The sequence below is a fragment of the Lissotriton helveticus genome, chromosome 4_1, assembly GCF_964261635.1.
Source record: "Lissotriton helveticus chromosome 4_1, aLisHel1.1, whole genome shotgun sequence".
NCBI lineage: Eukaryota > Metazoa > Chordata > Amphibia > Caudata > Salamandridae > Lissotriton > Lissotriton helveticus.
The window spans coordinates 99103269-99247447 of NC_136063.1; positions in this window are offsets into that span (position 1 = coordinate 99103269).

A 144179-nucleotide genomic window follows, 5' to 3' on the forward strand; every position below is an offset into this window, starting at 1 on the left:
AGAATTACCGATTCGGTAAATACCGAATCGGTAAAAGGGGGTAGACTTACAAGGGTGGCAAGGTGTCACATTGACACCCTGTTGCACCCCTGTATAGTGCACGGGTGCACATGTGGCACACATACATGCCCTAAGGGCATGTATGTCTGCCACATGGCACAGTTGAAAAAAGCACAAAATAGCTTTTTTTTTTTTTTACTTTTTATTAAAGAAAGTAGAAACGATACACAAGGCAATAAAGTAGAACATTCGGACATGTGCTCCAGAGGGTGGAAAAACCACAGTACAATATAATACATAAATCATTGATATGTGGGGGGGGGTCAGTGAGGAAACAAGAGCAATAATCACATAAGTTACACAAGATATAGAATGTCGGATCAGGGGGAAAGGGAAACTTCTGGGGTCTCAACGAATGGAGGCGTACATATGTTTCCACGATAAGAGTTCCACTGGCGCCAAATTTTGTTCCATTTCCTAGGTCTGCCCCTAGCCACATACACCGTTTTCACTCTAAACATGCACCAGTCCATGTTCTCCTTCCACACCGATATCGTGGGCGGCCGCTGGGAACCCCACAACTGTGCGATGTCCCTCTTAGCAATCATATTCCCAAGGGTCGCCCACTGCTTTTGTGCCACATCATAATCATTCGGCTCCCAGACATTCAACAGGCAGCGACTTGCCTCGGGCAACAAGGCCACCCCCGTGACCCTTTCCATCACATTATGGATACGGTTCCAATACACCACCGCCTCCAAACACTCCCAAATTATATGGAGGAAGGTTCCTACCAGTCCACATCCACACTTACATAACCCATCCGAGGAATAACCCATGCGAATCAAGCGCGGACCAGTGACCTATACACGATGTAGGATTTTGAGCTGCACGAGCCGGAGACGGGCCGGAATCGCGACCTTCCTTGGCGAGGATAGCGCAGATTGCCAGTCCTCGTCGTCCAACTCTAAACCGTCACTGGTCCAGACCTCTCTGAGACGCACCAACAACCCCGACCGATCATTAATCAATTTCTTGTATATCAAAGAAATAGTGCTGTCGGGCACGTAGCCGTCGAGCACAGGATCTTCGAGTGGGGAAGATTCAGGGATGCTAGTGCCCCCAGGGAAAACTGAACTCAACGCATGGTGAATCTGTGTATAACGGAAGAATTCCCTGTCGCTCAACTCATACTCTGTCTTTAATGCCCCGAAGGTCTTGATTTTACCCTTGACCCAGAGACCACTCACCCTGCTGATACCAATCATATCCCACTTATCAAATCCTTCCGTCTTCCAAAGGCACCCCAGTCTTGCAGATGCATACAACGGAGTCGCTCGGGTCAGTCGATCCCTCCATCCCATTGCCGAATTTGCGTCGTGCCACACTCGTACCGCAATCTTGGTGGGTCCCGATAGTTCCCTTCCCGCTGCTTTGGAATAAAGCGCCCTATTGTAGTTCCCACCCCATAACAAATATTTATCCATCTCAAATGCAGAGTTAGAGGCCGGCGCGTAAGTTCCATGATTAATCGCTCTCAGCTGAGAGGCCCAATAATATCGCTTGATATCCGGAAGCGCTATACCCCCATCATACCAGGGGAGTGTAAGCTTAGGAAGGGAAATACACGGGCGTCCATCCCAGATCAATTGCCTCTGAAGACTCTCCACCGTTCGAAAGTAACTCGCCGGAATAATATCAAGTGTATTCTGGAGAGCATATAAAAATCGCGGCAGGGACATCATCTTAAAAAGAGCTGCGCGCCCGAGCGGCGAAAGCGGTAGTTTGCACCAACGCACAACATCAAGTTTTAACCTCTGAAGAGGAGGGAGCAAATTACGTTCATAGCGAACCACTGGATCCAAAGATATAAAAATTCCCAAGTACTTGAATTCGGTTTGCGAGACCTGAACGGGGCACCCGTGCGGCAGCGAGGGGGCACCACCCGAAAGCACATACACACAGGACTTGGCCCAGTTGATCACTAGGCCGGAATTTTTACCAAATGAGGTGAGCACATCAATCAAAACATTCAATGATTTTCGAGGAGACGTAAGGTATAACAGAATATCGTCTGCGTAGTGCGATATGCGATCTTCGAACTCCGGGGTCCATTGAATACCCTTCATCGAAGGCTCCCATCGCAACCAGGCGGCAAGAGGTACCAGGGCCAGGGCGAAAAGAAGTGGGGACAACGGACAGCCCTGCCGCGTGCCCCTCCCGAGGACAAAGGGTCCAGACACTCGACCGTTCACTACCACCTGTGCCAATGGCTCCTCATACAAAAGTTTCACCCAGCCAATGAACCCGGGACCAAAGCCGAATTTCACAAGAGCGTCCCAAAGATATGGCCATTCCAGTGTATCAAAGGCCATTGTAGCGTCCAAGGAAGCCAAAATGGCCGGCTCGCACAGAAAGGCGGCCCTCGCGAGAACACCGTGCAGCCGCCTCAGGTTGAGTGCAGTATTGTGGTGTGGGATAAAACCAGACTGATCCGGGTGGATCAAATCACTAACAACTGTTATCAAGCGGTTCGCCAACAACTTGGCAAGAATCTTTGGTTCAGCGTTTAAAAGCGAAATGGGCCTGTAGCACGCACAGCGGTCTCTTGGTTTCCCCTCCTTATGGATCACCACGATGGTGGCGAGACGCTGATCACGAGGGAGGGAGCCGACGTCACGTGATTCTAGAAACACGTCGCGGAGGTACAGCGCCATTTTATCAGGGCGCAACTTATATAGCTCAATGGGCAGGCCGTTAGGATCCATGGCCTTGCCCGACCGCACAGAACGAATGGCGATGGGCACCTCCTCCGCCGAGAGCGCCGCGTCCATTAGGTCCCTGTCCGCTTCGGACAGGCGAGGCAGTGCAATGTCAAGCAGCAACAAATGAGAGTCTTCCTCGGGTCTATCAGACACTGGGGAGTATACAGTTCGGAAATGGTCCGCAAAACACTCAACGATCTCAGTCGGATCAGTCATACACACTCCATCAGCTTTCTCAATCACTGGAACCACACGACTCGCCCTCTCTTTTTTATCTAACCAGGCAATCAATTTCCCTGCCTTGTCTCCCACATCATACAGTCTGCCCTGTTGCTCTCTACTCATGACTTTCGCAGCATCAGTAACCAGGGCTTTGTAGTCCAGTTGTTTGAAGCTAAGGGTATGAAGCTTATCACGAGTCACTCCCAATTCCAATTCACTTTCAAGTTCAGCTATATCAGTCTCCAAACGGACCACCTCCTCATTCGTACTTTTCTTGGCGCCAGCGATTAAAGATAGTGCCTGGCCACGGATGACCATCTTAAAAGCCTCCCACAGTGATACAGAAGAGGACACAGACCCCTCATTCTCAGCAAAATACAGATCCATGGACTTGATCAACTCTGTGCGGGTTTTGGGATTGTGAGGATACCAGGGATTTATCGGAGCAACCCGACCCTTGGTACCCACACTTGTGTTTATCTGGAGCCACAATGGGGAGTGATCAGATATGCCCCGGGCCAGGTGTCTAATCTCCCGGATAGAGGAGGCCTGCGCCGACGGCATCAAAACATAGTCAAGTCTAGAAAGACTGCCGTGGGCCCCGGAGTGAAAAGAGTATTGCATCTGGTCCGGGTGCAACAGCCTCCAGCAATCTACCAGCCCCAGTGTATCCAAGAACCCACTCAACCAGGATTGCGATCTAGTGAGATCCCGGTGGGGGTAGCGATCCAGGGTACCGGAGACAACCGAGTTAAAATCTACACCTATTATCAGGATGCCCTCTGGAAGCCCCAACACCACACGCCCGAGATCTGCAAAGGTCGAGGTCTGTAGACCGGGTGGGACATAAACAGAAATCAGCGACACGGTCCTCCTCTCCCATCTCCCCGTGAGCGCGGCATAGCGCCCCCTATCATTAAGAATCACCTCGTCTATTTCAAGGGGGAGAGAGGTCTTGACCAGGATACCCACGCCCCTAGAGCCAGAGCTAAACCCAGAGTGTACATCGAGACGGTATCCTCGCCGATTCATGGCATGACAAGTATTTCCAATCAAGTGCGTCTCCTGCAACAACACGACATCAGGGGAAAGGCGTCGTAACAACTGTAGCACTACTCCCCGCTTTATCCTATCCCCCAACCCATTGACATTCCAACACAATAGTTTCAACCCACTACCCCCATCCCGGAAATGAATGCAGAATCCACCCCAACACGAACACAGTGACCATATCCAAGAAGTAAACAATACGTTGCCTTGAGAAAGATAAAACACACCCAAACACCTCCCTCCACCCCCCAACTTGGACCCATTACAATACCCCCCTCCCTGCACCCCTGCGTTAGACTCAAAAGCCACCCCAATTTGCAGTGTGCCTGTCACCCTGGAATTAAACTAGTCTACAAAAAGAAACCCAGAGGAGGAAGAGTCCTATTCCCCTCGCCACCCACGGGTATGCAACAATAAATCAGATTAATATGAAAGTCATCGAACCCAGCTGCACAGAATGTTAATTGTCCGGAAGTCGGGAATCATATTGTCATTCTTGCTCCGACACACCACCCTCAGCTCCACCCGAGTGCTCCATTCGGTCGCTCCGCTTTGGTAATGTATCTAGCCAGTCACTCACTTTTTCGGGACGATCAAAGAAAAACGTCCGGTCATCATATTCGACACGAAGCCTAGTTGGAAATAGCATCGCATATTTTAAGTCCATGTCTCTCAACCTTCGCTTCACCCCTTGGAACCCCATCCTTTGCCTTTGAACGAACTGGGTGAAGTCCGGGTAAAAGCTCACCGTTGTGTTTTCAAACTTCACGGGGCCGCCCACCCTCGATGCCTGCAGGATAGCGTCTCTGTCTCGGAAGTAAAAAATTCTGGCGATGATCGGCCTCGGAGGGGCACCCGGCTTCGGCTTCCCACTCGGCACCCGGTGCGCACGCTCCACAGCAAAGAATTTACTCAGTCCCGTAGGGGTGAGGTGATTGAGGATGAGATGCGTCGGGCCCTATTTTCAAACTCCTCCTGTCGACAAGCCATGAGATCATGGGAGGATCGCAAGTTGCCAACCTCCGTCTGCAAGTCGGACATATCGGTAGTGAGGCTGGAGGTCTTCAGATCTAACGATTTGACCTCCTCATTCGTCTTCGATAAATCTGCTCTAATCAAAGTGACGTCAATGGCTACAGTGTCGAGTTTAAGGGCGAGAGCCTCATATTGCTGGCCAATGGAGGTCTTCATATTGGCTATGGCACCCATGACATCCTGTAGAGTCAAGTCGATCGGCGCGGCTGAATCTTCCTTAGCCTCTTCCGGGGTCCTACTCGTACCTCCAGGGGACCCCTTGGGATGGGTATATCGGTCCATGACATTCGTTTGGACCGTTCCCCCCCGAAGAGGCGTCTTGGTTTTCCGCTTCTCGTTGTCGGGCCTGCCCGCCATGTTGGACATTGTGCCCCCAAGGGGCCCGTGAGACCTGGTGAAAATGGCCGTGCGCGGTCACCCGCCAAAGTGTTCAAGAAACGGGTGCCAGTGGCAGTAACGGCAGCGTAGCTCAGCACAGAGATACTTGCAATCAGTGGCACACGATGGACCTGCTGAGTTCGGCTAGAGCTCAGGCAATCGGGTCAGTCTGGCGATCGAATGAGGCCAAGACACACAAAACGAAACCGAAAGTTAACTCCAAGGCAGTGAGCAGAACCCCTCGAGCCGTTGTTGTTCAACTACTCCCCGGGCGTCTCAATGACTCGAGCCATAGGTGTCGCCGTAGGGTGGGCCTCAAAAGTTCAAATCGTCGTTGTGACGGTTCCCGAAGTCCGAATTGATTTTTGAAAGCAACTAAGATATCAGCAGAGTTTCATCTCCAATAACCCGTCTTCATAATCAGGATATCTTACAGGATATATGCGGAGGGCGGCGAGGGTCTCAGGAGCCCTGTGCTCACACGGCCATCTCGGATGCGCGCGAAGCTCCTCCTCTTTTTTAGGGTTTTCGATATTTACCACCAACTTGTAGTTGGGGTTAAATAACGAATCCTTACAAGTGAAAAGCACTCACTTGAGTGCTTCCTACATTAAGGATTCGGTAATTTACCGAATCGGTATTTAAGAATTCTGTGATTTTCCGATTCCTTAAATTACCGATTCGGTAAATTACTGAATCCTTAAATTAGGCCCCTACATCTGAAAAGCCTAATACCGGTCGGTAGCAGTCGAAATTCTAATTTCGGACTTTACCGACCGGTATTAGGCTTCCTACATCTGGCCCTAAGACACTTATGGTTATATATAATACAGTTTCAAAACACTTTCAAAACATCAGAAATTAGTTTTTCTTTTCCTTGTCTATTTCTTTTGACTGTTCTGGCATGTGGTTTCCTTCATATCATGTTATCATGAAAGTTTACCCATGAAGAAGGGTTCTTAGAAACCCAAAACGCATTGGGTCCTATTTCAAGAATAGTTAAACAAGTAGCTCTCTTTTCTGTTTGTACTGAACATGGTGATATTGGACTTTGTAAAGTACAATTGTGATGTTTAAAGTTTTCATCAATGTGACTATAAAACATTGGGTACTGATTTAAATTTGTTCAGCAAAATTCTTATGTTTTGAAAGTGTTTTGAAATAGTATTATATCTCAACCATATGTGACTTGCTCTCTAACACTCTCTTGCACATTTGATCACAGGGCATTTAGGCAAGCCCAAAAGCCCCCAGCTGAAGGCACTGTTTTAATAAACACATAGATTTCGTAACAAATTGGTAGACACACTTTACCAGTAGGTGTGTAGGCGTGAAACCATTCCTTGAGCGCTGGGGTGGTACCTATGGTACCCCCCTGTATTTGCCTGCACTAAGTGGCAGGCACCACCTGGTGTCTGCCATGTAGTAAAGAGAAAGGCATTACATACATTTTTAACATTGAGATGGGTGCTGCAGCCAGCAGCTCCTGCCACAATGGTAAAGATGCAAGATGCGACTGACACAGTGGCAGTCGCATCCTCATGCCTCCATACAAGCGGGCGGTCCCAGGCACCAGTACGGCAGTGGGCAGACTTGATCTGCCAGGCAAGCCCGTCTGCGCCCGTCCGCGCCTGTACCGCGCCCAGCGCCAGGACCCCTGGCCCCCGAAGATGCCAGCCCACACAACGGGCTTACGATGCCGCCACCCTCAACGCACTCAACGCCGGCCGGAACCCCGCCTGCTACCGAGCTACACCGAAACGCACCCACAGACCCTTCACCTGCCAAGCCTGCAAGTTCACCTGCCTCCGGACCTGCACTGCTCCCGCCAAGCCGAGCCCCAGCAACAACCACCTCAAGTGCATCCAGCTCAACACCCGCTCCGTCCACAGACACGCCGTCGAACTCTGGAACCTGCTTGACACAACAGCACCAGACGTCGCCTTCCTCACAGAAACCTGGATGAACGCCTCCTCAGCGCCCGACATCGCCAGATACAAGATCACCCGGAATGACCGCGTCAACCAGACGGGAGGAGGCATTGCCATCGTACACAAGAACACCATCCGCATCTCGACCAACTCCGACGACACCTTCACCGCCGCGAGACACCTCCACTTCCAGATACACACCGACCCCAAGACGACCCTCAGAGGCACCCTCATCTACAAACCCCCGGGACCACGCACACAATTTAGCGAAGACATCGCTGACTTCATCAGCCCGCACGCCCTCCCCTCCGCTGACTACATCCTCCTAGGGGACCTCAACTTCTACCTGGAGAACAACAATAACAGCAACACCACCACCCTGCTGGACAACCTCGCCAACCTCGGACTCAAGCAACTGGTGAATTCCCCCACCCACTACGCCGGCCACACGCTTGACCCCGTCTTCTCATCCAGCGAGCACATCTCCTTCAGCCACTCCACCGGACTTCATTGGACTGACCACAGCTGCGTCCACTTCGGCTTCAGAAGAACCACGAGCCACCACCACCCGCAACAGGTTCCTCGCTGGAGCTGGAGCAAGATCACCGCCGAGCAGCTCACTGCCTCCCTCAGCCAGAACCCTCCCACCAGCACAACGGACCCCAACGAAGCAGCCAGCAACCTCACACAGTGGCTGACCGCCTGCGCCGACAACCTCGCACCACTAAAGAACCCCCCCAGCAGACCCGGTAGCAACAAAATCCCATGGTTCACCGACGAACTCAAGGACTCCAAGAAGAACTGCCGCACCCTCGAGAAAGCCTGGCGCCACGACCAGACCACAGACAGAACTCAGAACATGACCGCCCTCAAGCACGCCACCCGCAAGCACCACCAGCTGATCCGCGCCACCAAGAAGACAGCACTCAAAGAACGACTGGACAACAACACCCACGACAGCAAGGAACTCTTCAGCATCGTCAAAGAGTTCTCCAACCCCAGCGCCGGAAACAACAACATCACCCCCTCGCAAGACCTCTGCGACTCACTCGCCTCGTTTTTCCACCGCAAGATCACCGACATACACAACATCTTCGGCGCACAGACCACGCACCCAACCACCGAACCAACGCCCGCTACCACCACCCTCTGCAACTGGACCCCAGTCAGCACCGAAGACACCACCCGCACGATGAACACCATCCACTCCGGATCCCCAACCAACCCCTGCCCCCACCACGTCTTGAACAAGGCCGACTCCATCATCGCACCCCAACTCCGGGACATCATCAATGCCTCCTTCCACACCGCCACCTTCCCGGAGAGCTGGAAGTACGCCGAGCTCAGCGCCCTCCTGAAGAAACCAAAAGCAGACCCCACCGACCTCAAGAACTTCCGCCCCATCTCGCTCCTCCCTTTTTCTGCCAAAGTCATCGAGAAGACCGTCAACAAACAGCTTGCCGCCTTCCTCGAGACGAACGGATCCCTCGACCCCTCGCAGTCCGGTTTCCGAGCCAACCACAGCACCCAGACCGCCCTGATCGCAGCCACTGATGACATCAGATCCCTGCTCGACAACGGGGAAACGGCGACCCTCATCCTCCTGGACCTCTCTGCAGCGTTCAACACTGTCTGCCACCGCACCCTAGTGCAGCGCCTCAGCAACATCGATTCCAAGAGAAGGCACTGGAGTGGATCATCTCGTTCCTCGCCGGAAGAACCCAGATAGTCCGCCTCCTCCTGTTCAGATCCGAGGCCACCGATGTCATCTGTGGCGTACCACAAGGATCATCTCTCAGCCCAACCCTCTTCAACGTCTACATGAGCCCCCTCGCAGACATCGCACGCCAACACAACCTCAACATCATCTCCTACGCCGACGATACCCAACTGATCCTCTCCCTCACCAACGACCCCGCCACCGCCAGAGCCAGCCTACACGAAGGGATGAAAGACGTCGCTGAGTGGATGAAGAACAGCCACCTGAAACTGAACTCAGACAAGACGGAAGTCCTCATCCTGGGATCATCGCCCTCTGCCTGGGACGATTCCTGGTGGCCCCCAGCCCTGGGCACCACTCCCAAGCCAACGGACGACGCACGCAACCTGGGCTTCATCCTGGACTCCTCCCTCTCGATGACCAGACAAGTCAACGCCGTCTCCTTATCGTGCTTCAACACCCTGCGCATGCTCCGCAAGATCTTCCGATGGATCCCCACCGAAACCAGGAAGACCGTCACCCAGGCACTCGTCACCAGCAAACTGGACTACGGGAACACCCTCTATGCCGGAACCACAGCCAAACTTCAAAAAAGACTCCAACGCATCCAGAACGCCTCCGCACGACACATCCTGGACATCCCCCGACAAAGCCACATCTCCAGCCACCTGAGAGACCTGCACTGGCTCCCCGTCAGCAAGAGAATCACATTCAGGCTCCTCACCCATGCATACAAGGCTCTCCACGACCTGGGCCCCAAGTACCTCAACTACCCCCTGACCTTCTACACGCCCACCCGTCAGCTACGAACGACCAGCCATGCCCTCGCCGCCATACCACGCATCCGCAGAGCCACCGCCGGAGGAAGATCCTTCTCCTACCTGGCAGCCAAGACTTGGAACTCCCTCCCCATCCACCTTCGGCTGACCCAAGACCATCTCTCCTTCAGGAAGCAGCTCAAGACCTGGCTGTTCAAGCAGTGACGTACCCCTTCCCCCCAGCGCCTTGAGACCCTTCCGGGTGAGTAGCGCGCTATACAAATGCCCTGATTGATTGATTGATTGATTAATTGTGATTTGCCCAGAGTCACAGGATGTTGAGTGTCGAACCCTCTAGCCATCAATTAATATCCAAATTCTTAAAAACAATTAACACAATAAATTATGTAATTAATCAATTAAGAAACACAAACATATTACCATATTTTTTATATAACCTCTTAATAACAAAAATAAATATTTTCAAATTATCTTCTTAAAACTATGCATATGTAGTCTGTCACTTCATGTCTCTTATGATGCTGGAAAATTCCATCTCAGTTTAGTAGAAATCTCCTGTTAATACTAAACATACAAAGTCATCAGCACATCCTACCTGTGGATACCTGTAGATACCCATAAGTTCAGCCATCGGTAAGGATGTTGCTGAAGAGAAGTCTCCGATGAACCCACACAGTTTGTCCTTCTTCTGACAGCCATAGTTTGGAACTGCTTCTGTTTTACCTGATAATATATTTATAGCGCTGTGAAGTGCTTTCATCTCACTGGTGCAAGAGTCGTGAATCTGGTAGCCCAGTGTGAGGTTTGGTAAGAGTTCAGGGTTTCTATTGATCTCTTCTACGGCAAAGATAAGAGCCATGGCGTGTCGAAGAAAGCGGAATGCAGGTCTGAAAGTGACACAGTCAGAAACTTAGCATCACTAGATAAATGCACCAGTATGACTAACGCACTCATCTCTCTGTTATTACATGTACTTCTTTAAAGGTTGTGGGTAGGATGGTGACAAAGAACATCATTTCATCCACACCACAGCACACTGAACCATGCAGCAGCAGTCTGAATAATACCACAGCAGACCCTCCACCACCAGAACCAACATTCACAGATCTATGACAAATGTTGCAGACTGGATGAAGAACAACTGCCTGCAGCTGAACATAGACAAGAAGGAAATACTGATCTTTGGCAACAGGAGCTACTCATGGAACAAATCCTGGTGGCCATCAGACCTGGGACCCACACCCCCTCCATCCAACTATGCTGGAATCATCATTTACAACACGCTCACCATGAAATCACAGATCAGCGCCATCTCCTCCACCTGCTTCCTCACTCTGCACATGCTATGCAAGATCTTCAAGTGGCTACCCAATGACACGAGATGCACCGTGACACAGGCCCTCATCACCAGCCGAATGGACTACGGTGACATCCTACAGAGACTTCAGGACATACAAACACGTGCCACAGCAGAATGTTTTGACACTGTGGCGTAATGAGCACAGTATTAAGAAATAAAAAACATTGTATAATCCATTGAATATTACTTGCAATTATACGCTCATTTTAATAAGCTCGAGGTTCCTAAGGCACTTTACGAGTTGGGGAGTATGTTGCTGCTCTTTATTTAGTATGTGTGTAGTGCTTCATGGCCCTGAAGTAGGACACGTACCACTGTGAGGCCCATAGAGAAGGAATTACAGAGCATGTGATGAAGGGAAGCGTATTGACCACTTCCAAGATTCTGAGGCCTTTACAGTAAATGCTCACCATATTGTAAGTGATTACCCAGCTTGGAATGCTAAACCTAATGTTTTCATTTGCAATTCTGAATTTCAGATGCATAAAATAATTATATTGAGAATGAGGGAATACAATTAGACATTAGTCCTGTGTGGCTGTGTGCCTGGAAAAGTGGGTAAAAATGAAACACTCAAGTCAAGGGGGACTCCTAATAAAAAAAGATCACAAATGTAGGTTCTGAACTCTGGCATGCAAAAGTGGTGAGAAATATAATGTATTATCTGTTTGATAAAAGTATGAAACTGGTACAGCTTGAAGATATGTATATTGGAACGAACGTGCACAACTTGAAGCCACATTAAAACCTCAAGCAGAGTCGGTTCAACTGTCACAGGAGCTAAAAGTAGAACACAATGGAATGTGGTTTGACAGAAGGGAAGGGGAACAAGAGAACTTACCAAACACTATACAAAACAAGGGGTGGGTGAAGAATTCCGTGTGCCGGCAGAGTTTGCAGAGTTTTATCCACTTTTCGCTCTGTGAGGAGGCCGCAAATCTCTGTGAAGTGATGCGGAGCTGAGTTTTTTCACTGGACCTCCTCTCAGTGCGGGCAGTTGTGGCAGGTCGCGATTGCTCGCGTTGATAAATCTGCTGCTCACAACAAGGAAGCTGCCTCTCAGGTGGAATGTCTACTCAAACGGCTGAAAGAAGCAGTGCCCTCCGGCGTGACGCAGAGTGCTGTTTGTGCTGATTTTAGAGTGCAGGAAAAACTCCAAGGGCCTCATTTATGAAAAGTGACGCATCGCTGCGTGAAAACAGCGATGCATCACTTTTTACTGCGCCCTCCTTGCAACACCAATGATGCGTCATATTTACATTATGACGCATCATTGTGCAGGGAGTTACAGATACGTCAGTATTTCTGACGTATCTGTATGGAGCAAAAGTGACGCATTGCTGGAGTGTGTCACGAAAGTGACACAACTCCAGCAATGAATCCTTTCACATGGGGCATACCCCTTGTGAAAGGGCCTGCATCAGTCTTACGCCTGTTGTGAGGCAGGCGCAAGAAATTGATGCATTTGTGTCCTAGAAGTGGCGCAGTGAAATCACATAGATTTTTTTGTGTAGCTTCTACGACCCTTTCTTGCGTCAATACGCCCCCCCTTGCATACATTATACCTGGCGCAGGTATAATGTGGCGCACTGGTTTACAAAGTGACGCATCTACCTAGATGCGTCACTTTGTAAATACGGCGCAACAAGGCGCATTTTTTACGCCACTGGTGCGTCATAAAAAGGGATGCACCAGCGGCGTAAAAGAGACGCATAGCCTCATAAATGAGGCCCCAAGTGCTTAAAATCTGTGTGAGCAGTGCAACCTAACACACTCACCACTTGCGGAAAACCTTAAAAGACTTGAGGGAGTTACACCATGAAGCCCAAGCAACTAAGAGGGAAAGGTGGAAGAAGGCTGCAGCAACAAAGATGCCAGCGATGTTTGGGTGTCAAGCCATGGCAAACCTGTGTTACCTGTCTATATGTTGCCCTCTATGGTTAGACACAGGCATGCTCCAACCATGTAGGTCGAGATGTATTGTCCTTACATTCTTCTGGTCCTGGTTCAATCCCCATTTCTCAAAACTCGTCTATGCCAATGGCGCATAGTGTGCCAAAAACAGAATGTTGGCAAAACCGGTGTGGTGAGCATGAGTCACTGTAGTATAAAGGGTATAGTGTGCAGAGCATCTTGTGACACTTGTTTACTTTAATTTTACATTTATCATTAGTACAATAACACAAACACCGATCAATTTATTCTTCCATGTGATATTTCCTATGGAGGAGGATTTTTCATCCCTTCCACATTTGTACATCCCAATTCAAGATCTGCTGAAAGCCCATCTTTTATTGCATTCACCCCGATGTTCTTGACCCCTGCTTATTCTGCAGCTTAATATAGACCCATAGTTACAGTCCTGTGTGTAACCTACACTCCCCTCAATTTCCCCCACTTTCGTTGACTGCCTTGCTCTGGTAGACTATTTTCTCCGCTGTACAGCACCGATCAAGGTCTTTTTCCCCCTCCCTCAATGTTGGTGGCCATGATGTTACCCATACTCTAACAATATTTCGTGTGGCAACTACATTTGCTAGCATCAGCCATAATTTAGCAAGTTTTGGTCAGCATATTTTTCCCAGAACACACAGTAGGTGCCATCGGGCATCCATTGGAACTGCTGTCCTACCACCTTTGACATTGCTGCTATATTTGTGCTCCAGAATCTATGCAGCCCGGGGCAGCTCCATATTTTATGGAAGAAGGTGCCCTCCTCCCCACAGCCCCTTGCGCATTTGTTTGAGCTGCATTTGCCTATTGTATTGAGTCTAACTCTGGTTGTATAGGGTCTATGTATAATTCTGATTTGAATCAGTCTAAAACATACCCTTATTGCTACCTCTCTGGGGCTCTGGGTAACTTCCAACCAGTCATCCTTTTCAAGGATACCCACGTATGATTCCCACTTCCCCCTGAGGACTAGTAAAGGGACTGGGGTGATATTCATTTTTTTTATAGATAAGGGAGGTTGCCTTATCTGGTATTGGGTCTAACAATATTCTATCTTTGAGCATGGCTTCTTCTGGTAATTGTTCTCCCGGGCTCAGGTGTGTCTTTAGAGCATGTTTCAGTTGTATGTACCGGAATGTTTGCGAGTCTGACATTTAATATTATAATTGCATTTCCTCGAAATCTATAATTTTTTGTATTTTCCAAATGTCTCTCAGATATTCAATGCGCAGGAGTGCCCATGTTTTCCTATTTCTACAAGACAAAATTAAATGTGCTGCCCAGGTGAAGTAAATATGCACCAGGTAAACGCATGTGTAGTGACCGTGAACGAGACTGGGAGTAGCCTAGGTTGGAAGATAAATAAGTATCAGTAAGAGCAAGTTGCAAACAGTTATAACAGCGCAGATCCTGCAGGAAGGGAACTGAATGTGGTGTGAGCCAAAAAAATTTATATAAAAAGTGGGGATGCGTTTACAACAGTAAAGTTCACCGACAGAGTCGTGCTGAGCGGCCATCAGCCCAAACCTGCTGCTCCACCCAGTTGTGCCATTCACCGGAGGATGTTGTTGGAGAGGTTGGAGTGGGCTTCCCAGCTCTGTGGAAAGTTACATTCCAGGAGGAGGTGAAGGTCCTGACTCTATCCAGACTTGCTAGTTTCTTATAAGTGTGCCTTTAATTAGCTGCATTGCAATTGATTTAAGAGTGTTTCATCATGAATGTGCCAGCACTGAACTGTACATATGGACATATATATTGGATGTGACCATTCTACTTTTGTTAGCTGGATGGCTGAAAGGTTGTGTATGTTTCACCATCATTGCACTAGCATTGTACTGTCAACTATTCCGAGCTGAAAGGTTGTGAATGCTTCACCATCATTGCACCAGCATTATACTCTCTACCATTTTTAGATGGAAGGCTGAAAGGTTGTGTATGTTTCACCGTCATTGCACCATCATTGTACTCTCTCTATTGTTATCTGAAAGGTTGTATATGTTTCACCAGCATTGCACCAGCATTGTACCGTCAACTATTGTGAGCTGAAAGGTTGTGTATGTTTCACCATCATTGCCCCAGAATTGTACTGTCTACTGTTGTTAGATGGAAGGCAGAAAGGTTTTGTGTGTTTCACCATCATTGCACCAGCATTGTACTATCGACTATTCTGAGCTGAAAGGTTGTGTATGTTTTACCATCATTGCACCAGCATTGTACTATCGACTATTTTTGAGCTGAAAGGTTGTGTATGCTTCACCATCATTGCACTAGCATTGTACTGTCAACTATTCTGAGCTGAAAGGCTGTATATATTTCACCACCATTGCACCAGCATTGTACTGTCTACTATTGTTAGATGGAAGGCTGAAAGGTTGTGTATGTTTCACCATCATTGCACCAGCATTGTACTGTCTCTATTGTTATCTGAAAGGTTGTATATGTGTCACCATCATTGCACCAGCATTGTACTGTCTCTAATGTTATCTGTAAGGTTGTGTATGTTTCACCATCATTGCACCAGCATTGTACTGTCAAATATTGTGAGCTGAAAGGTTGTCTATGTTTCAACATCATTGCACCAGCATTGTACTATCGACTATTCTTAGCTGAAAGGTTGTGTAAGTTTCACCATCATTGCACCAGCATTGTACTGTCTACTGTTGTTAGATGGAAGGCAGAAAGGTTGTGTATGTTTCACCATCATTGCACCTGCATTATACTATCGACTATTCTGAGCTGAAAGGTTGTGTATGTTTCACCATCATTAAACCAGCATTGTACTGTCGACTATTGTGAGCTGAAAGGTTGTGTATGTTTCACCATCATTGAACCAGCATTGTACTGTCGACTATTGTGAGCTGAAAGGTTGTGTATGTTTCACCATCATTGCACCAGCATTGTACTGTCGACTATTGTTAGTTGAAAGGTTGTGTATATTTCTCCATCATTACACCTGCATCATAATGTCTATTCCTGTTAGTTGACTGGTTATCAGAAGCAGGCAGAAGTTATAATAAAAGACGGTGAATAATACAAAGACTTTCATCATCTTGCTGAGACAACTCATATATGAAGGCATATGCAATATTATACACAAGATGATAGCAATTTACTGTACTTCTACATGGCAAATATAAACCTAAGCATCTGAGGTGTAAATGTAAGTTCTGCCAGGAAACCCCTTTGTGGATGATCTAACCCTGTTACCTGGTGAGTAAGAGTGTAGGACCTCGTCTTGGACATGAACTGGGCACCCCTCACGGAGGGTTCACTGACAGAATATCGATGTAAAAAAATAGAATGAAAAAATATTGATGAAAAAATATAGAATGCAAAAATATTGATGAAAAAATATAGAATAAAAAATATCGACTCCCTATACCTAAACAGGTAAATACAAAAATATCAGGAAAAAATATTGATGTAAAAAATATAGTTGTACAAAAAAACGATTTTATATATATGTTCACTGAAAAAAACATAGGTTTCGGGGACGTTCTATTCAGAAATTAGCATTTAAAGAACCTTAGAAATTCACTGAAAAAAACATAGATTTCTGGGACGTTATAGTTAGTTGGACATTTCACTCCTATAAACCAGAACAATTTGCCCGTTATAGTTAGTAGAGCGAGCTATAACTTGCGCCCCCACAATGCATTGATGATGACGTCACATATTACATCACTCATAACATGGTCAGTGGCATCACTGGTGACATCACTGGTGACATCACTGATGACATCTCAAATGACATCACTGATGACATCATCCATCCGATAATTTTATGCACCTCCTCACACCCTAATATAAGCTTTGAAACACCCACTCTAAAATACAGACTACCATTTTTGAAACCATAGACAAACCAAAAGCACTTACTACGTACCCACTGACTGACACAGGAGAACCTGCTCTCTCTTCAACGAAGAAAAGCAGGATTGCTTTTGAGCAAGGGGAGCTGCGTGTCAGCAGCTCCCCTTGCTCATAAGCAATGCGGGCTCCCGCAAGAGGCAGGGAGCCAGCAGGACCGTGGGGACATTGGGGCTCCCCCTGTGGAAAAGTAAATTTTGCCATGTTCTGTGTCCCTACGCGTCCTCCATCATATGTTATGTGTGCATGATTAATATGCATATGTTATTCCCCATGTTCGATTAAAGACGCAATTATAGTTGTGTCCACCTTTAGTATGTCAGTTTCCAGTTCTCGTGAATACTACGAATATCAGGCCTATGTAAAGCTACGTTGCCACGTTTCTCAGTGTGCACGTTATTCCATTGTAAAATCTCCGTTTCTAGGCCTCAAAAGGGCCTGGACACCAGATTCAGCTCCTGTCCCCTGAAGCCTCGCTGAGGAGCGATACAGCCCCCGCCTGTATCCTCGACCCTTCACTTACTTCCTGCCTCGCAGTGCCCGGTTCAGCCTGGCTCTGCCTCTGAGTCTGCCAAGAGTATGTTATGATTCGAGTTATCAGTACAGCCCTCCTTCTCTGCATTCCTAAAGCTACTGAATCGCATCAATAGTTTCCGTCATTGTCTAGCCTCTACGTCTCCATGTAAGAGAAATACTGCATTTAATGATCATTTAATATTCTTCATCACGCACTACATGTAGAATAATGCATGCTCCAGTCTTAGAGTCTGTTCGCCTTTACCCCGATAACATTTGGATTCTATCAACATGTTCTCTAAACATCAGATACTAGATACTGCTTAGGCACATGTCGCCCTGACTCTCCAGACTTCAGTCTCTGCTCCTAGCACAGAGTTCATAGCCCCCAGCTTCTCCTAGTAACACGTCATTGCCAGTTTGCGCGCACCATCAGGTTAGAGGTCCCGGCTCCTTAGGTAGCCCCCTCCATGGTTTCCACCCTATTCATGACATATTCTGTTACGTTTGCATCACATGTCTATGTATACGCCCTGTTACACCTCTTTTTCACCCTTATCTTTCGCGACTGCTACGCGTCACGCCTATTGCTCCACCCACTGCTACGCCTATTGCGATGTAATGCTATGTGTTTGCGTTATGTATATATGCTCATGTACTGTTATTAAAAAGTTATCCTTCCGCCGATTCCGATCCTGACCCCGGCAGCGCTGCCAGGGCTTGCCATCCTATTCCTGTGCAGGTTGTCCTGTCCCTGTCTTTATGCTGTATTAAACCTGCCAAAGTCCTACTACCTCGAATCTTGACTCTTATTTATTGAGCTATCTGTTATTCATTTATGCATTCAAAAAGAGAGGTATTATTTATTTATTTACCACACCCCAAAGGTCCCCAACGGTGAGGACAAGCCCCAGGGAATAGGGTCCCTGGGGCAAATATGAAATAATAGGAGGGGTTCCATTTTTTTGTTTCGAGTTTGGAGTCACGACTCCAACACGGCTCTCAGCGCAGCCCCCCGTGTAATCGCGATGAGTTCGCAACTCCACCTTAAATAAATAATGAAGTAGTATATAATGTAGAAGGTAGTATTTCTGAAGTTCTTTTAAAAAGGTACTGTGATTGAAGTTAAGGACAAGATTACAATTGATAGAGTTATTAAAAATATATAACATTTAAAAATAAGAGTTACATTTGAAAAGTGTATTGTGTTGTAGTGCATTGAGTTTGTGCTTTTGTTTTGTGAATATGCGCTGGGTGCTAATCCCTAAAAAGAGCCCTTGTTTTTATTGTGAGTGTGTTGTACATGCAAGTGCAGATGCGGAGCATTAGGTTGTTGAGAAAGACTCTGTTTCCCTGATCTGTGAAGGGTACTCCATCACTCCTATAGATGCCATCCATATCAAAACATAGATTGTTGTTATGTATGGAGCCCATCATATGGTCTCTGAGGTAAGCAGAAACAGCTTTATTGACATTCTTTGTAGCTTTTTCAATCTGTGCACAGAATTGATTGGGCCAGATTCATTTCTGTCTTTGGCATATGTTAGAGTATACAAAGACAGTTTAGGGGAAAAGCAACATCAATTCTGCAAAGGTTTCCTTCATTAGCATTTCCAGACTTACCCCAGTCAATGTGCCTTGGTCATTGCTACCACAGTGCACATTCATGAGGTCAGGGGGTTGGTGATGCAAAAAGGTTTTAACCAAAGGCATCCATTTCTGCCTCTTTAATCAGACCTGTGCAATCCATTTAATATCCACATTTTGCACAGATAGGTCTTTGTCAATACTTCTGCGTTAAGCATACCTTTTGTACCAGAAAACATAGCTGTGCCGAACAATCCATACTGTAAGCGTCTTGAAGGGATGTTTGGAAACAATGAAAAGGTGTCTGTAGCTGAGGTAGTAAGTTGGTACAATGAGAGGTATGTAAAATGGTGGACAAGATGCTGTTTTTTTAAAAAGTAGTGAATTGTTAATGGTAATGTTAATGTTAATGTTAAAAATGATTTATAAAGCACACGTACACCGGATGGTTTCATGGCGCTTATAAAGCACACGTACACCGGATGGTTTCATGGTGGAGAATTGATTGGCTGTTCAAGAACAGTGGGGCATATTATCAAGGACCAGTGTTAAAATTATCGCTGTTTTATTTGCAGGAAACTGCCGATAAAACGGCGATAATGGGCTTGATAATACGCCCTTGTTAATTCCCATAGAAGCCCATGTTCTTGTGTGAACATAGGCTTCTATGGGAATTAACAAGGGCGTATTATCAAGCCCATTATCGCCGTTTTATCGGCAGTTTCCTTCCGATAAAACGGCAATAATTTTAACACCGGTCCTTGATAATATGCCCCATTGTGTATTAAAAAATGGGGTGCATGTTATTCTCTTTATAAAGCATGTTTCGTATTGGTTATTAAACATTTTTTGAAAGGTACAGTAGAAAGGATAACGTCATAATTTGCAAAGTCAACCACACCTGCTGTTTGCATTTGCAACATTGTGTGAAGAACTTTAAAATATGGTGAACTTGTGACCTGTCAGTTTAGTTGAATGTTTCATGAACTGTTACCATGGAAACTGGAATTAAGCAGAAAGGGGTAGGATTGAAACTTCACTGTGGACTTAAAATGTGAAATTGTAATTTATATATAACTGAAATGTTATTAAAGTAGGATTTCCCAAGTCCATAGTATATTTAGAAGTGGTGTGTTATTGAAAGATAGTGGTATTTTTATTTGTAATATATTTTTGAACTCCTGTATGAATTTACGGCTCCATCGCAGAGGTGCACGGTGAAGTTGTGCCTTTAAAAAAATCTAGAAGCAGTTTGAGCACTTTTAGAAGTCAGTTGGTAAGGGTTAATATGTGTAACCATTAGAAATGTGTTTTACAATTTGAAATAATCTATGAAACAGTGTGATTTGTTACATGTATTTGTGTGGAGAAAGAAGGGGAAAGTTTGCCATTACTGGGTTTACCTTGCTGCGACTAGTGCCTTATATTTATTGTGTGCAAAAGAAAATCTTTTTAAAGTTTGTATTATTTTAAATTCTACAAATCAATTTTGGAAGGCTAGTTTTAAATTTGTGAGGATGTATTATGTATTAGGTATATTTTACACATTTTAAAATTATTCAAAAACTGTGGTTTTTCATTTTATTAAATGTAGAGATGTGTATTGTAGTTTGTTTTTATTGTACTTAAATGTTGTTTGGAAAAGACTCTGTATAGTAATATGTGTATTTTGGAAGATGGATTAGTGATTATGTAAGTTTGTTTTAGTATGTGGATATGTACATTTGTAGTATACCGTGTCATTTTAGCTGTTGGTTTACATTTGGAGGTGGAGTCTGTCAAGTTTTAAGTTGTGCATGGAATTCTGTCCCAAGTATGTTTCTACTTATATATGTATTTTCATATGTCTTATACATTTGAAGGTGCATGATATTTAACAAAGAACTGTTGTTGCTTTTTATGTGGTAGGGTCCAGACTGCGAGGACTATTAGATGGGTTGAAAGATGCTCCCATAAGGTGATATTAATTAGGTTTCTTTTTTCTAGTCTGTAGAAAGGTATAGTTGAATGATGCCACATAATTTTAGATAGAATGGTGAAGATGCAGCACAAAATTGTGTTTTGAAAAAGACGCTCATATAAGGTGTTATTAATTAGGCTTCTTTTTTCTAGTCTGTAGACAGGTTGAGTTGTAGTATGCTGCATAATTTTAGATCGAATGGTGAAGATGCAGCACAAAATTGTGTTTTGAAAAAGATGCTCATATAAGGTGTTATTAATTAGGGTTCTTTTTTCTAGTCTGTAGACAGGTATAGATGAATGATGCCACATAATGTTAGATAGAATGGGGAAGATGCAGCCAGCAAAAAATTGTGTTTTGAAAGATGCTCCCATAAGGTGATATTAATTAGGCTTCTTTTTTCTAGTCTGTAGAAAGGTATAGTTGAATGATGCTGCATAATTTTAGATCGAATGCTGAAGATGCAGCACAAAATTGTGTTTTGAAAGATGCTCATATAATATGTTATTAATTAGGATTCTTTTTTCTAGTCTGCAGCAGGTATAGATGAATGATGCCACATAATTTTAGATAGACTAGGGAAGATGCAGCACAAAATTGTGTTTTGAAAGATGCTCATATAAGGTGTTATTAATGTAGTATATGTCTCAGTTGATAGGTTTCACTATCTTTCAGAAATATGTTATACATATTTCTTTCCGATAGCATGATGATTTGAAAATGTAGAGACATATATATGAATGCTTTTAACAATATGGACATACTTATAGTTGAGGTATGTAATAGTCTGCTGTTTTGTATTTGGCTAGGTACAACTCCCATGCACCTATAAAAACACCCAAGTACTCACCATGCAGTCTTACAATGATGCAGGCACTACATATGCAGCGCTGTAATCACTCAGTTATTACTGCTGCACTATCTCTGCAGTTATGCAATCACTAAGGTATTAGTTATTTACTTACATAGTCACCCAGGCACTACTGCCGCACTCTTTAAATCATGGAGGCACTACCTTTGTACTCATGTAATCAATATGCCAGTAGTCATGCTGTTATGAAATCACCCAGGCGCTACTTTTGCACTCTTTTATTTACTCATGCTCTACCTGAATAGTCCTGCAATCACCCAAGAAGTACCCATGCACTTATAAAATCACCCAGTCACTTGGTATGTAGTTATATAAATCACCAGGCATTATACCTGTAGGCATGCAATCACCGAGGCGTTACCTATATACTCCTTTAATCCCTTTGTACTCTTTTAATCACATAAGCTCTTTTTGTGTACTTATGTAATCTCTCATGTACTTTTAAAATCTCTCAGTCACTACCTTTGCACTTCTGTAATCACTGAGGCAGTATCTTAGTAGTTCAGTAATCACCCAGGCAGTACTTATGAACTTATAAAATCATCCACTCACTTGCTATGTATTTCAGTAATCCCCCAGATATTACCCTTGCAGGCATGGAATCACCCAGAGTCTAGTGATGTACTACCCCTACAGTCATGCAATCATGCAGGCTGTACCTATGCACTCATGTAATTACCTACATACTACTCTTGCAATCGTAGATTGGCCCATGCCCTTCTGTTGCATTCATCCATTCACCTAGGCAGTACTCAATGACTCATCTATGCTTTTAGGTGCTAATTATACATGTCAGAACTTGTAAATATTGTTGGGTTCCTCAGGAGCAGTACCCTCAAGAAGTCCACCTTTCAGTAACAATGACTCAAGTTTAATTGCACTGAGGATCAAAGTGGCTATATGGGGGAAGGGATTTGAGAAGGGTACTGCAGGGAGAGAGACCTGGAACGAGACGTTCTCCTCAGTTAGCTTTCCTGATAAACCGTGTGAACTCTTGAACTAAACTAGCATTGTTAAATAACAACATACCTGTAAAGAAAAGCACTTTACTTATGAAACACTAATACCTTCTTCACAAGGAATGGAATGGCTGTTCCTAAACTTTTCCACACAAAATATAATAATAATAATAATCCACATTTGTAAAGCGCACAATCACCCGTAAGGGTCTCTAGGCGCTGGGGGCCGTCGGGAAGATTAAGCGAGCTATTGCCCAGAGTCACATGGTGCTGGGCTAACCTGCCGCCGGAGCCGGGGATCGAACCCTGATCCCCAGATTCCAGCATCAGTCGCCCTGGCCGCGACGCCACACCTCTCACTCTATCATCAATCTCGTGATTACATAATCACTATGCTCCAGAGAGAATTTCACATTCATATAAAGGAGTCTAGTGGGTTTTTTCACACTGTCTCTTTCTTAAATTATGATTTGCATGTAACACTGTTAAGAAACAAAACGCTAATTCCAACAAGCGATTTTATAATGCACAACAAGTTTCAAATGCAATAAAGCGCTTCAGCAGGATGTGCCAGTTTTCATATGTAAATGTTCAAGAAAGCGCTTCAGCGCGTTGTGCCAAAGTCAATATGCAAATGCCCAAGAAGCACTCCAGCGCGTTGTGCCAAAGTCAATATGCAAATGCCCAAGAAAGCGATTCAGCGCAATGTGCCATGTTCAATATGCAAATGCCAAAGAAGCGCTCCAACACGATGCACCAAAGTCCACTAAACAAATGTCCAATAAATCACTTTGAGGAAGAGAACTTGAGTCAATATGCAAATATCAGCATGTTGCTCCGCTAAACAAATGGAAGGATCCTACCTCATGGTGATCAAGGGAAGGATCTACAACCTGCATTAAGTCGTCAAAGATCTTCTCACTGAAACCGGAGATCTGCTGCTCGTGCTCATAGTTCTCAATAACCAGCAAAGAGAACAGGGTGTGGCTCCTATTTAAAGGTTTTCTCAAGAAGTTTACAGATGACAGCTCTCGGGTAAACTACTGGAGCTGAGAAGGGCCAATAGACCTGCGACTGCAGACTTTGAGTTTAAAGTCTGCAACAAGCATTCACACAAACAAGTGATACAAGTGATAGTGTGCAACCAATACGCACTGGCAAAACCAATAAACAAGCACTGTTGCATTGGCACAAACAAGTGATAGTGTGTAAACTATAAGGACTGCCAAAACCAATAAACAAGCACAGGTAAAAACAAAACAATAGTAATACCAAAAGACATGTGATTGGCATAATCTTGACACTACACTTATCCATGCACTCAATGTGTATGTGTGCACTCATGCAATTAGCTAGTCATTATCCATGTTTTCATGCAATTATCCAGTGACTACCCTTGCACTTATACAATCACCCAAGGAGTATCCATTGAGTTTTGGAATCACTCAGCCAGATCTATTACATGTCTCAGTTTCTAGGATTCACTACATTTCAGAAATATTGTATACATATTTCTTTTAGATATCATGATGATTTGAAAACATAGAGACATACGTATGCATGCTTTTCACAATATGTGAAGAATCACTGAGGAGCACTTGTGAACCTAGTCAGATGTATGAGCAGGGACACTAGAATTATGTGACTGTTTTGCTGCACCGACTTTTGCACAATTATACATTTTCTGCATTAGCCACATAATTCATCATCTGTATCCTAATATGCAGATGTGAACAAAAAAAGCCTTGTTACTAGCCCAAACGGCTCAAACGTTACAAAAATGCAGTGACAAGTGTTACAGCGTGAAGGAAGGACCTTTGCAAACCTAGAATGCTTACCTGTTACTTATTGCTAAATTTGGGTGTTAAATTTGTACCAATTGTGTGCAAGTCACTTGTGCTTCCCTCTGCGCCTCTCTTGTCTCTTTCTGCATTTCTGTTGCTTCTTTTAGCACGTTTTTTCTTTTTGTGCACTCCTCTTTCCTCATTCTGCAAATCTCTTGTACTTTCTGCACCTCTCTTCCCTCACATCTGTTGCATCTTTCTGCACCTCATTTGCTTCTTTCTGTATCCCTCTTACATCTTTCTGTACGTTTTTAGCTTCTTTCTGTGCCTCATGTGCCTCTTTCTGCACCTCTATTGCCTCTTTCTGCACCTCACTTGCTTCTTTCTGCACCCCTTTTGCCTGTTTCTGCACCCCTGTTACCTCTTTGTGCAAACTCTCTTATCTCTTTCTACACCTCTCTTCCTTCTTTGTGTACCACTCTTGCCTCTTTCTGTACCTCTGTACCTTCTTTCTTCACCTGTCTTGTCTGTTTCTGCATCCTTGATGCCTCTTTCAGCACCTCTGTTGCTTCTTCCTGCAGTTCAGTTCCTCTTTCTGTACCCCTCCTGCCTCTTTCTGTACCCCTCTTACCTCATTGTGCACCTCTCCTACCCCTTTCTCCACTCCTCTTGCTTCTTTTTACACCTCTGTTGGTTCTTTCTGCACCTCTTTTGCTTCGTTCTGCACTTCACTTGCCTTTTTCTGTACCCTTCTTGCCTCTTTCTGCACTGCTCTGGCTTCTTCTTGCACCTCTGATCCAAATTTCCCCATCCCTCTTCCCTTTTCTGCACCGCTCTTCCCTCTTTCTGCACCTCTCTTGTCTTAGACTGTCCACCTGTTCCCTCTTTCTGTACCTCTTTTGCCTATTTCTGCAACTCTCTGGCCTCTTATTGTAGTTCTCTTGCCTACTTCTGTACCTCAATTGCCTCTTTTTGCACCTGTGTTGGTTCTTTTGCATTGCTCTTATTATTTCTGCACCTCTCTTGTAAATTTCTGCACCCATCTTGCCAATTTCAATTCCAATTTCAAGAAGTCTTTATTCGATTGTTACATCATAAAAGACATGCATCACAATTTACAATAGCTAAAATACATGTATAGTTTCTAAAATGGAATAAAGTAGTATTAAAACAATCTAAGACCATATTAAATCATTTATGCAAAACTTCATTGACGATTCATTTAAAAGTTACAATATATCCTTAGTCAAATAACCTTAGTAGTCCAGGCACATTTGGTGGGAACACATTTACACATAGTCAATGAAAAGCCTATGGTTTTAGGCTGGAACCTAAGTCGAATTGATGAATCTTGCTCTTAGGATCCAGGCCCAGCCTAAGAATTTCGCTACACCAGTTACAATCATGGGTGACAGGTCTGTCTTTAATATCCTACTAGCATTGGCTGCTGAGCGTGTTCCCAAGTTTCTACAAACTGGTCTTAACCACTTTAGTCTAGGGGCAGTATACAACGGGCAAACAAAAAGAAAATGGTTTACACTTTCACCCTGTCATGAATACCTAGGACAATGCCCAGGGCCTCCCTTACCCCACTTTTTGGTGTACTCCCTTAAAGGCAGAGAACCGCACCTATATTGGTGATATAGTTTGCGGTCCAGGGGTTTAGTTATAACATCCCAGTATTTTTCAAAACAGGGAATGTCCTTCATAGCAACAAATGTCCCAGTAAGGTTACTATCTGTCAATCCCGAATGTCTATTATTTACCACCCAGTCCCAATACTGTAACTTCAAAACCTTCTTGGAGGAAAAGGTTGCACTGTCGGGGTTTAACCATAGTTCTCCATGCCCCAGGGCACACAGGGTGGTTCTTAAGTCTTTAAACCAACCAATGTTGGGGGAGCCAGGAAGATCCCTAACCTCTATGCATGCTCTTGCATAAAGCTGAAGTTCAGGCGTTGTCCAGAGGCGTCGCCAGAATACTAATGGTCGCAATCTGGCCTGGTCCTCCACAGGCTGACACCCAAGGTCATACAGAAGTGGGATCCACGGTGATGACTGTGGGAGGCCAATGGCCATCCTAAGAAATTTATTTTGGGCAGCTTTCATGGGATCTCGGTTACTATAGCCCCAGAGTTCCGCCCCATACAAGACAGATGGTAGAACTTTCGTACCATAGATCTTCATTAAAGGGGACAAAGGCCTGGTAAAGGAGCTTTTATGTTCTTTAAGCAAGGCTCCTCCTATCTGCGCATGCTTTAATGCCAATAGGTCAACCTGTTGAGACCAACTAAGGGTATCGCTAAACGTAACTCCAAGGTAGGTAAACAGTTTGGTCTGTTCCAGGGATGTACCACCCATAGTGACCCTAGCTGTGATCGGAGAGTGTCCTCTTAGTACCATAAATTTTGTTTTTGACACATTCACCTCGAGCTCATGCTCACAGCAGAACAATTCAAACCTTGTTAAGGTCTGTTGAAGACCCTGTCTGGTCTTAGATATTAAAAGGGTGTCGTCTGCGAACATGAGCAAGGGGATTTTCATTCCAGCCAGGGACGGGACATCAGTAGGGTGATTGGCAAAATAATTTGTAACCCCATTTATATATAAAGAAAACAGGGTAGGAGCTAAAACACACCCTTGCCTTACACCTTTAGCGACTGGAAATCTATCTGTTACCTCCCCTGGTTTACCCCAACGTACTTGGGCAAATGTTTGGGCGTGTAGATTCACCAAGAGGCGTATAAGAGGGGCTGGCATACCCAGCTTCGCTAAACAGTCCCACAACTTTGCCCTTGGGACAAGGTCAAATGCAGACCTTAAGTCCACAAAGGCTGCGTAAAGGATACCTTTACCTAGGATGACGGTCTTCCAGTAGAGAAGAATGAACCGAAAGGCCTGGTCTAGAGTGCTCACATGGGACCGAAAGCCGGCCTGGAGTGGTGTAAGAATGTTAAACTCACCAATCCAGTCCTGAATCCTGCCAAGAACAAGGCGGGCTGAGATTTTTTGTACCGCATCTATAAGGCTGATCGGCCGGTAGTTAGAGGGAACCGACCGATCGCCTTTCTTGTAGATTGGCAGGATTTCTGCCCCATACCAGGACTCAGGGACCTTAGCGCCAGAGGCTAGAGCATTAGCCAGATAGACTATGTAGGGGACTCAGAGATCCTGATCCTGCTGAAATAAATCAGCTGGAATACAATCCGGGCCCGGTGCCTTGCCCCTTGGAATAGATTGCAGAATATGTTTGACTTCACAACTCTTGAATTTAAGAGGAGCGATCGGAACAAGACATGGAATGTCATCTTGAGCACTACTACAGTTCCTAAATTGTTCCTCAAAATAGCGTACTCACTGTTGTTGACCAACCGAGGCAGGGCTTGGGCGATCTTCCTGTGATTTGCCCCATTTTAATAGATGCCAGAACTGTCGCATATTCCGGAAGCTACATGCTTCGGTTAGTAGTAACCACCGTTCCTCATCTCAGTTGGACTTGGCTTTGTACTTTGCATCTTTATATGCCTTCCTACAAGACCTAATTTGGCTATGATTTTTTTGCTTTATTGATTTAAACAGCTCCCCATGGGTTCGACGACACTCCTCATCAAACCAGGATATAGTTTTCAGTTTCCCCCTCTTACCCTGCTTGGAGATGGTCTTCACAAACAGCTTTTTCAACTCCATAAATAGATTAGTGTGGATATTAGTGATTATTGCATTAATATCGTCCTGTGACCCACAACTAGAGATTTCTTCCAGTGAGTTAGATACCAAGGATCTAATCACCTTGCGTGCCTCAACATTAACAGAGACTTTTGGCCAACGTACCCTCCTCATGTCGTTACTAAGTACGACTTCATCCTGAACGACATTTGGGTTACAACTCTCAGTCCCAAGAAAACTGTGGTCCCTTAATTCCATCACCAGCGGATCATGATCACTTTCCGGGCGGATCGTGACCACCGTGTCCTCAACTGCAGTCTTTACATCGACTAGAATATAGTCTATACGGCTACTATGTCTGCCGTTGCTAAAGGTACGTCTACCTATCCTATCAGATCGCACTCTACCATTTAATGCTCGCAAACCCTGGTCCAGGCACAGCCCTTTAATAAATGTAGCAGATTGCGTCCATTTCCCAATCGGGGCTAACTCAAGCTGAGGAATCCCCCAAGTCATATCCTCAACCTCAGTGAGTAAGCCATCACCTACACTCAGGGGTTCAAAACAGGAATTGAGATCCCCCATTACAACCGTGAACCTGTTTACAAGTGCACCTGATAGGAAATCGTCCAAAATGCGGAGGGTTGGAGCAACCCTTCTGCCCTGGATACCCCTAACATATATATTGATCAACAAGATGTCAAGGCCTTTAGAGGATCTTATTCTAACCATTAATATGTCAGGGCTATCAATTGGTACCTCCTCCACTCTTACTCCCTCATACTGGTGAACCCAAGTAGTCAGGCCTCCCATAGCGCGCCCTCTGTGACCTTTAATTGCTGGTTTACTAAAATTTAAATATCCAACAAAGAACACCGATGAGAGTGCCCAGGTTTCCTGGAATGACCAAACATCACCTTGTTGAATAAAATCTACCCAGTCCGTGTTACACATTCGAGACTCAAGCCCGGCTATGTTCCAACTACCAAACTTGGTGCCGCTTGAAACCGCCAAGACAATAGTACGGGCCTTAGAAAGGGGAGATACTACATCCTGTGAAAGTGGAGCTACATTATCATCAGAGGTGCCCCATATAATTCGTCTGTCCTGTAGGGGTACATCGTCACTCCTTTTATCAGTTTCAGCCACACCAAAAACTACCAACACAGATTCCCCGCAACCATTTAGCGACCCCCCGTTATGGCCAATCACCTTATCATCAGACTCTACAGTCGCTACAACCTGAGCCACCACTTCTGTTTCCAATCTTCTAACCCGGGCCCCACCAGAAAGATCATACTTCCCGTTAACACAATGCGTTGGCTTGTCATTTGATGTTGCACCATAAGGGGGAACCTTTTCTGGGGTAGAATAAATACCCGTACAATCTAAGTTAGCCTTTGGGTCTAGGAGTGGGAAAACAAGTCAATCGTTAAAGTCCAACCCCGAATAAGGTTCGTACAGATTTTGCAATGGGATGTTCCAGTACTCGTTGTAACGGTTGAAATTAGTAGGGTCGCTTGATATGGGGAAGTAACTAGAAAGATGGCGGCGGGGAGGCAGGGGATAGGAAATGTTGGAGTTATTGGCGGGATGGGAAAAATAGGTTGTGTAGTTTGGCATGTTCAGGGAGGGAGTATTTCTACTAGAGCTGGGGTAAACAGGGGGTCTAAGCAAGGCCTCTGGGTAGAAATAGCTCAAATTTCGAGTGGAGACACCTCCTTCCTTATTTCCTGGGTACCAGTCACTTATGTGTGAAACAACTCTGTGGTCCTTAAAATTAATGATCACAATGTCTCCATCTATATCTTTCGGGCGAAGGCCCACCCAATTACACCTTCTTACCGAGATAATATCTCCGTTTAGGTGATCTGGGAGGGGTCTATTTGTTCTCAGCCAAAAGATGACTTTGTTTTTCAAGTTTGCATTATGTTCAGGATTTCCATTTGTGATCGGGGGAACACCAGTTAAGAGGATCACAAAGTTTGCCGATTCTGGGGGTAGATCCACTATGTTCTTACGATTTGAGGATGTTCTTTGGGTTATAGTTTTAATTTTATCAACCCCTGGGAGCATAGTTGGCTTGGTTGTAGTAGGGATCAGTTTGTTGGGAGCCGGCACGGACTTCTCTTTTGCTGGCTTAGATACTAACGTCGGTTTGGTTGATGTTGGGGGAGCATTAGTATTATTAACGGTTACATTTCCATTAGTTTTGAGTAGTATACTTGGGGTCAGAGTTGTAGAAGTAGGTTTGCCTTTCAATTGAGACTGATCCTTAGAGTTCGTTAAATGGGGGATTTTAATCGGATCAGCAGTTGCTAGAAGGCAGTCCATTTTTTCCCCCAGAATCCTAACTCTCTCCATGAGTGGGAGCATATAGGATTTTAGAATTCGTTCGAAGAGTTCTATGGACTCCTTTTTTGACATAGGTGATAATTCTTCAAGGGGAGGTGGAGAGGAATGGATATAGGTACCTGGTGAAACCTCCCTCACGCACGGGACAATTGCTTTAGTTTTGGGGGTTACTAATGGAGGTGGGGGGCCCTGGTGGTTAAGACCTTTTCTTTTAACCCCACCCTTTCTCCTTTTCTTCATTGGCGGAGAGCAAAAAACCCTACGTAGGTTCATCGGCTTAATTCCGGAGCCACTTTTAGTGTGTGTCGGAATTGTCTCGGTGGGTGCTACAGTATCAATTGAGTGATTAGACAAGGTTGAGTGGAGTTGTGGGGCTATGGTTGAGGCTGCTGGGGTATTAAGGTCTATAAGGCTATTAGAAACAATAGGGGGACTGGTACAGTTATCCTCACTATTGATACCAGAGTTGATAGCAGATGTGTTGTGGTCGCGAAAAATGCTAGGAATATGGTCAGTACAGAATAGATCGGCATCTCTATCCAACCTACCAATACTTCCCGAGTCTTGTGAAGTAATTAAAACTAGCGGGTGGTCGGTGTTTTTTATTTCAATTGTTCTATAGATCGACGTCGCTCAGCACGTTTCTCTGCTAGTAGGAGTTCTTTGTCGATTTCCTTGTTAGCCTTCTCAAAATATTTATCAAGAGGCCCAAGGATCGGGACCCCAGCACAAGAGGGAAGTGAACTAGACATGACTCTGGAAATCCTTAGTATGTTGGGTGCCCCAGAGACCGAGTAATCTGAGTACGACAGACGGCAGGGTGTAGGTATTAGGGACCGGGCCCAGCCCAGCCACCTTCGGCCCCTGACGGCCACAGACGGTCCCGCCCTTGTCCCGGGCTCTACCCGGGACGCTCCCGCGCACTCACGCGCAGCGGAGATGATGTGTGCTGTTTATTGGGAAAGTAGTTGGTGGGGGCGTGGCAATCAGGGAGAGCGGCCCAGGTGACTCGGGTCAGGTCAGTAACAGGGACTCCTGGGAAACGGAGTCCGAGTACCAAATGCTTGCAGCCCTGATTCTTCAAGCGCCCACAGCAGTCTTGGAGAGTTTCCTTCTCCCCAGCGCCCACAGAGAGCAAGCGCCGCGAAGCGGGACCCGCGGAGCGGGGTCCGGCAAGAAGTAGCGCTCCAGGGAGAAACAGCGCTCAAGATGGCAACAGCGCACCAGCAACAACAAGGGTCCAGTCCCAACAGGAAGACAGGAAAGCAGAATGCCTCTTTCTGCACCCCTTCTATCTGTTTCTGCACCTCTTTTGCCTGTGGCTGCACCTCTGTTCCCTATAATAGTGTGCTGCTTTATATTTGGCTAAGCCCAAATCTCATGCTATGTACTCCAGTAATCTACCACATATTACCCCTGTAGTCATGCAATCACCCAGGCACTAGTTATGTTCTATTCCTGCAGTTGTTTAATCATGCAGTCTATATCTATATGCTCATGTAGCCTTCAGGCGGTATTTATACACTCATCCGTGCACTCTACGTCTATGTCTGCACTCATGCAATTAGCCCTCTTTCTGTACCTCTTTTGTCTGTTTCTGAAACTCTCTGGCCTCTTTCTGCAGTTTTCTTGCCTCCTTATGCACCTCTTGTCTTGCTTCTTTCTGCACTTGTCTTGACTCTTTCTACACCTCTGTTGTCTCTTTATGCACTCAACTCTCCTCTTTCATCTTTGCACTCATGCAATCACCCAAGCACTACCCATAGAATTATGTAATTACTGAAGCAGATATATAACATGTCTCAGTTTCTAGATTTTATTATAATCCAGAAATGTTATATAAATATTTGTTTTAGATATTATGATGATTTGAAAACATAGAGTCATATGTATGTGTGATTGTAACAATGTAGAGAGACTTATAGTTGAGTCCAACTCTCATGCAGTTATAAAAACACCCAAGTACTCGGCATGCAGTCTTACAACGATACAGGCACTAGATATGCAGTACTGTAATCACTCAGGCATTACTGCTGCATTCCTTTTTTCTGTGCCTGCACCCCTCTTCCCCTATTTTGCAGCTCAGGTGTAAGTGTTACCATATTCCGAAAGCCATATATGCATTTGTTTGTAGCTTTTAAATAGAAGGTGTTTATTTAGTAATAGACAAGAACATTTGTATATAATTATTTTAATAATATTACATTATTTTGAAAATTATTTTTTTTCAGATATTTTCCATTATTTTTCAGAAAGATTCACCGCGACAAAAAAGCGCAAAAGAAAAAAGAACAAAGATAACAGTACTATTTAAAGAAGAGACAAACGCAGGACTTGGATGAACTAAAACATGTGACAATGGAGAAAAAGACTTATGGTAAGAGAACAAAAGAATTTGTTAAAAGACTTTTAAGGACTGGAGGGAATTTAAAAAATTCAGAAAATACAAAGAATAGTTGTAGAACAAAGAATAATGACATGAAAAATGGACAAATTAATGGAAAATCAAGTCCAGGGAAAACAATCGATGTTGAAAGAAAGATGAAACCATATCGCGATATTAGGAAACGCATGTATAAGAGTAGAACACTACAAAATTTGTTGAAAGATTGCAAGAATATAAAAAAATATCTGCATTTTACAAAACGAAACAACAGATTGAAAGTTTAGTTGAAAAGGCTTTTTAATTGAAAAGAATATTGTTTATATTAGTTTAGAAAAGTATGCGATCATTGGATTAACCAATGCATTCTATGAAGGAGAAAAGGAAAAGGAAAAGACTAATTAACAGACCTAAGTTCTTTAAAAAAAAATGGGTGAATGGAAGCACACTTCTAGTTCAGAACCTTATTTTTAATTTAATTACTTCATGCAGTTGATACCAGAGGTCGTGTTTATGAAGTTAAGAATGGTTGTGCAATTAAACAAGAAAAGATGGTTCCTAGAAATGTGGAAGATAGCTGAAGAAGTTCAAGGGAGACGTTCACAATCTCCAGTGTATACATGGGGTTGTAGTAGTATTTGTAGCATAAAATAGGAGTCTATCAATATTTTACAACATTTCTTACAGGAGTATACTAAAAAAATGTATTAAACAAAAAAGATTAAGATGTTGCAAGGACTAGATCCTTGTAAAGTGATAACAAATAATGGCTTGCAGGGTCATTCTCTGGCTTGTCTTTCTAAAAATGTGTGTCAAAGTGTTTTTCATCATTTGAGAATGCTAGCAGTACATCACTTTGCAATGCAGTAGTTAGTAAGAAGATTGTACTATGTAAAAAGGCCTGCATTATTTTTAAGTGAAATAAACTCTACTCTTTTGCCTGGGTCAGTATTAGATGTTAAGAATGTTTGTCATGATATAGAATTTTGTTTCTTTAGTACTGAAGAAGAGTGTAGACAAAGTGAGAGTTTGATAAGTGTAGGTGTTGAAGAAGAGGTGGAAGATAGTACTACTGAGAAGGTTGTAGAAGAAATTACAAAGTATAAGGTAATTTGTTTTGAAAAACAAAACTAAGGGGCCCATGAGGATGGCGGCCGTATCGCCCTCGCTGGGCGGGCGGTAGTCACCACTGGCCCAGTGGTGGCAATCCGCCCGCCATCCTGCCATGAATGACCCCCCCCCACCACATAAGAATGGCTGGAGGGTCCACGGTGGACGGAAAGACTGTCTCCGCTTTTATGCCGGTCGACTTGTCGACCGGGTGGAAAATGTGTTTCATTTGGTGGCAGCGTCTGCAAGACACCGCCATCCATATCGTGATCATGGCAGTGAGCAGCCTTTCCATGGCGGTATTGCTGCCATGAAAAGGCATGCAGTTTCAGCTATTGGATGCCTGTTGCGGGCCCCTGGGGTGTTGGGGGTGGGGGGTACACCCCCTACATCAGCATGGATAATGTGGCAGGCACCGCACAGTGCCTGTTACCTTGTGCATGCCAATGCACAAAGTGCATTCCCAGCATTGTGGCTGTTGCAGGGTTTCTGTACTCACACAGAACTGTGCACAGAGGAGTGGAACCTCGGCAAATTAGGATGTCCCAAAACTTACCTTAGCAACCAACTCACCCCTTACCGAGCTAGCTACAGTGTCTCATTGGACATATCAAACACCCAATGTTTAGACAAACCAGAACATGAACTTACAGTACCTCAGGGTACGTGGGACTCATGAACACTCTTTCGTTATATTACCATTACAAACCAGAACATGGAGTAAAGAAGACACATGTGCATTTGAAATGTTTATTTACTAATGCCGTCCTCTCAGGCGCAGTATCTTTGATAATACAAGTATACTTATTATCAGTAGCAAAATTATCAGCATAGTTACTAAGACATAAAAAGCGAATGGTGACAGCATGTTAACATGCTGTAATGAATAAGAGTTAACAACACTTATATCTCACCCTCCCTAACACATATATTATATTATTATCTAAGAAGGTCTCTTTGGGTTGTTTTAGGGCGGGCCCATACCTTAGTGTCCTAGCATGAAGGAATCACATCAGCATACACCAGCTCTCTCTGCATGTGCACCGCATCAAGTGTGTTAACAATTCTCGTGCAAAGCAATATCAATCCCGCCTCAAGCCCAAGTTGGCAAAGGCTGCACTTGTGTTATGACTATGAAGGCGTGGAGATCAGACCTCATAACAATTCCATATCGTGTTGCTCCTGAAACTTCAGCACTCTCCGTGCAGACATGGTTTATTAAACAAGACTGATATCAGAGCAATAACATATTATTCTCACATACACCACGGCAAACCACTAGGTTGAAAGCTAAGTCAACAATTAAGGGTCGTGTGCAGAAGTTGCAAGAAAGGAAAAATGGCATTTAAATCTGAAATGTACCTATGCTAACTTAACACGATATATGGATATATAGGAGCTATACAACACCCCCCCATGATCCGAGAACGGACTAAATAAGGTAACAGAAGTGCCATCACATGAGAGCAGAATCCATTTATAAACGAGCATGAATAAAAATTCAATAATAAAAACTAATGCTAAAAAATAGCCCACAAATATAATGTGGCTCAAGCCAATAGGCAAGCAAATATAAAATGTCTTGACCAAAAGTCAATAAAATAAAGGAAATGCTATCAATCAGCATGCCAATTTGAGGCAGTGTCTATGATAAGACTGTATATGAAAAGTAAGCTGCAACAGCCTCCAGGAGGAAGTCACTGTCCTCATCCGAAAACAGTTCAGCCATCCAATTTAAAAGATGAAAGGAACATACGTGATCTTCCAGCACCGGATCCTCTATAACCATCAGAGGACAGCTCGGTGGGTTTTCAAGAAAACTTCGTTCCAAGAAACTTTGCGCTGCCGACAACACATCCCAGGGACCCATTAGTCCATGTGCCACCGCCAAGGCCATAATCCTTTCGTCAGAACAAACCAACTCGTGAGCAATGATAGGACTCATCAGTTGATCAAAATCGACGTCAGCAGATATTGGTCCGCAGAGACACAAATCAATGGCCCAAAGGAAATCACAGGTCAGGCAGCGAAATACAGGCTGGACACAGGTGAAATAGGAGAACCGAAAAGATAATCCAAAAGCCGTGCTTAGAGTCGCCAACGGCAGTGTGCCATAATAATCAAGCATGCGGTCGCGAAACCGCGTCAGTAGTAGCTGTGCGCGAACTTGCACAGGAAGGGCATCCATATTTAAAAAGGCAGAAAACCACCAATGCGCCAGCCGCTAAAGCAAGTAAAAACGGGAACCCTCCAAATAAGGATGAAAAAATAGAATGGAAGAAAGCAGGGATGACTCCAAAAATCTTCTCAAAGGAAGTCACGAGACCACCGCTAACAACTTTAAAAAAATGTGCTAGGCCCGCTGTGGAGGATGCGTTAAAGATAGAACGGACCATGGCTCCGAAATGCAAGGGCAAATCAGTGTTTAAAAGAGCCTGAACCTCCGTGCGGGTGTTAGCAATGTGAAGCACGAAAGTTTCACGGGCCGAGCTCAAGGCCACCTCTTTCTGGGACAATAGAGCTCTTATTCTAGCCATGCCGCTGAATTCTGCTCCCAAGGTCGGTATCTGTGGCCAAATGGAAGACTCCCTATGTTCACGTGTGGGAGGATAAAGAACATTTCTGCAGCAAATAACTCGCTCACTAACTGTTACTATGAAAGCTATACCTTTAATTAAACCACAACAGTTTTCATTATTGAGCATTAAATAACTACCATTCTCTAACAATTTAAACGTGGGGATGATAGCAGGAACTGGCGTGCCCTGTAAAACGCAAGCCATATTCGGGCGGTCCTTGTTACATGAACCGTGTAACTGTATGTGTCTGCACATTAAAGAATGATCTGGCGTCTCAGTACACTCATCCCCCGTTAGATAAACCTCTTGGTCATCCTTGAAACATCTGTATGTGTATGGGAGTGACCAGACCTCATGAAGAAAACCGCTACCTAAGGGTTCAAAACGACCTATTGGCACATATTTCATACAATTTGAAAACTTATATAAAGCAAAAGGCAGTGTTATTAAACCGTGGATAAGCCACGTAGCAGCAGTGGATTCTGCCACAGAAAAAGGTAAAGATTCCAACCTTTCAATATGTAGCATAGAAAAGGAAGCATCACGCATTGAAAGCAAGCGTTGTTTGTCTGTCAAATTAAATGGTGCAAATAAAGAGGAAACGTTCATGTATCCCCAGGGAACTTTACCCATTTTTAGAGTCTGTAGTGTCCATGCAAACTGCATGATTGAACGTAATTGATTTTGACCATGGTATAATACAGACACTTCATCATGCACAATATCAACAACAGACGACACAATATTATCTAATGTGTAAATTCTAGAGGAAAGCACGTTAATGCTATTGTCAACCACTGCAAGCACTTTCTCAAGATTTGCCTGATCAATAGCCCTAAGGCGTGAAGCAGCCTCAATCTGTGAGAGTTTTCAAATTTCATTGTAAACACCATATAACCACCTTTTCGACCTGCCACTAGCTGGGCCCTTAATGAAATCATTCAAATCCACGTCTGCATTCAGTTTGGAAAGGTGATACTTAACCGCAGGTAAAGTTGAATGTTTCAGCCAAGCTTGACACAACTTGCCAACAGAGTAAGAGGTGACAGTATGACTCAAATCAAAACGGGGATCAGATCTAACAGTCTTAAAACCGTCAGTTATATTTAAAAATCTCTTTTGGCAAGAATCAGCACCACGGTGCCAAAGCAGCCAACCCTTGGGATTCATACTGGAAATGTTAAAGGAGGAATTCAGAAGCAGAGCCTGTATATCTCTAATGGACAATTTAGTAAAATTACTCCAATTCTCATATTCCTCCAACTCCGGGAAAGACGGGGTGTTTAACCTTTTAGATGTAGCCAATCCAAAGCACGTGGTCTGGGAAATGGTTTCATTTAAAAACCACATATGATTTGGGATGAGACATGCACGGTGCAAAGCCTCTGTGCCTTGTACCTGCCAGGCCCTTGAGCCCCAAACTGATTTAAGGTCTATGGTATCCTTCCATAACTCATACCCTCCAGTAACTAATTGATCCAGGAAGGCCTTCGAATATAACAATTTTGTATTTGTAAGTCGAACCTTGGACAGTGGCTGTTTGTGAAATTTAAAATAAAAGGACTCGGGATTGGACTGATTAAAGTCAGTGAAATAAGTATACTTTTTAAGAAACGTTTCTGAACTCCCTTGTGTTGGTGCTGGGCAATGTTCCCACTGAGTAAAATTAACCGCATCCCTTCGGGAAGATGTCTTGTGTAAGAAGTGATTGCCATAATGTTGGTAACAGAACAATTCACCATAATTAGCAGATTCTAAATATAAATCCTCAGCATCAAAAGCAGCATAATATTTCAAATCAGAAAACAAACTTTCCACAGCATTAACATCCCAATCATCAGAACGAATGTTTTGTTTCACCACATCCCCCATATTAACTCTTAGTACATTAGGGACATTAACGACTTCCGTTGGACCATGAATCTGAAAACGAACTGCATCCCACGCGATTCCATCCAGAACAGGCCACGCTGTGATGTTAACCAAAGTCAAGTCTCTTTTTAATCTGTGTGTAGAATGCGAAGAGGAAAGCGGGGCCAAAGTTCCATTCAAATGAGTAATGCAAGTTCTCTCCTCGACATAGTGTCCATTCATAATCCGAAAAAAATAAAACACAAAACCAATTGACATAAAAAGGTAAACTGAAAAAAGGACCAGCCAAATGTATATCCAAGGAGGTATCAAAAAATGTTTTTTAAACAGGCTAGCATATAATGCAATTTTAGAGGGTTTTTTCGAGGCAAGGGAAGCAGAGTCAAATGAAAATCTGGATTCCGTGGCTAAACGAGCTTGCAGGTCAGGCATGGACAAATCAGTGGGGTATGTATAGTCTGTCTCATCAAGGTTAGTTCCTGGTAAATTATTCAATAATGGACTGGAAACAGCAGGTAACTCGATGGTCACCTCAGGTTCATTATTAGAAGCAGTGGGCATAATTGAATTTCTCACAATGGAAGGACAGGAAACAGCCGGTGTCATGCTAAGAAGAATCGGCCACTCTGTGTATCTTGACATTGTCAATAGAAATAAACCTGTTTTCCTTACGACCTGGAAGTGGTGGTAAAATGACTGTTCTTGTGCCCTTCACTCCAAGCACTGGGACCGGAGCTCGATAGGAGGGACCAAACTCTTTCTTGTTGTCGATCTTCTCTCGAACCAGTTCTCCAACTTGGGGTAGCCAGCCAACTACCGGGATCTGCAATGCATCATCCGACGTGGAGGGCAAATGTTCCTTTGCAAGAGTGTCTCTCGTCTTTTGTAGATTCTGTAAAACATTGCAATGTTCATCTGCGTCAAAGGAAGTGGCGCGAACCACCGAGTCTAGACCGTCAAGGTCAGGGACGAACATCTTGATGCCAAAGAGCATTTCGTATGGGGTCCGCCCACCCAGAGACCTTCTAGGGAGATTATTAAGAGCACGCTGCACGCCATAGAGGTGAGCCAGCCAGTTTCTGCCAGTGCCTATAACTCGGGCTGTCAAAGATTGCTTTAAATCACGGTTCATTCGTTCAACTACACTATTACCCTCGGGTCTGTAGGGTGACGAAAACTTGACTTGGACCCCCATCGAAGTCATGGCATCCTTATACGCCTTAGAGGCGAAAGCCGGACCCTGATCCGAATGGAAGGTACCACAGGCAAAAATCCCTATAAAGATACGCAAATCTCTGATGACAGTCCGGGAATCAGCGCTGCGATGTGGCCATACCCAAACAAAGCGTGTGCATGAGTCAACTGCTACTAAGATGTATTTATACGCAGTATCAGATGAAAATGGACCGCAGTGATCTAAATAAACACAGCCTAGTGGTTTATTAGAAATGTACAACTGAGTCTGAGGCGGACGCGTAGCAGTTGAAGGTTTAATCTGCTGGCATATGTCACAAAGAAGGACATAATCACGCGTCTGTTTGTACAGTCCCCGCCACCAGAAACGTTGTTGTAGTTGCGTTACAGTGGCTGAGACGCCCGCATGCGCAGACGCCACACCTTCATGAGCCGCTGTAATCAAGTCTGTTCTGCGATCCGAGTTGGGAATCAGCCGTTCCCCAACATCAGGAATTGTCACAAAAGGAACCTTTTCGGGACTTAAGTGGTATTTATACTTCGAAGGGAATCCCGAAGGATGTTTACTTCCCTTCTCAGAGGCAGCAATCGCTGCCAAGATGTCGCTATCAATCTTGGTTTTAGACCTAGTAACTGCTGCAACTAAGTATGTAGATACTGCTGATTTCGCTGCTTCATCAGCAAGCGAGTTGCCAAAAGCGTGAACTCCCACGCGCTGATGACCGAGAGTATGAATCACATAAACGAGTGGCAACATAGCCTTAAGCTCTGCCACTCGCACCCAGATCATTTTATGTTTTATTGTGCTACCCTTGGAATCATGAAAATCATTTTGAATCCAAAAGAACAAGTTTTCATTGTAAGACTGGACACAGTAGTAAGAATCACTTACAATTAGAGTAGTAACACTTGGATCTGCGTACTCCAAAGCTAGTAAGAGAGCACGAAGCTCTGCCAATTGTGCGGTGCAATCGCCCAGGGGCAACGTGTGTACCTCCCTGGAAATGAACTCATCATTCAACATAGCACCGACCACAATGGCGCATGCGGAAACGTAGGCATGTTTAGAGCCATGCGCAACCTGCGCCGACCCACCAGTGTAAATGATGCAACGGAAGTCCTCCAAAGGTCGCATCGCCAGAGGAGCAGGGTGAACGAATTCATACTGCAAGAACTCCTGCGACCGTAAGGAAGCGTCAAAAATAAACATGACATCCGAGGATGACAATGACGGAGCCCACTGAATCCACCGAGGGTGCAAAGCTTTCGAATTCGGTACACGTCTGAAGATGGTTGCGTACCGCTACGCGACTATGCTGCGCAATAGCCACCGCTGCCGCCATCACAGAATTGGAAACAAGAAAACACAAAGAATACTTTGTAGCACAACTGGGTAGTAATTCAAAGAAACCGTTTTAGTAAGAATCAAGCTTGAATAAAGACCTATTTCAAAAAATAGGTAGGTTTCACCAACACCCCGTTTTCCGGAAACGGACGTGAAGGGGTTAAGGCATGAACGATAAACTACTCGAGTGTCATGATATAAGACCACCGAAACCGTTGGGCGCCATGTTGCAGGGTTTCTGTACTCACACAGAACTGTGCACAGAGGAGTGGAACCTCGGCAAATTAGGATGTCCCAAAACTTACCTTAGCAACCAACTCACCCCTTACCGAGCTAGCTACAGTGTCTCATTGGACATATCAAACACCCAATGTTTAGACAAACCAGAACATGAACTTACAGTACCTCAGGGTACGTGGGACTCATGAACACTCTTTCGTTATATTACCATTACAAACCAGAACATGGAGTAAAGAAGACACATGTGCATTTGAAATGTTTATTTACTAATGCCGTCCTCTCAGGCGCAGTATCTTTGATAATACAAGTATACTTATTATCAGTAGCAAAATTATCAGCATAGTTACTAAGACATAAAAAGCGAATGGTGACAGCATGTTAACATGCTGTAATGAATAAGAGTTAACAACACTTATATCTCACCCTCCCTAACACATATATTATATTATTATCTAAGAAGGTCTCTTTGGGTTGTTTTAGGGCGGGCCCATACCTTAGTGTCCTAGCATGAAGGAATCACATCAGCATACACCAGCTCTCTCTGCATGTGCACCGCATCAAGTGTGTTAACAATTCTCGTGCAAAGCAATATCAATCCCGCCTCAAGCCCAAGTTGGCAAAGGCTGCACTTGTGTTATGACTATGAAGGCGTGGAGATCAGACCTCATAACAATTCCATATCGTGTTGCTCCTGAAACTTCAGCACTCTCCGTGCAGACATGGTTTATTAAACAAGACTGATATCAGAGCAATAACATATTATTCTCACATACACCACGGCAAACCACTAGGTTGAAAGCTAAGTCAACAATTAAGGGTCGTGTGCAGAAGTTGCAAGAAAGGAAAAATGGCGTTTAAATCTGAAATGTACCTATGCTAACTTAACACGATATATGGATATATAGGAGCTATACAACATGGCGGGCGGTGCGCACTGCCCGCCACAATGATGGGAATAGGGGATGCCACCGCCACCGTGGTGGTGGCATCATAATTGCAGATGCGAGACCGCCACACCCCTGGCAGAGGGTCCCGCATACCGTTATGGTGGCGGGCAAACTTTGCCCACCCGGGCGCCATCGTAATGAACCCCTATGTTTGTATTTGTTGTTGACATACTCACTATAGAAATCAAACTAGGAATGTTGATGTGTATTTAAAAAGTGAAAAGGAAAACAATGATAAGTGGGAGGAATTTGTGTTTATTTGTTGGTGGAAGGTATTTTGGGTAGTGATCAACTTATTTGTAAATATTGTTACAGCAAATTAGAAGAGAACCAAATGCCTGCTAGAGCTGTACATAATAACCTAGAGTTGGTAGCTATTCGTCCAGGACTGGTAGATTTAAATACATATGGGTTAATTCTGATTTAATCTGTGCACCCGTTTCTGGCTATTGTTCGTAAGAAGCCTAAAACAGGTAAGTTGCCTCCCACAGATTTACAAAGAGGATTGTATGGAAAATTAGTGTATTTACCTTTAGATTTAAAGAAAAATATTGAAACTATTGGTTTAGAGAGAGAGGAAAATGAACCGCCAGGTATTCTAGTTAATAGTGTTCCAACAAAGGGTTTGAGAATATGGCAAGAGTTAGTAGATATCACCAAAGTTCAAAAGGCAACACCATATCTCATAAAAAACAATCTTTATTATAAAAATGTATTTCTGGAAGAAGAAGAAATATTTTTAGGAGATGATAGATACATTTCAACTGGCCAAATCGAATAAGTGGACATCTCCAGGAGTAAAGAAATGTATGAACATTATAATATACATCCTTTACATTCAAAATAAGTGATTGGAAAAACTATTGAATTATTCCAAATGTAGAAAGCGGAGGGAACTCCTATGAGTGTTGGGGAAAAAGTTTAGAAGCTCGTGGTTTTCCCCAGCTCTTCCCCACTGGAAAAGGTGGACGATATGATGAACGACCCGTGCAGATTCCAGCTTCAGAATATCGTACAACAAGATTGTACTCCAAGATTAAAAACAGGAGTTCATCTTACACATGTTTCTACAATGGAATAATTGGACAAAGTACAACAAAGAGACGATCATTCAGAATCTCAATTGATTAATTTGATGGCGTGTCAATGTGGTACTGATGAGTAATGGTATCATTGTCACTTACAACTTAAATGTATGCTAAGGAACTTAGGAACCCCTACATGGTTTGTTACACTAAGCTGTGCTGAAAACGCATGGGACGATTTACTTGAATTTCTTCGAGAAGCAAACTCAAATATTAAAAACATTGAATTGAAGAAAGCAGCAGAACTGAGGGGCATATTATCAAGACAGGCGCTCAAATTATCGCTGTTTTAGCGGCAACAAACTGCCGCTAAAACGGCGATAATGGGCTTGATAATATGATCTATGGATTTCCAATTGAAGCCCATGTTAAATATGAAGGACATCTAACATGGGCTTCAATTGGAATTCCATAGAGCATATTATCAAGACCATTATCACCGTTTTAGCTGCAGTTTTCTGCCGCTAACACGGCGATTATTTTATCGCCTGTCTTGATGATAGGCTTCAATTGGAATTCCATAGAGCATATTATCAAGCCCATGATCGCCATTTTAGGGGCAGTTTTCTGCCGCTAAAACAGCGATAATTTTATCACCTGTCTTGATAATATGCCCCTGTGTTCCTTGGATCCTGTAAATGTGTGCAGATATTTTAATCATAGGTTTCAAGTTATTATGTGTTTTATCTGCAATAAAATAACCCACCTCTTGGAGAAGTTATTGATTTCTTTTGAAGAAAGGGGTATCAAGCTAGAGGTGCTCCTCATTAACATATACTATTGTGGATCAAAAATGCACCTAAATTCATAACCAATTCTGATGAGACCGTTTTATCTTTCATTGAAGACTATGTTACCTGTGCCCTTTCAAAAACAGGAGAAAATACCTGTAGACAACAAGTTTTAAGGTTTCAAACTCATCGATATGGGAAATGGTCCACAGACATAATATTGAGTTTTTAATATTGACCTACATTATTATTGAGTTTTAAATATCGTAGGGACAGAAAATGGACATCAAGAATATTGACGACGAGAATATCAACCTGAAGGTAAGAAATATTGATTTTGTTAATATCGAAGTTAGTAATATCGATAGCAAAAATATCGATGTTTATATTAGTGGTATGTATTTTAGTATGTATTCTATATGTATGTGTTCTATATATTTTTTTAAGTATTGTACTGTTTTTTTGAATATATGAATACGATTTTGAGAAGATAGTAATTTTTTTTAAAGTAAATTATGTGTTTTACTTTCTTAGCGGGTTGTGGGTTTGTAGGGGAATAGGGTGGGAAGTAATGTAATTATAGTAAATTTAACAATAATTTTTTGTATTTATTAATTATTTTTAATTATATTTTGCGTTTTAGTTCTATAGTGGGTTGTGGGTTTATAGGGGCATAGGGTGGTACGTAATTTAGTTGTAATTAAGTAATTATTATTTTTTGTGTATTGGTATTGATGATTAATTTTTTGTTCATTAATTATTAATTGATAATAAATATTTATTAATTGATTAATTGATTGTATTAATGTAATATTGGAGTGGGTTGTGGGTTTATAGGGGAATAGGGAGGTGAGTAATTTAATTGTAATTAAGTAATTATTATTTTTTGTGTATTGGAATCGATAATTAATGTATTGTTCATTAATTATTAATTGATAATTAATTTCTATTAATTGATTAATTGATTGTATTAATTTATTATTTGAGTGGGTTGTGGGTTTATAGGGGAAAAGAGTGGTAAGTAATTTAACTGTAATTAATTAATTTCTTATTTTTTATTGTTGTGTATGGGAAATTAATGTATTGTTAATTAATTATTAATTGGTAATTATGATGTATTAATTATTATTTATTGGTATTGCTAAATAATTTGTTAATTCATGACAATGTTTATTAATTATTGTTTATTGGCATTGATAATTAATGTTTTGTTCATTAATTTTTCATTGGTAGTTAATTTATATCAATTGATAATTATATTAATTTTGTGAACATTTATGTGGAGTTGGTTGTGTGTTAATCTGGGAATAGGGTGGGAAGTAATTTAATGTTATTAAAGTAACTATTAATTTTAATTTATTGGTATTTTTAATTAATGTTAATTGATTAATAAATCATTATTTAATTACAAAAAAGATTAATTTAAAAGTATGTAATTTTTAACCCCTACGCTATCCAATGTTTTCCCTACTGTTGCACACTTTGGAGTGGGAATAGTCATTTTTACCCCTACGCTATTCACCACTTTCCCTACTGTTGCACTCTCTGGAGTGGGAATAGTAATTTTAACCTCTACGCTATTCAACACTTTCCCTACTGTTGCACTCTCTGGAGTGGAAATAGTATTTTTAACCTCTACGCTAGCCAACACTTTCCCTACTGTTGCACTCACTGGAGTGGGAATGGTAATTTTTACCCCAATGCTATCCAACACTTTCCCTACTGTTGCACTCTCTGGAGTGGGAATAGTAATATTTACCTCTACACTATCCAACACTTTCCCTACTGTTGCTCTCTGTGGAGTTAGTATATATATATATAATTTTTTATACGTATAGGTTTAATTTATTTTAACATTATATATGTATTACTTTTCATTTTTAAATATGTTTTAATATTTTAACTATATTTCTTTTAAATAAATGTATTATTTACTTTATTTTACATAATTTTTTAACATAAAAAAACAATATTTTTTACAACATTTCTGACATCGATTTTTATTTCCCGATATTTTTGTACTTACCATGATGTAGATAGGATGTTGATATTCTTGACTTCGATATTTTTGTGTCAATATTTTGGTACCTCTATATTCGATCCCTCGACATTATTTCAGTGATCTGAGGGAAATATTGTTGATGGAAATACAAGTCAAAGAAAAAATGTTATTAAAAATTTTGTTTAGGATTCCCTCATCCAGTAATTTCCAAAGGAAGAGTCTACAGTTTCATGTCAGCAGTGAGGTATACTATACTAGTGATTTTCTCGATCTTGCGTTACTCCTTATTTTTCAAGCCATGCAGCACCATGCGCATTGGCCTTGAGTGGCTTGATAAATCCTACTTAGGTTTAATGTCGGCTTTGTGTGGTGTTAGGGTGATGAAAAAACTTGATCAAGCTGGCCTGTAGTTCCACCGAACCTAACTGCTTCCAACTTTTCAAAACCCTCCACTATCACAAGTTCTTTAGGCTTTGGCATCAGAGCTGGACTGGCTACCGGGCGTTTTGGTGTGCTGTCGAGCTGGGGGCCAATTTCATTGTTGTGGGGGGCGGATTTCGTTGAGGGGGACCTGCGTGTGCTTCATATATAAACAAAGTAAAATTAATTTTTTTCAGCACACGCAGGTCCCCATTAACAAAATCAGCCCCCAGCTCAGCGGCACACCAAAACGCCCGGTAGCCAGTCCAGTTTCAATGCCAAAGCCTAAAGAGCTTGTGATGGTGGAGGGTTTTGAAAAGTTGGAAGCAGTTGGGTTTGGTGGAACTTCAGGCCAGCTTTGTCAAGTTTTTCCAATTTTAAACTTCCTTACATTCGGTACACAAGAGGTGCGCATGGCAGAATGCTGATTTTGCCAAGAAAGTTCATCATGGTAAGCCAAGTGGATATTTGGTACCAGGGCCAACTGGTCCATCTGAAAAATCAATATGCAAATGTGTGGGCACAGTACAGCAAAAACATAACAGCTGTTGGTGAGAAAAAATTACTTCAGCTGATAGAAGCATGGGGCGGTGAGCAAGAAGGACAGGATTTCAGTGTCATGGGAAACTGTCCTGCGACATAGTGTGTAGTCATCACCTCTAGCAAGCTCATAATGGTACTAAAACCTACAAATATCTTCACAGCAGAATCCTTAACACTTGGTTTGTTTCCAGTGACAGTGCCTGTAAATTTGTCAAAGAAACGGCTGGTGAAAGATACTTTATAGCGGTGTGTTTCATGCAGTGCGTAAACAAAATTGTGAATCAATTGCTCTAAAAAGAACATTTAGTCAGGAGCATAGTGGTTATCAATCAAAAATTTTTTAATTAGGCCTGGGAGTTGTTCGTGGAGTTTTACTCCGCGGAACTTCGTGAAGTGCCATAAAAACTCGCCCACGCTCTGCGGAGTTACGCCAGCGGCGGAGTCTGTTAAGTTGCACTGCTCGCGCTGATTTTTAGCATTAGGAATTTGTCCTGCACTGTAAAATAAGCAGAATGGCGCTCGGCATCACACCAGAGGGTGCTGTTGCTTTCGGCCACTCGAGTAGACATTCTATTCAAGCGTCAACTACTTCAACTCAAACAATATATTTCTCAATGCTGAGAAACCTCACCTGTAGGAGGTCTAAAGATTGTTTTTTCCTCACAAGCGCTCGCCAAATTAATGATGGCGAGCCACTCGTGAGAAAAAACTCAGCTCCAAGCACTTCGTAGAGTTTTGCGGAACCCGGAATAGGAAAAACTCAGTGAACTCTGCTGGCAGAGTGGAATTCTTCGTCCACTCCTAATTTTAATTCAGTTTAGTCATTTTCTCAAAGCCCAGAAGCACTTATATAATATTATCAGACAGTGCGCACTAGTCAGCTTGATTACCGGGATGACACCCTCGCACATACTCTGACTACGCATTGGGCAAGAGATCCACCCTTGCAGCAGGGATATGAGGGGGCAGAAACAAGGGAGAGACCTCACACGCCAGCAACAACAGTTCTACAAAGTATGCCACTAAATCCGCTAGGTGAGACTTGCTCCATTTAAGAAATACAAACTCCAGAAACACTGCCTGCACAGGACGGGCAGAAAGAAGTACAGCCCCACACTCCAGCATCAACAATGTGAAAAAATGCACCACAAACCCCACTGCGTAGGGTGTGCTCTCACAAGAGACTACAAGCCACAAAAACACGATATGCAAAGAAAGGGGGTGGAAAGTAGGAAGAGGGCCCCACATGTCAGCATCAACACTGCTATTAAATGCACCACTGAACCTGCTACACAGGATGTGCGTGGTACACTCCCGGGCCAAGGTCTGGCCTGTCTTTGCCCTTCATTGCCGAACATTGTTCAATCTTACACTATTGTAATTCACTCCTTGTCAGCCTCCCCAAGATCCACCTTTCTCCTTCAAAATCCATCCTTCATTCAGCGGGATGCTTCCTCGACAGGGGCAAAAGAGACAACCATATCAATATACAAGACTGCTTGTTTCACCCCTAAAGCCCTTCATACTTGAATCCCTCGCTATCTTGATAAAAGACTCAAAATTTCAGGTGGAACCAGACTCTCACATTGTAGTGTAGTTCCAAAAACTAACCTGTCATAAAGGACCTACGACGATTATGGATAACACATACTGTGGGCCTGGTGGCAGACTGACTGTACACCCCCGCTGCATATATTAGCCTATGGTTGGCATTAGCTAGCTTGCAGTGCCACTAGAACCTCCTGTTATCAAAGATATTAGTTTGTGAAACTTTAGAACACAATAACTCGTGGAAACAATATACTACTTTTCACCCACTCACTTGTGTTTGCTTGTTCTTGATCCCAGAGAGATACAGAGAAAAAACTGTCAAACGTGTTTACAATAAGAATTTATTGTACAGTAATTCTTCTTCCCATGTAGAATAAGTGCATTGTTATGACTGTAACACAGTAACAGAGATATGGAGCCAGCAGTACAGTGAATAAGAAGAAATAGTATTGTGCTACCATTATGCAACGGTCATGAACCTATACATGAATATAGAATGCATTTATAAAATAAAGTGCGTACTCCTAAGATGCCTGTCTAGTCATACCTAAGTGTACCTAGCATGTGAGTAGGTGCAAAAGAGCTAATGAGCCGAATAGCCCAGAATCCAAGAGACAGAATCCCGGTAGGATTCAGTCCAACCCCCATACCTGAATAGTGAGAATGTGCGACTCCGTCCTGGTCTCGAGTTGGACACCCCACAAGGGATGGTTAGACCACTGTCAGCTGGAGCGATGTCATGCTGGAGCCGCAGCATCTCTGGTCAGTGTGTCGGCCTTGAAGTCTCGGTTCCCTCCTGCTTACTGATAGCAAGAGGTGCTGTATTTATACAGTCTATGTATGTGTGTTACGCATTGTTCAGTATGAGGATGACGTTTGGGGATTCATCCTTGTGCGTCGATGGGAGGGGTGAAGTGTACCTCCTGGAGAGTGTACTCATTAATTATTCATATGTGCTAAGGATGACGTCTTAGCAGTATCGATCGGGCAGATCCCACCCTCGTCAGGAACTAGGTGAAAGGTTTAGTCCATAAAAGGTTGCAGACCTTATAAGGCATTATGTCCATACAAGGCAGTCCATGCAAGGCAGTCTTTCCTTATTTGGAGTTATGTCTCCACTGGACCACAATTATTTTCTCAATGGCTAAATGTAGCTCGTACAGGTTATCCCTTTATTGTAGATATGACTAAGTAAAACACCAATTCATTAATTCATATATTGTATTTGTCTTTGTAATCTTCTGTTATGATTTAATTGTACTAGTTATAAACATTTTTTTATTAATCAATTCATTAATTCATATACTTTATTTGTCTTTGTAATCTTCTGTTATGATTTTATTGTACTAGTCATGAACATTTTTTTTCCATTTGTATTTTTTGTAGTTTAATTGTATGATTAGGACGTAATGACTGCTTGCGAGGTTAGTGCACTTGTGATGATGGAAGGGGTTAAACTTTAACAAAAATGTATGCCTAATATTGCACAATTATGCTTTATCTGTACATTTTAGGAAAATTGCTACGTTGTTGAATTATGTATGTTTTGCACTGTATCTAAGCACACAGAAAGATTTTGCCTTTTAAACTACAAAAAATACAAATGGAAAAAAATATTACCATTGCACATTCCTAAACTGGGAATAAAGCATATGAACCTCAGATCATATTGTACTTATCAACAAGCCAGGTTCTCTCAGGTCCAAGTTGTGACATTTACAGGGGTATGGTGCAAAACATCATGTTTTGACCCTGAGAAATGGCCACACAGACTTGCGATGTACAAATCGGCTGAGCAGATAACTTTCAGATTGATTGAATGAAAGTTCTTCCAATTGCGGTGGACCTGTTCCCTGGCGTTTTGTGGCACCGAGGCAATATACGTACATTCTATTGCCCCAACCACATGTGGTATTCCAACCAAAGCATAAATGTTTCCCTTCAGATTTGCAAATTCCTGTTGTTGTGGGAACTGGATGAAGCTCTAGATGTGACTCATCATTGAGAAAGGACTTCTAGTAGCACACCTCTGAAAGTTGGTTGTAACATTCTACCAGATACTGCCACAGTTTATTGAAAGATCCCCTGGCCACAATATGAAGTACTGCCCTGAGTTTCACAGTCAAATTGAAATGGAAAGTCACCTGAATAAAAGAGCAGAATTTTTGTTAGTTTTAGACACAAATCACGATTACATTTGATAAATTGTATGCTGCTTCCTTCCATCATAGGTCTCGTCCGTTAGGGATAGGATGGCTTGGTTTCGGGCAGTAGCATCACAGTGTGTGGGAGACTGAGTAAACCCCACACCGACTGCAGCATGTCGGCCTGAACTCCTCGGCTAGCTAGCAATACCTCACTCAAACCTAGAAAGTTAAGGTGATTTGTGGTAGCCTAGACACATGACACTGACTCCTCAGGGACGTTGTGGTCAACGGATTGTACACTTTTCTCTAAGTTACACAAAGCCTCACACATGCAAATGCAAACAAACAAATGCAGGATAATTTTCAATCTATTTATTGAAGCAACGGCCTTCTATGATAAAAGGCATGAGCTGCGATTACAGATGACACGTAATACTTTGATGATTGTGACCATTAAGGTAAAACATATGAACAGTCCAGCAAATATTTTATTGTTTGAAGTTAATACAAACCATCACAATATTACCATTAACATAAAATTTCATAAAACACATAAAATCTTAGTTGATAATACATAATTGCTAACGCAAAGTAATCTAATGGCAAATTATTTTCTTCTAATGTTGTTGGAAATCTGAGCATTAAAATATCTGCTCTTGAACCACTAAGGAATATTTAAAGTGCCATAGTGCATTGCTCATATAATTTCTTGGTCATTAAAGTGCTGCAGTCCTGATAAAATCGTCCAGAGCAACCACAATTTGTGCTGTTCCCAATCAATCAATCAGTACATTTGTAGTGCGCACAACTTACCTGTGAGGGTCTCAAGGCACTGAGGTGGGGGTACGGGGGTGCTGCTACTACTCGAACAGCCAGGTCTTAAGGAGTTTCCTGAAGGCCAGCAGGTCCTGGGTCTGCTGTAGGCGAAAGGGGAGGGTGTTCCAGGTTTTTGCGGCGAGGTGGGAGAACGATCTGCTGCCGGCGGTCGTTCGACAGATGTGGTGGACAGTGGCGAGGGCGAGGTCAGCGGAGCAAAGCTGGCGGTTCAGGGTGTAGAAGGTGAGTCTTTTGTTGAGGTACGCTGGTCTGCTGTTGTGGAGTGCTTTGTGAGCCTGGATGAGGAGCTGGAAGGTGATCCTCTTGTTGACGGGGAGTCAGTGCAGGTCTTTCAGGTGGGCTGTGGTGTGGCTGTGGCGGGGCATTGAGGATGAGGTGTGCAGAGGCATTCTGTATGAGTTGTAGTCATTTCTGGGGCTTGGCTGAGGTTCTTGCATATAGAGCATTGCCGTAGTCCAGTCTGCTGCTGATGAGAGCCTGGGTGACGGTCCTTCTGGTTTTGGTGGGGATCCATCTGTAGATCTTGCAGAGCATGCAGAGGGTGTTGAAGCAGGAGGAGTAGCTGCTGTTCACCTGCTGGGTCATTGACAATGAGGAGTCCAGGATAACTCCCAGGTTGCGTGCGTGGTCAGTGGGCGTTGGTGCAGCACCCAGTGCAGCCAGCCACCATGAGTCATCCCAGGTGGAGGGGGTGGATCCGATGATGAGGACCTTCATCTTGTCCAAGTTCTGTTTCAGGCAGCTGATCCTCATCCATTCGGTGATGGCCTTTATTCCTTCATGGAGGTTGGATTTGGCGGTGGTGGCGGCCTTGGTGAGGGAGAGGATCAGCTGGGTATCACTGGCGTATTAGATGATGTTGAGGTTGTACGATCGAACGATGTTGCCGAGCTGTGCCATGTAGACGTTGAAGAGTGTTGGGCTGAGGGACGATCCTTGGGGTATGCCGCAGATGATCTTGATGTCTTTAGACCAGAATGGGGGAGGCGAACACTTTGGGTTCTGTCAGTGAGGAAGGAGGTGGTCCAGTCCAGTGCTTTGTCGTGGATCCCTGCTTTGTGGAGGCGTGTGCGGAGGGTGTGGTGGCAGACGCTGTTGAAGGCGGCCAAGAGGTCTAGGAGGATGAGGGCCGCGGTTTCTCTGTTGTACAGCATGGCCCTGATGTCATCGGTGGTGGCGATGAGGGCAGTGGTTGCAGCGGAATCCAGAATTGGACGGGTCCAGGATGTTGTTCTTTTCGAGAAAGGAGGTCAGTTGCCTGTTGAAAATCTTCTCGATTACTTTTGCCGGGAACGGGAGAAGGAAAATGGGCCGGGAGTTCTTGAGATTCTTGGGGTCTCACGTGGGTTTCTTGAGTAGGGCGTTGATCTCGGCGTGCTTCCAGCTCTCCGGGAAGGTGGTGGTCTCGAAGCAGCTGTTGATGATCTTGTGGAGATGGGGTGCGATGCTAGAGCTTTCTTTGTTGAAGATGTGGTGCGGGCAGGGGTCAGATGTTGAGCCAGAGTGGATGGTGTACATGATGTTGATGGTGTCTGCATCGTTGACGTGGGTCCAGGAGAGCAGGGGGTCGATGTGGCTGAGGGGCTGTGTCTGTTGGGGGGGCCTGGTTGCTGCAGCTGTTGTGGATGTCTGCAATTTTGTGGTGGAAGAAGGTGACTAGGGAGTCGCAGAGGTCTTGTGATGGCTGGATGTCATTGGAGTTGGAGCTGGGGTTGGAGATTTCCTTCACTATGTTGAAAGCTCTTTGCTGTTGTGTACATTGTTGTCAAATACACTCTTTGAAGGAGGTCCTTTTGGCGGTTCGGCTGAGTTGGGGGTGTCTGCGGATGGCGCTCTTGCAGGCTGTGTTGCTGTCCGGTGTCTTTTCGTGGTGCCACTTCTTTTTGAGGCTACGGAAGGCCAGCTTGGATGCCTGGAGGTCGGCGGTGAACCAGATGGCTTTTCTGTCGGTGAGTCTGTTCCAGGGTTTCTTGATCGGGGCGAGAGTGTTGGCACAGTCGTCGATCCAATGAATGAGGCTGAGGGTGGCGGAGTCGTGTCGGCAGTGTCGGTTGGGGGGTTTCAGGCGAGGGTGGTGGCTAGATGGTCTTTTGTGTCTTTGCTCCACCTGTGGTGGGGGGCCCATTGTGTACGGTGGTGCATGGTAGGCTTCTCGAAGGTGAAGTGGACGCAGCGGTGGTCGGTCCAGTGGAGTTTGGTGGTGTGGCAGAAGGTGACATGGTTGCTGGCAGAGAAGATGGGGTCAAGTGTGTGTCCGGCAGAGTGGGTGGGATTTGTGCCGATTTTTTTTAGTCTGGGGTTGGCGATGTTGTTGAGCAAGGTGGTTGAGTTGGTGGTGGAGTTGCTGTTATTGGTGTCTCGAGGTTGAAGTTCAGGTCTCCAAGGAGGATGTAGTCTGTGGATGCAAGGGCGTGCATGCTGACAAAGTCGGCGATGGAGACGCTGAACTGCAGCAGGGGGCCGGGTGGTCTGTAGAAGAGGGTTTCTCTGTGGGTGGTGTTGGGGTCGGTGTTGATCTGGAAGTGCAGGTGTTCGGCGGTGATAAGCGTGTTGTCGGTGCTCGTTGAGATTCTGAGGGTGTTTCTGTGGACGATGGCGATTCCTCCTCCTGTTCGTTTGTGCAGACCCTGCTGGTGATCTTGTAACCATCAGGGACAGCTATGGTGATGTCGGGTGCCAAGGAGGGGTTCATCCAGGTCTCCGTAAGGAAGGTGACGTCTGGGGAGGAGCAGTTGAGTTGGTCCCAGAGTTCGATGGCGTGTTTGCGGGCAGAGCGGGTGTTGAGTAGAATGCATTGGAGGCTGTTGCATCCTACACCAGTGGATGTGGTGGTGGTTTGGAGGCGGTGTAGCTGCAGTTCCGGCAGGAGAAGGGTCCATGGGTACGCTTCACGGTTGCCCGGAAGCAGGTGTGATCGGCCAGTGTTGAGTGCGTGGAGGGTGCTGGCGTTGTAGCGGCGTCGGGTGTTGTGGTGTTCGCGAGGGCGAGGGGGTCTGGCCCTCGGTGCGGTCCAGGTGCAGACAGGCACAGATGGGGTTGCCTTAGGCGCACCTTCGCCACCTTCCCAGAGGAGTGAAACTTCATTTAAGTCGTTTTCCATGTAGTGTCAGACATTTCATCAATTTACAATGAATCTGGAGATCTGAGGGATCAAGGCTCTTTATTATAACCATCCGGCATGTTTGGATCCCCCTTTCACTGAAGATGGATTTCAGTAATAAAATATGTGATTTCTTTAGGGCTAGGCATATGCAAACCAGGTGCATGATATCTTCCTTTGAAGCATCATATAGTCTGAATAATTTTGGACCTTTCTGTTTCCATGCGGGTAAGTCGGCCAGAGACAGCTGGACCCCTAGCCGGATGGCCAACAGTTTTCTCTTTAACTATGCCTGGAATGTCATGCTAAGATATGCTGCCGGCTTTAAAATGTTATAAGACTGAATGTTCCTTTTTTATGTGTGCTGCAGAGTGTGGAAAAACAGGGGGAAAGAAACATATTTCTCCTTCTTACTTCTCATCTGGGGAAACATAGCATTTTGACGCATTTCCCAGGTCTACCACTGAAGGTAAATCTTGGACTGCACCAACGTCAATGGGATATGCGTGGGAACACCCATGGACCCCTTCGCTTGGAAGCAGTGGCGCAGGGCAGCTCTGCCTTGTGTTACTCCATATTTATCAAGATATGCATCGTCATGCAAAATGTGCCATGCGTGGGTTGATAAATCTTACTTAGGTTTTGCATCGCCCTTGTGCCCCTAGTGTGACACATGGGTGACACATATTCTTAATAAATCTAGTCTGTAGGTCCACCAAGACCCTCTGCTTCCAACTTTTCAACACCCTAAAACCCTCCACCATCTCGAGTTCTTTAGGCTTTGGCATCATAGGAAATCTCTCCTTTCCAATTCATAACTTCCTTACATTCAAGCCACAAGAGGAGTACATAGCAGAATCCACAATTTGCCAAGAAATTTCATCATGGTTGTTGTATTGTGGGCCCTTTGCCCACATGCTGGTAAATGATTGTCAAAGACACGGTCGGTAGGGTAATCAAAACTGGGCACGAGAACATGCACTGGGGCTCTTATATTCGTAAGGTCACCTGACTGGTGATGCCTGTGTTGGATGGATGTGGGGTGGGTGTATGGGCCAGCCATCGTGGGAGTAGCTGTCAAAACACTAGACTGTGTCCAGCAGTACACAACCATGAGAAGCCTGGTGGACATTTTGGTACCAGGGCCAACAGGGCCATCTGAAAAATCAATATGCAAATGTGTGGGCAGAGTACATGAAAAACATAGCTGCTGCTGTTATGAAGAAAGAAAATCACATTTGGCTGAAAAGACAGAACCAGGAAAAGCAAAGCTGTCAGCGAAATGCTGTACAACCTCAGATGGCACTGGCTGGAGTGCCCTCTACCCTCCTTAGGCCTATGTGGTGTTTATTTAACGCATGTGGTGTTCTGAGAATTGGTCTGGCGTGATAATGTGTCTATGGTCTCAGGGATGACTCCATACCCCTTGGAGTGGCAATACAGGGTAAACTATCATGTACACATATATATTTTGAAGAACGTTTCTAACCTATTTAGTCTATCAATAATCACTAGAGACAGATACCTAGAGTGTGACACATCTAATTGTTCTAACCCTTAAAGTGCCTAGTAACAGAATTAAAAAGAACTATGATATGGGAAAAAACAGGGAAAAAACAGGGCACACTAGAAACTAATATACTCATGTTGTGTGTTATATAACCAGCAGCCATCTTCACACATCATTATTGACACCTCTACCATTAAGGGTACTTACTTTATTATAAGCGTAAATACAACTAGGGAATTTATCATAACATACACACCATCACTGTATACATATCTAAAAATTCTGATATTCCTCAAGCACCATTACGTGGACTATATGAGCTTGCCAGAACCTAACGAGAAGGGCTCTGTAAAATAATAAAGATAAACATGCTGCACAATTATAAACGGCTTGGTTACAATAGACCTAGAAAAATCAAATGTCTTATCTCACAAAGGAAACCAGACATATTAAGACATGGCTCTGTATATCGGTAATCTCTGAATATTGCATAGTAATCAAAACACATGAGCAATAGTCCTAGTCAGCTCATATAAACAATAGTGCAAATTCCACAAATATTGTCCCAAAAATCACCTATGTTTCTCAGTATTTGGCTAGAACCTATGGAATGCCTACCATAATTACCAGATGCATTTCTGATTGACAACTTCTTTACCTAATCATAAAAATCAGTTATTTTAGAACCAAGCTACTAACAAATACTATGTCAGTGGTGGAACAAAGTAACCAATAATATCATTATATCTGTGGAACAGAGAATCAAGCTAGAGTTGTTGACACAAGGGAAAGATCAGTGCAGGTGAACAGCTCACATTCCATGTCTCAAATACCTCTAATCTCCCAAAAAGTATTGACTCCATATTCCACTGTCCTCAATTTCATAATCCAAGTCGCTTCACACCTTAATCCTAATCTCAATTCACAAATACCCGCTCTCTTATCGTTTGTAACATGATCAATTCCATCAAATATAAAATCCAAATGCACATTCTGGTCTCCACATTTCAATGCTTGATTTATATCAGGATATTTACAATTTCTTTGTTTTAATGGCCTAACGTTTTTGGCGATACGCTCCCTCAATGTTCTAATTGTGCTCCTACGATATACTTTAAATTGGCAAAAACTACATACACTATATATCTTGTCTCACAGCCTATGTGTGTTTTAATCTCATATTTATCTGGATTGCAATAGCAGAAATCTTTTATTTTGTGCATCATCCCTCTGCACATACTAAAATGGCTGCATTTATAAAAAAAGCCTCTAGTCATATCCGATAACCACACACTCTATGATCCTTTCCTAGGATAACTAGCATCCAATTAGCAAGTCTTGCCCTTCCGAAAAGTAATAATGAGATTAGTTCAATCAATCAATCTTGATTTGTAGAGCTCAGCTGCCTCACCCCTGAGGGTCTCGGGGTGCTTTGGGTTCCCTGGTATGTTGGTAGTAATTCACTTGTTTGTTGAGGTGCGCTGGTCCTTCATTGTGTAGTGCTTTGTATGTCCGGGTGAGCACCTTGACTTGACATCTCTTCGCAACTGATAGCCAATGGAGTTTCCTGAGGTGAGGGATGATGCGGATGTATCTGGTGCTTTCTTGCAGGTCATTCGTGTTGGCGTCATCGGTGTGCTCAACATTTCAAGGTGAAAGTTGAGGTCTCCCAAGAATATTCAAAGATTCAGTGGCAATCGAGGTAATAAAGTTGTTGATTGTGTTGCAGAAGGCAGGACAGGGTCCCAGAAGACTGTCAGCGAGGGTGCTTCTGATGGTGGTTTTTCTGATTGTTCAGAGCTGGAAGTGGAGGTGTTCCATGAAGGGTGTGGAGTCGTGGTGGTTGAGCATTTGAGGTTTTCTTTGTAGATTATGGCAATGCCTCCACTGCTACTATTGAATCGGTCTCGATGCACGATCTTGTATCCACCAGGGATGGCTATGGTAATGTCCAATGTGGATACCGGATTCAGCCAAGTTTCTGTGGTGAAGACAGCGATCTGGGCACGAGTTGCAATGGTATCCCAGACTTCTGTGGCATGGGTGATCGTGCGGTGATCAACATGCAGTTGATTTTATCTGGAAGTGTAGGAGTCGACCTTGTTGGTGGAAGTGTGTGAAGTGGTGTGGCGGTTGGAGAGGCGTGGGTGGTAACCGCTGTGTCACAGCTGAAGTGGTAGTTCCGGTGGGAGAAAGGGCCTTCGGTGGTCCTGGGGGCAGCATCGGCACAGTTGTTGTTGTCCTGGTGTCCAGGGTTCAGGGCTCGAATTTCATCTGCAGTGAAGCGGTGGTGGTCCTTGAGAGTAGGGGTCCGAGCACTGGGTATGGTCCATGCACTGGTCCAGGTTATAGTATCTTATATGAAACTAACAGATGGCTGTGTTTCTAAGAATATTGTACAATTTACCAGGTTCTGCATTGTAACCAATCTCACTCCTATTGTTTGTCCTATGTTGGTTGCTTCTCAATGTCTGACTAAGCTGTAACGGACACACTTTTTTTTACTGGGCTTCATTACCACATCCCTTTCATGCCCCCTTAAAAATCTGTACTCAATATCCCTTAAAATACTCAGACATTCTTTTTCTTCACCGCAATTCCGCCATGCTCTAATCAATTCACTCTCTGGAATGGCATTTATTTGTGTCCTCCGGAGTGAACTGATGGTGTGTAGTAAGGCATTACAGAAAGGTATTTTTCTCCTGTGCAAAAAACATGATGAATATATGTACAACTTCACATCCAAAAAAACAAAATGATAATAACTGTAATCAAAGGTAAATTACATATTCTGATTCAAATTGAAGAAATGATTTCAAAATATCTTCATCCCCTCTCCAGATCATAAAACAATTATCAAAGAATCTTCCCCAATAATGAATGTGGTTATTACATTCAGCACCTTAAATTTCCCATATCCATTCTGCCTCAAACAACACTATAAAGAAGTTAGCATAGGACGGGTTGACCGTGAGACCCATCGCTGTTCCACGCAACTCTCTACATTTATCTCTAATTAAATAGGAAGATAGTATTTTCTAGTATCAAATTATTCATTGTAAGCAACATATTTGTATGTTCCAAAAAGTCTATGGACCTTGTGTTGAGAAAATTTTTCGAAGTTTTAATTCCATTCTCATGTGTAATAATGGTGTCTAAAGTACCATTCTACATTCCCAAACAAGATCACATAAAATGTTAAGATTATGCTTTGTGTCTTAAATATTTGCGGGTAGGTACATTACAAAATTATTAAAAATACATCTAGAAATTCTCACTTTTGTGGGGCCCCCAATACCCGCTATGATTGACCTCCCTGGTGGAAATTGCAAGTTCTTATGAATCTTTGGAGGAGTACACAAGCACGCCTATTGTTGCTCCGTTTACCAATAGATAATAATATTCATCATCATTTAAAAGTATCTTCATACAACAATATTACACATGAAAATGGAAGTAGGGCCTTGAAACATTGTTCCTAGGGCTACCCTACCAAGCAATTTCAATCGGAGATAGGTCCATCAATGAAGGTCCTTTTTTGGAATAAGTTTACTTCAGCCGAATGCCCAACCTGATTTTACTAAGTTCCCTGGTGCATATTTATCTAACAGTGTAGCTGCACTCTCGAAGAAGATCAAGACCTCTGTGTTTATATACGAAATGTTGGTAGAGGGAGGGAATCTCAGTTGGTGGTCTACAGTCCTTCAGTGGTGGGTGGTATCCGCTGCCCTGAGCTTTGGTGAGTATTCAGATTGGTACTTCCTGGAGTACTGCTTGAGCAGATGTATGCTCGCCTCAATGACAGTAATGGACTTTTAAGAAAGACAACATCTTCTACACAGCTTTCATCCACCATTCTGTCCTCTTTCAGATACAGCTTTGGCTTGGGCTGCTGAGGCTCCCAGTTATGGTGGACCATTTTTCCAGGTGCATGTCACTGCTAGTCTCACACCTCCAGCACTTTATCGAGGAGGCCAGTTTAACGTTCCGCTTTGGATGGATTAGGCCATAGAGCGCTGTCTTTGTGCTCGGTTGGACTTCGTAGAGCTCAGTACTTCATGAGCACTGAGTTCATGAGTCTTTAGACTCTGGCATAAAAAAGCAGGTTCTAAGCATGCATGGTAATCAAACTCTGCTTCTTGGATAGGTACATGAGAACAATATTTCTCTCTAATCGTATCAAACTAGTCCTCAGCCCTAAATTCTGCCCTTAGCCTGGTACTCCCTCTTCACAGATGTACAGAGCTTCTGTGCATTGAAAGGTTTGAATTGGATAACCAAGAGGGGCTCACTTCTGGGGAGAGATGGCATCTCCAAATATCCAATTGAAGCCAAAGATCCCCTTCACCCTTTGGTAAGACCTGATCCTCGCAGGGGGCATTTCTCCTTTCCTAAGCTACATCTCCATGGTATGAATCTGAGGGGAAAACTTCACTTGCTCCTTGTGTACTATGGGGAGAGTGTGTTTGCCTCTATCACAAGCACTGGTTGTGGAACATCTGCCCGGTCTTTTGTATGACACATGTGGTATGTTGGTTAGGCCACCTGGGCCAATGTCTTTACTCCTCCAGTGAGATTCAGATTCAGATGCAACAGTCAATAGTGTTAGAACCCTTGCATGGGGATAGTGGAACCCTATATTAGAACAACATGGACAAGACCTCCAGCAGGTACAGGTCAGGGATGTTACCCTGTCACCTGGTCTTTTGATGATAACAACAGGTTGTTGTTGTTAAGAAACCCCTCACCCACCTACGTGGTAGGTGGAGTGCTTCATCATCGGGGCCCAGCTGGATCACCGAGTGCGATCCAGCTGTGGTGCAATGCCTGTCTACAGCGGAGCGGGATTTCGTGTGAAAGTGACAGTGCTATGTGGTGAATTGTGTGCTAAAAATGCCTATTGGAAATACCCTTTTATCACCTTCGCTGCGGCGGCTATTCTGCCGCAGCGCTAAAGGGGCAGGGGGGCTGCGCGGCACTCACACGCTGGTGACGGAACCGCTCCATCACCAGCCTCGGGTGAGCTGTGCTGATAATGGAGCGGTTACGTCATGTCCCTGCCCACTTAATAGAACGCGCCGCTCAGGCGCGAAATCAGCGCCGCGCAGGCGCTTTGGGCAGGCCAGGACGGAACCGCTACGTCATCAGCACAGCGCCACCGCGGCTGATGATGGAGCGGTTCCGTCATCAGCGTCGAAGAGGTTAAAAGTTTTAATGGAAGGGTCCTATGGCATGAGTAAAAATATCAGCAGGATATATTTGAGGTGAAAATTTACCTCTATATGTACCTCTATATCTCTTTCAAGAAGTGTAGGTCTACTAGTTTCAGCCTTCTACGGTAGTCGTGAGGCTTTCTTCAGGACCAATAGTCAAATTAGCTGTGCACGAATATATTGCACTAATTATAATTATCCCTATTTCTGAATAAGCTGATGTATAGTTATGCATGTGGCAGTCGTGGTGAAAACTTGGAAGTGCGCGGTTCCCAAATGTGAGTTGCCACAACTAGATATCACAGTAATGGAGACGTCCATAATACCTTGCCGTGTCATTTCAGTGTCTATCTCTCCAGAGGTTTATCGATTTTTTTTTAATTATATGTCATGTCAATTCGATGGGGAGTAACCATCTAACAGGAATAAGAATTAGGTGCCAGCGATGGTGTTTAATGTGTATGTGATTAAGTAACAGTTATCGGAGGCTGGCACGAACATTTCTACTGCTATAGGGCAGACAGGTGCCCGAGGTCAGGGTCTTTGTACAGAGTTCCAGGGAACATTGTCGTTGAGGCCGGAAACGTGGGTCTGGAGTCTATACACCCATCGTTGTTCTTTCTCCAGGAGAGCATTGTGTAGGTTGTATCTATTGTTCTTAGTTGCTCTATGACTACCCATGTCATCTCATTTGGAGTATGTTCTGTAGTGAGGAAGTGGTCAGTTAATTTAGTAGTGTTGCGATAGTGGAACCCTAACCATAAGAGAAGTTGGGATTCTATAATGAGCAATACCACTACCATGCTAAGCACTAATCAGGAAACCTGTGGCTCGTGTCTCGTTCAACAAAAACATACAGAGCTGACCAGAGGAGATGAAATGACTGCAAGCAGTTTGGCAGTGGACTTTACACCAGTGACATTCAATTTTACAGTACTCAAAATGTATGCAGGTGGAAGCCATAAAAGTAGATCAAACTAGCAAGTGATTGGCATTGGTGTTTGTGGATAACTCAGTGAGCTGATTGCTTAGTCGTTTTGTAAGGTCAGAACTCACTGCTAACTCATGTGGTGATCAACAGCACACACATTTCAGTTCCTGCAAGATCAGCTCTGGCTTCTATTCTTCTATGGACCGCATACTGATTATCATTTAATTAAGTAAAAATAGCACCTGCTGTAAGTGCTTATATACTGCAGAAGGATGCTATGAACAACTGTCAATAACAAATTATACTATTATTTGAGAATATCTCTGGTTTAATCCTGTAATGGTGCTCTCCCTATCTCACCAACTAACATCAACTCATGCAAGATCCAAGAAACGTCCTTCCTCCTGCAGGAGAACCTTACTGTTCCTTCCTCTCACCTGTGATCTCCAACCACAGATGTAGCACCTCGCACACATACTCAAAGATAGCATCAGCAAAATCCATCATTACATCAACAAATCTTAATTCTACGTCATTGGTGGGAGTCATTTAGTGACATCAACTCCTATCCCATCTATTTCATGTGTTTGTTTTTATGGAAGGGTTTATTTGGTAAACGATCATCTGTCTCACACATAATCCATATAACCATGCACATTTACATATAAACTCTTCACAGGTCCATGCTTGTCAATGCATGATTAGTGATCTAGGTACTTACTCTGCACAGTACCAGGGCGGATAGGAATGCCATGAGAGGGCGTCCTTCACATAAACATTGAATGTGTTTATCTGTATGACTCCTCCGATCATGAAGTCTCCCTCCTTGTAGTAGGCTGGTTCATCACTCCTTGTCAAGGTACAGCTGGGAGTATAAGGTAAAACTTCACAAGAAGAACAAATGATGGTGATGGAGTAAAAAGCAAACCACAAGCACATTGTGACTTTAACAAGGGTGTGCTCAGAACATTGTTTGCTGGTAGTTGTTTCAATCATGATTCAGCAGCAGGAAATCAGAGCTGGTATCTTCTGTTGCTGGTGAATGATCAATGTCTCCTGACTGTATCCCTGCCCGGTGTTAGCAGGAGTGCTCTCACCAACATCCTCGGAGCTGGAAACACAAAGAGACATGGGGGGACTCACACAAAGGCACACACAGGAAGGAGAGTGCCACATGCTGCTGTGTTCTCTAGTCTATGGTTACCTCAAGTACAACAAAGTCCTAAAATGTGAGGCACAATCATTGTTATATTGCTAACCAGGCATTCTTCAGCCATATAATTGACTTGTGTCTCCGACCAGACTTCTCTTAACACTATCATTAAACCCTTACTGGTACTCTGACTTCTTTAGGACCACATTGTATCCTAATGTTTTAACCAGGCTGTCTTCTATAACTGGACTTCCTCTAACCCTATAATTGAACTCTTGTTGCTAAACCCAAATCCTTCACCAACAACATTGAACTCTCACATCTATTACCAGACCTCCTGTAGCTCTATCATTGAACCCTTCTGTCTCTATACAGATCTATATATCTCTATACAGAACCCTCCTGTCTGTGACCAGACCTCCTGTAGCCCCATCATTGAACTCTCCTGTCTCTATCCAGACCTCCTGTAGCCCCATCATTGAACTCTCCTGTCTCTATCCAGACCTCCTGTAGCCCCATCATTGAACTCTCCTGTCTCTATCCAGACCTCCTGTAGCCCTATCATTGAACTCTCCTGTCTCTTACCAGACCTCCTGTAGCCCTATCATTGAACTCTCCTGTCTCTAACCAGACGTCCTGTAGCCCTATCATTGAACTCTCCTGTCTCTTACCAGACCTCCTGTAGCCCTATCATTGAACTCTCATGTCTCTATCCAGACCTCCTGTAGCCCTATCATTGAACTCTCCTATCTCTAACCAGACCTCCTGTAGCCCTATCATTGAACTCCCCTCTCACTAACCAGACCTCCTGTGGCCCTATCATTGAACTCTCATGTCTCTAACCAGACCTCCTGTAGCCCTATCATTGAACCCTTCTGTCTCTAACCAACCCTCCTGTAGCCCTATCATTAAACTCTCCTGTCTCTAACCAGACCTCCTGTAATCTTATCAAAGAAGATTGTGTGAATTGCAGCTAGGTAGAGAGGATTTTTCAATTGAAAGCCTTGTGAGTGATATATCTAATTTTGAATTGTATTCTTTTATAGATAAGTTTTCAACCACTTTACGTGCCCATGGGCACAATGTTAGTACAGAAGGGGTCTGCGGCCCCCTTATGTAATACAATAGCGCTGGAGTACATTAAGCGCTATCTTCAGAGTGCATTTGCTCATTTGCGAGGGGTGTGCCCCATGCAAATGACGGAATCCCTTTGCCTCTGCTCCCACGCTGTATTACAAACGCAAGCGTAGAAAAGGAGCTCCCAGGAGGTGCACGGAAGTGCCCCCCCTGATGGCAGCCCTCAGGAGGGGAGAAGGGAGTCCCATGGACCCCTCCAGACATCCCTTTGCAGGCAGGTACAGTCACTCACTGATCTCTATTCCCCCTTCAAACCCGCCTGTACTTTGAAAACACAAAGTGACTTCAAAGCAGCCGCTCTGTTTCTCACATACATTTTTCACAACAATAAGTGCGAGTTCACGGCTTGCCTAGTGGCAGCACATTCACCGAAATACAGTGGATTTTCATTGTTTGCACAGGGCGCACCTCTTAAGAGGTACACCCTGCGCAAAAAATGAAAATGTGCCTTTTAGTATAATACAGCCCAAGGAGTCAAATAATCAAATTTCATTATTAAAGAGATTTTGGCTCCTGCTTGTTGTTCGCGCTTGGGTTTATGTCAATATGAGAAAAGCAATTGGTGTGTGTCTCTTCTTAACCTTTTTTTCTTGCATTCTTTTAATGAACTCTTCCCCACCTAATTTCACCCACCTGCTCTAGTTTTCTATCCTGTTATTGTTTCTCTCAGCCGGCCTCCTATACCATCTCTCCTCTCTTTTAGTCACATAACAAAGTTCTCATATCATTATATAAGCATCCCATATATTTATCAGGTGGTGTTCTTTCAACTGTGAAGGGAGACAATTTAGTCAGAATTCTTTCTACAAGAATAGGGTGAAGAAGTCACTTTTCATTCCTGCCTCATTACAGATGGACTGGCTGACGAGCTACAGTTTTTTAACGCACACAGCCACTGAAGTGGCCTTCATACACCTTAGTATAGGGGAAACTTCAGCGCCTTCTTAACCCCTTAGCTGTGGGGTGTTTTCCCTCCGCTGTGCGGGGGGGAGGGGGCCATGCATGGAACTTCTGTGCTGGTGATGAGCTCTGCTCATCATGAGGCACAGCGGAGCTGCCCTCATGACGAGCTGAGCTCGTCACAGCCACACCCGTTTTGGAACGTTCAGCACAGCGGGGAAATTATCCCCGTGTGCGAACGTTTCAATGGCTGTGACAAGCTCAGCTCGTCATGAGGGCAGCTCAACCGCCCCTCATGACGAGCTGAGCTCGTCACTAGCACAAAAGGGGTTAAAGGCTGGCATAGACAGCTCTTGGATCAGTTTGACAAGAAGTGATTCTAAACCAGGGGAGCCTGGAGTAGAAGCAGCCCTGCCTCCTATTGAGATAAGCTGGGGAGCTTAGGTTTGAGAGTCTAATGATCCCTGCTTAGTATTGTGCGGTATATTTGTACCCTTGTAAATGTAGTTTAAATTGACACCACCTCTCCTGACATTGCCTTATTCATGGAAACCTGGACCAACCCATGCTCTGGACTAGACATCGCCAATGCCATTCCCATCCCTGACGGCTCCAAAATCATCTGCAAGGACTGCTCCAACCACCCAGGAGGAGGCATCGCCATTGTCCACAAAAACCCAGTCAGACTGACCACACCCTCTAAAAACCCAACAGCAACCATGGAACACCTCTACTTCTATATCCAGACCAGCACCACCCTCCGCGGCACTCTAGTCTACAGGCCCCCCATACCGTGACCCACCTTCACTGACGCCATTGTAGACCTCAGTGCATCCACTGACTACATCCTACTCAGAGACCTCAACTTCCACCAGGACAGCGACAGTGACCAGAACACCATCTCCCTCCTGGAGAACCTAGTTAATATCAAACTCAAGCAGCTAGTCACTGCACCGACCCACACAGCTGAAAACATGCTCAACCCCATCTACTCTGCCAGCACGGACATTAACTACAGCCATACACCTGTACTCACCTGGATCGACCATCAGTGCATACATCTCGCCTTTACCATGCCCAACTTACACCACCACCATCATTGCCCCGGTCACAGCTGGATCAAGACCAGCAAAGAACTTCCTGTCAACTTCCTCAGCATAACCACTTCACCAACACACATGGACAACAACACTGCAGCACGCAACCTCCACCGATAGATTTCCAACTGCACCGACAACCTGGCAGGAAAAGACCAGGCAAAGAAAACTCCAAGGGGGCCAGCTGGTGTACTCCCACCCTCCACTAGTCCAGGCGTACCTGCAGATGTCTCGAGAAGAGATGGAGGCAAAACAAAACCCCAGAAAGTCACAAACCCTTCAAATCCGCCATCAAAGCACACCACCGCCTCCTGAACACCACTATGAAAATAGCCTTCTATGACAGAATCAATGCCAACGCACACAACAGCACAAAACTCGTTACCAATGCCAAGGAGTTCACCAGGCTCATCAGCGAGACCACAGATGGGCCCCCCTCCCAAGACCTTTGCTAGAAACTCAGCACCTTCTTCCACCACAAGATCAGGAAGATCTAAGAGAGCTTCGACACCCCACACAACCAAGCCACACACCAACAGATCAGGCTCTGCTGGATCCCACTCACAACAGAGGACACATGTGGTATACCAATATTACACATGAAAAGGGAAGTAGGGCCTTTGAAACATTGAAACATTGAGGTGTCACAACAGAGGATACACTCAAAACCATGCAGAGCATCCACTCAAGTGCCCCAATGGATCCCTGCCTTTATCACATCTTCCAAAGAGCAGCCGCTGCTATCGCCCCCAGCTTTGCCAGACAATCAACTGCTCCTTCGAAACGGCCACCTTCCCCAACAACTGGAAACACATTGAGATCAACCCCCTGCTGAAGAAGCCATCCTCAGACCTGACAGACCTCAATAACTTTAGACCAATATTTCTCCTCCCCTTCCCAGGCAAGGTCATAGAGAATGCCATCAACGCCCAACTCTCCAAGTTCACTGAAGTGTACTACATCCTGGACACCTCCCAATCCGGCTTCCAAAGCAACCACAGCACAGAGACTGCACTCTTCACTGCAACAGATGACATGTTGCTCCCTCCTTGACTGGCGCAAGACCGCAGTCCTCATCCTACTGGACCTCTCAGCAGCCTTCGACACTGTCTGCCACAGCACCCAAGTCAAAACACCAAATGACGCCTGTATCCGCAACAAGGCTTTGGACTGAATCCACTCCTTCCTTACCGGCCGGACTCAGCAAGTCAGACTACCGCCATTCCTGTCAGAACCCACGGGGATCAGCTGTGGAGTACCCCAGGGTTCCACCTCTTCAACATCTACATGGTCTCCCCTCACGGCCATCATCACAAGCTACAGACTCAACATTGTCTCCTACGCCAATGACGCCCAGCTGATCCTCTCCCTCACCAATGTACCCACAACCATCAGAACCAACATCCACAGTGGAATTAAGGCTATTGCTACTGGGATGAAATACAGCTGCCTCACGATCAACTCGGACAAGACCCAAATACTCATTCCTGGGACCCACCCCTTCAGCCTGGGACAACTCGTGGTGGCCAGCGCTCTGGGATCTTCCCCCAACCTCACAGTCTATGCATGCAACCTGGCATCATACTGGACTCGTCACTCACTATGAACTACCACATCACTGCAGTTTCTTTGGCGTGCTTCAACACACTCTGACTGCTCGAAAGACATTCAGATGGATGGTCACTGATGCACCTATCTCCAGCAGACTCAACTACAGCAACACAGTTTACGCTGGCATTACCAAGAAACAGCTCAAGAAACTACAGAGCATCCAAAACACCACAGCCAGACTGGTCCTTGACATCCCCTGCCGCAGCCATATCACACAAAACCCCCAACAACTGCACTAGCTCCCAGTCAACACTCAAGCCTACAAAGCTCTACGTGATGAAGGACCAACGTACCTTAGCCACCGCCTCACATTCTATGTACCAGCCAGACAACTCTGATCCTCCCAACTCGCTCTCGGCTCCGTCCCCAGGATCCACACGACAAGAACCGGAGAAAGGCCGTTCTCCTGCCCAACCACCAAGACCTGGAATACCCTGCCCTTGCACCTAATGAAATCCACGTCTCTGACCCAATTCATGAAGGACCACAAGACCTGGCTCTTCGAATAATTCTCCACCCAGAATGACTAGCAGTCCACCTCCCCTAGTACCTTGAGACCCTCACAGGTGAGAAGCCTTGCTTTACAAGTTATTGATTGATTGATTGATTGATTGATTGTGTCTACTGTGCTCTCAAATTATCACTTCTGTTTTATTACCACAGGAACAATATTGTGCTTATTAATTTTCACTCACCTTACATCAAGAAGATCATAGACCCAGCTCCTTCTGCATTGCCGCCCTTGCACTTAGGTATTAAAAGTCTGTTGTCTTCCAGCAGATCACAGGTGTCCAACATAAGCAGTAAACAAAGCGCTACGCAGGTCATTGTCTAAGGTGAGTTCTTATAGAGAAAAGAAAGTGCTCGTGTTTCTCTGGGGCATCATAATAACAGTCTTTGGGCCCAACTTATACATAGATGAGAAGCTCAAGGGCCTGGCACAAGTAGCTACTTTTACATTCAGGAGAAACAGATTCTGTTTATCTTATTTCTGATTTCTGAAGGGAAAGCTCCATGAAAACATGTTTATCGTCTGTGTTCCAAACCTCAGAGGTGTTCAAAGTAAGACTGACGGGAAAACACTGTAATGGGCCCTGCAGACACACCATCTCCAATCTCAAACCTAAAATTATATTGGTCTCGTAAACATCATAGAGAAGATCAACAAGGTTGTCTCAAGATAGCTTGAAAATCAGAGTCAGAAGCCTTCTTTGGGGCCAGCAATTCAACCTGTTATTAGATCTTTTAGGTCTCAGCTGCAGCCAAGTTTACCCAGCTGTTGGCAGACCTGGTGTTTCTAACACATTTCATATACTTACGGTGGGCTTTGGGTTACACCTTGCTCAAGATTAGATAGCTAAATTGTCTATCTGAGTTGTATACTCTTGATTCAATGTATTTTCGCCCTATTCTAAAGATGGCTTTAGATGGAATGTATGACGTTACAACGCATACTTTTACATTGCATGCCTTTACAACGCGGTATTTACAACGAATACCATTACAACGCATAGTGCTTTTAGGCGCTGGATAGTGATTTATTTAATTTACTATTCCAACTCCAGTCCCCGTGGATAGTAGGGAAGGTGTTGGATAGTATATTAAATACATTCCCTATCCTAGAGCGCCCCGCAGCGCAATGCGTTGTAATGGTTTGCGTTGTAAAAGTTGCGTCGTAAAGGCACTGCGTGGTAAAAGTTGTGTTGTAAGTGATGTTTCCCCTTTAGATGTCTGTCGACAGACCAATTGTTTTCAATACACATCAATACTTACAGTGGGTCGGTGCTCTCCTCTTGCTCATGATTGGATAGCTAAGTTGTCTATTTGAGTTCAATGTAATTTCTCCCTATTCTTGCATTTGTCCCATCCTCCGCTAAAGTTGGCTTTAGACATCTGTCGAGAGACCAATTATTTCCAAAGCATATCATATACTAACAGTGAATTTTGGGACAGCACACAAGGTACAGTGAAGGGTTCAGCAGGTGGTTCCACCTCCAGGCAAAGCATTCAAAGCCCACATGTAGTCCCCACATCAGCAAGATCGATTGAAACTGAAAGAGGAGGCAAAGGTGAGACTGGGGCCCTAGTAAGAGAGTCACTGCTGTCCTGAGCCTCAGCAGCACCACAGTCTTCAAGCAGCCAGTAAGGAACAGCTTATATCTTATATGCTCTAGAGCAATATAAAATATGAACAAATATATATATAGAAATATTCAACCTGCTACATACAGGGAAGATGTAAGGATGAATCTAAGGCAGAGAAGAGAGTGCTGGCCTTGGGTCCTAGTGTACTGACCAATATTGATAAATGCCCTGCAGCTTTTACTATTTATACCAGTACCTTTTGAAAGCAGCTGTCCACTCTCTCTCGCACAAACGCCTCGCACCTGCAAAAACACAACAGGAGGCCTAACCTCCCACCCCACATCAAAAATGTAGAACTTGCTCTGTCTACACATAAGAGCCTCCGCCTAACTTCTGAAGGTCCTCAAGAAGCCAAAGACCTGGCCCTTCAACTAACCCTCATCAGATGAGCTTCACACGTGCTCTAGTGCCCTGATACCCCTCGGGCGATAAGTCACGCTTTAAAGATCCATGTAACTTAATATAACAATGGGTAAGCATTTGTGATTAGTTAGCAAAGCCCTCTCACAACTTTTAGAAGAAAATCTTCAATTAGATGAGGTTCAATGTGGGTTTTGACCTGCACACGGCACAGTGACAGCCTTGGTGACAGTCCTGGATGAGCTAAGAATGCGTGCTGACACTGGCCAAGCGGTCATGTTAGTATTAGCGGATATGTCGGCCGCATTTGATACGGTTAAGCAGCATTCTACTTAAAAGGCTTAAGGAATTTTGAATTAAGGGTTTGACACTCAATTGGTTTCAGTCATACCTGTCAGATAGACAGCAGGCAGTGGCTATTCCACCCTTTGTGTCCATAAATAATTCCATACAGCACGGAGTCCCTCAGGGATCAGCAATAAGCCGGATCTTATTTACCATCTACCTGCACCTACTTATCTCTATCATCAAATGCTTTGGAATTGAAGTAGTGAACTCTGCAGATGATAGACAGCTTGTCTTCTCATTAGAAGGGTCTCAAGCAGTATCATTGGAAAGATTACATGAGTGTATGCTAAGAACTACAATTTGGCTCAGGGACATTTCACTACAATTTAATGCGAACACAATATCTCGCCCCACTCCCAGCTGACTTCTGGCCCACTCCAACAGACAACCCACTGACTCCATCTAAAACAGTGTGTAATCTGGGGGTATTATTTGATAGAAGTCTACAGTTAGACTCGAATTGAATAGTCGGCACCTGCGTATCTTTGATCAGAGCACTACGGAAAATACTCCTGCTATTGCCATCCACCGCTAGTTCACAGGTGGTGAGGAGTGTCATTTTGAGCAGGCTGGATCACCCTGCTACTTGGAGCACCTATGTCTCTGATCAAAAAGCCGCAGCGAATTCAAACAATAGCAGCCAAGCTAGCATTAAAGAGACAGATCACGTCCTCTGCGTCTTTATCTCTGAAGGATCTCCACTGGCTACCGATTCTGGAGAGAGTACAATTTAAATCACTCTGTATTGTTCACAGGTCAGTACACAGAGAGGGGCCGAGATCACTGCTGAGAAAATTCACTTGGTATATACCAGCCAGAAACATCCGTTCCTCATCAGTAAAACTGGTGTGCACAGCCAGATTAAAAAAATCCCGGATGGGAGGGAGATCATTTAGCTTTGTAGCCTCGCATCTGTGGAAGAAACTACTGCTCGATCTCAGACAAAGTGAGAATCTGATGGCTCTTTCCCAGGTACTAGTGCAGCCCAGTCGTAGCTTTATTCATTTTTCAGCCCGCATGGTTGCAGCCTTGCACATGTTTGTAGGGTAATCTCAGCGCCAGGATCCCCGTTGGGTGACAGAGCGCTATACAAGTCTAACATACAATGCAATACAATACATGAAAAGCTCACAGCATATGTGCATTGATGAAATATAGAAGTCCTATTTCTTATGGATCATTAACAAGGCACACACAATTCAATTTCAGTGTGGAGTAAAACTCACGAAGTCACGCAGAATTGCAAAATAGCTCATACAGAGTATATCTATGTTTTCAACATTGATCAGTAATACCACTCCATTGAGTGGCCAATAGAAAAATGGTTCAGACAAAGCTATCTTAAAGAATATTATTTCTATGATTTACACAGCAAAAACTCATAGGAAGTAATGTGGTTCAGTGTCAACATTGAGTCCTTCGCTTACTGATCTCAATCTACAAATAATGTCGCATCCAGCTGTCGCAGGAGAAGCGCTCTATTACCCCCTCTCTGTGTGTGTGGAATTTAAAGTTGGATCTATTGCTTGTTGAATTGCATCTATGAAAAACCACTGCATATGACACATCCCATTTTGGCACGCTCTCCCATGTTCCTGAATGCCTTTTTTAAGAGGACAGATTGTACTGCCCACATGTATTTTACCACACACACATATAATCATGTAGATTACGTAGCATGTGAAGCAGTTTATGTAATTTCTGATGGTGTAAGTTCTTTTCACAATGTATGCAAAAGTCTTAGTTTTTTATCCCAAATGGCAAATGTTACAACCACCACATGGGAAAAACCCGAGAGGACGAGCCAGCCAAGTATCCTGTGCCGTCCTATTTGGATGTGTGTAACTGGGCACAAGTTCTCTAATGCTCCTGCATTTTCTGTAGACAATGCTATGGATTTGCAGGAGTAGGTGCCCAACCTCTGGTACCTCCTTCAACAAATACCAATTTTTTTTAGAATTTTGAACACTTCCTGATTAAGCGCCAGGATGCCCTTGGGGTGACAGTAACGCGCTTTACAAATATACAAAAATAAATAAATAAGTTTTGAGTTAGTTGTTATAAATGACAGACGTTCTCTGGTGGACTTGTTTTTGTGTAGAAGGGTTTCAGTACATTTCACCTCACTCATTCTGACCACCGCCTGTTGGAGTACCAACTGTGTTGTGAGGTACATGTATTGTACCTCATCACAACAATTCCTCCTGATACGGACAAGTTCCCCATACGGAATCGCCTTTTTGGTGCAAGGCGGACATGCAATTTGAAAGTGTAGCGTGCTAATAACAGCTTTTTCCTTTCTAAACATAGTGCTCTGTAAGATATCGTTCCGTACATACAGGAGCAGAACAAGCAATTGGATCTTGGTTTGTGACAACGTCATTGTGAATCTAACGTTAAAGGGATTGACGTTAAAGTATGCAAAATAAGATTTAAAAGTAACCTCGGTTCTTGACCAGATGATAGAAATATCTTCTATGTAGCGCCCCCAAAAATGAATGTACTTTGTCCACAGACCTGCAGATAGGGACCACAAGTAAATATGCTCATCCCACCCCATGAATAGATTCGCATAGGAAGGGGCAAATTCAGACCCCATAGCGGTCCCCTGAAGATATTGGAACCAGGCGTCATCGTAAAGGAAAAAGTATCATCTCCAATATCATCCTGCTGTGGTCATGTTGACTGAAAGAACTCAACTGCTCTTTATCCAAATTCTTCCTTATTACAAGTATTAAGGGATTCAACATCCAATGTAATGAGTAACACTGCAGTGCACTGTGCCCTCCTATCAGGTGATTATTGCTGTGAATTTTCGAATCTGCTGCTGCATTTTAACTGTTTTAAACTGTATGGGCTTTTAATCTGTTTTAATTCATTTTAAGCGCAACCACGGTACCCGCCTGTAAGAGCGGGTCCGCCTCCTTTGGTTAGTGCTCTAGTCTCCTTTTTCTGCCCTATAAAACATGGCGATGACTCAGCCGCGCAGCAGGCGAGCGCAGCAGGCGTGCCAAAGGCAAGCACATCTGCGCCTGTCATTGTCCCGGATGTGGTCGGAACCGGCCACTCTGGCGGTAAGTCAACCTCTTCATCCCACTTATGTTTTAATACTCACACACTGCTGAAAATAGGAAGGAATGTGAATAGGTGCTCCCCTCTCCCTTCATCCTCATTTGCGCAACCTGTTTTAAAGGGCTGCTCTTTATGTGGCTGGGAGGCCTTCCTCACGGAAATTGGTAAGCCATCAAAGGAGCCAGCTAGACGCAATTCAGGTAACTGCGACACTAACCAATCTCAGACTAAGATGCAACTACGTGTAATGCTTCTAAACACAGTCCATGACTTAACATGCCCTTAACATTTATCACCTATTGGTGGAGAATTCTCCGGATTTTTTATTTCTGACTGAAACTTGCTTAAATGAGGCTTTCAATCCTATCATAGCCTCTGCCATCCCGGCGGGCTATCACAGAACCAGGAAGGATCGGTCGACGGGCATAGGGGGGGCGGAATCGCTATTATTTTTTTCAAAAATAATTTTTCCTGTATAACAGTCCCTTCGATGGCAGCTGAGGGTGCAGAATATCTTGGCTTCCATTTAGAGGTTTCCCCTCATCAATCTCTGGCCGGCATTCTAATATAGAGACCTCCAGGCCCTGCAGGAAAGATTTTAACCTTGATTGGCGATGTTGTCTCAACCTACCTGTTTAGTATTGGGTGACTTTAACCTGCATATGGACAAATTGGATGATTCAAAGTCTATCAGACTTCAAGAGTCCTTGAAGGTGTTAGAATTGGTACCTTATGTACATCTTCAAACTCATGAAAAGGGTCACACTTTAGATCAGATATTTTCTACTGTCAAAATAGGAATGTCCCAACCATTTCCCCTCGTGTGGTCTGACCACTTCCTTTTGGATTTTACAATCAGAAAGGTATCCAACCGGCCCAAGGTCTCCAGGAAGTCGCAGCTCAGTAATTTTAGACCTTTTCATTTAATACATCTGATGCACTGAGCACTGCGATTAAAATCATCTAATATCTTTTAGTGGAGATCTAGAGGTGGATGCTGAAGGCTTGGACAATTGGCTTCAGCTCCAGGCAGGGGAACTTGCACCCCTTCTTTCGCGTCATGTGAAAACTGTACGGTCCTCTGCTCCTTTGTTTACAACTGCCCTTAAAGAAAGTAAGAGGTTTTGCAAACACTTAGAAAGGACCTGGAGGAAACACTTCAACCCTAATGATAAAATCATTTATAAACAGGCGGTGAAGACCCACTATAAACAAGTCCTTGAGGAAAAAAAACTTTTTTTCTCCACACAAATTGAACTAGCTAAGAACAAGAAGGACATTTTCAGAATAGTCAGTGAACTCCCCTCTCCCACAGTGGTAGCCAAATCATTTATCCCTACCGAGGCATCAACGGACCATTTGACCACACATTTCCATGACAAGATTAAAAATATTCAGGAGACAATCCCGATAACTTCCCTTGCGCTGAGGGACAGTGGTGAGGCAGATTCCTCACTAATTTGGGGGAGAGTACCATTTATTTTTGATTCAGTTCCCATTGGTTTCCTTGGAAAAATCTTTTGAAATCATGAAAGGCCTTAAATATGGCTCTCCCTCCGGCCCTTGCCCGGCCAGCATCCTTGCATCAATAGCAGAGTTTAGCAATCCTGCGGTTAATCGGATCCTTAACATGTCTTTGCAGATGGGCCGGAAATTCTTCCCTTACTAAAAAAAAATCTTTGGATCCAGAATTGACCTTTAACTACAGGCCAATATCTTTGCTCCCTTTTTTTTCTAAGACCTTGGAAAAAGTTGTAAACGAGGTTACTACCGCTTTTGTTGAAACTAATTCCATTCTCCACCGGAGTCAGTCTGGATTCAGGGCACATTTTAGTACTGAAACAGCGCTGCTGAAGGTATAAGAAGCCATAAAGGAAGTTCTGGATAATGGCGGAAACGCCGCATTTAATATTACTGGACTTTTCTGTGGCCTTTGATACCGTCCCCTATGACCGGCTCCAGGCTAGACTCCAGGGATGCGGGTTCGGGTGTACGATATGTAGGAGACTAGGGTCTGCTTCCTATGGTTACCCCCACTTTTTACTGTGATTCTCTAGTTTTTCTACTTTAGTCTGGCTGTGGCCCTGCTAATCAGGCCCACAGCCTAGCTGTTCTCTCTCTAAATTGATACCATGTATTTTAGGTACATACCAGATTGGTTACTGGGTCACCCTTGTGAGCCCCTGTATAGTGTACCCTAGGATCCCAGGGCATAGGTGCACCCTAGGTCTACCAGGGACTGCAGCATGTATTGTGCCAACCCTGGTTTGCCTTCCAAACTGACACCACAGGTCTGTTCACAAAGCCTGGGTAAGGTGGTGTTATCACCCCTTACTTAGATATAGTATACCTATATCTATATAACTATATAGACACATATACACCTATAAGCCACTCCTAAGGCAGACCTCGACAATCCTGGAGTCAGAGTGCTTGGTTTGATGTGATAGGGTGTCCTAGCATGAGCTGAGCCCCTCTGCAGCTTTCGGAACCATCTCCTTATAGCTGTTCAATGATATAGCCATGCCATATACTCTTAAGTGCAATATAATCCTCATGGTAATGCTAACTTTGGTTTGGCTTTATCAAAACATTTCGTGTAAGGTGTCAAACACTTTGGAATACTATCCTCCCCGCCAGTTCTGGCGGTGGGGGTAGCATTCCACCCTTCTAGAGGGAGAAGACATGTAGTTACTGGTAAACCCGGTTAAAGTTAAACAGAACCTCAGCATCACTTAGTATAAGTATAGGAACCCAGTCCCTAGGAATTTAGATTACCCTGGACGAAACTCTGAAACATAAATCCGGGACCTTTGACATTCCATTTCGACTGGAAGACATCTCCCTTGTGGTAAAGGAGTGACCACCCTGTTGAAACAGTCACCAACAGCAACATTGCCAGTCTGCATTTTTGAGGCTCCCGCCGGATCTCGAAGACTCTGCGACACAGGACACAGACTTCCAGATATCTCCGAGCCTGACCTTTGCTCACAGCAAAGCTGAGACCCGTGGCGGACACGAGAGACGCGGGACTGGAACCCCTGGACATTGTGCATTTTGCAAGCCGCACCTACTTCACGAGATATCTCGAAGTTGTGCATTAGGATGCTTGAAGCCCCAGACCCGAGCACTATTTGCACCAAAGCTCAGAGGCCCCCACTCCATGAGTGTCCCGTGGGCCCTGCTTTTGCATTTCAGTTTGATGCGTCTTTGCTGTTCCTAGTCCATTGACTAGTGAGTCCCCCGAAGACTTACTTTTGAATCTCACTTGCTTTACTGATTGCTCCAGGCTTGCTCCAACTTCTCCTCAAAAGAGAAGTTCCACAGACCTTGCTGGTCTGCACCAAAGTCTATCTCGACATCCTGCGTGGGTTGCGTTTGCCAAGGTTTGTTGGGTCCAATACGGATATCAACACTGCAGTCAACTAGATCCTTCGTGGGACAGCTCGAATCCAGCTCCTGGTCAGTGTCGACACCTCCTGGACCTCGAGGCTTAAGAGACAAACTTCACCTTTTCTCCTGAAATCACTTGTTCGATTCCCTTAGAAAGTCAATGGTAACCCGCGGCTGTGTTTAGACACTGCACGCGTCTCCCATGGGCCTCCTACTTCCTAACCTTTGGTTCCTTAGAATAGCCCCAGCGATTCCACAGGCCCGCAGCCTGCTTTCTAATTCTCACATGGTTCTTATACCACTATTTTAGTATATGGTTTGTGTGGCTCCTAGGGCTAAATGTATACTGTGCAACTTATCGTATGCTAATTAAGTAGCTTGTATTGTACTTTTACCTCTGACCTCATAAAGAGTGCAGATGGGTTGTGTTTAGAATAAATACATTTATATTTGATATATACCTTGTGTGGTGTGCTTTCATTTGGCACTCAAGGGATTATAATTGGTAAAACAACTAGCTTAATTCGCTCTCTGAAGTTTTAGCCTGAAGACTGCTTGTCACAGCTACCACTAGGATAGCTTTCTGTAAGGTTGAATTTACAACCACCATTAATAAGGGTCGATTAGACTGGTGCACGGTGCCCACTAGAACAAGTGGACATCATACTCCAGGCTAACTTCTCACACGGTACTCAATTTGTTTGCCTCCTTTCTGAAAGACCGCCATCAAATAGTCTGGTCTCCGCTTTTTGCAGCCCCCATTCCCCCTTCTGTGGTGGGAGTTCCACAGGGCTCACTTTTGAGCCCCCCCCTTTTTTATATATATATGTTTCCACTAGCATCTTTGACCGAGGCTCATAGAGCAAAAACTGTATTGTATGCTGACGACACTCAGCTTCTCTTCACCTGCTATAAAGACTCAGATTTCAGAAGAGATAGGGTTAATTCTTGCCTGACCGAAGTATTCTCCTGGCTACAGGCTAATCAACTTAAATGTAATCCCGAAAAGTCAGAGATCATTTTCTTCGGTCACCCGCCCCAGCAGTGTATGGCGTAATTGGTGGCCAGCTGACATGTCTCGTCCTTCCACTTCCATCAGAACATTGAAAAATCTAGGGGTGAAGTTGGATGAGAACCTCTCTATGCAGACCCAGGTTCAGGCAGTGGCTGGCTCTTGCTTTGGCATGCTGCAGATGCTAAAGCAGTTCCTGCCTCTTCTGCCCATCACTCATAGAAAAATGGTAGTCCAAGCTATGATAGTCTCCAGGCTGGACTACGTGAACATATTGTACTTGGGGCTGCCGGAGTATCTATTGTCAAGGCTGCAAGTGGCCCAGAATGCGGCAGCTAGAACAATTCTCATGCTGGGCCCAAGAGCACGGATGTCCATATGTCTGCAAACCCTGCACTGGTTCCCAATCCACAAGAGGATCTATTTTAAGGGCATGGTTCTTGCTTTCAAGGCCCTTCATGGCATGGATGCCAGGTATATCAGGGAGAAAGTCCAGTTCTATTGCCCTCGCCGTACATTAAGGTCTTCAACACTACAGCTGGCACGGGCCCCTAAATACCATCGAGCGCAGACAGGGGGGTGCTCTTTTCAGGTTCAGGCGGCTCAACTGTGGAACAACCTACCTTTGCAATTAAGACTGACGCACGATCTCCTAGCGTTTAGAAAATCATTGAAAACCTGGCTATTCCAGCAGTGATACCAAACCAAGGTTGTCACACTGCATAGCAACTGTTTCTTCTCTCGCCTCAGCACCGGGACACTCTGTTGAGTAGCTGTGTGCTTATAAATACCCATTTAACATAACATAACATCGATTCCTCCCAAGCCAGGTTATCCATCTTGTTAAGCAAGTCAGTGGTGTTTCTAATGAAGGAAGGGAGATTGTTAACCATTGGTTGAAGGAAGGAGTCTACAAACCGTGCCAATGGTTCTGTAAGGGAGCCTATGCTGGCAATAATAGGCTGGCCACATGGAAATTTCTCAGTTTTGTGGATCTTTGGTAAAAGATATAAACAAGGGTACTTAGGTGGATCTACTAATAGGAATCTATGATGCACTTCCGAAAGGAGACATTCCTCCTTCCAGTGTGCAAGCTTATCATTGATAACACGTGACGCAGCGGGATATGGAATAGAGTTTATTTTCTACTAGCAAGCTGCATTACCCAATTGTCTCTGTACTTCCAAATCATAGTCTTTCCAGTTCATCAGGACTGTCTTGCCCCCTTAGTCTGCCTCTCTTACAATCATCTCATTGTTATTACTCAAAATAGACAGAGAGAGTCTTTCTTCCTTGCTGAGATTGTTCTAAAAGAACCTTTTCTGTGTTGCCAGTGTTTTATTTTCTAACTCATATAGGGCAGTGGTTACCTGTTGGAGAAAAACATCAATGCTATTCAGATGAGTACCTTGTGGGGTAAATTTGCTACGTAAGCGTAAGCCACTATCGGTCGTATAATCTTGCTCAATACACAAATCTTCCATCACTTCCTCCATAGTGCGAGTATTATTATTGATATGGGATACAGATACATCGGATGATGCAGACATGTTTTTAGTTGCTGGTTTAGTATAATCATTTATATAAAAATTAGATTTTAGTTTGGCCTGTCTTATAAATGTAAATAAATCTACATGTACATCAGGGAAATTTCCATGATTCACAGGACAAAACCCTAAACCTTTGTTTAGGGCCGACAATTCATGCTCATTCAGTATATATTCGTATAAGTTAATTGCCAGGTTATCTATCGTACTTTGTACCTCAGCCCCATCTGTTACTAGTTTAGTCTCCATCACTACTGTCTCTTCTGTCTCCTCTTCTGATTTCAGGTCAGTACTCCTTCCTTTGCATCTGTTCTTTCTTCTCCCCCTCTTCTGATCTTATGTTGTTCTTTTTCTGTCTGTTTCCCATTCTGTAGTGTCAGACTTCTTCTAAAAAAGTTGCTGACCTCGTCAATTGTCCCCTGATCTCCGTTGCATTACTTGACCCTGCTTCTTCTAGGGAAGAAACGTGAGAACTGCTATTTGCTATCGAGATACTGATTGCATCTTGAGTTCCACTCATTCTCGGTTTCAGAATAATGATGTCATCAAAACGTCTTGCAAACGTATAGATTCGTCCAGTGTGGTAATCTCTATCATCTCTCCTAATATTTGGCATTTTAAGTGGTTTTCAAACTTCCGACCGACGGCGGAATGATAGACATGGCGTTCGGTGTGGGACTTGGTTAGAAATTCTACCCCATATCGCCAGTGACACATATCACAGTACACACCGCTATCTTGAATTGAATGAAGTTATTCAGACGATTATGAACCCACGAAAGGTACTTTGGCATTCATTGTTGTGCTAATTCAATATATCGTGGCTACACAACGTTCTGCAATCTGAAGTGCTGGAGATTTCTAGTTCACAAGCGCATCAGATTGCTGTTGAACTTAGACTAAACACTACAAGACTAGCGCACTCTGAGCATCTGCCCTGAGGAAGCCCAACTTGGGCAAAACATGTTGGCTGTGTGTCCGATCATCTTGTACAAACAATATGTCCAAGGATGGAATAAAGTGAACTGTGTACAATATTGAAGGACTCTTACTTATTCTGTGAAAGAGTGTATAAACACTCTTCCTTTTTTGTTGCCTCTCTATTCTCTTATTGCTATCATCTCTCCTAATATTTGGCATTTTATGCTCCTTGACCGATTTCTGATGTTTCCCAATCTGTTCCTTCAGGATCACATACTTTTTCACAGTGGCTTCTTTAAGCCCTTGATCTCTGATCTCATCTTCCAACCCCTTAATTTCCTCTCAAGTGTTAGCACATTTTATTTCAGAATGTTGCACCAGTACTCTCATCGTCGTAAAAGAGGAGTTCTGTAGATTATCCTCCCATTCAGTTAGCAAATCTAGGTCTAGGTAGTCAAAGTTGGGGATTGTAAGGATTCTAAGTCCCCTCTGATCTGACTTTCTTGTTATCTAAATATCTTTTCAGTGTGACCCTGTCCAACCACTTTGACAACTAATCTTTTTTCAACCTTTCTAGTCTTTGAAATTTCACTTTGAGACCTTCCTTTCCAGTCTTCATTGTTATGTTTAGGTCATGGTTTGGGCCTCTAGGTCCAAACAGGTCTTTGGCCATCTCCTCTCTACCATCCTCAAATGACATTTCTCAACTGTTGTGATAATTATAATAAACAGTAGTTTGAAGGCCACCCTTCAATTTGCAAACTAAATAACTATTGGTGTCAGGGTATTCAGAATGCTGCACCACTGGGGTGAATGTATGACATTGTTCTACATTCTGTCCATCAACTGTGTTCTTTGCAATTTTCACCCCGAGTGGGCTGGGTATGCTCAGACGTGAGTCCCAGGCTCTCCACACCACTGGAGTCAAGCTATCCAGGCTGAATGAAGGCTGATAGCCAGAAACCGGTCCTTGGATGCTTGATTCCGGTCTGGGAAAGACATGGCTTGGTAGTTCGGACTGGACTGTTCCCATGAGGCACAGGGTCAGAGCTGATTTGCATATAGCCAGTGTCTAACCCAGGGTGGTGTGGAATGCAAAAAAAACGATGGATTTAGGCCCAGATCCTTGTACTGGGGTGAATGTATGACATTGTTCTACATTCTGTCCATCAACTGTGTTCTTTGCAATTTTCACCCCGAGTGGGCTGGGTATGCTCAGACGTGAGTCCCAGGCTCTCCACACCACTGGAGTCAAGCTATCCAGGCTGAATGAAGGCTGATAGCCAGAAACCGGTCCTTGGATGCTTGATTCCGGTCTGGGAAAGACATGGCTTGGTAGTTCGGACTGGACTGTTCCCATGAGGCACAGGGTCAGAGCTGATTTGCATATAGCCAGTGTCTAACCCAGGGTGGTGTGGAGTGCATAACAACGATGGATTTAGGCCCAGATCCTTGTACTGGGGTGAATGTATGACATTGTTCTACATTCTGTCCATCAACTGTGTTCTTTGCAATTTTCACCCTGAGTGGGCTGGGTATGCTCAGACGTGAGTCCCAGGCTCTCCACACCACTGGAGTCAAGCTATCCAGGCTGAATGAAGGCTGATAGCCAGAAACCGGTCCTTGGATGCTTGATTCCGGTCTGGGAAAGACATGGCTTGGTAGTTCGGACTGGACTGTTCCCATGAGGCACAGGGTCAGAGCTGATTTGCATACAGCCAGTGTCTAACCCAGGGTGGTGTGGAGTGCAAAAAAACGATGGATTTAGGCCCAGATCCTTGTACTGGGGTGAATGTATGACATTGTTCTACATTCTGTCCATCAACTGTGTTCTTTGCAATATTCAGAATGCTGCACCACTACCTGTGGTTTTATATGTACTAGAAAACACAGCTAATTAATATTGAATCTCCAAATAATGCCCACCTCTGAGAACCAGCCACCATTAATGGTCCTTAATATAACAACATGTGAACACAGATAAGAGAGGCACATAAATGGAGATATTCAAACAATATCTTGTGGGTAGTCTGCAAGACAGCGAAATCACAATGACAGAGGCATTTGTTCTTTTTGTATTTTTAGTTTTTTTTTTCATTTCTAGGTACTACACATGCACATTTTGCGATACAGCCAATGCGTTTCACCCACACTTTGGGCTTCTTCAGGGCTATAAACGTAACACAACAACATTGTCAACATATTTGACATAATACATTGATAAAAGGACAACATGTCCACATACACATATGATACACACAAAGGAAACATGAAAAAAACATTTATAACGTGGTGTCACATCCTGAGTCAATATTATATTGAAACAGATTCATTTCCTTCAACAATTTAACACAATAAACTATCATATGTATATACATATAATTGACATGACAGGGGACGAACAACTCCAGTTTATAAAAGGACACTTATCGATGCAATTCCTATAGGTCTGTGCTTCTGTTAAATGATAGAACACATTTTCATGCACACTCCACATGTAAGTTATAATGTATGGTGCAAATATTACCATTTTGTTTAGACATCAATGGTTTCAGGCATCAAGAGTCTTGATATGGTTCTAATGATTACTACATTCTGTCGGTAGTTTGGTATTCAGGTGGGATGGCATACTATAACCAAGGCCATGCTGCACCTTCAGCGTGTAACAGTTACAGCCGAGAGGACCAGGGAGAGAGGAAACCCTTGTTACCCTAAAGGGTGAGTGATGATAGAGACATTACCCCGCCAAGCTGGAACCAAGATGAATACTCTAAAAAGAGGATACAATTTTCTTTCATCTATCCACTTAAAACAAGAGAGCCCCTGTGGCATAGCTCCTAAAAACGGGGAGGAAAGTATGCATAAGGAGAGATGACATCGGAGCTTACATGGTGTAATACTGTAATTAGGACCCACCGGGGTATGGCTGGATAGACTCCACTCTGGGGGTATCCTAGAGCTGATATAAAGATCCACTTCAAAGTTAGTTCCAGATCTAAAAGTGACACGTTTGCCATCATTAGAGATAATATTTAGCAGCACATACTAATTGCTGACACACATGATAGTATTTAAGATGCACCTTTATTCATGTGCTGTATAGACTTTGTGGATACCTAATGACAGATGTACCGAGCACCACATACGTAAATAGCCCATTTCAGATAAGACGTGTTGGAAAACCAAATGTGCCAAGTACAACCATTGTTTCACTGGACAGTGTGGATTCAAGAAAACAAAGGGCATGAGCATGTCCCATTAGACCAGTATTACATCGGACAGTTGAAAAATAGAAACAAGCAAAGAGTATCCAGAAAGGTCTGCGCGATGCACGTCGCAAAGGCAGACAATTCCCAATGTGTTATGAACAACTTTACTACACCCGGGAAAATGTGTACCATCACGGAATCATCATCATACCTTAACACATATTATATATCACGAAGAAAAAGCCCAAAGTCTGAGCGAAACGCGTTGGCTGTATTGCAAAATGTGTATGTATTGTGCTGAGAAATGAATAAAAGAAACCAAGAATACAAAAAGAACTAATGCCTCTGTCATTGTGATTTCGCTGTCTTGCGGAGTACCCCAAAGAGATTGTTTGAAAATCCCCATTTTTGTGCCTCTCTTATCTGCGTTTACAAGTGGACAGAAGATCCATCAAATGAAGATTGGGGATGGAAGAACGGATTGGGCACCTGACCAAAGTAAATTGTATTGTCCATCAGTGAACAGAGAACAGACATACACATGAGTAAAGTGCTTCACAAAAACCAATGTCAGCCACATTTTCACAGCAACATACTAACAATTAAATAATTAAAGGACAATATATTGTGCGAGACGGACATGACTAATAATAGTTATACCATGACATTGTCAAAAATTTCTGGGGATGGTCACTACAACTTTTACTAACGTCAATTGCATAATGTTTGTAATTTAGTAAATTATCATGACTACACAAATATACATACATCCACCTGCAGTCACAGTTGAACATATAGACAAACATGCAACACACAAAATGTGGCAATGTCACATTTTGTTGTATCTCTCACGAAATGTACAACATACTCTGTAGAATGTCGGCCAGAAACATATCTGGAATGTTTTGCAGCCCTGTGTGTGCAACCTGTAGCTCAACTCCACTCATATGTGTGCTACCCCAAAACATATCTATGGACAGAACCAAGGACAGTCCACCATACACACAAGAGAATCTTAACATGTGATGATGAACAACAGACACTCATGGTTGTGGTAGTTTAGCAAATCATTAAGTTAAGCATTAGCAGAAGACATCCAGTTTTTCGACCTATATTGCCCAATTTACGGAATCCATTTTGTCTTTCTGTCGGCCATTTTGTATGCCATGTGCTCTGTCCTACCTTCCTGTAAACTGCTCTTGGAATCTGCCTTGAGACAAGATATGTTTAGTCTCCTCTACTTTGCACATGCTCAGAAGAGCATACAGCTGTCCCTAGCATGTAACTGTCAGAATGTGTTTACTCCAACTAGCTAACTGTTAGCTCCTCCCACTTGTCGACTGTGCATTTTCTGTATGAGCTTGGATGTGCCTAAGAACAGCAGCTTGTACTTGTACTGCCTTCTTTTGAGCCCCTGTGTAGGTATAAAAGGACCCAGCTCCTTCCAGTCAGTGTGCTACCTCATACTATACCGAAGGGTGTTGTGTGAATGTAGTTCCACCTCATTAGGTTTAATAAACTCTGTCTTTTCTATTCCAGTGTCTGTGCCAACTTCTTACTATTGGTCTAAGGACTCTGAGCAGAGAAGGGCGAATCCCTTGCACTAGTAGCCCTGGCTGGGGCTTGCTAATACAAATTGGCGCGTCCATCGTGGGGCTCATTGGCGAATCGGATGCCCGAAGGACTGATCGAGACGAAGGATTGGAATCTCGCTTTGGACGTGATCCCTGCCAGTGGAGACCGGAGTCTTTGCATCCACTTTCTTTCTGATCTGACCATCCAGGTGGTGCCGGTCCTCGACTGAGTTCTCTTCTGTTGATCCGCTGTGTAGTGACCGTCTGGTCGATTTTAGAACTTGGCAGGAGGAACCTGGCCACTATTTCACTGGTAAGAGCCGTTTAACGGCACTTGCTGTAAATATGACACCTTGTAATTAGTAAGGTAGTTTAGATACGCTTACTACGGCATTTTTCTATGTATTGGCCAAAAGTTTAAAATGATTCTATGTAAAGTTGATATATGTCTTGCAACACATATAGGCAGGTAATAAGGAGATTTTTCTCTACTCCTATGAAATTCGAACGGCGCAATGTACAAGTACTTTAAGCGCTACTTTTTTATAATACTGCATATTTTCGGCATGCCTGTTTTTAGCACACTTCGTAAGTTGTGTTACTTTTGTAGTGGTACCAATTTGAAACTTGATGAAGCACAATCGGCCCCCCGGAGGGGACGCCTAATATGGATATGTATATTAAATATGGTATTTCGTCCATATGTGCAGCAAATTGTGGAATAAATACACTCGCAAGGATCCTTAGTTGCGTTGGCCTATGCATGGGTCATGTGATTTACGAAAGATTCAGTATGTGGAGCAACGAATGTTCAAGCGAAAGGCTAGGCAAGATATGTTTGACTGTGTGCGAAAGTGGGAGAAAGAAGTGCGTGAGCGAATGAAGCGTGAAAAGGCCTTGATTGAAAAAGAACAACATAAAAGTGCATACGAAAGCCTTAGATATGAAAAATAAAGAGATGAGAGAAACTAAAGAAAGGGAAGATAGGGAGTGTCAGTTACAGGTAAATGGCCAATATGCTATTCGTAGGCCTCTCTATCCTATTCTTAATAAACCCCAAGATGATTCTCTCTTATTAGATCGTTCTCCACCTCTGTATATTTTCCCTTCTGCTCCTAATGAGTCAGATGAGGACTCTCCTACAAATCAGGATAACACCCGAGACACTCGCTCAATGTTAACTTCCAAACGTTCCTCTGAGATTAGATCTGCGGCACGAAAAGCCGATGGTGGTACTCTCACTGCTTCTGAACTTCTAGATACTATTAAGAATTGGTCAGAAAAGGAACAGAAATATTATACTGAGATATTGGCTACAGAGGTTGTTGAGCGATTTAGCGATTTAGGAAACATTTGCTGGAAATAGAGCCAGATGATATAGCTGATTGTAAGCAATTGCGTGAAGGTTCTTTTGTCTTCTCCCAAGTGGCTGATACGATCAGACGCTTGGTTAAACTACGTGATGAAGCAGTCAGTTTTCGGGAGCAGAAAAAGGCAGCAGACGCAGCTGCAGAAACATCTCGAATCAACATGGCACGAGCTGCGACGCCCGACACAGATAAGAATGTTGTAAATGTGAAACCCATGCGGGAAGCTGCGCTTTCATATGTTCCTCCTAAAGAAACAGGTACAAGTGATGATAAGACTTCTATTGACGCAAAAGGGTATTTTATTTATAATTGGGTTTACACTCCTTGGAATAGAGCAGATGTCATGGCTCTTAAAAATGCATTGCCTGATCCGCGAAAGAATCCGACAGCTTTTTATGAAGAAATTGAGGGTGCCATTAGTTCTTGTACTATGACTTTGTCTGACATTGATTTGTTTTTGGATTAATATTACCACATGATATGTGGAGAACTGTGCGTAAAATTGATGATCGTGCGACATTTGGGGCCGTATGGTCAGATATAGAACGATTAGATAAAGATAGAGAGCCTGCACAAAAACATTTCAACTAATTTTAGATCTTCCAGCAGCTATATTGGTTAAATTAAAAACGATTATTCCCCCTAAAAAGATAGATTGGACTATGTTAGCGCCTTGCAAGAAAAAAATAGATGAATCAGTTTCAGATTTTTTCACACGCTTTGAAGAAGCATTCCACGATTTTAGTGGCCAGTCATTGGCAGATGACACGGGTAGGCATCTGTTTGTCGATAAATATGTCACAAACCTGTTGCCAGAAATAGCTAGTTGCCTAAAGGCCAGCGAAAGTTCATGGACTACCTCCTCTCCGGCTTCTCTCCTAACTATGGCTCAGTGTTATGAACAACAGGAATTAGAAGCAAAAAGTAAGGAGGATAAAAAATCTAAAGATTTAAAAACAAAGGTTATGATGGTTCAAGCTTATGTTTCACCTTATAGAGGTGATAATAGAGGAGGACACGGATCTTATGGTTCGTCTTTTCCTCCCTCTACTCGTGGAGATTCTACTATTATTCAGTGTGCGTATTGCTGACAATTTGGCCATTGGATTTCCAATTGTCCGGTGCTACGTGCCCAGCAGGGTTCACGTGGTCGGGGACAACTGAGAAATCGTTCAAGATATTCAGGGCCTAGAGGTAATACAAATGATTGTGCTCTGTTTGATGCTAATGCATGTGGACAAGAAGGGGCTAATACTTTTGACAGACGGAATCAATATCAAATGGCTGACTATTAGCCATCTGATTTGCAAGGTTCTACTTATGCATAGGATTGCCTAGGATGGGGTAAGGAATCAGTTGAAGTTCCAGTAGATCAGAAGGGTACCTATGTTCCAGCACATGTTTTGGGTTTTAGTGATCAGTTTCTGGTTGAAACAGGAGCTGCTCGTAGCGCCTTGTCTAAAAACTTGATTCCTAGGGCTCCCCTGTCTGGCTTAACTATTACATTGATAGGTTTCGATGGGACATCCACCCTTAGCCCATTGTCACAACCACTTGCACTCCATGTTGATAAGTTTACTGCTCCATGTCCATTTTTGCTTTCTCCAAATACACCAGACAATATTGTGGGTCTTGACATGCTCAAATATTTCAGGGCCACAATACGATGTTCTCCGGAAGGAGTACAGGGTATTTTAAATGACAACCACCCCATGATTGAGAGATCCTGTATTGTTAAAGAGGACATTGCCCTAGCTTCACTCCCTAGTACTTTGTGGGCTGCTTCACACACCGATGTAGGACAAATGGTTATTCCACCAGTGCATATTAGTGTCAAGGAGGGTGCTATACTGCCAAGATTGCCTCAGTATAAAATTTCTCGAGAAGGAGAGGAAGCACTTACACACATTGTTCATGACTTAATTAAAGTGGGGGTTGTGGAAGAGGTTCCTTACAATGTTTGCAATAGTCCGATTCTTACTATTTTGAAAAAAGATACTGACACTAAGATTTATAGATTTATCATTGACTCGAGGGAGGTCAATAAGATTGTAGTACCACAGTAGCCTGTAGTATCTGACATTACGACATTGCTTACCCTGGTCCCTCCAACAGCAACTACATTTTCAGTAGTGGACTTGAAGAACGCTTTCTTCTCAATTCCTATTCATCCTGATAGCCGATATTTGTTCGGTTTCACTTTGAATAATAGATCGTATCGATTTTGTAGAGTTCCTCAAGGGTACACTGAGAGTCAGAGTATCTATAGGCAAGTCTTGAAACGACAACTTGATTCTTTATTTTTGTCCTTGCTTTCTTTTCTTGCGACACATCACCATAAAGTTTCACGGAAGAAATTGCAATATTGTAGACCGAAGGAGACCTACTTAGGTCATCTTCTGTCTAAGGAGGGATGTGCATTGACACCAGATTGCATTCAAGCAATTTTAGACACTCCAGTACCTTCCACAGAAAGATGTCCGTGCATTCATTGGTTTAACTTCATTTTGTAGGCAATGGATAATTGGTTTTTCATACATTGTTAAACCACTGTTAGCACTTTTGACTAAAAACGCTCCGATTCCTCTTGCTTTGACAGATGAATGTCAAAATGCTTTTCGCCAGTTGAAACAAGCTCTTTGCTCTGCACCAGTGTTAGTTACACCGGATTACATGAAAGCTTTTACACTCTATGTACACGAGAAAGATGGATGTGCATTGTCAGTTTTAGTACAGACACATGGTGACAAGCAACGTCCCTGTGCATATTTTTCTGCAGTGCTTGATCCTGTTGCTCGTGCGTTGCCTGGATGTTTTCGTTCAGTTGCAGCAACAGCTTTGTCCATACGTCAGAGTGAAGGGATAGTTTTGTCACACAAACTGTTGGTGCTAGTACCCCATGCAGTAGATGCCCTTTTGAATCAGACTAGAACGCAGCATTTGACTAGTGCTCGCCTGACAGGATACAAATTGACACTGTTAGCACCTCACATTACCTTGAAGAGGTGTGCTACACTAAACCCAGCTACTTTGTTGCCATATCCTGTGACTCAGTCCCAGTCGAAGGAACCTCATGATTGTGTATTCCTTACTGAGGAACAGACAAAGGGTTGCATCAATTTGCAAGATACGCCCCTTTCAGATGTAGATGGAGAACTGTGGGTTGATGGGTCCTGTTTGAAGTTACCAGATGGCACAGTAGTGGAAACATCTCGCATACCTCAGAAGTCAGCTCAAGCAGCTGAACTAATAGCTTTGACACAAGCGTGTGAGCTTAGTACTGACTTATGTGTGAACATTTACACAGACAGCCGCTATGCTTTTGGAGTGGCCCATGATTTTGGCCGACTCTGGAAGGAGAGAGGTTCTCTTACATCCCACGGGATGCATATAATGCATGGAGAACTAGTACATAACCTTTTGACTGCACTGACATATCCATAAAAAATAGCGATTGTGAAGTGTAGCGCACACAAGAAGGTCACTGACAAAATAGGACAAGGAAATGCCTTTGCAGATTGTGTAGCTCGTGAAACTGCGATGCAACGAAGCACTACTTCCATGTACGTAGTGAAATCTCAAGCTGAATGATGGCATCATGCTAGAGAGGTAGTACTACATGTACAGAGATCTGCCTCTGTAGCAGAACTTGAGCAATGGTTCAAAGAAGGAATATTGGACGATAAGGGTTGTTGGGGCAACAAAGACATGGATAAGTGGAAGTTACCTGCAGCCAATTTACAACCTATGGTTGAAATAGCACATGGGCTGGTACATGTTGGAGCTCTATTAATATTTAAATTGCTTACACAAGTCTGGGAGCATCCTGAGATTGCCAGCACAGCTAAAAGAGTGGTACAGTCCTGTTTGATCTGTTGGCAGTACAATCCTGGAAAAGGGACACGAGCTCCTATAGGAGGGCTTGCTACACCAACCGCACCTTTTGAAGTTCTGCAGATGGATTACATCTAGCTTGAATGCTGTAATAATCTGAAATATGTCCTAGTGGTGGTATGTGCCTTCAGTAAATGGACAGAGGCATACCATACAAAGGATTATACTGCTCTTACTACAGCAAAGTTGCTTCTGAAGGAATTTTTCCCCAGGTATGGTGTTTGCCAAATTTTATGGAGCAACAACGGACCTCATTTTATTGGGCAAGTTGTTGATTATGTCATGAAAGGATTAGAAATCAAACAGAAATTCTATGCAGTCTTCCACCCACAATCAGCAGGATTGGTGGAAAGGTATAATGCTACCTTGAAATTGAAGCTGGCGAAAATACTGGCTTCTACGTCCCTAAAGTGGCCGGATGCATTGCCTTTGGACGGTTTATACATGGCAGACTGTGCATCATGTCGTCCTCGGAGGCTTTTGTACATGGCACTTCATATCCAGCTGCGGCCGGCACTGGTAGGCGTGGTAGGGCGAGCAGAGAGCAGCAGGGCAGGGTGCTGCAGGGGCCAGTTGACAGACGACAGGTATTATTTATTTAGTCATACCTATCCCGTCATCTGAGGGTTTGTACATCGCACACTGCACATCTCAGGGTTTGCACATCACAGGGTTTGTACATCACAGGGTTTGTACATCACAGGGTTTGCACATCGCAGGGTTTGCACATCGCAGGGTTTGCACATCACAGGGTTTGCACATCACAGGGTTTGCACATCACAGGGTTTGTACATCACAGGGTTACTACATCACAGGGTTTGCACATCACAGGGTTTGTACATCACAGTGTTTGGACATCACAGGGTTTGCACATCACAGGGTTTGTACATCATATTGTCCTTGGAGGGTTTGTGATGTGAAACAATAGGAGACCTTCAGTGGCATCTGTCTGTATGTCTGTCTGTCTGTCAACAGATGGTTTTACAAATGAGAAATTTGAATCATTTAGTGAGACATTAAACCAAAATACATTTGTAATTACCAAGTCTATGCATTATCAATGAACATTTTATAACAATCACACATACACACATTGTGTTGTGTGATTGATTTTAATCATATTTTAGAGTAGCCTTGTTTCTTCCACATGTGAGATTTACATGTTACTCCTATAAATGACATATTTATTTAATATTCATTATGTCTCTCTTTACTGACATTAATTACGTTTTAATTTTCAAAGTAATAACATTTCTGTGTATTACTGGTACTTTTGCTCCTTCATTTGTCATTCCAATCATCATGTGACACAATATAGGCTGACATTTTAATTGAATCTCTTTATGTTATCCAATGATAAGATGCATGGTTCTGTTATGTGAGTTACCTTTAATATAGCACACACCTCACCCGAAGGGCGTCTCGGCGCTGCCATCGATACAAGCAGGAGAGAGTGCAATTAAAACATGGATCTTTTCATCTATTTACTACATTTGTAATAATTAGCACACAGACCAACATGAGAGGTGAGTTGCTCCAGTGGAAAGGGGCCAGGCAGGGAAGAGAATGGCGAAAATGGAGTCAACAAGCACTAGCTGATAACACACCCCACGTGACCTACAATCTATGAATGGAAGCTTGACCAGAGTTACTTGTACATTCATGTGAAAACATATCTCTACTCATGTTACTATATATTTGTTATAGCTTTATGTATCAATCCTTTGTAAATGGTAAACTGTACTCACCCATCCAAGCGTCGCCTCCATACACTCCACCTTCAACCCCTTGGTTGATGAAGCTGTGGCGGAGTCAGGGGCGCCCCCGGGTATCTGCTAGACCCTAGGTGCAGCAGCACCGGGCATCACAAACAGCTTCAACACTCATGGAATGTGTGTACTCCCACCATCTCCACAGGGGGCTGTTCCGGCAGGTGGAGGCGAGCTGACATTCCTGCAGGAACATGCACCGAGGACAGGTGGACATGGGGTCCTTTGGTGGAATCCTGGCTTCACTGGTCTCTGATTCTGCTCCGGATTAGGACATTTTAGGTGCAATGGAGTCAACACCTTCAACACAGTGAGAACCAATGAGGAGAGAGCGCCCGAGACGCACCAGCCAATGGAGCACACGGATGAGTCTGAGGGGTGAAGTGAAACGAGTGACTGATAGGACGCTCACTCTATAGGGCGCTCACTCTATAGGACGCTCACTCTATAGGATGCTCACCATATACGGCGCCAACTCTGTAGGACGCTCACTCTATAGGGCGCTCACTCTATAGGGCGCTCACTCTATTAAGCGCTCACTTTATAGGATGCTCACTCTATAGGGCGCTCACTCTATAGGATGCTCACTCTATAGGATGCTCACTCTATATGTCACTCACTCTATAGGACGCTCACTCTATAGGATGCTCACTCTATAGGCCGCTCACTCTATAGGACGCTCACTCTGTAGGATGCTCACTCTATAGGGCGCTCACTCTATAGAATGCTCACTCTATTAAGCGCTCACTCTATAGGGCTTTCACTCTATAGGACGCTCACTCTATAGGGCGCTCACTCTATAGGACGCTCACTCTATAGGGCGCTCACTCTATAGGGTGCTCACTCTATTGGGCGCTCACTCTATAGGACGCTCACTCTATAGGACACTCACGATATAGGATGCTCATTCTATAGGGCACTCATTCTATAGGGTGCTCACTCTATCGGACGCTCACTCTATTGGATGCTCACTCTATAGGACGCTCTCTCTATACAGTGCTCACTCTATAGGACGCTCATTCTATAGGACACTCATGCTATAGGACGCTCACTCTATAGGACGCTGACTATAGGACGCTCACGCTATAGGACGCTCACTCTATAGGACAGTCACTCTATAGTACGCTCACTCTATAGGGAGCTCCCTGTATGTTGTGTCTGTATATTTCTAGATAGTGAAATGTTGTGGTGCTCAAAGGGAGGGGGTAATCACAATTCAACACAGTGAGAACCAATGAGGAGAGAGCGCCCGAGACGCACCAGCCAATGGAGCACACGGATGAGTCTGAGGGGTGAAGTGAAACGAGTGACTGATAGGACGCTCACTCTATAGGGCGCTCACTCTATAGGACGCTCACTCTATAGGATGCTCACCATATACGGCGCCAACTCTGTAGGACGCTCACTCTATAGGGCGCTCACTCTATAGGGCGCTCACTCTATTAAGCGCTCACTTTATAGGATGCTCACTCTATAGGGCGCTCACTCTATAGGATGCTCACTCTATAGGATGCTCACTCTATATGTCACTCACTCTATAGGACGCTCACTCTATAGGGTGCTCACTCTATAGGCCGCTCACTCTATAGGACGCTCACTCTGTAGGATGCTCACTCTATAGGGCGCTCACTCTATAGAATGCTCACTCTATTAAGCGCTCACTCTATAGGACTTTCACTCTATAGGACGCTCACTCTATAGGATGCTCACTCTATAGGGCGCTCACTCTATAGGACGCTCACTCTATAGGGCGCTCACTCTATAGGGTGCTCACTCTTTTGGGCGCTCACTCTATAGGACGCTCACTCTATAGGACACTCACGATATAGGATGCTCATTCTATAGGGCACTCATTCTATAGGGTGCTCACTCTATCGGACGCTCTATCGGACGCTCACTCTATTGGATGCTCACTCTATAGGACGCTCTCTCTATACAGTGCTCACTCTATAGGACGCTCATTCTATAGGACACTCATGCTATAGGACGCTCACTCTATAGGACGCTGACTATAGGACGCTCACGCTATAGGACGCTCACTCTATAGGACAGTCACTCTATAGTACGCTCACTCTATAGGGAGCTCCCTGTATGTTGTGTCTGTATATTTCTAGATAGTGAAATGTTGTGGTGCTCAAAGGGAGGGGGTAATCACAATTAAGCCCCCAACACAGGACCTGATAAGGAATCCTAAAATTATTCAACCTTATCCCTGAGCACACACTTTTCGTGAAAAGTCCCACAGAGTAGGCTACAATAATTCAAATAAAATCAATCTTTGTTGTTGTGTTTCTTTATTTTCTTTCATCATTAAGTCTTTAACCTGTAGACAACACATGTTTCATTGAGGCAGTAATAACCTACAACTTCTTCAGGGCTAAAAGGCACAGTAAAAGTGTGACTGTGCAGTCCAGGGCACTGTGCCTGTGACTTTGTGCTGTTGCCTGTTAACATTATTACACATCGGAGAGGAAATCTCCTTGTTAATTTGAAACTATATGTCAAAAATTGTTCTATTCTGTTTACGCTATTAAGGAAACCAACCGCATGTAACGCGGTACTACGTGCGGATACTGCCCATCCCAGATCACAAGTGGAATCTATACCACTTGGTGAATTAACAGGCATTAGAAGCAACTGCAGCATAGATGTTGTGTTCAAGAAGGAAATGGTGTAAACCATTACAAGATCCAGAGCCAGGGGCTATGGTCAAAAAACACTTGATAAGGCCAAGAACAAAGCTTTGGGCCTTAAACGTCAAACATTATTGACTAACAAAATCAAGACGAAGAAGGGTACTAAGTTTTAAGATAAGGGGGCATATTATCAAGGGTATTATCGCCGCTATAGTGGTACTTTTTCCTGCGAAAGCGGCAATAATTTTATCGCCCTATTAGCAGGCTGTCGCTAACAACAATTAGCGACAGCTTGTAGGCGATAGCGACCGGTTTGGTGCCCGCTTTGCATGTCAGCGATATTTATCGCTAATGACATGCAAAGTGGGCGTACCCAAACTGTTAGGTAACTAAAAGCAGTCGCTAACACACCTATCGCCTATTAGCAACACAGGTGAAGCGTCAAAACCTAACGCCTGCTCAGACCACTTCTAAACCTGTATATCCAATGGGAGGTGGATATTCAGGTTAAGACCCTATTGGCGTTAATGCCTGAATATCGCTGGATTTCCAGCGATATTCACACATTGAGCCGCTATCACCGGATTTTTTATCGCATCTGAGATAAACGTTGCTATTAGCATGTTATCTCTGCGATTAAATCCGGCGATGCGCGGCGATAAAAAAAATATTGCTAAGCTCGTTCAGCGATAAATATCGCTACTTGTTGGTAATATGCCCCAAGATTTCTCTTATAACGCCATACAATTCAGCCAGCCATGTGCTCTCTAAAATCCAGACTAAGCACTGCCACATTTTGTAAGGAGACCCGATAGTGAACAAAGTTGTACCTGACAGACCGAGTGTTGTTTTTAGACGGGGTCAAGCTCTACGCAATACTCTATGCCCAAGTTTTTATATTCCCAAAACGTCTAAGAGGGAAACACATTGCATGTGGTCACCACCAGCTGGATTCTTTAAGTGTGGGCATTGCAATGTATGCCAATATGCCCTAGACAAAAGAAGACGCTTCAAACATAATACTCATACGGAATACAATATGAGATCATTCATGAACTGCAGTACCAAGCTCATGGCGGACTGTATTATTTGTGCATGAAAGAAAATGTATGTTGGTAGTACTATCAGACCAACCAAAGAAGGAATACAAGAGCATATCCAGGCGATGAGGAATGTAAACACGCATTACCCCCTGGCCGTACACTTTAATTCAGCACATGGATCAGCAGAATTAACTCTTGTAAGGTTCCATGGAATTGATACCGCGTTTGATAACCCTAGAGGTGGTGATAGGGTACACAGCCCACGCAAACTAGAAGCGACTTGGATTAATACATTAAGGGCGGTGGAACTTGGTCTCAACATTGACAGGGAGCTGTCGGTATTTGGGAGAGATTGAAAGGTGGAAGGGGTGCACGTTTGTTTGCCGACCTTCCTGTTTAAATGTGGATCCACTTGCTTTATTTGTATATGAAATCTTTGACATTTTTTGATGTCTTTCGCAACTTACTGATCTTCCAATGTGCGTTTACTTGACCCGAATGTTGATCTGGGCAGAGATTTCTACTATGTTATGTTATGTTATGTTATTGGCTTTTTGTATAGCGCGTGAATCACCCGGGGGCATCTCAGCGCTTGTACCTGGGGGAGGACCTCTAGAGGGATGGAAAAGTAAATTCTCGGGAGAGAGGTGACATTAGAACAAGAAGGTTTTCAGTAGTTTCCGGAAGGATTGGAGAGATGTTGATTTCCGTAGCACCTCCGGCAACGAGTGAGGAGCGACATGTGAGAGGGCCCTACCTCCTGTGCGACTCTGACAAATACGAGGGACCCTAAGGAGGGCCTGAGAGTTAGATCTGAGATTACGTTCTGATATATAGTTATGTAGCTTCTGTTGTAGGTAACGAGGACCATCCCCTTTGAGAGCCTTTAAGGAGAGACAACATTCCCACTATTGCATGTAATATCCCCCTTGTGTATCTTTGCTGCTAAAGATGTAACGTGAACCTTAGGTAGCCATGAGGGTAGAGAAAGACAAGTGTTTCTGCTATGCCATGCTGTACTCTCTCTAGTTTACATTCCAGAGCCAGTTTGCATGTCTTTACCTTTTCTGTTAATTTGTTTGTCTGCGTACCCACCTTTATCTTTATTTACTTTTGTATTTTCAGAAAATCTCTAGCTATTGATACTCAATTCATTTTATTTAACTCTTTTTGTTCTCACCTATGTTGGTATATAGTTGTTTTACCTAAAATTACAATGACACTGTTATCGTGTCATTTTTATTTGACGGTTTGAACACCGCTCACTATCTATATATTTTCATATATTGATGGATTATATTTATTCCTCTACTTTTGCGTCAGACATTAAGGGGCATATTAGCAACAAATAGCGATAATTATAGCTAAATAAGCTTAGCAATTATTTTTTTATCGCGGGATTTTATCGCAGAGATAACGTGCTAGTAGCAACATTTATCTCAAATGCGATAAAATATCCTGCAATAGCGGCTCAATGCATGAATATCGCTGGAAATCCAGCGATATTCAGGCGGTATATAGACATATAGACATAATATCGATTCCAAAATATAGAATTGCAGTAATATCAAAGTGAAAATATACAATGGACAAAATATCGAATGGACAGAATATAGTCGAATTTAGGGTAAGTAATTTAATATCGATTTTCATAAATATAGGAAGTCAAAATATCGAAGTATATAATACAGGTATTTGTATGTTAGTATATGTGTGAAAAGTGTCAAATTATTTTATAATTTATTTTAAGTAATTCATTTTATGTTATTTAATTTTTGCGTAATTTAATTCTGAAGCGGGTTGTGGGTTTATAGGGGAATAGGGTGGGAAGTAATTTAATTACAAATAATTCAATATTTAAATGTATTTATTGGTATATATTTTGAATTAATTGTTAATTAATTTTTAATTGGTAATTCATTATATTTAAAATGGTAATAAATGTTTCTTAATTGATTAATTGATAAATATGTTAATTGTATTAATTTATTTTCCATACCGGGTTTTGGGCTTAAAGGGAATAGGGTGGGAAGTAATTTAATTGTAATTAATTAAATATTTTAATTTATTTATTGGTATTTATTTTTAATTAAATGTTAATTAATTTTTAATTGCTAATTAATTAATTGGTAATTGGTAATTGATGTGTATTAATAGGTAATACATTTTAATAAATACTTTTTATTTGTATTTTTAATTGATTAATTATTATATTATATTAAATTGGTAATTACTTTAAATTACTTTTTCATTGGTATTAATATTTAATTTATTTTTAATAATATATGAAGTATTTACTTTCCCTACTGTTGCACTCACTGGAGTGGAAATAGCAATTTTTACCCCTACGCTATCCAACACTTTCCCTACTGTTGCGCTTTCTGGAGTGGGAATAGTATTTTTTACCCCTCCGCTATCCAACGCTTTCCCTACTGTTGCACTCTCTGGAGTGGGAATAGTAATTTTTACCCCTACGCTGTCCAACGTTTCCCTACTGTTGCACTCTCTGGAGTGGGAATAGTAAATTTTACCCCTACGCTATCAAACGCTTTCTCTACTGTTGCACTCTCTGGAGTGGGAATAGTAATTTTTACCCTCGCGTTATCCAACACTTTCCCTACTGTTGCACTCTCTGGAGTGGGAATAGTAATTTTTACCCCTACGCTATCCAACACTTTCCCTACTGTTGCACTCTCTGGAGTTGGAATAGTAATTTTTACCCCTACGCTATCCAACACTTTCCCTACTGTTGCACTCTCTGGAGTGGGAATAGTAGTTTTTACACCTACGCTATCCAACGCTTTCCATACTGTTGCACTCGCTGGAGTGGGAATAGTAATTTTTACCCCTACGCTATCCAACACTTTCCCTACTGTTGCACTCACTGGGGTGGGGATAGTAATATTTACCTCTACGCTATCCAACGCTTTCCCTACTGTTGCACTCACTGGAGTGGGAATAGTAATTTTTACCCCTACGCTGTCCAACGTTTCCCTACTGTTGCACTCTCTGGAGTGGGAATAGTAATTTTTACCCCTACGCTATCAAACGCTTTCTCTACTGTTGCACTCTCTGGAGTGGGAATAGTAATTTTTACCCCTATGCTGTCCAACGTTTCCCTACTGTTGCACTCTCTGGAGTGGGAATAGTAATTTTTACCCCTACGCTATCAAACGCTTTCTCTACTGTTGCACTCTCTGGAGTGGGAATAGTAATTTTTACCCTCGCGTTATCCAACACTTTCCCTACTGTTGCACTCACTGGGGTGGGGATAGTAATATTTACCTCTACGCTATCCAACGCTTTCCCTACTGTTGCACTCACTGGAGTGGGAATAGTAATTGTTACCCCTACGCTATCCAACGCTTTCCCTACTGTTGCACTCTCTGGAGTGGTAATAGCAATTTTTACCCCTACGCTATCCAACACTTTCCCTACTGTTGCACTCTCTGGAGTGGGAATAATAATTTTTACCCCTACGCTATCCAACGCTTTCCTTACTATTGCACTCTCTGGAGTGGTAATAGCAATTTTTACCCCTACGCTATCCAACACTTTCCCTACTGTTGCACTCTTTGGAGTGGGAATGGTAATTTTTACCCTCCCGCTATCCAACGCTTTCCCTACTGTTTCACTCTCTGGAGTGGGAATAGTAGTTTTGACCCCTACGCTATCCAACGTTTTCCCTACTGTTGCCCTCTCTGGAGTGGGAAAAGTAATGTTTACCCCTACGCTATCCAACGCTTTCTCTACTGTTGCACTCACTGGAGTGGTAGTAGTAAATTTTACTCTTTCCGCTATCCTCCGGTAAAAATATTTCATATATTTTTTTAATATTACGTTCATATATATATGTATTAATAAATCAATTTGTATGTTGTTTTTTAAACTTACATTAATTATTTATTAATTTTAATATTATTTAAGTATTTTAAGTATGTTTAAGTTCATTATATTTATTATTTCATTAGTTTTTTAATTATATTAAAGCATTTAAAAAAAATAGATATTTTGACTATATTTTTTACAACAATATTTTTGATTCGATATTTTCGTACTTACCTGTTTGGAGATAGGAAGTCGATATTTTTGTATTCTATATTTTTTACTCGATATTTAGGTAGTTCTATATTTGTGTCATCGATATTGTTTCAGTGATCCACAGAAATGGTTGGTGTGAGAGCTATGGTGATGCAAAATCGACTTGCTCTTGATATAATGTTGGCAAAAAGAAGGAGGAGTTTGTGGAATTTTAAAGGTACAGCACTGTTGTACCTATATTCCTTACAAAAGTCAAAACATTGAAAGGTATATTACAAACCTTACAGAATTGCATAAAGAAATTATAACACTGGAGGTTGATGGTGTTCTTGAGGAACTTGGTAAGAGTTTTTCAGCTGTTAAGAAATGGTTTTATGAAATAGGTAGATCAGTAATAGGGAAAATATTAATTCCAGTAACAATAATGATAATTATATTCTTAGTCTTAAGATTAGGTTGTAAACTAAGAAAAAGAAGAAACCTTAAAAAGTCTATAATAAAGAAAATTGAAGAAAGCAAAGGAAGAGAACGTGTGATGAGGGACATTGAAATGGAAGAGTTTAAAGAGAAACTGTATCACGACAGAAAGAAAATAGAAGATACCAAAGTGTAAACCATACTAATTAAAAAGAACTTGAAACATGTGTTGAAAAATGTATGAAAAATTTTGGGTGTTAGTTGGTGATAAATCACCAAAGGGGGGAGTTGATGAGGCGAGGGTGAAATATTTGTTTTTGTATACCCCTCACATATACCCTTCCCATAACCGTAATATATATTAATTGTGTGATTTTAAAAATTAACCAACGTAGAATAGAAAGCACATACACAGATAGACGTGGGATACTAATTTGCTTGTGTTGCAAACCGTAATACGTGAATTGTATAAAACTGCCTTACTAATATAGTGCACAAATGCTATAATCTAATGAAAGGCTATGCATGTATGCTTCTTAAAGGTATAATTGTGGCAGAAATGACGGAGAATGGTAAGAAAACAATGCATATGTGTGGCTTTAAAGTTAGGTAATAACTAACAGGGTCAACTTAGAATGGGGGGAGGTAAACAGCAGGGCTTTACTTCGAAATCCAACGTTTAATTGTGTTTGTTTCTATGATAGTTCCCCTATATGGCCCATGTGGCCTAGTAAAACATGGAGGGTTTGCGAGACTCCAAGAGAATGTCTTTCTACGCATGCAAGACTGTGCTCTAGAGATGTGCAAGCAGTCTGTGCTTGTGCGGCTGGTGTCAAGATCAGTGTGGCCTGAAGAGCAGAATGGTGCCAAGTTAAGATGTCCGTGTTGGGAGCCTGGGAAAGTTCAGTGAAGTGACACGTTAAAGGACCAGAGTGAAAGAATTGTAATAACAAACAATCTGAACTTTATTGTGCTTAGAACTATGACTAGGCAGAAATATGGACAATGAGGAGATGAGGTTATCCTCATCCACCCCTTGAATGGACCAATGAGAATTGAGTACGGACCCTAAAAGTTTCACATTTTAGCTAGATAGTTAGGGAAAAAGGGTATAAAAGAGATTGTTTGGAAGAGAGAAAAAAGCTTGCTTTTGAATTACTTTTCGCACCACGACATGCTGTCGTACTGATCGATTTTCCTTGGTACAAAGACTTTGAATTTTTTTTTTGTCTTTAACTTTTGATGTGTGTTGAACATCAAGAAAGAATAGAGAGGCTGTTTTTGGGAACTTTGCTGTTCTAATACTGATTTCCATTGCAGAGAAGATTGGTAATATATCTTTGACTTATTTTTCTGAACTATTCTGCTAATAAATGTAAACTGTTTGAATTAATTTTCTCTTTCTTTAAATGATAAATAAAAATGTTTAATTGAATTAGAACCAAAAAGCTTAATAAAGTAAGGTCATACTAGGAGGTACATAATATAAAATTAAAAATTAAATGATTGGAGAATTAAGCTTGTCTTGTTGTCCATTAGTTAACTTTTACTAGCTGATCCATTGACCAAACAGGGGGGGTGTCTTGAAGGTTTTTCTCAAAAATTAAAGCCATGGTAAGATCTAATAACATGCATATGTATATAATATATAGAATTTAGATTAAATAGGTGAAATAGGACACTCCGCTATTTCCAGCAGCTCATCCTCTGGTTTTTCACTAATCTTGGGAGCAGGGTTATTTGTGTGAATGAGTAACACGCTGTGTTATGGGCCCCACCTTCGAGTAAAGTGTGATAGCTCCTGGGAGATATAGAGATAGTTTAGAGGTTTATTTTAGAGCAGCGCTGGATCACACTCACTTTAGGGACACCGCACTCAATTAAAATGTTATTTTTAAAACTTTGATGTATCTATTTGTGCTGTGGATGATTACAGATCTGTTCAGTGGTGTCCGCTTCACTGAGTGTAATCCGTCTCTTCCAGGACTGGGTTTTAAACATATAAATCATTTGTACCTGGTGACTTTGTCTTAACTCATTGGAAGCTAAGACAAGAGGACGTGGGGTGAGGTGGCCACCCTTGTGTATTAAATTCAACCCGACTGGCTTCATCAAGGTTTGTTATATTTGCATGTGGCACAGTAACGGAGCATAAGCCTCCCCTGAACCACGTGAAGTGAATACACATGTTGAAATAAGGTGGGTCATTTGCTACCCTCTTGTGGTAGCAGTAATATGCATGATACCCGAGGTATATAACTAGTTAATACATTTAGGCATATTTTGCAGATGTCAATAAATACGTTAATGCTTATGTACTACAGGAGTGATAGACTCCTGGATCACATTAGCATTTAAAATTTAAAAAATTGTGTCACTGCTTTTTATTCACTTACAAAGTAGAAAGCTTGTTTGTACTTGCATGAAAACAGCTCCTACTGTCCAATTATTTTTTTTTATAGTAAGGGAGGGTAAATACTCTATCCTCTAAATCTTCTGCAGTGCTGATGTAAGTTATGTCCACAGTAAGTGAAGCACAGGAGAGTATCATGGCAGAGATTGGGCAGAATCATGCCAAAGAAGCCCACAGTATCTTTGTCGTGACCACCATTCTTCTTTATGGTAGAAGTGGCATCATCATGCCCAGTGTGCCTACATATGTCAGTGGCTGCTTCATGGCAGGGGAGGCCCCCTTCATTCCCAGGAAGGCTCATGTTTGTAGGGTGGAGTGTATGCTGCAGGTAGCCAGAGATGCAAAGTGGAGGTTAGGTTGCCGCCAGTGAAGGTCACTGCCTAAACCAGAGGACGACTGAGAGCACACACGTGCGCATATACACGCATGCGTGACCCCATCTCACAAATAATCTACCCCGCCTCACAAACAAGCTACCCCCGCCCTTCGCACACATGAAGTTTAGATTTGTTATGTCTTCTCTCGCCTCCACTCCCATGCTGCTTTGGAAGAGTCCCCTTCTGCTGTCCCTGCCTGCTCAGGTTCAGTGGAGTGGCACACATGCGCCCTGCTGCTCCTCATCAGGGGGGCCGGCCGGCCCATCAGAACACTGACCTTAGCACCCGCAGCTACCACCAGCGGCAGCCTTCCTTCCTTCCCTTACAATACTCAAACTTTGCTGCTTTACATAGTTTTAATAATTTAATAGCAGCAGCCCCCCTCCCCTGAGACTCCCCAGGTGTGGAGCGCAGTGATTGGTTCACTCTGACATTCCTTCAACCAGTGTGTAGTATTCTCTTATTACTATCTATCTCTAATGTTAACTTGCTCCTAGCTGCTCAGGCTGTGTGAGTGTTCTGAGTGGAATGTTTGGTGTGTGGGCTGTGTGTGGAATGCTTGGGTGACTGGAGCAGAATGACAGTTGGATTAATGAGGCAGGCTGCTCCTGGTCGGATTGTGGAGAGACTGTTGAGGGACTATTAAAGAGACCTTCTTACCTGCTTTATCTACTCTTCAATAAAACTACGTTGTCTTCATCATGCCTGTGTTGTCCAGATTACTACACAATGTTCTTGCATGACCCTGCCTATACCTCAAGGAGGGGGGTATTGAAGACGGTGGATGTTTGATGCTAATATTCCACTTTGTATTCGATCTTAAGTAATGAGTGTAGTGAGTGGTCTGTCCTTCACTGCCAGGTGAAACCTGCAGATCTTGTCTCCCGCTGCTTGAGTAGTCTCGATTGCAGACACCTGCTTGTGTACACAAAACAAAACACGGTGTCCGCCTTTTCATTCAGAGTTTGTGCAAGGGCCAATAGTATGCAAGTTAGATGATATAACAAATAAGCATTTGCAATGCAATAGGTCTTGCAATTGTGAGATTTGGAGCTATTGGCATTACAAATGACAATGCCTTTTATTTATGTGTTTAAGAAACCCGCAATAATAAAAGGTATTGTCATTCACAATACCAGTAGGTCAAAGTTTCTAAAATGCGAGACCAATTGCATTGCAAATGCTTGTTTATAATTATATGTAAAAAAGAAAAGAAACATATATATATATAGACAGGACTCCACTGGACGGACCACAGCTGCGTCCACTTCACCTTCAGAAGAACGACGATCCACCACCACCAGCAACAGGTTGCCCGAAGAAGCTGGAACAAGATCACAGCCGACCAGCTCGCCGCTTCCCTGAGTCAGCACCCTCCCGCCAGCTCAGCGAACCCCAGCCAGGCCGCCGACAACCTCACGAAGTGGATCAGCAATTGCGCGGACGAGCTCGCCCCTTTGAGGACCCCGCCCAGCAGACCCGGCAGCAAGAAAGCCCCATGGTTCACAGACGAACTCAAGAGCTCCAAGAAGGACTGCCGAGCCCTCGAGAAAGTCTGGAGAAGGGAACCAACACCGGACAACATGACCACCCTCAAGCTCGCCACCCGGAAGCACCACCAACTGATCCGCGCCACCAAGAGAACTGCATTCCAGGACCGGCTGGACAACAACGCACACAACTGCAAGGAACTCTTCAACATCGTGAAAGAGCTCTCCAACCCCAGCGCCGGAAACAACGACATCACCCCATCGCAAGACCTCTGCAACTCCCTCGCCTCCTACTTCCACAACAAGATCACGGACATTCACAACAGCTTCAGCATTCAACCATCGCACACAACGACCACAGCAACGCCGCCCACCACCACCCTCCGCGCCTGGACTCCGATCAGCACCGATGACACCGTCCGCATGATGAACTCCATCCACTCCGGATCTCCGACCGACCCCTGCCCTCACCACGTCTTCAACAAGGCTGACGCTGTCATCGCACCCCACCTGCGGGACATCATCAACACCTCCTTCGACACCGCCACCTTCCCGGAGGGCTGGAAGCACGCCGAGCTCAGCGCTCTACTAAAGAAACCCACTGCGGACCCCACCGAACTCAAGAATTACCGCCCTATCTCGCTCCTCCCGTTCCCAGCCAAAGTCATCGAGAAGACCGTCAACAAGCAGCTGGCCGCCTTCCTCGAGACGAATGGATCCCTCGACCCCTCACAGTCTGGTTTCCGTGCCAACCACAGCACCGAGACCGCCCTCATCGCTGCCACCGATGACATCCGAGCCCTGATGGACAACGGAGAAACAGCGGCCCTCATCCTCCTAGACCTCTCCGTGGCTTTCGACACTGTCTGCCACCGCACCCTAGTGCAGCGCCTCAGCAACGTCGGAATTCAGGGGAAGGCACTGGAATGGATCGTCTCCTTCCTCGACGGAAGAACACAGAGAGTCCGTCTACCACCGTACAAGTCAGAGGCCACCGGAGTCATCTGCGGCGTCCCTCAAGGATCCTCCCTGAGCCCCACCCTCTTCAACGTCTACATGAGCCCCCTCGCGACCATCGCACGCCAACACAACCTGAACATCATCTCCTACGCCGATGACACCCAGCTGATCCTCTCCCTGACCAACGACCCCGCCGCCGCCAGAGCCAACCTTCACGAAGGGATGAAAGATGTAGCCGAGTGGATGACGACCAGCCGCCTGAAACTGAACTCAGACAAGATGGAAGTCCTCATCCTGGGTTCCTCGCCCTCCGCCTGGGACGACTCCTGGTGGCCCCCCGCCCTGGGCACCGCACCCACACCGACAGACCACGCACGCAACCTGGGCTTCATCCTGGACTCCTCCCTCTCCATGACCAGACAAGTCAACGCCGTCTCCTCATCATGCTTCAACATCCTGCGCATGCTACGGAAGATCTTCCGGTGGATCCCCACCGAAACCAGGAAGACGGTCACCCAGGCCCTCGTCACCAGCCGACTGGACTACGGCAACGCCCTCTACGCCGGAACCACCGCCAAGCTCCAGAAGAGACTCCAGCGGATCCAGAACGCCTCAGCCAGACTCATCCTCGACATCCCCCGACGCAGCCACATCTCCGGTCATCTGAAAAGACCTGCACTGGCTCCCCGTCAACAAGAGAATCACCTTCCGTCTCCTCACCCACGCACACAAAGCCCTGCACGATCAAGGCCCGAGCTACCTCAACAACCGCATCAACTTCTACACTCCCAAGCGCCAACACCGATCAGCCAGTCACGCCCTCGCCGCCGTCCCCCGCATCCGAAGAACGACAACAGGAGGAAGGTCCTTCTCCTACCTGGCCGCCAAGACCTGGAACTCCCTCCCGACCGACCTGCACCTGACCCAAGACCACCTCTCCTTCAGGAAGAAGCTCAAGACCTGGCTGTTCGAGCAGTAGCAGCACCCCCCCCTCCCAAGCGCCTTGAGACCCTCCGGGTGAGTAGTGCGCTCTACAAATGCCCTTGATTGATTGATTGATTGATTGATATTATTGTGTAGGCTTCATTTTTTAGCTAGTTCTTGTATAAATTGAGTATATGTATGTCCATTGTGCATTGATGTGTTAGGGGTGGGTGGGGGGGGGGGTGGTTTATTGGCCTTATGTGATACTTGTGTAGCATAGAATGTGTTCAGATTAGTTATTAGTCAGTTTATTGAAAAGTTACATCAGGTTTGGTTTTTTAGAGATATTTTAGGTGCAGGATTGGTACATTAGGATAAGTATGTTTTTGAAATATGTTTTAAGATTAGTTTCTATCCTTTAGTAGTTATTAAAAAATCTTTTGCCATATACACCCTAGTTCATTGTTTTGCCGCATTACAGATGACATGCAAGCTTTCGATGGATTGGTTCCATGTGATGTATTTGGAATGTGTGTGTGTGTGAGTGGGTATGGCACATTTGTTGTAGACCATCGTCACTTCTGTTTCAGATGACGTGTGATTTCCACACTTGTGACACTACACTTTAGCCCTTACCCTGGTTGGAAGATGTACAAACTCTTCATTTCATTTGTACCTTGCAGTTCTCAGTGAATGTGCATGTGGTGCAAACATAATTATGATTCCTAATGTTGGTGACTGTTGCAATTGTATCATTAGGTGTTGGTTCAGACACAGATGGTAACCACAAGCACACTCCATATTACCCCACTCCGTGCTGATTACCGTGAGTTTTGCTGCATGATCACCATAACAGTGTCCAACAAATGCACAATTAATGCCAGTGCTTATCACAATAGCTGTGAAGAACACATGTTGCATTGCAGGAATCAAAACTGGTGTCAAAAAGAACTACTTAGCATGCGTGATGGGTGCTGATATGACTGTTTCCTCTCACTGTGCCTGTGTTGTAAGACGACCATGGTAAGATCTTTGCTTCAGATGGCTGAATGATGGAGTGTAACATGTAGACACAGCAAGAGGAGGACAGTATCTGGCACGGTTATGAGCAGAGGTCAAAGGTTGAGACACAGGGGAAGGTTGGTGGGCAATCCTACACTGTAACTGTGCCTTATTGAAATATTCTTCCTCAGTTGTGTCTGTTGGGGGCTCCATTGGGGCTTTAGTAGGTGACTAAGTTGGATCATCAGGGCGGAGGATGCGGAAGGCGTGGCTGCAGCAGCATTTCCCTTGTCATCAGGTAAGGCATCAGCTGATTTAGGATGGTCTGCCGGTTTGTCGACAGCTGCTGCATCCCGGTGGTAGGTAGTAATTGTGGCAATGTAGGTATCCTGCTTCCGCTCCATTGTCTTTAGGATGCCACACATTTCCACCAGCTGCTGTTTACCCACTTCACTGCTTCCACTTTAGCTGGGTATTTGTTTATGCCTCTGCCTCATTATCACTAGCGATGGGCGCCAGGGATGGAACAAGGCCATGTCGTGGAGTGTGGTTGTCTTGTGTATCCTGAAGGTCCTCTTGCTGCGCTGTCCTACCTCTAGAGAAAAGGGCAAAAATGTACCATATCTATGAGGTACGGTACATTGCTGCCCTCTACCCATGTGCTGCCGCACAATTGGCTGCTGTGCACCAACGAAGACACCTTTGCACCATGGAGCAAGGGGGCTTGCATTTGCCCATAGCATCCAAATATGTGCAAATGCAGGAAGAGCTCATGGATAAGTCATATTTTGTGAATGTGATGCATTCCTTTGCTTTGGAAGTAATGCAGTATGGTATAGCCTAATGAGTTGTGCTGCAAAACTGCATCACTTTCTTTTGAATGTGGTCCATTGTATCCCAATACGCGTAGATGTGGTTAACCATGTTGTACATTCAACGACAAGAGGCAGTCGGCCAAGAGGGACGTGGACTGGTGTAAAGCTTTGAACTTGGCATGAAGGAACATGACAGACCTTAATTGGCCTGTACAACGTGTGAATGGCCAAGGTCAGTTTCGTCATGTGGGGATACATGGAACAAGACCCTGAACCTAAAACATCAAACTGAACACAGCACACTGGGGCACAGGTGCATAACTTGATTAAATCAACCCCATGACCTATGACACACATATTTTCACGTATTGTGACTTACCCAATGACTCTAGCTGATTCTCATGTGCTGCACCGTCCTGTATGAGATTCCAGTCACCAACTCCTCCGGGATGACAGCTGTCACCCGCTCCTCCAGGTCCGCCGGGATCCCTCCATTCTGCATCGCCTCCACCTGCTACTCCAGGTCATCCAGCTCCTCCTGGTATGCCGGGCTTCCTCCTCTGGTCTGCAATGTTTGAGGTTTGATGCTAATTTAGCTTTTGTTCTGAGCTTATAATCGTGCCAGTGCTTTTTTCAGCCTTTAACTGTTCTCTTTGCTTGGCTAAAACTGTTCATATTCTGCATTAAGGACTGCCATATCCAGTCTTTTTTCCATAGTGGTAACTCGGAAGTCACTTACAGGTCATGTTGATGATTGGGCACCTCAATGACCAGTATCCAGTTTTCATCCTCAGTTAAGTTTGACTTCCTCTTCCTCTTTTCTGGCTGTCTGCGTGTGCATCTGGACTGGTGTTGGGGTTGGGTGGTTGGGTCTCCTGAGTACTGCAGTGTGCTCCCTGCTCCATTGGTGACTCCTCTATGGTCCCACAAATTTATTTGGGGTGGAATGTGTTTCTTTTTTCCAAATGTTTTTCCATCTTGATGCAGTTGAGACTGTTGCAGGGAGTTCGTACTCGCATCACATGACGCAAGTCTGCCTTACGTCACTTTTTGGACAGTTGTATTAGTTTGACATGTGGCTATTTTGCGGCACATACGTCATTCTTTATGATGCAGGCTACTAACTTACACCACGGTCTGCCGAATTGTAAATATGGCACAACCATAGCGTTTTGCATTGTTGCTCAGCAGCCCATTGCATTTTGACGCATCACTGCATTGCGGCAGATATGCTTCTCATCTTGTGAAAAAGAGCCAAAGTGTTTTAAAATAAGTAGGCCTGACATGCGGTACGTGTAGTCTGAACTCTCAGGTGTAATTACAACCTACTCTGTTGGGAATTTTGCCTTGAGTGGAACTCAGGGACTTTTTATTAGGTCCTCGTAAACCACATCAGAAACATTTCTTGTATGCAATAAACACTGAAATATGGAAAGTTTGTCAGACACTTTTCTTAACACAGCCTTGTAAACATGGCCCTGTGCAATGCAGTTTTCTTAGGCAAAGGAACATGCAACGGGGGTTGCTGTGGTGTTCCCATCAACATCAATGGCCTTTTAACACTGCTCCAGATTTACAAGGATCTGTAAATCAAAGCCAGCGCCAAAAACGTATGCCTCCCAGGGGAGGCATGAGAACAGCACAACGAGGAGAAATAATGTTATTTCTCCTCGTCTTTTGCTCTTTCTAGGTGTTCCTTCCTGAACAAACACAATCATCCCTGTAACATATGCACCTTACACCATGGTGCAAGGGTGCAGGCATTGGGGTTGGGCAGCTTTCTTAGCTTCGGCACAGAGTTGAACACAGGGATGCTTCAAATTCTTGTTAATGCTGCACATCCCTGTATTTTGAAAATGACGCAGCTCGGCACAGCAAAATTTGCTTACAGCACCCCGCTGCAAAATTTTCATAGAAATATACCCTACAGTGTCTTTGGCAATGGACATTGTGCAACAGAACATATCCGCATTGCAACCCTGGGTAGTCCAGCGTAGGTCTATACTGCTACTGAGTTGGTCATTACAAACACTATGTTCTGGCCATGTGCCATGGTGACTTATTAATTCCAGAAGTCTGTTTTTCCCTTACCCCCTTACAAAACAGCAGATACGCATGGCACTCAAAGATGGAAATACACTAAGTTACTCATTGAAAAGCTACTAGAGAAGTTACCTGCATGCATATTGCGACCTCCGTTTGAATTTCAGTGCTGAAATAAAGAATCTGAAGTTTTTCCCAGCGGTTCGGATGGCAAGAATACTTGAGTGGATCCTTAGTATGCAAGGACGTCATGCTTCACTGGGCCTGTAATGTTTCTGTGACAAGCTTAACCTGCTACATGAAAGGCTCCCAAGTTGCCGTGATAGGTCTGGCTTTCTGATTGATCTGTAATGGGAGTTACCCAAAGCTAAATGGTCAATGTTGTTGTGGGATGAAACTACGGGTTGCCTATCTGGTGACAGTTTCTTCCATTGTCATTTGTTGCACACACATACTGCTTCCACCTGTCCATACAATTTGGGAGGCAACACTTTGGCCTTCGATAAATCTTAGGAATGTTCATTTTGATGCCCTGAGTAAACTGGAAGCACTGGTATTTCAGAAAGAAATGGCCTTTACAGCTGCAAAGTACACGTTTGATCGTCAAGTCACAAGGTCCTCTTCAGAGATGCAGGAGCTACTCCACACTAACTCCCCACAACATTTTGGAGAGCTGGTGCACCGTACTTTTATTATGTATTGTATAAGGGGAATAGCACACTTTCTCAAAAATATAGGCTTTGGGTTGGTTACCACCTTCCAGACAGATTTCACAGTCATTCCACTCCTTCATTCACTCTGTGCTCGGAAGCATGTTTGGAGGCCTTCCACCGGTCCTGCTCCATATTGTTGGGACTGTGATTTTTTTTGTTGCTCTGCAATGGATGTCCCATTTCAAGATAAAATGAAGCTGGGACTATCACTGGGACTACCACAGGTGCTACTGGGTCGTGAACGCATGATATATTGCTTTACTGCACCTTTGTTACAAGAACTGAAAGAGCATTGGTTCTTATCATTTAGGGCTGTTTGGCTTCATTCATTGGGTACAGTCAGTATTGCGCTGTGTGCTGTGCACCTTTAAATGTGCCTTGGACTTGTGCCTGAGAACCCAATAGGCTTAGCTTTTGGACACAAATGTACTGGTGAACCACTTAAAGGCCCATTTGTATAGTTGTCTACTGTGTATTTTGTTGTTCCCAACCAAATTCTACAAGCCTTCCTGGGATCCTTCTGCTCCGGATTAATTGGATCTTGGCTTTGATTCAGGGTAACTTCTACTGGCTGTGGTCACTCCCTCAGCGGCCGCTATGGGGGATGGACAGGAACATATCTGCTCCATAAACCTGCACTGGCCTGTGCCTCTGGGATCATCATTTGCATTGCTGTGAACATAAATGTTTCCTCTATCACTTGGAACACATTAATATTTAGCAATTCCGTTTGATGAAAATGTTAATTAGTCCTGTTTTTAACATCCCTAATTGATTTTAAATTGTTTTTATTGGGTTTTACATTTTTAATGACTTTTTGTGTGCTTTGTGCTTTCAAATTATTCAATTGCCTTTTTTATTTGATTTTCAGATATATTTTGCAAAAATCAGTTTTTTAATAATTTATTGTAGTATTAATTGGCATATTTTTTTTCCTATTAGATAGCGCCTTCGTAAACTTATATTTGTGGAGTGGGTTTCATGTGTCTAAGTTAGTCCCATTTTACATACACACGCTTTCCTAAAGTTGTCTTCTCCTTCAAACAATGACTTTTGACACACATTTGCATGCGTGACAATGCAGGATTGGTTTCCATCACAATATATTTGCTTACAAATTTCACTTTATAAGAACATTATCACAACTTCTTGAACATCCCGTACAAGGTATGAACATGCATTACGCACATGTGATTGTTTGTTATTCATCCATGTTATGTTATGTTATGTTATGTTATCTATTTTTGTAAAGCGCTCGACTCGCCCGGTGGCATCTCGGCGTTGACTAGCAATATTCCTGCAGCTGATAGGAAGCAAATGAAACTAGAATAGGAAGGCTTTGAGCTGTTTCCTGAATGTGCTGTAGATGTCCATTTTGCGGAGGAAATCTGGTAGATCGTTCCAGTACCTTGGAGCTAGGTACGAGAAGGATTTTCCTCCAGAGCGACACAGCCTTATGCTGGAATTTGTAGGAGATCTTGTGGCACCGACCTAAGGTTTCTATGAGGTACATATTTGTTGAGTCTCTTTTGGTGGTATTTGGGGCCTCTTCCTTTAAGTGCTGAATATGTGAGACAGCAGATCTTGAAGTATGATCTTTTTCTCATTGGTAGCCAGTGAAGTTCGCATAGTAATGGAACCAATGCGGTGCCCGCTGGGTGATTCAATACCATTTTAGCTGCAGTGTTTTGAATCACCTGCAGTTTGTTCAGCAGGGTCTCTCCAACCCCTGCCAATAGAGCATTGCCATAATCCAGTCGGCTGATGACCATAGCCTGGACCATGGTTTTTTGATGGGTTGTCGGCATAAAGGGGAGGATTTTGCGCAGCAGACGCAGGCTGCAGTAGCATGAGCTGGTTGTTGCGGCAATGTGGTCTTTCATAGATAAAGGCTGATCTAGTTTAAGCCCTAGGTTTTTAACACATTGGGTCGGTACTGGGGCTGCACCCAATTGGACAGGCCACCAGTCATCCCACCAGCTAGCTGTGGCTTTGCCCATTAGCATTATCTCGGTCTTACCAGGGTTCAGATGGAGACAATTCTGCGTCATCCAGTTGGAGATTACAGGCATACCTTTGGCAAAACGTGCTTTCTCAGCTACTGTATCCGTGCCGATCGGGAACATGAGCTGAGTATCATCTGTATAAGAGATGATCTCAAAGCCCTGTTGTTCTGCAATCCCTGCCAGAGGGGACATATAAATGTTAAACAATGGTAGGGCTTAGGCTGGAGCCCTGAGGGACAACTCTGTCCAAGCTAATTGGGTTTGAAAGATGAGAACCAAGCATGACTGTTTGTGTTCTGCCGGACATGACGTATCGTAACCATTTTCGGGCTATTCCCTGGATTCCACAAGAAGCCAGTCTCTCCGCTAGCATTTTATGTGAGATGGTATCAAATGCTGCGGAGAGATCGAGTAGCAACAGTATTGCTGATCCACCTTTATCTGTTTCTGATCTAAGCGAGTCAGTGACTGCTAGTATAGCGGTTTCTGTGCTAAAACCCTGTCGGAATCCTTATTGTGAGGGGTCTAAAATTTCGTTTTGCTCCAGGTATTGACTCAATTGCTTATTAATCCTGCTCTCCAACACCTTAGCCTGTAAAGGTAGGAGAGAAATCGGGCGTTAATTGCCGAATTCTAATGGATCTGCCGTGGGTTTCTTCAGGAAAGGATGCACAAAAGCTTCCTTCCAAGTGCTAGGAATAACCCCGGATGAAATGGATGAATTGTACACAGTTGGAGAATCGCTGGCACACAACTGGTGACTAGAAGAGCCATAATCTTAGGTGGACAAAGATCGGTTGGAGAACTCGATTTAGCTGAGGTCAGTGCTTTTAAGACATCCTCTAAGGTAATTGGGTCAAAACAGCCCAAGGTGTGTCCTATCCTTTTATCCAGATCCCCATGCCTGCTCGGGCTATCCGGTGTATGGGCAATTTTCACTGGAAAGTTCTCAAATATTCTAATAATATTTTCTTGGAACTATGCAGCAAGCTGATCACAAAAGTCTTGAGTTTCTAAAGGGGATTGCCTGCAAGCATGAGGAGACACAAAATCCTTTACAATGTTAAAAAGGGCTTTGGGGGCATTGGCAGCACCTTCAATTTGGTTGGGAATAAATTGGCGTCTAGCCATTTTTAAGTTGGAGTGGTATATGGTCCATGGGACGACACAGCTATCTATAGATCATAAACAATGGTGGCCTAACTCACATCTCGGCTCAGAGCAAATATGCCTTTTTTAATAGATGAACAAGCAATGCAGAGGAGCACTTGTTGTTATTGCGAGGTCTCTACACACTGAAGCCTCAGCCCATTTGCTTGCTGATCCCTCTGTGAGGAGGGGTGTCTAACTTGTAACAAAGGCAGGGACCTACACATTTTGCCATTAGGTAACAGGGGTTGGTTCATCCAATTGGGGATTCTTGGAAGAACACGCACATACACCCTAAACACTTAAGTTAGGGAATGCATAGTAGGAGTATGTATTGTTTTATTTACTTGCATATATACATTGTTTTAGCAAGATGGTGGAACTGTTCATTCTATTCACTGTTCTTATACTTCTAATTACTGTTATCTGCTTCTGTACATTGATCATTGAAGCACATATATTTTATGCAAGAATCACGATGGTTGAATAAATATTGAAAACACCCCTCTGTGTATTCTTTGTATTTTTCTCTGAGCAGTGGCATAGGAAGGGAGGGTGCAGGGGGTGCTGGTCCCTCCGGGCACCACATGTTTTGGGTGCAACAGCCTCTCATCGGCTGTTACCTGCAGCTGTGCTGGGAAAGGCAAGTTCAGAAATAACCAGCAACCCCTCCTCTCTTACCTTCAGCTACCGCGCACAGAAAATGTAGGAACCTACATGGGCGGCAAGAAGCCTAGCTACGCCACTATCTCGAAGAAATAGCATGAGTGACTGAGTGCAGGGTTCTAGATCTGATACCATGATTCCTGTGGGAGTTAGGGTTGTTGTGTTTTGTCTTTGCCAGAACCATTTACTACCTGCCTTGTTTTAGGGATGTTTATGATGTCACTTTTGAGCTAGTTGGCCTATAGGACAACTTATCCTGAGTGGGTGCCCGGAATCAGTCTGGCATCATCCCAATGTTTACGCTGTCCACAAATTCACAGTTCCTACTGGAAAGTGGAAACTTCAGGACAGTGCCACCAGATGAACCCTGCCTATGCATGAGCTGCAGTAACAGTAGAGAGTACTACATCCCCGTTTTCTGAAAGTTCCCCTAAATGCCATTATCTCAAGGGAGGCTCCTGGTTTGGCATGATATCTTGAGTCAATGCCTCGCGAGACATTTTGAGCACGGCGATTCAACCCCTGCTGTGTGAGGCAACATATATGCAACTTGCACTGGCTGCCGATAAATGCTAGGGTCATGTTTAAGGCCTTAGTTATGGCCCATGCAGCTCTCTACAAGTATGGCCCAGCGTATCTGAGAAAATGATTCTCGTTTTATGTCTCGGGCAGACTCTTACGCTCCTCAAACACATGCCTGGCCTCCATACCCAGAATCTGTTGATAAGAAAGGCACCGCTGCTTTGAAAACCCTATTCAGTTCAGGAAAAAACTCAAAACATTCTTATTCAACTAAGCTTGTCCCCTTTCTGCGTCTGCCTCTGTTTTCACTGTTTCATGTTTCTTTCTGGGCTCGCGCCGGCACACTCTTCTGAGTAGCTGTGCGTGTTTTAAATCACCAATAACATAACATAAACATAATTTCCTCATCCAAGATCTAATGTACCTCATATTCATTTTCTGAAGTCAAGTGACCTGACATATGACGTGGATCAAAATATTAGAATAGGATTTTATCAATGATACATGAAATGCAGTTTGATTTTTCTTAGACTGAAGCGATTTTCATCTTAAATGTACTAGATTCACAGTTTGTTTTGTCACAAATGGACCCACAACTTACGTTGCAAGTTAGACCTTTTCAATCACAATTTCACCTTCTCACTTACAAAACACTGGAAGCCTGAGCTATCGTCCCTGTCATCAGTGGGGCTTTGTATTTGGACCAATGTATGCGATAGCCAGGTAAACAATCAATCAAGGCAATCAGTTTTCTCACAGAACTCCCAGGTTGGGACAAGGTCAGGAATATGTCATCCACATAGAGGAATGCCTTCGATTCCACTACCCATGGCCTGCACTGCCTTAATCTTTTGATCTTTTCATAGTTAGCGCCAATGGTTCCAACGTCAGAAGGAACATTAGAGCTGATAGAGGGCAGCCCTGTCTAGTCCCACGGGGCATTGGAAATAAGGTAACATCAAGCTACTGAGGCTAGAGGAGTTCAGTACATGCCTCTCACCCAATGTTAGAATGTTTATTACCAGGCCCATCCAAGTCATAGTACAAGTACGACATTCCCATTTGACACGGTCAAATTTATTTTTAGCGTCTAATGAAAGAAGCACCTATATGGTTGCTGACTCGTCATAGGATATTTGTTTGGACCTGCAGGTGACTATAGAGGACCTTCCCGGGACAGACCCTACTTGATCAATGCGAATCAAGGATGCGATACACTTTCCCAGATAACAGGATGTGGGAGCAAACCGCTGATCTCTCAGGCAAGAATTCTGGCAGCCTGCTCAGCAACCCCAAATGAAAATCTTTTATTGATCTCTACTGATGACGGATAAAATCCAGAAGCACATGTGTCTAGAGATGACAGCACTAATCTGCACCAACTTTGGTGGAACACTCCTGCAAAATTCCAAGTAAGCGTGCACTGCAAACTGCATTTACCATAGTGGTAAGGGGCGAACTGTGCTGGGAGGACAGCAGTGTGCTCCCACCCCTTCCTGTTTAAAAACACTTTCCCTGATGTTGCCAATATGTTCACCAATTTTTTGGCATCCACGTTGATAAGGGATATTATCCAATATTCAGTGCATTCCAACTGGTCTCTATCAGGTTTGGGGATCACAAGTGATTCTGATTTAATTAAATAAGAGGCGAAACTTGATCTTTTTGATTGCTTCCTAGAATTCTTTACTGAGCAGAGATACTATCAGGGGTTAAAACTTTACATGTTGACATCCTTCTCCAAGCCTTCCATTTCCTCACATCATCGCCTGTGCAATCTCATCCCCACTGATATTAGGATCCAGAGGTTCCTGTTGGGCCCCTGAGAGTTGGGTAGGGTGAAATCTACAATGGAATCATCTTCCTCCTCCTGTGGGCTATCTGCTTTTGATGTGCAAAGCTGTTTATGGAATGCATGGAATTCCTGCACATTATCATTTCATATCTGAAGTCTCTTTTTCAAATCCTCCTCACAGAAAAAAGCTGTGATCCCTAGATTTTGTAGGACCAGTTGTGGTGGCCGATCTTTTTCGGTTGCAGCCGCCAAGTTATGGATATTCCTATCCACTTTCATCTCTAATGCTGAATCATTCTTGGCTTTTAAAAACATCTTAAAACCTGCCTTTTTTCATCTTAGGTTCACTGCTTGATCGCCTCTTATCCTGTCGCCTCTTGGTCTGGTATAGCACCTTGACACCCTTGAGTAATAGTGCGCTTTATAAGTAATATCCTATCCTATCCTAACCCACAGGTCAGTCACTCTCTACTGTAATGTTGCACTTGGGCATGTTGAAGTCCAAATTTTGTTGATCCTTCTGAGTTTTGAGCAAGGCATTGTCAGAATGTATTTCTCTGCACATACAGCATTACATTACACTCCATCTTTGGTTGGCAGACCCAACTGGGGAGAGTCTGGCTGTTCTAAAACTCGTGGGGACTTGCCTAATTTTGACTGCCACATGCCCAAGTGCAAAATTCAACTAGGGAGTGACTGGTGGGCGTTTTATTTGCAAGAACTATGGGGCATATTACCAAGGAGGGCGATAGGCGAATATTGCTGCGTAGGCGGCCATTTTCGGCCTCTAAGCGGCAATAATTCTATCGCCCTATTCACAAGATGTCGCTAACAGCAGTTAGCGACAGCTTGTAGGCGATAGCGAGCGGTTTGGGGCCCGCTTTGCATGTCAGCGATATTTATCGCTAATGACATGCAAAGTGGGCGTACCCAACCCGTTAGCGACTGAAAGCAGTCGATAACGACGCTATCGCCTATTAGCAAAGCAGGCGTAGCAATGGAAATATTCGCGCTAAGCACGAATATCTCCAAATACTTACACCTGCCCAGACCAGTTCTTAGCCATGTTATCCAATGGGAGGTGGATAACATGGCTAAGAGCATTTCATCGCTAATGCGTGAATATCGCTGTATTCTCAGCGATATTCACGCATTTCGCTGCTATCGCCTGGATTTTTATCACTTTTGAGATAAACTTTACTAATAGCAAGTTATCTCAGCGATAAAAAACGGTGATGCGTGGCGATAAAATTATTGCCGCTTAGCCTACTTAGCGATAAATATCGCTATTTGTTGGTAATATGCCCCCTATGTTGTTCTGGAATGATACAAGCACAAGTGCTAACCCTGATGAAGTCTTTGACAGGCTGAAATGCATTGTCTGGGCTGACTGTAAGTATACAGCATTGATAAAAATGAATGAATATGCTATTTTTGAAATGCACATTTTGGACCCCTCATATCTGGATTAGAAGATGAGAAATCTATTTTAAACTGTTTTTGAATTAAAAACTATTATATACTGAGTGTCTCACTCGACAATAAGGTTTTGTACATTTTTTGACAGTTTTTGAGCAGTGGGACTGTAAGAGATGGAGAACTACTGTTGAACATTATCGGGAATTGACCCCAGTGCCGTTGCCCTAAGGCCAACACTGCTCTTCCGTTCTGTGGTTTGTCTTTATATTCTCCCAATAAATTTGCTTACTAATTTGATAACTAATGTGCACCAAATCTGGTAATAAAACCTTAAGGTTTGGACGATATCCTCTCAGTCAGTTTTGTGGAGCCGCATTGTTTCACTGTTTGCAATGTATTTCTAATGTTAGCTCCTTTATTTCATTTCATGACGACAATCAAAGGTCTGTACGATTAGTAGGGGGGGGCTCTATCTGATGATTTAACCAATAGATTGAGCTTCAGGAAACCCGCTTGATCAGTTGCAGTGGGCACCAAAGGATATGCAATTGATTTAAGGAAAAAGAGAGATTTATTTTAACTTGCAGAATGGACTGGAGACTGTTAGAAACTTAGCAAGATACATCATTGTCAACTGACGTGGACTAGCTTCCCCTCCGAGCTCCTCCTTAGACCTCAGCTGTGGTCTTCCTTCAGAGGATGGCCCTCAGGGGCTGTTTCCCTGGATCCTGTGCCCTTAAGGCCGCTTTCTATCGTCTTAGCTGCACTGTGCCTCTGTCGACTGCGACAGGGGGCTTCATTTATGAGGCCCCTTATGCTGAAGTAATGTCACTTTTTGTGACGTTCCGTGGCGTAGGAGCCTGATCGTATTTAAGAGGCATCACAAAGCCATTTCTTATGGCCTAATGCTGCCTCGTGAATGTTGTTCCGTTTAACACAGTTTTCTGCGTTAAAGGGTCATGCAATGTGTGTTCCTGTGGGTGTTTCAAGCAACATACATGGCTTTACGAGAAATCATAAATATGGGTCAGCACCAAAAACCTGTGCCTCCCTAAACATAACAAGGAAAAATATCTTTATTTCTTCTTGCTTTTCCTTTTTCGATGTGTGCTGCATTACGCAGCATACATAGAGAGAGGAAAAAGCCTCTAATGACTGTTTTTGTGCAGGAATGAGGCATTGGGAACAAAGAACACATGCAAGCATATGGCAAAGGCGCACTGGCTGAATGCACAAAGTTGCTTCCAGCCACATGGTCAAACAACAACAGCAAGCATGGAGCCATGTGGAAGAAATAATGCATGCAAGCCTATATCAAAAGCACACTGGCTGAATGCACAAAATGGCTGCCAGCCAGTGCCACGGGGTGAAGCAACAACACTGAGCAAGGAGTCATGGCAAACTAAGAATGCATGCAAGCCTATGGCATGAACACACTGGCTGGATGCAAATAAATGCTGCCAGCTAGTGCATCATGGTTAAAAAACAACACTGACCAAGGAGGCATGGGGAACTAAGAATGCATGCAACCCTATAGAAAAAAAACACTAACATGAATGCAACAAAATGGCTGCCAGCCTGTGCCACATAGTCAAGCAAAAACACTGAGTAGGGAGGCATTTGGACCAACGAGAACATTGAAGCCTATGGCAAAGCGATATTGGCTGGATACACAAAATGACTTCCAGAAACAACAGCAAGCACGGAGGCATGGAGAACAAAGAGAACATATCCTGGCCTATGGTCAGAGACTCTACAAAATGGCCTGGGCCCATGGCATGGAGAACGAAGACAAATTAATGGTGGCCTATGGTAAGCACACACTGGACAGATAAAGGAAGCATGATAACACTGAATAAAACACTACCATTAATTCAGTAATGACAAAAATAAAAATTTACTGAGCAATAAAATGTTTACCACAACACACATCCTTCCAAGTCATGAAATATTACCCCACATATATATTTTTTTTACACCATAAACATGAAATACCAAAACAACACTGCATTTTTAATTCAATTAGTTCCTTGCCAACCCTAAATGATGTTTTAAAACAACATATATCACAGCGACAGTTGTTTCACGCACCCATTACTAGCACTGACCTGAGTCTTCTGGATGGCCCCATGGCAGACTAGGCCAAAAAGTAAAATAAATACATATTTCAAATTTAACAAACATGGAGAAAATGTACTGAACTGTCCAACATTGTTCTTTTACATAAGAAGAAAAATAAAATGCAAAAATTGTACTAGGCCCCTGTGGAAAAAATGCAGGCCACAATACTTTGAAAAATCAAATAAAAGTAGAAACACATGCTGGCCCATGCAGACTATCAAACAAACTGCACCCTTATGTAATAGGTTATTTACCTTTTTAAATTCAACAGATCTACTCACAGTAAACATAAAAAACTCACAACCTGCATGTGTAAGATAAGTAACATTCTGTTCATGACTCCGAAACCAGTTCAGCCAGATTTACAGGACAGCAGACTTTTACAATGTTTTTGTTTACTGGGGGCGGCTGAGCAGATTGCCAGGGACGTTTTGGTTCCCAGTCCGGCCCTGTACGGCACATTCCTGTCCTTTTCCCATGCCTTGGCGCCAGAGCAGGCACCTCAACATCATGGTACAAGGATGCCTGTGTTGCGGGATGACCATGTGGCACAGGCTGGCAGCCATTGTATGCATCCAGTCAGTGAGCCTTTGCCATAGACTTGCATGAACGGATGTGATATCAGTTTAATAACATGCTTGAGGATCATTGTAGCATGTTTATTAAGAATATTATTTTGATGAGCAGTGCTTATATATTGCATGAATTTATTTTGCACCTCTTCGCCTTATAACAGGTTTCTTCTCATCCTCCGATACAAACCTTGGCATGTATTGATAGTTGATTTTAATGTTATCTTTTTTAGATTTTTTGTATTTTTAGTGTACTTTTTTAGTTTTTTTTTATCTTTTAATTTAAATAAAAACATTTTTAAAACAGAATATGTTTTTTCTCATTTTGCCTCATTCGATCCATTTATCCATCCGCCCACCATAGGAGCAAATCCACACAGCAGCATTCAGTTTTTCTTTTAGGTATAACTCCATTTCTCTCTGGACACCCTGGTTGCGGTACAGTGCACACACATCAGCCATTATTTTAATGATTATTCTATTTCCCCTGGACCACTTTGACTCCCATATGCACAAAAACCCACCTGTATTTTATAAAAGATTATTTTTCCGTTTACCTATGCAGTTCCCAGAGTGCCAAACGTGTCTCCTTTATGGACATGAAGGGAAGAGCTCCATCTGTCCCTGTGTGTGTTTTTCTGATGGGGAGTTACATTTTATGGTGTTGTATTGTGGTTTGACCTAAAGTGGTTATTATTTATTACCTAAGTAACCAACCACACTAATATTGCCTTTGCCTGTACTAATTGAAACTGCAACAATGTCACATTTTACTAAATGTTTTCCTTATTTGCTTTTAAGTGCAAAAGAGAAGAGACAACACTCACAGCACTGCCAAACAGAAGACCTGTACCGTGGCTTCACACGTCAGTCATCCAATCTGTTCCGCTTGTGCAGCTTAGTGCCACTGCCAACTGAGAGCTTTAAGATGGCCCCAAAGAAAGTAGCTCAAAAGAAAGTGGTCAGTGAGAAGAAGCAGCTTCCCACCAGTTGCATGTTGGCCTAAGCATTACCATAGCAAGAGAATGTCAGGCCCTTTCTTGCTTTGTGTTGTCTGAATCATACCATACCTTGCTGCGAGTGCAGGTGTGGATTGAGGTATGCCAGACTTTCCATAGAACATGAACAATCATTTCAAACCTTTGGTCCTTCATGGACCCTTTTGTAAAACACCATTAAACTGGGACCAAATAAATGGGGAATTCAAAAAGTGTAATTTCCTGTTTTAATTCTTATAGAAAAGATTGTTCTCTAAAACAGAAGAAACTGAGGGGCATATTAGCAAGAACGTCGTTAAAATTATCGCTGTTTTAGCGCCAGGAAACTGCTGCTAAAGCAGGTTTAATGGGTTTGCTAATATACGTTATATGATTCCAATAGAAGCCTAGGTTAGATGTCCTGCACACCTAACATGGGCTTCTAATGGTATTATAGAACGCATATTAGCAAGCCCATTATCGCTGTTTTAGGGGCAGTTTCCTGACACTAAAACTGCGATAATTTTAACGACGTTCTTGCTAATATGCCCCTGAGTTACACCAAATTTTGCACAAAGATCACTCTTTACTCTTGAAGCATGCTTTTTATGATTTGGTGTAATCCATTCAACTATTTTTGAAACATTGGCATTTAAAGAGTGGCTTGGGTTGCGCATGAAATGAAATGAAATAGCATTTATTAAGCGCATAGCTAAACAGCAGTAAAAACAGTAGACACCACAATCACATTAAGAGAATAGTCAAGTTTTTAGTTTATGAAAGGCTAAATGATTGGATTCTCTGCATAATCGAAGTGGAAGAGTATACCACATCCTGGCAGCATTGTAAGAAAACAAGCGGCTACCACTTCTAGTCTTGTTGATCCTGAGAACTACTACAAGATGTTCTCGAGGGAAATTAGCTGCCAAGGAAATTCCTTCTTCATACTATAAGGCCTGGGCCAGTTTGATTTCAGCTTTATACATTTTAATGGCCTGCCTGGATTCCAATTTCTTGATTAAGGAGAAATCCTTTCTACAAATTCTTTCGAGCTTCTTGCAGGTTTGTTTGAAAATCTCAAACCCCAGAAAAAGTTACAGATATCTGGAATATTTGAACGCTGATACCTCCAATGTACCGGTTCTCCAGAAATCCTGTGGCAAAACAAATTCAAAAGTGAATCAACCCAGATTACTCAATGGAGCGTGTTCTCCTATCGGAAAAATCAGTGCTGTGGGTCCAGGGTTGGATCTCCTTGTGTGGCTGCCACAAGCCTGCACCCAACCCTTGCTGTTGTCCAACACCCCCTCTGCACTCGAGCCATGGGATGTGGAAGTGCTGATCGCAAGGCCTGAGGGTCATTTAAAGAACAGACCTACTGACTTTGTCAAAGAATAAGAACAAAGAAATATAAAAAGTGGGGCTATTGGATTACTGAAGGGATCCACATCTAAACCACCTATTAAATGTACATTTCTGAAATTCACACAGTGCATTGTTTAATACAAGTAATTGGCATGAAAAATGTAATAAGGTTTGATTAAAAAAATACACCAACATGTCTTTGGGTCTTTTTTAAACATTTTTCAAGCTACACAGTGCAGCCACAGAACTCACAGCACAGTGAATCTGAACTTGAGACGAAGAGGAGCAACACTCTGCACTTGCTCTACTCAGCACTCTATACTGTCACAGTACTCAGTACTTTTCCTGCACAACCCTCTACACTGTTCCTGCACAACACATTACTGTTCCAACACCCTGTACTGTTCTTGCACATCTCTCTATTCTGTTCCTGCACAACATTCTGTACGGTTCCTGTACATCACTCTATACTGTACCCACACAGCCCTCTGAACTGTTCCCACACAGCATTCTGCACTGTCCCTGCACAGCACTCTGTACTGTTCCTGAACAGCACCTTACCTTTTCCTTCACAAGACTCTGCACTGTTCCTGTAAGGCAGTCTTTACTGTTCGGTTCCAACACTCTGAACTGTTCCTGCACAACACTGTGTACTGTTCCTGTTCAGCACTATATACTATCACAATACTATCACAATACACCATACTGATCCCACACAGCATTCTGTATCGTCCCTGCACAGCATTGTGTACTGTTCCTGCACACAACTCTGCATTGTTCCTGCGCAGCCCTCTGTACTGTTCTTGCACATCACTCTTTACTGTACCTGAACATCACTGTACTCTTCCTACACAAGACTCTGCACTGTTCCTGTAAGACAGTCTTTACTGTTCCTGTGCACTTTTTACTGTTCCTGTACAGCCCACTGTACTATTACTGCACAACAATCTGTACTTTATCTGCACATCACTCTTTACTGTCACAGCACTCTTTTCTGTTCCCAAACAGCATTCTGTACTGTTCCTGTACAACCCTCTGCACTGTCCCTTCACAGCACTCTCTGCTGTCCCTACATAGCACTTGGTGCTGTTCCTTCTCGTCATTCTGTTCTGTTCCTGCACAAGACTCTGCACTGTTCTTGTAAGGCATTCTTTGATGTACCTTTGCACTTTGTACTGCTTCTGCACAGCCCTCTCTACTGTTCCTGCACAACACTTGGGACTGTTTCTACACAGCACTCTATACTGTCAAAACACTCAGGGGCCGATTCACAGAACTAATCTGATACAAAATCTAAAACTAACTACTTTTTGTATTCACAAAAGACATTTGGTTATAGTAAAGTTAGGATTTTGTCTTAAGTTAGGATGTTGTCTCAAGTTAGGAATTTCTCTTAAGTTAGGATTTTGTCTTTAGTTAATCTTAAAATAAACTTAAGTTTGTCTTAAGTTTTGTCTTAGGACAAAATCCCAACTTAAGGCAAAATCCTAACTTAAGGCAAAATCCTAACTTAAGACTTCTAAATGTCTTCTGTGAATACCAACAGTAGTAAATTTATGATTTTGCCTCAGATTAGTTCTATGAATCGGACCCTCAGTACTTTTCCTGCAAGACACTGTACTGTTCAAAAACTCTGTACTGTTCCTGCACATTCCTCTGTATGTTTCCTGCACAACACTCTGTACTGTTACTGCAAAACACTACTGTTCCAACATTGTGTACTGTTCCTTCACATCCCTCGATACTGTTCCCTCACAACACTCTGTACTATTCCCACACAGCATTCTGTACTGTTCCTGCGTAGCACACTGTACAGTTCATGCAGCGCGCTCTGTATTGTTCTGTTATATTTCATATAGATGCCCTAATATAGGCATGGATTGAGATGCCCTAATATAGGCATAATCTTTCACCTACATTAAATCTCTATTCTCCACAATAACGGGCACTGAGGGCTGAACCTTATCTAGACTGCGGTTTGGGTACAGATGGAGGGTTTTTCCCAAACAATGGCCTCCTATTCCATTTTCGATGTGCTCATCCAGTATGATTATATATTCATAAGAGTTCTAGGAAACCAGGCAGGGGCAAGTTTCCACCTGCATAAACATCTACGTAAATGGTTCATCCCATAAGTCATCTTCATACTAAACACTGGCTAACACAAGACACAATGGACAAAGGGACCCTATACTTTTTGGTATAAATAAAGCACCTCTTGCTATCAGTAGTTAGAGGGAACCCTGACTTTATGGCCAACACACTGACTAGAGATGCTGGTGCTCCTGCATGCAGTCGCTCTAGCTGACAGTTGTCTAACCAGTCCTTGTGGGGTGTCCAACTCGAGACCAGGATGAGGTCCCACATGTTCATCATTCAGGTAATGGGGTTCTTGGCTTTTCATCTCTTTCACACCTACTCACATGTTAGCTACACTTAGGTACATATAGACAGGCATCGTCAGAGTATGCACTTTATTTAATATTCATGTATTTGTTCATGGCTACTGCAAAACAGTAGAACTGTAATATTTATTTGTATTCACTGCACTGCTGATCATATATCTCTGCTACTGTTTAACAGTTATTGCAGCATATATATTTTACACTAGAACAACAACTGTGCAATAAATTCTTATTGTAAACACGCTCGGCTATTTATTCTGTGTAACACTCTGAGAACAAATTAGCAAGCACGAGTGACTGGGTGAAAAGTAGTACATTGTTTCCACGAGTCTGAGGAATCAGGGTTGTTATGTTCTGAGGGTGGTAAAAACTAATCTCACTGATAAAAAGGAGATTCTAGTGGCACTGGTGGGGGTGCTCAGTATCAGTCTGCCATCAGGCCCACAGAGTATGTTATCCAAAAACGCAGGTCCTGCAGTGGTACTATAGGAATTACACTACATGGCGCCACCAATGTTTGGTTCGGTACTTATTTACAGTAGAACCTGAGTAGCTCAGTCATGCTTATTCACAGAGACCCCTACTCCTAAACACCAGGAGTGGGTGGGTGGAGTGGGTGGGCACACAAACTCCACCACAGCTGAGCAGTCGAGATACACTATTTATTGGCTGTGGGTTAATCAAGCTTGTCTTAATCTTCTTGGACAGTTATTACGTGTTCCTAACACAATGACTACTAAAACAGGAGAATTACACCAACTGACAGAAGCACCTCATTCAGAGGAGGAAGATGCCGATGCAATACTGTGGCGGTTCAGAAGGAGGGACTCGGACACTAGAGAAGGGTAAATGTGGTTTTATTTTTATAAAGGTCTTTTTCTTCCTTTTTGTAAGTCTCTCTCGAGCTAGGGCTGCTGGGTCCAAGGTGTCTGTAAGAGCGCATGGTCTTCTTGGACTGGTCCGCCTTGTCTCCGCCTCTGGGGATTCCAGTTCTCTCTCTCTTCTCGGGTTCCAGCGCCACATGCGGGAGAGGAAACGAGAGGGCTTTTAGCACTTCGAAATACTGCCGTAACGTACCCCCAGGGTACCAGGGAAGTGAGGACACCGGGTGATTGTGATCTTTACAGTCTAACAGTGCTCAGGACTGGTGAGGTACTTTTAGAGTGAGGAAAGGAGGTAGGGGGGATTGGGAACAAACAGGTAGGGAAGAGAGCACGATATATACACTAATTACACGGCGTTGCCACGCTGCCCCAGCCAACCCAATATACGGTGACGCACCTGAGTGAGCCACACTCCTCCTTGAGCGTGGCTGGGTGGTGCTTGATATCGTTGGCCTCCAGGCACAGCTACTCCTGATGTCCGCTTCTCAATCTCCTCACTCGAACCTCCTCCGTCCTCCTTAGTCTCCGTTCGCTCTCCTCTCTTCTCCCAGGTGTCGGGGCACACCTCTCCTTCCTCTTCCGGCTTCTTGTCCACTCCTTGCGATGCCACGTCATCAGGGGGCGTGTCTACGGTCTCCCAGCTGCTTGTTCCACACAGCAACGCGTCATAGGGGTTTGTCTCTTCCTTTGCATACCCCGCCTCATTAAAGGAACAGTCTCCACTTCGTAGGGGTTGTTGGTGCCAGCATGCTTCGGACACCGTCTCCCAGGTGTCCTGAGGCGGTGAGAGAGAGGAGGTGTAAGGTCCTTCGGTCTTCCACCAGTCCTCATTGGTGGTGTTCCCCGCCTCCCCGTTACACATACATATTGCACCCAATGTAAGACACACATTCACAGTTAAACTCCTCAAAAATGGTGTACAAGCCAGAGGAGGTGTAGTATTATTCATGATAGAGGCACAAGAAGATTTCCAAACAGAGGTTTTCTGTTCATGGATTACATTCCCAGCAGCAAATGCTGTAACAAAAACATTTAATTATCATACACGTGAAGAAGTCCCAGCGGTCTGCACTCCGTTTGAGGAGACTGAAATTCTCCTTACCTACCAGGAAAATGTTTTCTGTTTTAATGGCGCCCTACCCAACTCAAGAAAAAGAGCAAGACTCGGTCCATTAGGAAGGCCTGCAGCAGCATGGCCAATATTAGCGACCTATGCACCACATACTGACATTGACACAATGTCAAATAATAAATTGGCTTTACAAGACAAAGAGTTAATAAAACTTTACAGAAATATGACACAATTCATCATGAAGACACTCGCGGTCCAACCTACAGTAATCACACCAAATGCTGCTCCTACACAGCGCACAGGTACTAAAATTACTCCACAAACATTATACGCGGTAATGGGTACATTGCCCACAAAATGTGAACAAATTCCTTTCTGGGCATCTCAGAAAATAACCCTGTTAGAAGCAGTTTTCCTAAATACCACACCATTTGAAAAACATAGAATGTTACCAATCTGCTTGCCCAATGGGTTTACACCACAGTTAGAGGATTGTACCTCTTGGGGTACAGTCTTTGCTGCCATATATACCGGAACTCATGGTATTCCTTCATTAGCAGTGATACCAGATGTATTAGGACAAATACAAAATGTGTACGGAGAAGAGCTTGCTCTGAACCTAGGGATTAAGTTATAAAATAACTATAACCTGGTGTCATCCATAATACTAGCTAACAATAAAGGGGATGCAGCATCAGTGGCAATCCGCAAACGCCTTTGGGAGTTCTCTCCTTTAGAACAGGAGAATGAACTACCCAAAATAATTGAAACTGCATATGCAGAATTAGGCAGGGATAGTTTAGGGGGAAAGGCTTTAAAACCTCAACTAATGGGCAGTCCTGAGAAGGACATTTCTAAGCAGACACCGACTTCTTCTAAAAAGAAGTGGGATAATAAAAAACAACAAATGTTTAAAGACAACAGATCTCAGTCCTGAGGTTGGTCTCCCCCACAGGAGCCCTCTGAAAAGAGGTACGACCTTAGGAATAGGGATAATATTCGAAAACCTGACAGGTATCAGGATAGTATTACACGTTGCTCTTGTTCCTTTCAGGGCTCGAAGAAAAACTCTGAGAGAGAAGGACAGTCAGAACACAGAGAGGAGCGCACACAGGCCAGAGACAAGGGGTGCGCTCAAAACTTAACTTCCAAAAAAGAAGATAAGCCAAAATGAAAACCTCAATTTAAGAAAAAGAAAGTTGCTGGTCTTAAAATGAGACATGCCCAGAATTCTGAGGACACAACTTCTAAATGAGGAATGGGCACTGACATTGCTAGATAGTGCGGCAGAAGTAACAATAGCTTGCCAGAACCTGAAGGACTTGAATGATTACATCATGGTAGAAACACTAGACAAAAGGGTGAGCGTCCCACATAAGTTTTATGAATTAACAGTCCGGATGGAGGAGGACAAGCCCAGGTAAGTAAAAGGTCTCTTTTGGAAGAACTTATCATCTGGTTATGACATCCTGTTAGCCGAACAAGATTGGCAGCCTGCATTCGTAATGGAGTTACTCAGGGGAGAAAGTATCATTTTTCCAGCATTTTCCGGCCATGTTCCCATTCACCTTAAACATACATATGCACGGGAGTGGGCAATAGCCCAAGCTCCAGCATTGTACAAAACTCATGCTGGTTGGGATGAGGACTCAACCTACCACGTGAACCCATTAAAAGTTTCACCTAATGCTCAGAGGCAATACCTAATAAAGCAAGAAGCTAAAAAACAGCTCAGGGAGATCTTAGATCAACTTGAATACCGAGGGGTCATTGAAAAATGTACCTGTCCAATAAACAATCATTTATTTGCCATCTCTAAACCGGACAATACATATCATCTAGTTTTAGATTACAGACATTTAAACTCAGTAACAAAGACATTTGCAGTCCAAAATGCACATAGTGCTGCATTAATGAATAACATTGTGAGTAAAAAATACAAAACAATACTTGATAGCTCAAATGGATTTTTCTGCCAAAATATAGCACCTGAAAGCAGTTATCTGACCGGATTCTCAGCGTTAGGGTCCCAGCAACAATTTTGCCGTCTCTACCAAGGTTCTAAGAAGAGCCCCAGGGTATTTTCAGCAAGGGTAACAGAGTTACTACAAAAATGTGATGAAGAAGCGTTGTCCTATGTGGATGAAATTTACCTAACGGACGTCGACTTAGAGAGGCACTTGACAATGGTAAGCACCATCATTATGGGATTTGCAACAAAGGGCAAAAAATGTAACTGTAAATGTATTGTCAAAAATAGCCCACCTCAATGTCCTATTTTGGGGATATGAGCTGTCAAAAAAAGGTAAAAGCCTCACAACTAACTTTTTAGAAAAGTGTGCACTGCTCCAGCCTTCAAAATCATTACAAAATTTACAATCAATACTTGGATTCCTACATTTTGGCAGAACATACATTTTTTTATTACGCACAAAGGGTAAAACCTTTCTACGACTTAATAAAACCTGACTTTTCAGCCAGAATTTGGACACAAGAACATACTAATATTCATTGTTCACTCCAGGAAGACATGATTGCTTCTAAACACTTACAAACCACTGTAAATGTAATCCACTTGGTGATCCATATGATTGCGTGTCAATGTGGGTAGACTTACTTACCTTTTAACACAGGAGAAACAGTACCAATAGCATACAAATCACACCTGTACACAAATGTAGAAATGCTTTTCACTTCAACAGAAAAATTCTGACAGCTGTTCAGACTGCTGTAGCAAGAGAGAGAGCACTGGCTCAGGGGAAACTCATTATTGTCATAATCCTGGAACAGGCTTTATAGGCGGTTACTAAGGCCAGCAGTTCAAATGCGAAAGCGTTACATCCAGGATGGATACAATGGGCTAAGTCTCTTATTGCAACAGACGTTGAATACAGATTTAATCCAAGTTTAAAAACAGAGGCATTCATGCAATACAAACAAGAATATCCTCCACCAAATGAAATCCTGCCTCTAGATCAGAATGAATATATTATTTAAACTGACGGATCTGCCCATTAGACCATAGGAAGTAAGCAGCAATACAGCTCGGCATGTGCTTTTGTTAAAGGCTGCAAGTGTGATGGCAAATTCCATGCTAGTTGCACAAAAAACAAAATTGCTAGGAGAATGCATGGCACAGTTGGCAGAACTAAAAGCACTTGTAAATACGGATCACAAATTCCCCACACTAATTATGTATGATTCCCTTTACTGTGTACATTTGTACAATGAGTACTTACATCATTGGGAACTAAACGGGTTTAAATATGTGAAAGGTGGTACAATTAAGCGTAAAATGCCATGGGAACAGGTAGTAGAGTTGAAAAATGAGCTACCAAGGACTCACGTGATCCATACACTAAGTCATCTGATGAAGCCACAAAGGGTGACGTTCGCACGGATTCCGTAGCTACACTCACTCGTTCAAAAACAAGAATAGACGGTGATATTATGGTAGCTGTCATCGCTTCACACAAAGGTCGCACAGCAGTACCTAAAAAATGTCCACTAAAATACTCCTACAAGTTAGATGCACAAAACATTCCATATGCTCAGATTCCTGGAGTGGGGGATAGAGTAATACCCAATATGGATCTTAGGCAAGGTTAATACTAGCAGCACACAGGGGTTTGGGCTCTGCGCACACAGGCATTACAGTAACTATTTAAATACTGAAACAGCGCTATTGGTGGTCAAGGTTAACTAAGCAGACTAAAGACTATGTCTTGAATTATGACATCTGCCAGCAGATGAAAGGCTCCACGGTAGCAAAACCCGCGGAGACGCCATTATTGAAAACAGACCAACCTCTTGCATGTGTGTACTTGCACCACTGCGGGCCCTTACAAACGGACAGGGCTTATAAATATATCATGGTTGCAGTGGGATCCTCCTCGAGATTCCTGTGGGTATGGCCTCAGCACTTGATTGATTGATTGATTGTGGATTTCTAAAGCGCTAGAATCGACTCCCAAAGGAGTATCTCTGCGCTGTAGACCGCTGGGGAACCCGTCCTGGCTTTCCCTGTGAGATGGTCCCCATCTCCAAGGTGAAACCAGGCATCCCCGGCGTATGTGGAGGGCCATTGTGGAGATGAGGCAAGCTAATGCCCAGAGTTGCCGAGTGTGATTCCCAGTTAGAGTAGGCACCGAGGCGAGAATTATCGAGTCCGTTGACCCTGGTCCAAGACCCTGCCGCGTCGGGAAATGAACCCTGGTCCCGGGCCGTCCTCTGCTCTCGGGTCTGCCGCCTCTAACCAGTGAGCCACACCACTCCACAAGCTCAAACTGTTATCAAAGATTTGAGTGTCTTTATCAGCACATTCGCAGTTAGCATGTTACATTCTGACTGCGGCTCTGCGTTTAGCTCTCGGGCTTACAAGGAGGCCATGGAAGGGATTGGCGTAGCATTGCGGTACTCCTATCCATACCATCCCAATTGAAATTAAGTTGTGGAGGGGAAAAACTGGGACTAAAAGCAATCTTTAACAGCTAGTTTATTAGGCAAGGGCAGTAGTTGGTTCAAACACCTTTGTGGGGTACAGCGCGCGTTAAACAACCAGGCAAGAAAATCTCTAGGAGGTATCACTCCATTTGAGGTTCTCTTTGGGACACAAATGTGGGTACCTGATCTTGATTTTAAAGGCACAGTGGCGGGTGAAAAACCATTCGATATCCATGATCATTTGGCTGTTTTACAGGATCTGAATGAATCCAGGTGTGACGAGGCGACTGGACTGATCGGCAGAGAAGACGCACCTGAGTGCCCCGGGGGCACTTTCCGGCCCCACCTTGTGAGTACCATACTCAAAAGTCATTGGCGGGGCATTTGCAGTGTTAAAAGATTGGAATCAGCTGTGCCGAGTGTGGAACCAGAGAGCAGAGAAGGCAGTGGAGCGGAACCACCAAGGCAAACGGAGAAGAAGAAGACAAAGCAAGAGGCCGGAGAAAACCGTGACGAAGGAGAAAGCAGATCAGGAGACCGGGACAGAGCGCAACGAGACCAGAGAAGCCCCTGGAGGAGCCGAGACGTGGTCCAAGAAAGGCGCTACAGACGGTGCTGCCGGGATCCCAACAGTGGGTCCCGGCCTCAAGCAAGTGCTCAAAAGGGCTGTGAACACAGTGGTGGGTTGGTGGAGTGTCCAGACCAGCTACTCCGGGTTGTAAGAAGGGCAGGACACAATCCCATTTTGGCAAGAGGGGAGGAGGCAGAAACGAGAGACAGGCTAAACTATCCTCAGAGACCCTGAAAAATAGTGAAGAAAGCAGGTTCCTCTCGCATCAAGCCCCTATTTTTAGAACCGAACCCCAAGGAAGGAAGCGTTGTATGCTTGGACTAACGATCCTGTTGTTTTTGTGTTGTAGAGGGTGTTTGGGCAGAATAGTAACCGTCTTCTTTATTTCCTTTTCCGAGGGCCCATCCGGTGGAGTATCGTAGGAGCAGAGGGAGACAGTACCAACGAGGAAATCGCCAGAACCCCGGAAACAGACAGGAACCCCAGAAAAAAGACACGGAACCTTTCTTTTGTGTATCAAACAAATAAACCAACCTTCTTAAAAACGCATCAAGCCTCTTCCCTTCTTGTACAAACGTGACACCAGGATAAAACAAAGCAAGGTCCTACTAAAGGAGAGCGCCACTTGGGAAGTCAAGGCAGACACGGCAAGACCTGTCTGGATCCAAAAAGTCAGACATCAGGTCAGAGAGAAAATCACTGACAAAAAGGAATTTGGGGACATATTATCAAGATAACATTATCTCTGCTTTAATGGCAGGAAACTGCAGCTAAAGCGGCGATAAGGGGCTTGATAACCAGGGTTATCAAGGTCATATTATCAAGCCCCTTATCACCGTTCCTTGATAATATGGCCCTTAGACCTTCATATAGAACACCTGTACCAGTCCTTGCAGTACAAGGAACAAGAACTACTTTTGCCATCTTTTGCGGGGAAAAAAGAAGAAAAGATTTGTCTCAATCGACTTATTCGAACCACAGTATGTGAGCAGAGTCCAGGAAGTTGTAAGGAGACAGACTAGTGCTGTCTCTTCCCAAGACAAAAAGATGTTTAAAAAACTATTTTCACTTTCTGTGTTTACTGTCTAAGCCTGTGGTTGTAACAGTTGAAATTGTTAGTTTTAGCCTGCCTGTAATTGCATATTTAATCACCTGTGTTGTGTTTTAAATTTGTGGTTTTCCCTGCCCATGATTGCCTCCATTTAGTGTGTTGAATTGTGGGATTTGCAGTCCAACCTCTGTAGTGTCTCCCTCTCATTCCTTGGTGACAATTCTGTTTTCCCTTTAAATTTCTCCTTTGCTCTGTGCTAAGACCTGTATGTTAAAACAGTGCACTCCCAGCCACCATTTTGTGTTCACAAGCCACTAAAACCAGCCCCCCTGCCTCACCCCCCAGCAACAGGGATTTTTCTACATCAGAGGGTGCTTCGGTGAGCTGTTTAAACTGTGTTTTACTAGGGCCTGTGCAGTTCGTTTTTTGGCCAGCAGGGGGAGTAAAGTTTTATTCAAACAGTATTTCTCGATTTCAATTTAGTGATGCCCTTACCTGCTGAAGTCCAAAGTGTGGATTGAGCCTGTCTTTCTCCTAGGAGATTCTGAACAGGAGAAGCAGCTGCCCAGCCCCCACCCCCAGGTCAGCAGACCAATGGCTATTCAGCTACCAGGCAAGTCTGAGCCCTCCTCTCACACCTGCCCAGGCCCCTTAAGGCCTTGCTAGGTGCATCCCAAATCATTCTCCTCCATCTTGTGAGTTGCAGCCTACCTGTGCCCCAGATTGCAGTGAGCAAAGTCCAAGAAGTGGTAAGGAGACAGACTTGTGCTGTCTCTTCCAAAGACAAAAAGTTGTTTAAAAAACAATTTTCACTTTCTGTGTTTACTGTCTTTTTCTGTGGTTGTTACAGTTAAAAATTGTAGTTTTAGCCTGCCCCTAATTGCATATTTTATCACCTGTGTTGTGTTTTAAATGTGTGGTTTTCCCGGCCCATGATTGCCTCCATTTAATGTGTTAAATTGTGGGATTTGCTGTCCAACCTCTGTAGTTTGTCCCTCTTATTCCTTGGTGACAATATTGTTTTCCCTCCAAAATTCTCCTTTGCTCTGTGCTAAGACCTGTATGTTAAAACAGTGCACTCCCAGCCACGATTTTGTGTTCACAAGCTAGTCAAACGGGCACCCCTGCCTCCCCCGCCCCAGCAACAGGGATTTTTCTACATCAGAGGGTGCTTCTGTGCGCTGTTTAAATTGTGTTTTACTAGGGCCTGTGCACTTCGTATTTTGGCCTGCAGGGGGAGTAAAGTTTTATTCCAACAGTATTGTTAGATTTCAAGTTAGTGAGGCCCTTACCTGCTGAAGTCCAAAGTGTGGATTGAGCCGGTCTGTCTCCTAGGAGATTCTGAACAGGTGAAACAGCTTCCAACTCCCTGGTCAGCAAACCTTGTGTGACGAGGGGGACCCGGACTCAGGTCCTCCAGGCTTACCTGTTCATATGTCCCCTCTTTTTTAACAGCATACCGACACCTGGAAAATCTCGGACGTCGACGTCTACAACCCCTTGCAGTACACGGAGGACCACTGTTTTTTTAATTGGACGGAGCCGGACCTGGGACCCTCCCTCCTATCACCGGTAAAACCCTGCCCTGAATTCACACAGGTGTGTGTTACACCCGGAGGCGGCGGAGGAGAAGAGTGGAGACAAGAGGACGGAGCGGAGTGGAGAGCGGAACGTGGAGCGAGAGCAGACGAGCGGAGGGAGGACGAGGAGAGCGAGGAGGAGCGGAGAAAGGACGAGGAGAGCAAGGACGAGCGGAGGACGAAGGAGGCATAAGGCGAGGACCGAGGAGTCGAGAACACCGGAGGAGGACCGAGAGAAGAGCGATACTGCAGCGACAAGCCAGGAGGCCAACGGGAAGGCGCATCGCCCAGCCACGTTTCCCGAGAAGTGTGGCTAGAACAGGTACGGTCACGCTTCGCGGGTTGGGCGGGACGTAAGCGGGTCAAACCCACCCTGACTGGCCTCTAGACATCCAGTGCACGAAACCCCCCCCCTTTACACCTCACAAGTATCGGGGTAGTTAGCAGGCACGTGTGACTCCTCACTCCCTTCCCCAATCAAGAGAACACCGGTCTCCAGACTAACACTGGTTTCTCTTTCTTTTCTGTTACGGTATGCCGGCCCTTGCTTGACAACGGCGGAGGCTCTGACTACACCTACCAGACGTCAGTGGGAGTATAGACGGCGGGGAGCCATAAAAGAAGCAACGGAGGACGCTGAAAACCCCCTCCCGTACTACCAAGTGCCTGTCCAGAAGAGGCGGCTTTACAAAATAATAAAACCTACGTTACCCAAAACTCCATTGTCAGTGGATTTGTTTGACACCCCACCCGAAACCCCACACCTTGTCTGAGGTCACTGGGACCTTATATGGTCTGCTAGTGGTTGGCACATGTCTACACTGATTGGTGGTTGTATCTGGTGTTTCTATTGGATTGTTGTGAATCTATCTAGGACCCTAATTAGATGTCCCCGATTCATGCCCTTATGTGGTTATAACAAAAACATATCTTTATAAAGGCATAAGAATCATGTCCATATTTAGTCATAGCCAATGCAGTCCAAATACGGCAAGGCTACTCCCATAGACTCCTAGAAAGTACAACGCGTTCTTTAAACAAACCAAGCCTCCCGCAGCCCGGGAATTCCCCCTGCTTTTGTTTTGATTTGCACAAGAACTCCTGGAGTCCAGAAAGAACTGTTAGTTCTTAGTGACATCTTATGTCCAGCCTTACGTCAAACCTGGCACCTAGCAGGTATAAATATACCAACGTTGCCTTAAGCAAACACACGGTGGTTTGGAGCAGAGCGGCTATCTACTTGCCCGAAGCCCAGCTGATGCGAGTGCCGAAGGAAGCCGACCCTCCCATTTGACGCACTGAGAGAGACGCTGTCTTTTCTCCTGCCGAGAAATTCCAGCTCCGGTGTTTCCAGTCACCCTTGCGGGTTGCTGGGAGATCGAGTCCTGAGAGAGAGATACAAGACCTCCTTCATTCTAGAACCAAGGTACAGAGCTGATTAAAACCTTAAGATAATTCTTGATTCAGATTCTTGGCAAAAACCAACTTAACTTAAACTGCAACTTACTTACTCCTTCCCACATATTAGGCTTAGGTCAGGTACACCGGGGTAGGCGTATCTTGGAAGCACCAGTTGAGTACGTTAGTCAATGTTTTTATGTATGTATATATTTTATCCGTTTTAAAGTATCATATGGCTAAGAAACCATATCAATGCTTTTACAGTATTATTTCATAATACTCCTTTTACTGTACGCACTTTACTTCATGATAAGTATTGCAATTGTGGCAACTCACTTCTCTTGCATGAGAAAGAAGACTGCTCAATAAATAACAACTTTTATTGAAAACGTCCGTCTCTCTATTTCTCTGCACTCCTGGCACAACTCTAGAGATATACTCTTTATTCTGAGGGAGCAAAGTTGTCATGTTTATGCGGTTGTCAGAAACGAATCCCTTCTTGTCTAATCAGGAAAGTTAACTCCTTCCTGAACATTCGAGAAAGTTTCTAGTGACCTCTGAGCTAGCTGGCAAACCTAATTAAGTCTAACATAGTCAGTAGAGTCCTAGATTACCTTAGTCCTACGTCTAAACTGCTGTTTATGTTATTCCAATGCGCAGAGCCTATTGGGAATATAGGAACTATACTACATGGCGCCCAATGTTTGGTAAGGCGATAATCTAACGCAAGACATTAGAGTAACTCAGTCGTGCTTTTCACACAGACCCCTTTTCCCGTAAAAACTCCAATAGACGTCTGGAGTGGGTAAAAGGTTAATATCCGCCGGAACTTAGTAGGAAGAGATTCCTATGTATAGTTTTTGGTTTAGTCAACGTTGAAGGATACAGTGTTCCAAAATATTGTGCACCTAATCTTTGCTTCCTTGAAACTTGATCTGCAACAAAAAAACTTTCTGTCAGTAAAATGCTGGAAGATGATGATGAAAGAGATGCTTTAGCGTCTCAACTGTTGTTAGATGACACAACTCTCCAACAGAATGACCCAAATGCTATAATCATTCTTGTCAATGTAAGAAGAACTATAACTCTTAAACTTATAGAAAATGGACTATCATCAAGAGGTGGTACAGTCATATTTGTGGTAGAGGCCCATGAATATCGGCAGACAGAGGTATTCTATTCATGGATACATTTTCCAGCAGCAAACGCTGTAACACAAGACTTCCACTATTACAAAATAGAGGAACCTCCGGATCAATACGCTCCTTTTGAGGACGTTGAAATCCCACTAACTTACCAAGAGCATCTGCTCTGGTTAAATGGCGCCCTAAAACATCAAAATCACATCACCAGGCTCGGTCCACTAGGTAGACCAGGAGCCACGTGGCCGATTCTAGCCAGCTACAAACCACATCCCGACATTGAAAAAATGTCAGACCGGGAACTTTTAGCTCAGCTAAAACAACTAATTAAAATACATAGACAAATGGTCCAATATGTCATGCGGACTTCAACAGTCCAACCAGCAATAAAAATTCCACAGCACCCCCCTCACCAGGGGAACACAAATAAAATAACATCACAGAATATACAATCAGCGATTGGCAAAATACCCGCAAAACGGGAACAAATTCCATTCTGGTTAGCACAAAAAATCACTCAAATAGAGGCAGTATTTCCTGATACTACACCTCATGAGAAACACAGAATTCTGACTATCTGCCTTCCAATGGGGATCACACCACAAGTGGAGGACTGTGACACTTGGGGCACAGTCTTTGCTTCGATTTACACAAAAACACATGGTGTTCCGTCTATGGTGGTTATACCAGACGTACTAAGACAGATTCAAAATTAATACGGTCCAGAACCTGCTTTAACTCTAGGTATGAAATTACTGAAAGACTTCAAACAGGTCTCGGCTATATTACTAGCCAACATTAAATGAGAAGCACCATCTGTGGCGATCCACCAGAAATTGAAAGAAACAGATATAGCAGAACAACCTTTTGAACTTGCCAGAATCATAGAAAAATCCTATGAAGAACTAGGTAGAGATAGTTTGGGTGGGAAACCAGTAAAACCCCAACTAACTGAAAATCCTGAAAAAACATTTATTAAAAATAATCTCAACACTCCAAAAAAGAGTTGGGAGGGTAATAAACAATCCACTCCCAGAGAAAAATGATTCAAGTCCAGAGGAAGGTCTCCTCAACGGAGAGATAGATCTCCAGACCAAGGAAGCAAGTCTCCCCAAAGGGAACCCTCTGAAAAAAGATACAACCTTAGAAATAGGGATAATTTGTCAAAACCTGACAGAAATCAAGATATTGATACACGTCCCTCTCGATGTTTTCAGACTTCCTCACAGAAATCGGAAAGAAGAGGACGGTCAGAACACAAAGAAGAGCACGTCAAGTCCAAAGACAAGGAACCTGCTCATCAAAGTAAAAAATTACAATATCCAAAGAAGAAGGTAGCTAGTATTAAAATAAAACATGTCAAGGATACTGAGGACACAACTGAAAAACGGAGAGTGGGCCCAGACAATGCTAGACAGCGCAGCAGAAGTAACCATAGCTCACAAGATCCTGATGAATCTTCTGGAGACAGTGGACATGAATGAATACATTCAAGTGGAAACTGCAGACACCAGAGTTAGCAAACCCCATAAATTATACGAAATACCATTGTGTATAGAGGGGGACAAAACCAGGAAAATAAAGGGTCTCTTTTGGGATAACCTTTCGAAAGGCTATGATATCCTGTTAGCTGAGAGAGACTGGCCACCAGAGTTCGTCAGGGAGTGCCCACAAGGCGAAGAAATGATTATGCCTGCCTTCTCAAATCATATTACAATTCATAAAAAATACACATTTGCTAGAAAATGGGCAGTGGCCGAAGCTCCTGCATTATATAAAAATCATGTAGGATGGGATGAGGATTCTCCTCACCACAAAGTCCAGTTAAAAAAATCAACCCACTACACAAAGGCAGTACCCAGGTAAGCAAGAAGCTAAAAAGCAAGTCAGGGAGATCTTAGATCAACTTGAATATCAGGGGGTGATTGAAACATGCACCTCACAAATGAACAATCCTTTGTTTTCTGTCTCCAAGCCAGACGATTCATATCGTCTAGTTTTGGACTACAGACACTTAAACTCCTGCTGCAAGACATGTGCAGTACAAAACTCACACAGTGCAGCACTAATGAATAACATCGTGCGCAAAAAATATAAAACGACATTAGATATCTCTAAGGGATTCTTTTGTCAAAACATAGCACCTGAAAGCAGGTATTTGACCGCTTTCTCAACAATGGGGTCACAAAAACAATTCTGTCGACTCCCACAGGGATTCAAGAATAGCCCAGGATTATTCTCAGCAAGGGTAAGAGAGTTACTACAAATATATGATGATGAGGCATTATCTTATGTCGATGACATCTATCTTACAGACGATGGCCTGGAGACTCACTTAAAAAGAGTGAACACCATAATACTTGGGTTCGCAGCTGAGGGTACAAATTCAACTTTAAAAAGTCACGAATTGCCCATCCAACTGTCCTGTTTTTAGGATATGAATTATCAAGTGAAGGTAAAAGCCTAGCAGACAACTTCTTAGAGAAGTGTGCTGTACTCCAAGCTCCAAAAACGCTGAAGAATTTACAATCAATGCTAGGTTTCCTGAATTTCGGAAGAACATACATTCGAAATTATGCAGAGAGGGTTAAACCACTCTATGAATTAATAAAACCTGATTTCAAACCAATTAATTGGACTCAGAAACACACAGAAAGTTTAAGATCATTACAAACAGACATGTTAACTAAAAAAAAATTGCAAACACGCGAAAACGTACGCAATCTGAGTCATCCCAGGAAGATGCGGATTCACGTACCTGACCTCTAATGAGGGAGAAACAGTACCAATAGCTTACAAATCACACTTGTACACCCAAGCTGAAATTATATTCAGTTCAACTGAAAAAATTCTAACTGTGGTTCAAACTGCTGTAGCAAAAGAAAGAGCCCTCGCACAAGTTAAACGAATAATAATCGTTACACCAGTAACTTCCCTAGAAGCAGTAACAAGAGCAAGCATTCCAAATGCTAAAGCTCTACATCCAAGATGGATACAATGGGTTAATTTTCTTGCTGCATCAGACGTAGTATACAAATTTGATCCTAATTTAAAAACGCAAGAATTTCTCCAATATGAATATGAATGTCCTCTGCCAACCGAAATCCTGCCTCTGGAACATTACGGCTGTATAATAAATACAGACGGATCAGCACAACCCGCAGTTGGGGGTAAACAAGCATATAGTGCTGCATGCGCGATTGTTAAAGGTTGTTGGCACGAAGGAAAATTTAGACCACTGGTCACTAAAACTCAATCTCTAGGAGATTGTACAGCTCAGCGAGCTGAACTTTTGGCTTTTAAGATGGCGCTTGAAAATACCGATCGCGAATTCCCCACACTAATAGTGTGCGATTCACATTACTGCGTTCAGTCTTACAATGAATACTTGCAGAACTGGGTTCAAAACGGCTTTAAAGATGCAAAAGGTGGCACAATCAGGCATACAACGCTTTGGGAACAAGTAGTTCTTTTACAGAAAGAACTACAAAAGACTCACGTGATACATACACTGAGTCATCAACGTGATGGCGTTCACGTTGCGGGGAATTCATTGGCTGATGAGGCCGCGAAGGCTGCTGTGCAAACGGCTTCCGTAGCTGCTATCACCCGGTCAAAAACAAAAATAGACAGCGATATAATGCAAGCTGTCAGTGCTTCAGTAAAGAATGATAGAAAAAAACTCCCGAAAGGCTTTCCAGTAAAGTACTCATACATAACTGTTGCGAATAATGTTCCTTTTGCTCAAATCCCTGGAGTGGGGGATAGGGCAATTCCAAGCATGGAACACAGGTTAGGACTAATTTTAGCGGCACATGAAGGGCTCGCTTCTGCACACGCTGGTGTTTCCGCCACAGTATCATTATTAAAACAGAGATATTGGTGGTCACGCATGAGAAAACAAACTAGGAACTATGTTCTAGAATGTGAAATATGCCAAAGAATGAAAGTATCTACAGTGAAACGACCAGCACAGACGCCCTTCTAATCTCAGATAAACCATTAGCGTGTGTTTACCTGGACCACTGTGGTCCCTTACAAAGGGATGGCAACTATAAATATATCATGGTCGCAGTGGATTCCTGCACGAGATTCATTTGGATGACGCCAGAACTGTTATAAAAGATTTGCGAGTCTTCATCGGCACATACGCAATTGGCATGCTACATTCTCACCAGGGTCCTGCGTTTAGCTCTCGGGCTTACAAGGAGGCCATGGCCAGCATGGGCATTGCATTGCGGTACTCTTCTCCCTTCCATCCTGAGGGAAATGCGGTAGTGGAAAGAAAAAACCGTGACACAAAGCAATCTATAACGGCGAGGGTATTAGGTTCGGGTGATGGGTGGGTCAAACGTCTAACAAGTGTCCAACGTAGTCTTAACAATCTGCCAAGAAATTCTCTAAAAGGTATCACTCCTTACAAACTATTGTTCGGCACTAGAATGAAAATCAAGGACTTAGATTATCAGACTTCAGTGGTGAAAGAAAAAGCCTTTGATATCAAAGACCGTTTGGCTGTTTTACAGGACTTAAATGAAACAAGAAGAAGTCTAAGTAACATAAAGTTTAAGCCAACGACCACTGAAGAGAAACCACCAGTCCCAGCAGGACCTGTCTGGATTCCAAAGATTGGGGATCTAGTCAGAGAGAAGATCGCGGTGGAGAAGGAATTTGGGCCTTCTTACAGAAGAGCAGTACCTGTCTTAGCTGTCAGCGGAACAAGATCAGTAGTACTACCGCCCCTTGCTGGTAAAAAGGAGAACAGAGTTGTATCCATCGACTTGGTAAAACCACAATCATGTGGCCAATAATAAGTAGTAGGCCCAGTGGACTCCCAAGAAATAGCAGAAGACCAAATCTTGCTACAATACAAGAGGTTCAAACTGAGAGACTAATCACATTTGACAGCCCTCAAGAACGCCACCAGCAAGCACCACCAACTGATCCGCACCACGAAGAGAACTACATACAAACAACGTATGGACAACAACACCCACAACAGCAAGGAACTCTACAGCATCGTCAAAGAGCAATCCAACCCCAGCGCCTGCAACAACGACATCACACCCTCGCAAGACCTCTGCGACTCACTCGCCTCGTTCTTTCACCGCAAGATCGCCGACATTCACAACAGCTTCAGAGCACAGACCAC